This window comes from Cheilinus undulatus, linkage group 17 (assembly GCF_018320785.1).
Source record: "Cheilinus undulatus linkage group 17, ASM1832078v1, whole genome shotgun sequence".
Classification (NCBI taxonomy): Eukaryota; Metazoa; Chordata; class Actinopteri; order Labriformes; family Labridae; genus Cheilinus; species Cheilinus undulatus.
In genome coordinates, this window is record NC_054881.1 from 2,531,144 (window position 1) to 2,675,322 (window position 144,179).

The 144,179-nt window shown below is 40.6% G+C and overlaps 5 protein-coding genes across 5 annotated transcripts; 4 read left to right on the forward strand and 1 right to left on the reverse strand.

Annotated features, from left to right (window-relative positions):
* The first annotated feature begins 461 nt into the window (after positions 1 to 461).
* On the forward strand, positions 462 to 22,295 carry LOC121525212. The gene is made up of 2 exons (XM_041811079.1): positions 462 to 616; positions 20,666 to 22,295. The coding sequence occupies exons 1-2, from the start codon at positions 462 to 464 to the stop codon at positions 22,293 to 22,295; spliced, it is 1,785 nt and encodes a 594-aa protein (XP_041667013.1).
* A 9,312-nt stretch (positions 22,296 to 31,607) lies between these two features.
* Positions 31,608 to 45,127, forward strand: LOC121525465 (drebrin-like protein B). Its single transcript, XM_041811481.1, has 15 exons — positions 31,608 to 31,751; positions 31,827 to 31,882; positions 31,973 to 32,085; positions 32,208 to 32,282; positions 33,440 to 33,583; positions 33,843 to 33,920; positions 36,189 to 36,340; positions 36,413 to 36,470; positions 36,972 to 37,037; positions 40,707 to 40,818; positions 40,893 to 41,330; positions 41,697 to 41,759; positions 44,417 to 44,511; positions 44,749 to 44,797; positions 44,871 to 45,127. Exons 1-15 carry the CDS (start codon positions 31,669 to 31,671, stop codon positions 45,005 to 45,007), a joined length of 1,719 nt encoding a protein of 572 aa, XP_041667415.1. The 5' UTR covers positions 31,608 to 31,668; the 3' UTR covers positions 45,008 to 45,127.
* A 2,905-nt stretch (positions 45,128 to 48,032) lies between these two features.
* Positions 48,033 to 51,479, forward strand: LOC121525268 (cytochrome c oxidase subunit 5B, mitochondrial-like). The gene is made up of 4 exons (XM_041811161.1): positions 48,033 to 48,162; positions 48,943 to 49,013; positions 49,104 to 49,203; positions 50,966 to 51,479. The coding sequence occupies exons 1-4, from the start codon at positions 48,066 to 48,068 to the stop codon at positions 51,076 to 51,078; spliced, it is 381 nt and encodes a 126-aa protein (XP_041667095.1). The 5' UTR covers positions 48,033 to 48,065; the 3' UTR covers positions 51,079 to 51,479.
* A 2,098-nt stretch (positions 51,480 to 53,577) lies between these two features.
* Positions 53,578 to 64,046, forward strand: LOC121525271 (cytochrome c oxidase subunit 5B, mitochondrial-like). Its single transcript, XM_041811164.1, has 4 exons — positions 53,578 to 53,711; positions 61,391 to 61,461; positions 63,303 to 63,402; positions 63,648 to 64,046. Exons 1-4 carry the CDS (start codon positions 53,615 to 53,617, stop codon positions 63,758 to 63,760), a joined length of 381 nt encoding a protein of 126 aa, XP_041667098.1. The 5' UTR covers positions 53,578 to 53,614; the 3' UTR covers positions 63,761 to 64,046.
* An 11,167-nt stretch (positions 64,047 to 75,213) lies between these two features.
* Positions 75,214 to 78,456, reverse strand: LOC121524872 (E3 ubiquitin-protein ligase TRIM35-like). Its single transcript, XM_041810413.1, has 2 exons — positions 78,327 to 78,456; positions 75,214 to 77,231 (listed from the first exon to the last, which is right to left on the reverse strand). The coding sequence occupies exon 2, from the start codon at positions 77,204 to 77,206 to the stop codon at positions 75,818 to 75,820; it is 1,389 nt and encodes a 462-aa protein (XP_041666347.1). The 5' UTR covers positions 77,207 to 77,231; positions 78,327 to 78,456; the 3' UTR covers positions 75,214 to 75,817.
* Between the last annotated feature and the right edge of the window lie 65,723 nt (positions 78,457 to 144,179).

Genomic DNA, 144,179 nt, shown 5'->3' on the forward strand with positions numbered 1-144,179 from the left:
CTTCAGTTAATGGCTGCAGCCTTCCTCTCTGACCCTTCACCGCCGGATGTAAACAATGAGGTCCGCGGTAGCTAACGGCTTGGGTGGGCGGAAGTGACGTTGAGCAGTGGAGCGAAAATTTGAATCGGTATCAGCACATCTGGTAGGAACAATATACGGTTTTTTTGGCTCTGATTTTGGATTATGGATTTTGGTTTTGGCAAACGGTTGGTTATAAGGAGTGGTTTGCATAGGTTTCGGCCGACGGCCTGTACAGGCCCGGTAAGACGAGATTTGTGCGCTACACCTTGTAGCTAGCCAAACAGCTGTTTGGTGGTGGAGAGGAGATGGCGGAAACGTCATCTGGGCATTTATATCAGGGAAAACCGGGAAGGTTTTCCCGACCAGAATGGCCAGAGTTAGGGGAGGAGGCGGGTTATGAAGAATCCTGTTGTGACTCAGATGTGTGTAGTTTGCGTGAAATGGAGTGTGGTGAAGGGAGAGGAGAAGGGCGTGAGGGGAGAGTGAGGAACTGGGTTACTGACCACCAAGGAAAGGGGACGAAAAGGATCAGGAAATCCAACAGTGACAGATCTGACAGTGAGGGAGAGGGCTATGAGCAGCAGAAGAATAACAGGTCAGACAAATGTGCCATCATAAGATTCAATGGAAAAGGACAAGAATCTATAAAGAAAATCAATCCATTCATGCTAACTACAACTCTGGCAAATACGATCGGAGAAATATTGTACGCCAAAGTCCTTAATGATGGAAATCTACTGGTGAGATGTGTGGATGAAGAGCAGCTTGAGAAAGCTCTCAATTTAAAGGAGATAGGAAAAGCTAAGGTGGAGAGCACGAGAAGGGTTGGAGCTCAAAAAGAAGGAGGATGTAAAGGGGTCATCACAGGTGTGCCGCTGGCAGTTAATATGGAGGAACTTAAGAAAAATATCAGAGGGGCCAAAGTGAAAAGTGTGCTGAGAATGAAAACAACAAGGGATGGAACAAAAAAGGACAGTGAAACAGTACTGATTGAGTTTGAAGGAAATGTTGTGCCAAGCAAGGTGTTCCTGGGCTTCATGAGCTACCCTGTGAGGATGTATGTGCCAAAACCACTAAGGTGCTTTAAATGCCAAAGATTTGGACACACAGCTAAAGTCTGTAAGGAGCAAAGGAGATGTGCTCGCTGTGGGGGAGACCATGAATATGGGAAGTGTGGTGATGGAGTGCAACCAAAGTGCTGTAACTGTGGTGGGGCTCATAGTGTGGCTTATGGGGGATGTGAGTTCATGAAAAGGGAAAATGAAATTCAGAGAGTAAGAGTGGAGAGAAAGCTCTCTTATGCAGAGGCAGCAAGAGTAACAAGGGAAAAGAAAGAGACAGGAACAGGGGGCCGAGTGTTACAAAAGAAACCCAACAATGAGCTGTGCATTAACAAAAAAGCCCTTGTAACTGTCATAGCAGGAGTGATAAACAGCACTGCTGAAGTTAAGTCAAAAAATATGAAAATTCAGCTGATAGTCAAGGCAGCAGTAAATCACTTAGGACTTGTAGGACTGACATGGGAAGAAGTGAGGGAAAACCTCACTAATCAGTCCAGCCAGGAAACACCATGTATTGGTTAATATTGATTATGGTCTTTTTTTTTGCAGTGGAATGCACGGCCAGGAATGCATGGCCAGGAGTTCAAGCATTTCATCCAAGAATTGAAAGAAAAACCTGACATTGTGTGCATCCAGGAGTCATGGTTAAAACCTAGTTTGGATTTTGTTGTGGACGGCTATGTAACACATCGACGAGATAGAAATCTGGGGGGGGGGGGGATGTGTAATGCTCATAAAACAAGGAATACCAAGTAGAATGCTGGAGAAAAGAGAGGAGCTTGAGTATATAGCTGTGGAGATATGGAATAAAGGTGAAGCTCTGGTAGTAATCAACTACTACAACCCATGTAAAAGGTTAAACTTGGACAGTTTGCTGTAAATACAAGGCCAAAACAAATCTAAAAAGGTTTGGTGTGCGGATTTCAATGCTCATAGTACCACAAGGGGAGCATTACAGACAGACTCAAATGGGAAAGTAATTGAAGAACTGATGGATAATAATGAACTAGTCTGTATGAATGATGGAAAGGGCACTAGGATTAATATAACAACGGGTGCAGTGTCAGCATTAGATATCACACTTCTGTCTAACTCTTTGGCTGGAATCAGCTCCTGGAAAGTTCTTCAAACAACAATGGGCAGTGATCATTATCCAGTGGCGTGTTATGTGGGAGAGAAAGTGGAAGGAAGACAAGGCAGTGGAGTTAAAAAATGGAGATTTGAAAAGGCTGACTGGGGTGAGTTCCAAAGATTGAGTGAGGAGAAGATGTCAACAGCTGACAAGCCAGATAGTGTGGATGAGCTAAACAACCAGATAACATCAACAATCATCACAGCAGCAGGAAAATCTATTCCCAGGAGTAAAGGAAGGAGTGAGAGGAAGCTGGTACCATGGTGGACAGAGGAGTGTCGTCAGGCTGTAAAGCAAAGAAACAGGGCATTAAGATTGGTTAAAAGAGCTCACAACATGCAGAACTTAATTCTGTATAAAAAGGCACAAGCAGTGGTGCGGAGAACAGTAAGACAAGCCAAGAGAGAAAGCTGGAGGAACTTTTGCGGCTCAATTGGAAGAACGACACCGGTAGGAGAGGTATGGGGAATGATAAGGAGAATGGGAGGAGACAGGAGAGAGTGGGAATATCCCGTCATGATAGATGAGGGTAAAACAGCGGTGACAGATAAAGAGAGAGCAGAAATAATGGTCAAGGCCTTTGCAAAGATACACAGCTCAGAAAACTTGTCTGAAGAAGGTAACAGAAGAAGAGGAAAGACATTAAGCCAGCACCTAGAAGTATCGGACAGGAGGGAAGATGACAATGGCATTTTGGATGAACCATTTACACTGGAAGAGATGCTGAGGGCAATTAACAAATCCAAACCAACTTCTCCAGGGAAAGATCAAGTAAGCTACAGTATGCTGAAGCACTTAGGAGAGAAAACTCTCAAGAGACTGTTAGAGCTCTATAACAAAGTGTGGGAACAGGGCCAACTACCAGCAGTGTGGAAAGAAGCAGTGGTCATTCCAATAAGAAAACCAGGAAAAGATCCAGTAAAACCATCAAGCTATAGGCCAATAGTACTGACCTCGAACATATGCAAAGTAATGGAAAGAATGATAACAGAAAGGTTAACCTACCAGCTGGAGAAGGCAGGCAAGATAGCAAACCATCAGAGTGGCTTTAGAACAGGAAGGAGTACAATGGATCCAATAATAGGGCTGGAAACAGAAATAAGAAAGACCCAAGCAAACAAAGAGACAGTTATCGCAGTGTTTTCTGATATTGAAAAAGCATATGATATGATGTGGAGGGAAGGACTGCTTATAAAGCTGTCTAAGATAGGAGTTGGAGGGAGAGCTTTTAACTGGATTAAAGACTTTCTGTTTGGAAGGAAAATTCAAGTGAGAATCGGGACAGTCATGTCTGCACAGTATGTGGTGGGGAATGGCACGCCTCAGGGGAGTGTGATCAGCCCATTACTGTTCAGCATAAGCATTAACGATGTGTTTTCAAAACTGCAAGTAGACATAGGCAGGTCGCTGTTTGCTGATGATGGAGCCTTGTGGAAAAAAGGCAGAAACGTTGAGCACGTTATTGGGAAACTTCAAGGAGCTATTGATCAAGTGACTGAATGGGGATATGAATGGGGATGCAAGTTTTCAACAGAAAAAAACAAAACAGTGTTCTTTACCAGGAAGAAAATCAGAGAAGATGTCAGGTTAAAAATGTATGGGGAGGAGTAGGAAAGGGTGCCAGAATTTAAATTCCTTGGGGTCGTGTTCGATGAACGGTTAACATGGTCAGGCCATGTCACCAGGATAGAGAAAAAGTGCAAGAAAGTCATAAATGTGATGCGTTGTGTGGCAGGAAGAGACTGGGGAGCAAGCTGCAACTCACTCCAAAGAGTTTATGTTGCACTGATACGATCAGTGCTGGACTATGGTAGTGTGGCGTATGGGTCAGCAGCTAAGAGTCATTTAAGGAAGTTAGATGTCATAGAGGCACAAGCATTAGGGATCTGTAGTGGAGCTTTTAAGACATCACCAATTCCTGCCATGCAGGTAGAGATGGGAGAAATGCCACTGGAGTTAAGGAGAAAGCAGCTGATGGCTAATTATTGGGTGAATTTGAAGGGACAGAGAGGCAGTCACCCAACAAAAGAAGTGCTACAGGACAGCTGGGAGAATGGGAAGAACTCCAGTGAGCATTTTGCCAAAGCAGGAAATAAAATAGTGAGGGACATGTCAATTGATGGACTACAAATAAGCCCACCAGTGGTGTACCCTGAGGAGGCTCCATGGAGACTAGTGTGTCCGAGAGTTGATGTATCGCTGCTTGAAATAAAAAAGACAGGGAGGAGAACAGTGGACCTACTGAGTGCGTTCAGCTATCTTATAAATCAAGAATATACTGACTTTGTGCAGGTGTTCACTGACGGGGCGAAAAATCCAGACACAGGTGTAACAGGATTCGGAGTGGCAGTACCAGGAAAAGGAGTGGGCATATACAAAAGAACAGGTGGTGGGTTGGGGGTGTACACAGTAGAGATGGTGGCGGTGTTGGTGGCATTAAAATGGGTGGAAATAACATCACAAAAGAAGACAGTCATATGCTCAGATTCGGTGTCAGTTCTAGACAGGATCACATCATTCCACTCGAACAGCAGACAAGACATTCTATTTCAGGTTCTGCACACAGTCACAAGAATACACAGCAAGGGGGGCCAGGTCACATTCCTTTGGGTGCCAGCACATGTAGGGGTGCAAGGGAATGAAAAGGCAGACAAACTGGCAAAGAAGGCACTGAGGGCAAGCAGGGTTGAAATGCAAGTGAGCATTAGCAAGACAGAATTAAAAAGTGTGATTAAGGGGAAAATGAATCAAATCTGGCAAAGCATGTGGGACAGAGAGAACAGAGGAAGGCACCTGTACCAGATTCAGCAAAAGGTCAGAGCTTCAAGGATCGGCGGTAAAAGCAGGAGAGAAGAGGTGGTGATGACAAGGCTAAGGATAGGACACTGTGCCTTAAACAAAACATTGAAATTGCTGGAGAAGCATGATACTGGCTTGTGTGAGGAGTGTCAGGAAGAGGAGTCAGTAGAACATGTTATTCTGAAGTGCAGGAGGTATGATACACAAAGGGCAGTGATGAGGAGGGAGCTGATGGGAGTAGGAATGAAGGAAATAACACTAAAAGGATTACTGAGTACGGGTGAGAGGACACATCAAAGGAAACTGTTAGAATTTTTAAGGAGCACAGGGTTGTTTAATAGGATATGAGGGAAGGCAGGATGGAGACAATGAAGAGCTAGTATTATTGTATGTATGTGTCAAGATGCTTTATTTATGTTGAGGATGGAAGGATGTTACTGTTCTTGATCTTATTGAATCCATGATCAGAGCCAAAACTCCGCAGTGAAAGGGGGCGGTAATGCACCAAAGCGATGGATGCCAGCCGCCGTAAAACCAAAAAAGAAGAAGAAGAAGTAGCTGACGGCTAACCTGTTAGCATATAGTAAGAAGACCGTGGTATGACAGTTTTCTTAAGTAGTAAATGGAAATAAAGTGGTATGTGGGCTGTCGAGGGTTAAGCTCATGTATGACTACTCATCCGAAGTGAAAAGAGGCCAAATATCAGAGCACAATATTAATCTGAAAACAGGAACGAAGGCGCTAGCTTTCAATGCTAGCGCCGCCCGTTATCAGGCTAATGTCACATCCTCTCTTCTGTGTGTTCTCTCACCTTTAGACTAGTTTTAACTATTCTAAATATAGATTTACATTTAATCTACTAGGTTATGATACCGCTAAGAACATCCTAGTACCAGCTCAGTTACACACAGACTGTCTTGTGTTTGACTGCGGTGCGTTCATGGTCTACCACAAACTGTAGGATGGATTTGGATCGGTCACTTGGATCAGCGCTGTCATTCAGATATCCGATCTATTAATTACGTCTATAGTGGACCCAATACCAATATTGGATCGGAATGGCCCCATCCCTACTAATAGCCACTCTAATTTTTGCTGTAGCACAATAAAGCCCAATTTAAATGTAAAGCCCTTTTCTTAAAACAAAGTTACCTTTTTTTTGTTAATATTAACAATGTGCATGGGCAAAATGACTAAAATATATGGAAAGTGATGTCAAGCTTGTGTGCACAAATGTCAAGATGCCAGAGAATGAAGTGGAGAGAACTGAATTAATGTAAAGGGAAAAATGATTATATAATTGGGAGAAAGAGGGGTAAAAGTGGGTTAAAAAAAAAGCCAGAATGGGTCAAGGAAAGTTAAGGTCTATGGGAAAATGGAGAAAAGTGGCAAAAATTAGTTAAAAGATTCAAAAAAAGGCCCAAGAAAGGCAAATATTGGTAGGAAAATGGTGAAAAGGGGTTAGAAAGTGAAGAAAGGGCCATGAAAGGCAAAAATGGTTTAAGAAATGATAAAGAAAGATATAAAGGAGTTAAAAACTGACAAAAATGGGTTAAAATATGCAATAAATGGATCAAGTAAGGCAAATGGGGTTCAGAACCATGGGGGAAATGGTTAAAAGGGGTTAAAAAGTGGCAAAAATGGGTGAAAAGATGCAAAAAAGGATCAAGTAAAGCAAAAAGAGGTCAAAACTCTGAGAGAAAAGGAAAAAGTGGTTAAAAAGTGGAAAAAATGGGTGAAAAGAGAATATGGGAAAATGGTGGGGCGGGAAAATGATGTAATGCAGTTAAAAACAGGCAAAAATGGGTAAAGTAATGCAAAGTGGCAACAATTATTTAAAAGATTCAAAAAAGGTCCAAGAAAGGCAAATATTGGTAGGAAAAGGGTGAAAAGTGGTAAATAGGGCCATGAAAGGCAAAAATTGGTCAAGAAAGGCAAAAAATGTATTGGGAGATGGTGAGAAGTGGCAAAAAAGGTTAACAGATGCCATAACTGTGCCAATAAAGGCAAAAATGAGTGGGAAAACGCTGTTAAGTGGTTAAAAAGTGGCAAAAATGGGTTAAAAGATGTAAAAAATCAGTCAAGTAAGGCAAAAGGGGGTCAAAACTCTGAGGGAAATGGTGATCTGATGCTGATATCAGATCCATCATCATGTGCATCCTTAGATGAGATGCAGTTTTCTTCAATAATTGGAGACGTTTGTGTTTTGTTTCTTTATGATCTCAAACTGTACCGACATCATGAACAATCAAGACAAGTCTGAGATATTGAGAAAAAACCAAGAGAAAACCTAAACTCTAGGTACATGCAAACAATAACAAAACACAAATAAATGAAAAATAACAGTAGTGCTATCGCAGAGAAGCCGCGACAAGAAGGAGACATGAGGTTGCTATAGCAATAATCAATAACATAAAGATGCTCTCAGCATTAATATCTCTAAAAGCTTCAGTCATTTATTCTTCATGTTGATCTTTCCTGTAGTTCAGCAGTCAGCTTCAGGAATCTTCTCTGACTACTCAGAGAGAGCAGAGGTCTTTATCAGAGAGGGCTGGTACTCTGTGGTCGGCTGGTCTGCAGTACCACACCCCAGTGTGGTACTGCGGCAGAGACTCTGTTTCTGGTAAATCAGCTGACCTCCAGTACCACACCCCAGTGGTGGCTGGTGCATTTTTCTTCTTACAAAATCCCAATTTGATATATTCTGTATGTAAGGAACATCAAAAGATGTTACTACTGAGAGTTCAGTTATATTAATATGACTTTTTTACATCTGCATTTGTTTGGTTGGTGAACAAGTATTAAAATAAGATAGCTTTAATAAGGGCCATCAGCAGCGACAAGTAGCTAACTCTTATCACACATTATCAACTCAATACATGATAAAGTTATGTTAAAGAGCTGATTGAATGTTTATTTTGAATAGAAAATTTTACAAAAGACATAAGGTGACAGTAGTCACTGCTTCAATATTGACTGGTTGAGTAAAAAAATAAATATACCAGACCTGAATGCAGTTAAAATGCTTAAACCCACAGAACTTTAATTTATTGATTGATTTACTTGTTGATATTAGTCACAGCTTTGTTACTCCATCCTGATATCTGGCCAGTCAGGTCCAAGCTCTTTAATTCTGAGTTTCTCCTCCAGTGTCCTCCTCTGATCACTGAAGTTTAAACAGGACATTGTTTATAAATCCTGTAGCATAACTCCAGATCTTGTCAAGTGGTAAAAATTCAACAATAAAAACATTACTTTATCACTGAATATTTAATCCTAATCTGGACACAGGTTGTCCTATGACATGAGAGGTCATAGGTCTTGGTGCAGAGCTAAAATGCATCCAAAACGCATGGAGATGCTCCAGTTCATGACACGTGCAGGGATGTCAGGGTAATTCAGATAGAGTGGACATGCAGAACAACAACTGTAGGGCTCAAATGTGTTTAAAGTCAAATGTTCACTCAGCAGGTGAGGATTTGCAGCTCTATTAACAGTAATAGCGCAGCTGTGCAATGGATCTCTGCAGGGTTCTGTCTCTCTCTCTCTCTCTCTCTCTCTCTCTCTCTCTCTCTCTCTTTCTCTCTCTCTCTCTCTCCTCTCTGGACCCTGGCACTGATTCCAGGTCAGGTGAAATAGGGTTCAGATCAGGTTTTGGGAACAGGCTGCTGTTTTAAATCCATGAACAGTCATGCTGAAAGTATATGTAATGAATATTCCAGTCTTGTAAATTCATCATCAGTGGGTCCTAAAAATGTTAAAATCTGTAAAAATTGTCATATGTTACAAGGTCAGCATATTTTTGCCTCACCTGTTTAGATTACTTGCAAGTAAATTCTCTTTCTAAAGTAGCTAATTAACCCTGTAGTGTGCAAACATGCAGCACTCATTATGGTACTGGTATCTAATATTGGATTATTTCTCTTTGAAAACATTACAGCTGCCTATATATCAGTGGTTGGTCATAATGATATCACTAAAAAATTGTCCGGCCCACAGGACGTCTCACTGGAGCAAATCCGGCCCCTACCCTAAATTAGTTTGAGACCCCTGTGTTAGAATCATTCACTAATGCTGGGCTTTGACCAAAAGATTTTCACAGTCTCACAGACTAAAAACTGAAAGTCTTTAGGAAATGTTTTAAGTCTTATGCTACCCATACATCAGAAGACTTTAAAAAGATTTGGAAAAGACTCTTGGAAAACTATCAGCTCACACCTGCTCACATCTAAAGACAAGTTTTGAGAGTTTGTAGGCACAGCCTAGTCTCAGACTGAGATTTTACAAAGACTGTGAATCTTGCAGGGTCACTATTTACAAGACTACTACTAGATTCTTTTAGCATTTTTTCCCCACCATGCTCTTAATAGAAACTTACAAAATGCAGTGTCTCCTCTAGGTTCTCCTCTATCTATCCATCTATCTATTGGGAGGGCAGGGCTCCTAAAATTTACTAAAGACTTTCAGTTTTTAGTCTGTGACTGTAAAAATCTTTTGGTGTAATCCCAGCTTTACTGGAGTCATGGCGCGCTCCCGTCATCTCTATCGTTAAGTTTAAGGTGGTAATCTGGGCTGTTTCATGTCAGTCTTTTCCTAGTCTTGGACTTGCGATCATATCAAACGTGTTTGATATGATTGTAAGTCGCAGTGGTGTAACACTATGAACAACCAATAGATGAGCTCTGACAAAACCGGAAACAGGAAACCTGCCGGTCAAAACAACCACAAAAGTGTCAGAGTGGCATGGACCAACAAGAAACACCGGCAGTGAAACATCGAAGATCCCGACCAATATGGACCGTTCAGAAAGAGGAGCGGCTGGTGGAGCTGTGACCAGATCAGCACAGCCTGTTCCATGTGAAAATTGCATGATGGGAAAAAAATGCTAAAAAAATCTAGTAGAAGTCTTGTACATAGTGACCATTCAAGATTCACAGTCTTTGTAAAATCTCAGTCTGAGACTAGGCTACAACTAAAAACTCTAATAACTTATTTTTAGATGTGAGCAGGTGTGAGCTGATAGTTTTCCAAGAGCCTTTTCCAAATCTTTTCAAAGTTTTCTGATGTATAGGTAGCATAAGAAATCATGGTTTAATTGCTGTTATTTGTCTTTGTTGTTGGCCATCTTGTGAAACGTTTAAATATGGGTCCGTTTCCACGTAGCTAGCATCACAATGCAGGTGGGGTGTGTGGTTCTCTGTTAAAGTTTCACATAAAGGATGTGCACTAAAACTTTGTAAATAAGTCAAAAGGCACAGCTTCATTGCTTTGCTTATTGTGTTGTTGGCCCATCACCACACACACACCAGCATGCAGAGACGCAGTCATTATGCAGTAACTGGGAGGGACCCTATACATGCAATTTGGTCTCACTGAATGAAGAATCTAATGATGAGGCAGTAACAGCATGGCATAAAAACAATAAAGATTAGTCTGATGGTGTCAGGAGTGTGGTGAAAAAAATCAAAATGGGACCCAAGTGCAGATAAGAACAAACTAAATTTAATTAACAAAAAAATCAGAGGAAAAACCTTTACAAAAACAGGTAATTGAAGTCTTTGGAAACACAAGGAGGACTAATTAGCAATGCAGACAGCAGAAATCAAACAATGAACTGACAAAAGACTGGGAGAAACACAGAACCCAAATACACAGGGACTGATTAGACAGAGGGACACAAGTGGAGACAAACAAGACACAGGTGAGGGCAAATGAGACTCAGGTGAAACTGGTGAGGGTAATCAAAGAGGAGGGAAACTCAAGCAGGAGGAAAACTGAAATCACACACAAGGGAAAGCCACTACAAAATAAAACAGGAAATATGGAACATTGAACAAGACAGTTACCAAGAAATACACAAGGACAAAAATACAAAACAGTGGACTAGAAACTAACTAATCAAACACTGGAGGAAACAAATACAACAAACTACAACCAAAGGGAATACAAAGAACACAACACAAGGAGGGGAAACTCAAACACAGGGAGGACCAAGGCTTAAAAATAGTGTTGTCAATTGATTAAAAAAATGAGGACGTTTAGCTGCTAACTCTGTTAAAAATGAATACACAGCTGGTCACAAGACAGATATATAGGCTAGATTGAACATGAGTGACCTGAGTATGAAACAGTTAGATACTAATGCTAACAGTAGGAAGTTTCTGTCCTCTATCAGACATACAACAGTACTTTTAAATGCATGACCCTTTCCCAGAGAGCTAGCTACAACCAGAATTTAACAGTCTGATCTGGTGTAGCTCCTAAAGCTTGGTTGTTTTTCTATTCATCTACATCCAGTCCTTTTACCTTATTTCAAAATTAAAGAAATTGACATGCTTTTCCCTGATCTGGATTTGAACACAAACCTTCTGGATAATAACAGTAAAAACCACTGAACTGTCTATGATGATGGAGGTGTCTGCAGAAAGGTTTTTATATATTTATGAGATAAAAGAATCAACTAGGGAAACGTTTGATTCACCGGCTAAACGCTTAAAGTCAAATCTCTTTGTAGTCAACATAAAAAGTCAGTCGAACTAATTATTACCCACACCGATGAAATTGGCAGGGGGTTATGTAAAGGGTTCCGTATCTTTCTTTCTTTCTTTGTATGTGTACAAGATAACTCGACAACAGAAAGTCGGATCTTCACCAAACTTTCAGAGAATGTTGGGATAGTGACAGGGAAGAATCGATTAGATTTTGGTGATGATCTGCGCAAGGGCGTAGGAACGAGTCCAACACTGGGGTGGACACATATTGGAAACCTGACCTATCCATAAATAGTTTGAGCAGAAATATGTCATAAATTAATTACACCGCCAAACATTCACAAAATGCTGTGATCTTTTACTCTTTTTTTCTTTTTTCAAATGTTTCTTGGAAAAATAGTTCTGTGCACACCTATATAAATGCATGTAATATATCTGTATGTATATGTTTTATGATCTTAAGATGTGGGCAAACCACCCAGAAAAACCCCTTCTCCCTCTTCCTCTTGAACAAATGGCTCGAGTCTTTAATCAAAGCATAATGATTATGAGCTGTCAAGGTCCAGCTCCTGAGCACGAAGGTGGCTCATTTTAAAACTAAACAGGAAAAAAATCCACTTATGTGTCACTATGGAGGAGAATTTCACCACATAAATGTGCAGAACACTAGTGGGGTGTTCTAGTGCAGCTGATAACCTAATCATAACCTAACCCAAACCCTCCTTATGGTACTATGGAAATAATGAAATAATTATTGAAAATTGATCTTTAAAAAATCAACCTGACATCAGTCCTCACCTGTTCTCCTTTCTAAATCTATTATTATTAATAATATGATTTTTAAGCCTGACCTCACACCCTGAAGCTCCACCTGCCTCTCCTGTCTGTCTGAATGTATTACAGTTCTTCTCATGATAAAACAGTTTATGTTTAAAAAGTATTAATGGGCTACTACATACTGTATTTCACTAATCAGTTTAAGACCTCACCTGAGCTTTCTCAGTCTCTCCACCTTTCATTGCTTCAACTGCCTCACTACTCTATGTATTATCATTCTCCTGATAAGACATCATTGCACATATTATCTAATATAATGTCATACATGTTGATAAATGGTCGAGTATCAGTCAATGCCACCAAGATGACAATTGAACGTTCACACAATAATCATTCCAGCGCATGAATGACACCTTTAGGACAAGAGCACACCTACAAACAGGTGCACAGAGAGAGACTAATGCTGCAAGTACTGCACCAAAACTCAGATTAACCACATGCAGCCAGAAAACTGCCCCTAAAAACATCAGACAGCTTTAAGAGCAGCAAAGAGAAGAGCAGCTAGAGTTACAGGAGACATTCCATCACTTAAAGTAATAAAAAAGCCAAAAGACGGAAATTTTTGCTGTGTGTTTTCCGCTCTTACTATAGTTACTTAAGATGTTTTAAACTTGTGCCAGCTCATCCCTGGCATAAATGTTACACCATGTCATAACATAAGAGCAGCTTCAGTCCAGCTGGTGCATAGGGTTTAACTTCAGTCATAACTTCTAACTCTCTTCAGAAATAACCGTAAAATCAGCTGCTGTGCTCGGGACAGGATGAGATTATGTGTCAACCAACACATTTCCTCTGTTTGGATTCAATACTACAGACACACTCTGCGTCAACACACATGCCAATGGGCCCAGAAACACACACAACTAAATGATGTAGACTGCTTCCACAGTTCACAGCACACACGCCCACTTTCAGCAGGGGTTGTAGCCGATTCCGTGGTCTGTCCAGGACCATGGTCTCTGGCACCACATCAATGCCAAAACCGAACACAGAAAGTCTGAAACCAGAGCTGCACAGATCACATGACAGAATTCACCTCCTCCAGGCGTCACTGAAGGATCTGCTGACAGCTTGTTTTTATCTCATAATAAAGCTATAAATGCATCCAAACATAGTTACGGGCAGTGAAAATAAAGAGCTCATGTTAAGGCACGGCGGCCAAATGTGTAATCAAAACATGGTCTTATCTTAATATAGCAATATGTGACACTGTGACATAGATGAACTGCTGCCTGTTCCTCTCAGGTCTGTCCCATTAGTCATAATTCAGGTACCCAGTGATAGCAGCCTGCTAGCGGATGTTGCTAACTCTTCATCTCAGCTCTCAGCTGCCTGGACAGGTGATCGTAACTCAGTGTCCGCAGGTGCATCAGCTTTTGTTTCAGCAGTGCGACTGCTGCTGATGAGCCACAGCTGTTTTTATCTTTTGCCTTCAAAAATGTCCGCTTGTCCATTTTGTGAGCTGAAATTAACTCTCGCTGCTAGTTTGAAACTAGTGCTTGATTGTCTGTGATTGGTGGGGTATTTACTGATATGATGCTTTTGCGCACAAGTCAGGATGTGATAGGCTATGTGGAAATGAGGCTTTTTTGTTTAGCCTGCCTACCAATAGCTGCAACATACAGTAGCCTAATGTTTGTGTTTTGTGTTGGTGGTTTTGTTGGGTGTATTGTGAGGGTTTTATGTGGATAAGGGATTGTTTGTGTGGTGTTTATGTTGTGTTTTCCTCGCAGTGGTTCCGGCACCATGAATTAGAGTGGGGAGGGCTTTGGTGACTCCGTGGGACATGCCATCCAACTGTTTGTGTGTTTATGTCAATAACCAGCGCAGAAGGGACCATGTCGTACTGGCATAATATTGATAGGGATGTGTCCCGAGCGTCCCTACCCAATTCTACGCCCCTGGATCTGCGCACCTGTTCGGTTTTTCTCGGACGTCGAATTTTGAACACCATAGTAATCAATGAGAGCATGACTTCCTCGGTGGCGCTGCTTTGGTGTGGGTCTGCCGCCTCAGATGGCCATTCTAGTTACATTTGAATTGTCAGTTAAGACCAACAGTTCCAGCTAAACTCTTTCTAAGCTTTAATCTGCCACCAGAAACCACTGTAGCTGATCTCAATAACAGCTTCTGTGCTGCTAAAATGCTCTCTCATCTGATGTAAACAATCACTAACAGCTAGCACTGATAGCACCTTCTAGAAACAGCTTGATAGCTCTATTTGGATCTAAAAATAGGGTAAAGGTCATCCAGATGCTGTCAGGTTATATTTGATTATAACTGAAGCACTGAGTGATGGTATTCAGCCCAGGAATTTGGACGCTAACCTGCAAAGAAGATCTAACTCTGGTGGTCCTCGCACCACTAACTTTAGTCACAATCTATTAACCAACGTCACATCATTACAGCGTGACTGATCAGGCCTTTATTACCATCACTCACGAGAATAAACCAGTAGCAGATGTTTAGAGCTGACTTTTAGCTCTCATCTGACAAAGATCCTGCTGGTTGGTCGGTCACATGCGACCACGTGTGTGTGAGCAGAGCCGGCCCTAGACATGAGCCACATCAGCAGCTGCTTAGGGCCCCGTCACAACCAGGGGGCCTCCAAGAGTGAGGAAGTGAATGTTCATAAGCAGTACAGTAGCAAACTATGGAGAGATCATCCAGGCTGTAAACAAGGAGCTGGAACTGAAAGAACAATGCCCCACCTCAGATTTAACAGTTTTCCTTCACGCTTTATATTGGGAGATTCTTATTCTGCAGTTTTAGGCTGTTTCTCCTCAGGATTAGGGTCAGCACCTCCATGGCTTTAACATGGAGTTTTCTGCAAACTCCACCAGGCTGTCATGTGTTTATCACAGAGGAGTGACTTCAAGAAACCACTCTGCCCTAAAGACCAGATCAGTGGAGGCTGCAGTGATGGTTGTCCTTTTGGAACTTTGTCCCATCTCTACAGGATCTCTGGAGCTCAGTCAGAGGGACCATCAGGTTCTTGGTCTCCTCTCTTACTTAGGTCCTTCCCCTCTGATGGTGACCAGCTCTTGAAGAGTCCTGGTTGGTCCAAACTTCTTTCATGTGAGAGAAGAAATGTTTCTGGAGTCTTCCCCAGATCTGTGCCTGTCAACAATCCTGTCTCTGCAGCTCCTCTGACCTTTGACCCTTGGTTTCTGCTCTGACATCATTGTCATCTGTGAGGCCTTCTATAGAGAGGTGTGAGCCTTTAGAATCATGTCCAATCAGGTTAATTTAGCACAGGTGGACTCCAATCAAGGAGTAGAAACATGTCAGCAAAGATCAGAGACATGGAGGAACCTGAGATACATTTACATGGTCTGAATACTAATGTCAGTTTGAGATTTCAGCTTTTATTTTTAATACATGTGCAAAAAAATCCAAAAAATTTTGTCTTCGTCATGATGTGGCTCTGAGTGTAGATTAATGAGAATAAGAAATGAATTTTTCAACTAAATGAAATGTGTTTTTCATTCAGTGACTGTCTGATGCAGTTTAAGGACCACCAACTTTCTGTAAGTTGAGAAACGATGTAAATTGCTGTGTCATGATGCTGTTGTCTTTTAGTCACATGATTTCAGAGAAAAGCTATAGCTTCTGAGCATCAGTGAAAGTGAAAGTAAAAGGAAGGAGGGTGTGGTACTGCAGCAGAGACCCTGTGTCTGGTGAATAAGCCAACCACAGAGTACCAGCCCTCCCTAATAAAAACCTCTGCTCTCTCTGAGTCCTCAGCCAGAGGAGATTCCTGAAGCCAACCGCTGAACTACAGGTAAGATCAACATGAAGAATAAATGACAAGCTTTCAGAGATATTAATGCTGAGAGCATCTTTATGTTATTAATTATTGCTAAAGCAACCTCGTGTCTCCACGGCTTCTCTGGGATATCACTGCTATTATTTTTCATTTATTTGTGTTTTGTTATTGTTTGCATGTGCCTAGAGTTTAGGTTATCACTTGTTTTTTTCTCAATATCTCAGACTTGTCTTAATTGTTCATGATGTCGGTACAGTTTGAGATCATAAAGAAAACACAAACGTCTCCAATAATTGAAGAAAAGTGCATCTCATCTAAGGATGCACACTGTGATGGATCTAATATCAGCATCAGCAGATATCAGCTCAGAGATTAATGATCATTAACAGCCGATGAGATGATTTCTCACCATATTATGGGCTGTTAAACTGCCCTGTATTATTTGTTAAAATCAGCTGTCTGTGTGGGCTGCACGGTGGTGCAGGGGTTAGTGCTGCCACCTCTCAGCTAAGGTGCCTGCTTCACCTTTCTGTGCAGAGTTTGCATGTTCTCCTCTTGCATGTGTGGGTTCTCTCCAGGTAATCTGGCTTCCTCCCACCACCAAACACATGCTTGTTAGGTTAACTGGTGACTCTAGATTGCCCATAGGTGTGAGTGTGAGCGTGCCTGGTGGATTATCTCTACATGTCAGCCCTGTGATTGACATGTGACCAGTGCAGACAGCCCCCACTACCCCAAATGAGATGAGCAGTGTAGAAAATGGATGGATGGATCCAGGTCCATAGAATTATCTGGGCCCCTGACAAACTGACTAACTCCCCAGCTGTGATTTACTGATAAATACAGTAAATGTTTGTGTGTTAAATCAGTAGCATTGGTGCTAGCATGGCTAACAGTTCCCTCATTTTAGAGCTAAAACATGTAGCGGGCTGTAATTGGGTTCTGATGTTGAATTATTAGTTCATGCCGCCCCCTACAATGTTTCTTTAATTTTGCCAATATTTTCCCCATTTGTCCACTTTTAACCTGACTAGCTAACATTTTGCCTCATTTGAGACTTTTTTTTAGCATCTTTTTACCCATTTTTGTCACTTTTTAACCCTTTTCACCATTTCCCTCAGAGTTTTGACCCTTGTTGCCTTACTTGACCATTTTTCAACTTCTAACCCATTTTGCTACTTTTTAACCTCTTTTAACAATTTCCCTGTTTTTATCCCTTTTGCCCTACTTTACCCACGGTTGCCAGTTTTTAACTGCTTTACACCCCCTTTTTGCCTCTATTGACCTACTTTCCCCACTTTTATCCCATTGTGACCACTTTTTAACCACTAACCATCAGTTTCCTTTTCATTTTTGCCTTTCTTGGCCCAGTTATTGCATCTTTTAACCGTTTTTTACCGCTTTTCACCATCTTCCAATCCATTTTTTGCCTTTCTTGTCCCATTTTTGCCTTTCATGGCCCTTTTTTTGCCACTTTTTAACCACTTTTCACCATTTTCCTACCAATATTTGCCTTTCTTGGGCTTTTTTGAATCTTTTAGCTATTTTCTGACACTTTTCTCCATTTTTCCATACACTGTAACTTTCCTTGACCCATTCTGGCCTTTTTTTAACCCATTTTTATCCTTCTTGCCCAATTACGTAATCATTTTTCCCTTTACGTTATTTCAGTTCCGTCTACTTGTCTCTCTAGCATCTTGACATTTGTGCACATAAGTCTGACATCACTTTCCATATATTTTAGTCATTTTGCACATGCACATTATTAATATTAACAGAAAAAGGGAACTTTGTTTTGAGAAAAGGGCTTTACATTTAAACTGACCTATGGCTAAGCCACGCCCCCTCCACTCACTCGAACAAACAATAAACATTCAGTGACAGGCGCTATTGCAGGTGTCACAGCAGGAGACATTTCACAGGTCGTCACTAATGATTTCTGGAGACAGAAAGATCACATATCATCTAGAAGTCACCAAAAGGGTTTAAACTAAACATTGGAGGGATATATTAATCATTTTATTGTGGAGAAGGTCGATAAAAAAGCTTCAGTTACAAGCCAAAATTTACAGGTCCCAGTGCAAACGTGATAAACTGCATCTCGTTGCCATCACAATCTCAGACCACAAGATAGAGGATGAGCATCAAAGAGCCACTGAAGTTCAGGTTTAGGCTCAGAATATGAGAAAAATATAACGGCCTTTTTACCATCTTTACCACGAGTGTCTCACTGTTAGTTTGGTGCTATTTACATTAAATCATTCAGCATAACGTTTGCCAACCTTTATTATCGCGGCTATTACAGATAAGTGAATGAAGCTAAGCTCCAGAAGTTAACGATAGGTTAACTAGAGCCCTTTAGACATCAGCTAACAATGATGTACGATCATCAAAGAATAAAAACTAGAACAAAGAAATGCCAACGAACTCCCAACAAACAACATTACACACCGAATAACGCAGCTAGGAGCTAATGTTAGGCTAACTGTAGCTAACGTTAGAGATGTTAAAGATAACTTTATGTTTCTTTCCAGCAAAGTGACAATAAGCTGCCTCAAATATGATGTTGGCTTACCTTATAACAGATGTTGTTCATTTTACCCACGTTGAGTTGATGTTGTGGTCTACCGCAAAACTTTTATCCAAAGAAGACACTTTTCTCGGTTTAGATGTGGCTAAGGAAAGGGTAAAAAATACACTCCGTCACCCAGACTCTCAGGATACCTTGTGTTGGACCCCCATGAACACCGTTTGACCATTTTTAAACTTAAAATCTCAAAAAACCTCATAAAACCAGACAAAAACTGACTTTCTCCCATTCATTTCAATGGATGTCCAGGCAGCCGATGTTCGAGTGTATTGGAGTGGCTATACGCACTGTGATTGGCTCATCGTGTTTGAGGGCGGGACTTAGCCATAGGTCAATTGGGCTTTATTGTGCCACAGCAAAAACAAGAGTGGTCATTAGTCAGGTTAAAAACAAAATATGTTTATCACAGCTTAACTGTACAATGGACCAGGATCTTCCTGACCACCATGAGCCCCCCAGTTTGGCTGGGCCCCAGAAAGCTCTCCCCTTTATCCCCCCTTACAGGCGGCCTTGGATGGATCAGCCGTATTCCTGAATAAGTTAGTGGAGAGGGGACCAACATTCACCAGCTGAAGTTTTTCTTTGTTCATTCTCATTCCTTAAACTTTGTTGATTTGTTTTTGCTTAGACGTTAAATTGTGTGTTTTAAGGACTAAAGTTTTAGGTCTGAACTATGATTTAATGTCTGTATGGATACCAGTATCAGCTATCATAATCAAAATTTTTAAATATTAGCTATCTGATATCAAACTCCAACAGTGTCTGACAGCAGTAGTCTGCAGAGCGGCTGAGAGAGGCTTTATCCAGCCAGACTGTTTGGAGAGCAATGTCATGTAGGATAGTGCCCCATTTGGGGGGCAGTTAGTCTGTACTGTCATGATTTAAACAGAAAACAGTGTCTAATGAGAATGCTAAAAACCACATGACAGCTGTCAGGAAGTGGAGGTCACTAACATTTTGTTCTCTCTTTAGTGTCCTGATAAACTGCTCTATCCTGACCTGGTGAAGCTGCTACCATGGAAGAGTGAGTAATATTTAAATATTCGTTAACACCAAAATCTTTCATTTCTCACCAGTTGTTGTTTGAATTCTATGCTAAAGTCAGAGCACATGCATGGCTACGCATGCTAGCTAGTTTGCTAGGCCTGTGCAAGGCTGAAATCAGATTCAGGTAGATTATTCTGGGTTTACATTTCCTAGCAACAGAGCAAGCAGGCACTGAAGGATGCATGCTTAATGGCAAGTATCTCTGGGCAAGGCTTTCCTTTGTGGGGCCAAGTCAGGCTTAACCTGAGAAGTAACTGTGAGCCCCCATCCTGTGGGCCCATCACCTTCAGGGATGGACACGGAGGCTGGATGCCCCGCATGCCATGCCTATAAAAAGTATAATATCAAAGAGAAAAAGAATTTCTACAAAGTAATGCCAAAAAAACAAAAATATAATGTTAAATAAGTGCCTGCATAAATATCCCTCCATCTACTCAGGATTTAGTAGAGTCTCATTTGTCTGCAGTCTCAGCTCTGAGTCTGTGTGGATAGATCTCAGTCAGGATCAAACATCTGGACTCTGGAGTTTTACTCCATTCTTCTTTGCAGAGTTCCCTACAGGGTTTATAAAAGCACGTCTGATGTCCTTACATTTTCTGTTGCTGTTGCTAAAGTTAATTTGGGAGAAAGAATCCATCCCAAAAGTCTGCTGTAGAGCAGAGGGAATCCTGATTCCCAAGGAGACGGAGTCATCTGATCTGAGCAAGGTTTGAACCATCACACTCCTGAATTTGGAGGGGAAATTTATCTTTAGTATCATGGCACAGAGGTTATCCAGTTATTTAGAAATTAACAGATTAAGAGACACAACAGTACAGAAAGCAGGATGTTCACAGGATCAGGAAGGATCTGTCTCTACAGCTGGTAGAGTGACTGTGTTCATTAGCAGTAATCGATCTAATGTCTTTATTTTTACAGGAACATCTCATCCAAATATGACTCCATCCCCAAACAGCTGAGCCATTCAGGATCTCCAAACATCTACAAGCTTCTACCAAAGACACAGAATATTGGAACCCTGACTAGACTGACCTTAGGAACAAAAGATGTGACCAAGTTGAACAAAACCATCTTACTGGTTGGTGAAACAGGATCAGGAAAGTCTACTCTGATCAACTCTCTGGTCAACTACGCCATGGGAGTGGAGTGGGAGGACAACGTCTGGTTTGACATCATAGAGGAGAAAAAAAGTCAACCTGAAAATCCAGAGGAAAAGGATGATCAGTCCAAAAGTCAGACATCAGACGTGGTCGTGTACGAGATCTTTGGTTTCGAAGATAGAACTCTGCCCTACTCTCTGACCGTCATCGATACTCCAGGATACGGAGACACCAGAGGGACTGAATGTGATGACATTGTTAGTGAAAGACTGCTCGACCTGTTTGGTTCAGAGGATGGAGTCCATGAGATCACTGCTGTGGGTCTGGTCCTGAAAGCTACTGAGAATCGAGTCAGTGACAGACAAAGGTACATCTATGACTCAGTGCTGTCTGTGTTTGGAAAAAACATGGAAAACAACATCATTGCCCTCATCACTCACTCAAACGGTAAAAAACCCAAAAACGTTCTGACGGCCATCGAGGCAGCAAAGATAATGTGTGCCAGAGATGACAGGAAACAGCCGATCTACTTCCAGTTTGATAACTGCCAGAATGAAGACAGAGATGAGGATGAAGAAGACCCTGATCATGCATCTGAAACAACCAAGAAAGGAATGAGACAGTTCACAGAATTTTTAGGAAGAACTGAACCTCGGAAGCTGCAGGTTACAGTAACTGTTCTTGAGGAGAGAAAGAGGCTACAAGCCTGCATTGGAAATCTGCAAGAACGAGTGAAGTTCATTGAGGAAAAACAGAACGCGATGAAGAAGAACAAGGAAGCTATAGATAGTCTGGAAAAAGATATGAAGACCAAGAAGGACATCAAGGTGGAGATTGAGGAAGTCTACAAAGAGAAAGAAAAGTTTGCAGGTGGGAGGAAGTGGTACGCATTGTGGTGGAATAGCGTAGGATCTGTGTGCTGTGAACGGTGTGAGGAGAACTGCCACCCTGATTGCAATTGGTACCACTTTGTGGGCGACTGTCATGTCTTTGAAAACAACAAGTGCACTGTATGCACCAACAAGTGTGACGTAAAACATCATGTGAAAGCAGAGTGGTGGTATGTGCAAAAGAAAAAAACAGTCCAGCGTACCCCTGATGAAATACTGGAAGAAATAAAAAAGAAGCATGCAGAATGCAAGGATTTGAAAAGTGTGTTGGAAAAACTTAAGAAGGAGGAGGAAGACCTTCAGAAAGAAAAGGACAAGTTGTTAGAAGATTCCTTCCAGCATATTGTCAGGCTGGAGCAGATCGCTCTGAAAGTCGACTCCTTGTCCATCCTTGTCCACTTGGACCTCCTGATTAAGAAAATGGAGGAGAAAGGAAACACTGAGAAGATCATGAAACTGAAGGAGATGAGAGATCGAGTAGATGAAGGAATGGAGAAGGGAATGCAGTACAAAAGAGGAACGGCTGGGGAAAAGGAGAAAACTGCAGGAAAGCAGTGAAAAGTCAAAATGAAGAATCAACAAGCTGAAATTCAAAGAGAGTGGACGGAGTTTAACAGAAGGGAGTTTTCAGTGACCTAGAGTGTTTCTGTGTTTATAGAACTATCCTAGATAAAAGTAGCTACTCTTGTGTGTTGAATCCTCTTTGTCTTTGATTTTTCTGTTAAATATCATAAAAACAGCAAATCTTAATGTGAACCTTAGAAGCTGCTGAAGCTGAGAACCTTTAGAAGAACAGAGATCATCTGGAAGTCTGAGGTTGATGTAGAATAAGTTTCTGATCTGAATGTCTTTCTCTTTTATGTATTTTATTCTTTATTTCACTCTTCTAACATTCATCTGGAGTCATCCTGACTGAAACCTGATCTTGTCTTGTAAACATTGATGTTGTTTAATGAAAACTGTTCAGATTCAGACTCCCAGTGTCACCAGTGAAGCTGTAGATTAAATCAAGTTTGTTTCTATCCTTCAATGGAAGCCTGTGGATGTTTTTATTGGTTCATGATCAGCTTGTTATCTCCTCAGTAGAATAAAGGCTCAGCCCTGGTTCTGGGAGTAGAATTCCTGTTTTTAGATCTGATTATCAGCCATAATGTCAGAAATATCAGAGCTAGACTGAACATTAATGATCGTAGCATTAGATGCTAATGCTAACAGCAGGAAGTTTCTGTTTATTATTGAAAATTACTGACATGATATCAGAGAAAATGGTCAAAATTCTGCACACAGTACTTCCAAAAGCCTGACACTTTCCCAGAGAGCTCTAGCCTCCAGAGTTTAACAGTCTGATCTGGTGTAGCTCCTAAAGTTTGGTTGTTTCTGTGCTGGAACATCCTGTCTATTCAGCTGCAGCTATGTAACTACATCTAAATATGCTAACTACAATATTAATCAGATGTGGGGCTGATGTTAGAGAGCATTTAGGAAACTAAAATGTACTACTGTTAAACTATCACCTGAACTAATACAGAGTTTACTGGCTGCAGGACACATGGCTTTATAAAGCAGAGTGTATTTAGCTGACACTGAACCCCATGATGAGTTTCACAGCAGTGTGTTTTGATATCCTCTCTATTACATTCTACTGGAACTAAATAACTGAATGAAATGGAGTTTATATTGAATTGTGAGGTAGACAGAAGCTCTCAAGCAACTCTAATGTTCCTATTTCAAAATCTACATCTATTTTCCATGATGGCGGTGGGAGGGTGGGGTGTATGGCAGGAGCACGAAGGTCACTGAGTGAGAAAGAGCAGCGCTGGAAGAGACGCACACAAAGAGATGCAGAATGTTCTGTTCTTACTGTTTCACAGCGATTACACTCTGAATAACTGAGAATCTACACGTTAAACTCAACACAAAGATCCTGGCTGGTTATTGATGGGTCTGACTGAAATTATATGACGTAAGGCAGATCGTCTCTGAGTCAGCTGTTATTTTAGTGCAACAAAACGAGGTTAGAAATAATCAATAATGCTTCATTAGACTGGTTATGTTGATGTTCATGATCATTTAGATCAGTGTTACTCTACCCTGGTCAACTAAAGAGCCAAACTGTTGAAAAATGCCTTTGCAAGAGAAACAATGTAAGTGGTGAGAAGTGGCAAAAACTGATTCAAGTGGCTATAAAAATTAGTTAAAGGTGGCAAATAATGCTCAAACAGCGGCAAAAAAGTGGCAACAAGGGGTGAAAAGGGGTAAAGTAGGCATTAAATGGCAAAAAGTGGAAAAAATAGGAAGAAAAAGTGGCAGAATAAGGCAGTAAGTGGCAAAAAAGGCCAAGAAGTTAACAAAAAATTAGTAACAGGTGGGAAAAATGGACCAAAAAAACATGGCAAAAAATGAGTGTAAAAGTGACTAAAATGGGCAAAAATATGGGGAAATGGTCAAAAAGCAGCAAAGAGTGGCAAGAATGCTGAAAACAGTGGGATTTAATGGCAAAACACAGCTTAAATGAGCAAAAAGTGGCAAAAATGGCAACAGAGGGAAAACTGCAAAAAAGCAGGATAAAAAAACTGGTGGCAAAAATGGGATTTAAACAGTAAAAATAGATTAAAAATAGCAAAAACATTGAAAAAAGGGCAAAAAAAAAAATGCAAATAAGGGTAATAGACAAAAAAATAAAGGTTGAAAATTAAAGCCAACTGTATTAATGTGGAGAGTCAAACTGATGAATGTGACTTGTGATGGATGATTTCTGAGGTCGCAGTTTCCCTTTTTTAAGGTTTTCTGGGGGAATAATATTTTAAATTTAGACAAAAAGAGCCACAAATCATCAGAAAAGAGCCTCATGTTGAGTATCACTGCTTTAGCCTATCAGAAGGATACCAGGAGGACCTAGTCCCTGATTAAAGTGGTTTTGAGGTAAAGGAATGGTTTTCTCTCCCTCTCTCTCGTGGTTTTTGTAATCTTAATGACAGCCCTAGTTCTGCTTTTTTTAAAGGGCATAAACTAAACAGAACAAGGTCTCCAAGCAGCACTGAAGTGCTCTGCACCCAGGAGCATGTCTGGGTTTGTCTCAGCTGCAGGTTTGTGGGAACAGTTGGTGTTAGCAAACCTGTGCAGCGTGCTGCAGCACGGCAGAGATCATGTAGATCCTCCTAGGAGTGTGACTCAGTTAAAAATGAGCACAGTGTACTTCATGCCCCTCAACAGCAGGTGGCAGTATAACACAGGTAGGTGCTGATATGTAGAAGTGACCTGAGCAGGACTATTTACACGCCAAACTCATAAAAAGATAGGACACATTATTGAAGAGGTGCTACTGGTGTCTTACAATAGGTGGCGCTACAGCAAAACCATGAAATTAACATTAATATGTGTAAAGAGGCAGACTCTGATCATTCATGTGAAATTTAAAGTAAATCAGCAGTTTCCTCTTAGCATGAGGCCAACTTCCTGTGCCATGTGGCGAGATATCTTAAAGGTCGCCATCGGCAGTAAGGCGTCTTTTAGTGACGACTATTGAAGCCTTCAATCCAAATCTGAGCTTGATCATTTTCAATTCAAGTTATTGAGTAGTTTATTTGTGTATTTGTACTTTTTTGAGAACTTTTCAAAATCATTTGAATAATTTAAAGACATTTAAAAGTCTGTGCTCCACCAGAATGTTGGGAAACGTGCCACTGAGAGCTGCATTAGGAGTGAGGTACTGCGGGACGCAATTCTCTTGATTTAGACATTGCTGTGTTGGAAAAACTGCTGTGGGTCTGAAAAAATCTTTTTTATTTTCTTTAAATAAAAAGAGCAATAAGTGACTAAAACAAGGTGAAAATGGCTAGAAGTGAGTTAAAAGTGGCAAACATGGGCTGAATGTTTCTAAAAAAGAAGTGACATGGCTGAAAATGTGCTGGTTAAAAGTCACATGAATAAATATTTTCAACATCAGAACCAAACAACAGCTTCACACACATTTCAGCTCCTTAATGAGGGACTGTTAGCCAGGATGCTAGCACTGATGCTACTGATCCAACTCACATGACCTGATATCATCAATAATTCATCAGTAAATCTCACCTGGAGAGGGCTCACTCTTTTGTTTTTCTGTGCTAGACTGTTATGATTGAAACTACAGACAACTATTCCTACTACAGCCATTGTACATGAAACTGTGAAACACAGGTGTCAAACTCAAGGTCTGGGGGCCAAATCTGGCCCGTGGAATGATTATATCCGGCCCAGATCATATCAGTATTCTACCTGGTCCACCAGTATGAGGTCTGCAGATTTCCTCCAGTATAAAAATGTAAACTTCAACTTGATTATTTAAAATTTCCTTGTTAAGGCATAAAAATCTGAAAAAGTAAAGACGAAGAAAGATTTCAGAAAATGTCAAGAATGTGGGCAAAGAAATTAATTTAGGTTTTATTTCATAGCTTCAATTTTGCATCTCAAGATTACGACTAAAACTTATGATTTTGACTTTTCATTTCATACTTTGACCTTTTTAACTCATAATATGTACATTATGTGTCATATTTTTATCTTTTAGATTCCCAATTTTAAATCAAATTTTGACTTTTAAACTCATGATTTCAAATTTGATCTCATATTTTGACCTTTTAAAGTTATGATTTCTACTTTCTCATCATATATTTGCTCTTTAAAAACATCATTTCTCTATTTTTAATATTGTTTTCTGATCTTTTGAACTAATAAACTGGAATTTTTATCTCAGATTTGAGCCTTTAAAACTGAATTTTTACTTTTTCAATGTACAAATGATTTATCATCAGTGCTGTTTTTTTTTCATATTTTATTACTGGTGAAAATGAGGTTGACAGTTATGGTTAAATGTTGACCCTGTTAGGCCCTCAGGTTAGACCTGAACCCAGAGTCTGGTTCCTGTTGTGACTGAGTTTGACACCCCTGCTGTAAAAGGTAAACAAAAGACTGAGAGAGACTCTACCTCCCCGTACTCCCTCACTGTCATGAGTGAAGAGAGAAAAGAGCAGATTATTAGAAAGGAGTTTCATCACCTTCATCAACCAGCATCATCCTCCTCATCCAAATCCACTGACTGGCCTGATCGGCTTCATCTGGCATCTTCTTCACTGACTTTTAGAAACTCTGTCCCTGCAGGGAGAGATGCAGAAGAAAGACAGACACGTTGTTGCTGGCTCTCATTCACCAGTGTAATGAATTTCACATTAATAAATGTAGAGAACAAGCTCCAATACTCTATTCCAGTGGTTCTCAAATGGTGGGGCAAGTCTAGGTGTGCCTTGGGAATTTGTACAACCATACACTATTAGTACAACTTCATGGCAAGTACTGTAACCAGGCCTGCACACAGATCTGACTGGGCCCCTGAACAAAAAAATAAAAAATAAAATGAAATAAAACAGAGCATGTTCCCTCTCCAGGAGTGATTTATTGATATCAGTGCATGTGTGTTGGATCAGCAGCATTTTTTCATCACTTTTAACCTCTTATTACCAATTGTTCTTATTACCCATTTGTTGCCTTTGTTTGGCCACATGTTGCCCAATTTTTCTTCACTTTTAACCTATTTTTACTCACCTTTTTGCCACTGGTCACTCAGTATTGCAACCTTTTTGACATTTTCACTCATTCTTTACCACTTTTAACCCATTGTCTGGCCACTTTTGTGCCAGTTTCGCTGTAGTATGGCCATTTTTTGCCAGATGTTTCATCACTTTCAATCCCCTATGACCACCTTCATGCAACTTTGAACCCATTATTGCAACATCGTGCCAATTTAGCCTCTTTTCACCTTTGTTCAGACACTTTTTTCCATTTTAGGACACATTTTTCCATCATTTCATGACATTTTTACTACCTTTGCCTAATCTTTTAACCTTATTGACACTTTCGACACATTTTGCCACTGTTAACCCATTTTTTGGACACTTGTTGCCAATTTCTGCCCATTTTTTGCCCAATTTTTGCATCACTATCAACAATATGAATATGGTGAGATTTTGGCTTAACCTTTGGTGTGCCTTGGGCAAATAAAGTTTGAAAACCACTGCTCTGCTTGACAGAACATGCATTTTTCCTTATGACCAAAAATACAAAAAAAATATTCTTAAACAAATACATTTCACATCTGTATATATTATCAGTATAAAACAAAAGATTTATAATTTAAACTTCACTGCATCTTATATAATAACTCAGCAGTAGTATTTTAAGCAAAGTCATACTAAACACAGAAAACACACCCACACACACACACACACACACTCAAAGCTGCTGAATCTGCCGCTATAAATAGAGTTAAGCTAGCAAACACGTTCTACTTTTAAGTTTCCAACACTGAATAAATGTACTTAAACTATTTACCATCGACTTATTTCACTGTTAACATTTACCTTAGAACCACAGGAACCTTTAACATAGCTTCATTCATTTTTAACCCTCCATTATTAGCTGTAAAGAAGCAGAAGAAACAGACACGTTGATGCTGCCTCTCATTCAACAGTGGAGTGAATGAGGCGCAGTCAACCTGCTCCCCCTAGCGGTCAGATCCGGAAGTACACCAAAACCAATCCACAGCAGATATGAGCTGAAAGAGAAGTTTAACAAAATACAAAAACGTTTTTATGTAACCGGTGGAAATATCTGCGACACTGGATTGTCTCACTTTGACCACTTTTAATCTCTGGCACTAGAAAACATGACAGAAAAACTCTCATAAATGTCTCAGCCCGCTCCAGATCCCACACAAACATAAATACAGTAGAAATTAGCTTAAAATAACTCAGCTGCATACAATGTACACGTCAGCTAGCTTAAACCCGCCAGACTTCATAAAAGTCATTAAACAAGAAACTTAACGCACATAAACACGTAAACAAGTGGACAAATATGTAAGGACATTATCAGGACTAAAATATGTACTAGATATGACGTTAACACACGGATGGAAACAGATATAAACTTGAACTACAGACACCCACCTCTCCAACAGGGATTCATTCAGAAGGAGAGAGGAGGCCACAAGAATATCTACTGATGACCAACGAAGAAGAAAACAGAGGAAGGAGGGGCTACAAACAACCACAGCATCATGGATGTAGGAGTTTCATACAGAGCGGTTAAATGGCGGTAATTTAGTGTAATTATAACAGTGACTACTGAACTACAGAGGTGTATTTGTCCCTGTGACATTTACATGACCGTTTTAACACACTCTGTGGTTTTAACCCTGTTAGACTTAAAGTAGCATTTTAAAAGCTTTCAGGAGTCACACTTTTTAGCTTCCTGATCGTTTTATATCCACGACACACTCCCAGCTCTCTGTGACCAATCAGCTGACCTACAAACCCTCTACATCCCTCTACTACAGCAGGGGTTCTCAACCTGGGGGTCGGGACCCCATTGGGGGTCGTGAGACACCAAGGCGGGGTCCCAAGTTGCCCTAAATAAAACTAAGAATATTTTTTAAATTACACTGTTGCCAATTAATACCAATTTGGTCACATTTTTACCCAATTTTCACCATTTTCCTACCAATTTTAACACATTTTAACCATTTAACAACATTTTTTGTCAGTTTTAAACTCTTTACACCACTTTTTTCTGCCTGTTTTTGCCACTTCTAGATAATTCTTGCCACTTAAGCTTAATTTTGCCTCTGTTGACCCATTATTACCACTATTAACCCCTTTTTACCACTTTTTACTTCCAGTTCTTCCCATTGTAACCACATTTCACCATTTCAAATGTCAGTTTTTGCTAGTTTCACCAATTTCAGCCCGAAACTGCTTATTTTTACTTTCTCAGTTAACTCTGTTTTTCCATTTTTTTTATCAACTTTTCATCCCGCTTAACCATATTGCCACCTGTTTTTGACAGTTAAAGCCATTTCAGCCATTTTTTTAAACTCCCTTTAACCACTATTTATGCCCATTTTAGCCACTTTAACCCATTTTTGCCTTTTTTGCCATCTTTGTCTAATTTTTGCTACTTTTAAACCACCACCTTTTCCACCATTTTAAACCTATTTTTATTTTTATTTTCAACAAAGGGGGTTTACATTTTCAAGAAGGCTATTTACTACACTAAAATATGTTTTTCTTAGATGAGAGAGGTTAACTTTATAATGGACCGGGGTTTTGTTGACCTCCATGACCCCCAGTTTGGCTGGGTGCCAGAAAGCTCTCCCATTTACCCCCCTTTATGGACGGCCTTGTCTCCACATGACTATTCTTAATTGTGCATGACTGTGTTCAACCTTCAGGTATAGTGGGGATCCTGGTCTCTGGGGTCAGGGGCTGAAAAGGTTGAGGACCTCTGATCTACAGGATGAGTCCTAACTTTCCATCCAGTTCAGCTTCTGCTCCTAAATCTGCATCTAGGCCTGAGTTAGCTGTGAGACTGTGCTGTAACTAGGAGTTTCTTATTGGACCGGCAGACATGGACCAGTTTGTACCACAGTCTAAAACAATGTCTTTAGATCCATCAACATGGGGCCATAGAAGTCTGCCGTATGTATTTATCAGTGATTATTGTAAATATGTGTGCATTATTATATATAATCTATATTCTCTCTGCATGTTCTATGGATTCATGTAACTGAATATTGTATAACTTTCATGGAATAAAAGGATAACTGGACTCTTGGGTCATGTTCTGTATGTTCAGCTGTGTTTGCTTTAAATTGATTCTAGTAAAGATGAATCCATTACAAATTTAAAAAATATTAAATATCTGTATTATTATTATTACACTAAATAACATCTGTCATGCTAGGCCAGTGATACTAAATGCTGGCTCTTGAGCCACATGTGGCTCTTTCATTATAATTTGTGGCTCTTTTAAAAATTTTTAAGTCATATTTTGATTTTTAAACACATGATTTCAACTTTCTTCTCATATATTTGCTCTTTAAAGACATTATTTTTCTGTTTTTAATATTGTTTTCTGATCTTTTGAATGAATAAGTTTGAATTTTTATCTCAGATTTGAGCCTTTAAACTTATAATTTTAACTTTTTTAAATTTCTAAATGATTTATCATCAGTGCTGTTTTTTTCATATCTTATCACTGGTTAAAATGAGGTTGACAGTTTATGGTTTAATGTGGACCCTGTTAGGCCCTCAGGTTAGACCTGAATCCACAATCTGACCCCTGCTGTGACTGAGTTTGACACTCCTGACTTAGACTTTTCAATAACCTTTGCTCTGAGTGCTCTTTTGTCTTCATGGTGTAATGGTAGCCAGGAATACTGATGAACCAGTGGCTGGATCTTCCAGACTCAGGAGTCTGTAGTACTGCAGTCACAGCAACACTAAAGTTTATCAGGGATGTGTCTTTAAAAAGTATTTGCATCATTTCTATCATGGAGGAAAGAATGCCGGTTAAGATCAACAAGATTTGGGGATTTGTCAGCGTCATTTAGCATTAAAATAAAGTACAATTATAGTTTCTAATCCATAAATCATCCATTTTTGAAGCTTTTCTTCTATCATGAGTAGATCCCAGACGATTCCTTTCTCTCAGCCACAGTCTTTCCTGAGTATCTGATCCACTAACCGCCTCAGCTCTGCTTTGTAATGGAGGACAGGCCGTATAAAGGAGACCACACCCTGGAATAAGGGGAATAAAAGTGTACTTGGTAATCCAGACACATTATTGTCCTTGTGATGAAGGGATGAGCGTCAGAGAGAGGTGAGTAACCGCCGTAAGAATGTGGTTCTTCTCCCCCGACTGGTTTGACACATCTCACTGCAGCTCTGGAGATCTCAGTAAATCAGAGCCAGTCTCTCTGCCGTCTCACCACGGAGCTTTTACTACTGCACAGGATTTAAAACATCACATTTCTGTATTAGTCTGAAGCTGGCACATCTCCTGAGACCCTCCTGGTGTTAGATTTGGGGCCTTGGATGAAGAAATCTGGACTAAAATGGCGGTGAACTTGAGTAAGAACGGCGCCGCTCTCATGGCCGCCTACAAAGAGGTGGTGGACGGCAGGTCGGACACAAACTGGTGAGGCATTTCTGCTGATTCTACCTTCTTTAGTGGCGTGTTGGTGCTGTCCTTTTGACATTGCTGTCTCTGCAGGGCGCTCTTCACATATGAGGGGAACAGTAATGACATCCGCCTGGCAGAGAAAGGAGGTCGGCTTCATTCGGTCTGAGTATGACAGTGAAAGTAGACCAGTTTCCAGGGTTTACATGTGTGTTTACGGGGTCTTTGCATGTGTTTAGAGGGTGGGCTGGAGGAGATGGTGGAGGAGCTGAACAGTGGAAAGGTGATGTACGCTTTCTGTCGAGTTCAGGACCCCAACTCCGGTCTGCCCAAATACGTCCTGGTAAACTGGGTGAGATTCACAGGCACAGAGAAGGAATAAAGCGTAAAACTAACAAACAGAGGAGTATCTCCTCTTATCAGAGGTGCTAATGTGTGTTTCTCCTGTTTCTGCTGCTGTAACACACCCATCAGACAGGTGAAGGTGTGAAAGACTCCAGAAAAGGAATCTGTGCCAACCACGTGAGCTCCATGGCTAACTTCCTCAAGGTAAGACTGACTCTAACAGGACTCTGAAAGACTTCCTACTGCAGAGACCCTGTCAAGAAGGAGGTCAGACACCTCTGGGCATTCTGAAACCGTGGTTCTCAACTGGTCTAGTCACAGGACCCACCATCAACTCCTCATGGCTGTTAGCAGCCATGATTTGTCTGTCTTTAAATGAGTTGTCAGGCCAAGCATGAACTTCCTCTCTTGAGAACACAGAGAATGACCATGACCATCTAAACCTGGTCTAAAGTCTAACCTTCAAATTCCACATACTCAGCAGCAATCTCATAAAGTGCACTGCAGAGTAAACTTCTCCCTTTCTAGTTAATCTTTGCAACCCCACTACAGTGCACACCCTCCGGTCTGTCTCTGGCTCTCAGAGACAGAAACGCCACTCAGATGGAGATACTCGCCATGAGTATTTGCAGCACTGACGGCTACCGAACCGTGCCAGTCCACGTAGAACAGATCCATCCAAACAGCATCCAGTCAATTTAAAAATACAACACAATGCAGGAACTCCTAGAGAAACATCATTACATCAACATTACGTGTCCTCCTGTAGCACAAGCTACAGGTCACTGGTCAGAGAGTCACAGAGCTACAGCGCTATCGGCTTAAATATAAACTTTTGAGGTGGAAAAAAACAGAATTATACATAAAAATACACATCCTTTGTAGGAAACATGAACCCTTTTAACTCCCTAATGTACTCACCCATGACAGAAGCAAATAAAAAAAAAACAGAATGATGTTGAAGTAAAGGCGGAGTATGTGGAATTAGAGGGTTAAGGTTCTGGCACAGTGTGTTCCTGTAATTTAGAGGCTTAATTAAGAAGGTCACCATGCACTTCTACTGAGCATGCTCCACACAGGTAGCTCACCTTTTCCACACTTTAATTTCAGAGCATTTTCTGATGAGCTTAAATCAGTGCTGGAGAGGGAGGAAAACGTGGCCCTGGCTTTTTTATGGTGTGAATTAGCTCTTTACCTCCAGTTGAACACAGCAGAACTGCACCATTTATTCATTCATGATCTACCAAATTATTCTGACACATAAAGCTGAAAGCACTACAAACATGAAGTTTTAAATTTGTGATGAAAATTGAATTTATGGAGCTAAAAATCCTAATTTGACCTGTTGACTGTGATCTCAGGGAGCTCACGTGACGATAAACGCTCGTGGAGAAGAAGACGTGGAACCTGAGAGCATCCTGGCTAAAGTGGCGAAGGCGTCCGGAGCCAACTTCAACTTCCACAAACAGACGCAGGGATACAAAGAGGCTCCACGGGGACCAGTGGTGAGGATGCACACTGAAACCAAACCTCACAGGAACTATATTTATAAAAAAACAAACTTCTAACATGTTTGCTTCAGCTTTATATCAGAGAAAACAGGCCAACACTTTTAGACCCAATAATATCTCCACACTAGTAACATGAAATAGTAAATAACACTCCAAGAATCATGGGAAAGCGATGTCTACCTTGGTGTTCTGCAGAATAAACTCAGTCATGCTCATGCTTGGTCATAATTCATGTCTGTTTTCGATCCATCAGGGCTCTGTGTATCGAAAAGTCAACGCCGTGGAGGAAATTCAACAAACCAAAAAAGATGACTTCTGGTCCAAAGCTCAGGTTTCTGGTTTTATAGTCTCAGAGTGAACTGGTCTGTATAGAGCTGGCTGGTCCCCTAGCTGACCCAGAGACCAGATCCCTGATTTTTAACCCCTTCTCAATCCTTTTCCACCCATTCCACAACTGTTATCTGCCATCTTTGCTTCTTCCTGCCGTTAACCTGTTTTTGGAGAGTACTTGGATGCAGCCAAGGACCAACACTTCATACGTCAGACAAGCGAGGCCAAATCTCATCTTCACATACCGGACATCACTTGAACTGAACATCTTCGTTGTTTTTTCTGTGTGTCGCCGCCATGTTAATAGAGGCAGGTCTGTCACAAAAGGAAAACAAGAAGAAGAAAAATACAGTTTTTGTGTTAACAAGCACAGCAATAACGTTACATTGATTTTTAGCTTCAATATGTGACGGGGGATTGGCTGGCCGGGCACCGATGTTGCCGCCATGTTGCCAGAGGCAAGTTGCTCCGTCATTCTATACATATATGAAACTGTGCTATATATAACATTATTTTATTTTAAATCATGGAGTTCATCTTTTCATTTAACTGAGAAAATACAAGAAAGCAGATTCTGCTTTTATGTTTCACTCAGTTATTATTTGGATCATTTGTTATAAATGATTCAGTAAAATCCATGTAATCTCATTGTTTGAGCTTTTTATTCTAAAAACATTCACAGTCCTTGTCTACTGTATTGAATGGCGAAGTGACCTGCCTCTGGCAACATGGCGGCGACATCTGCGTCCAGCCAGCCAACCTCCCCTCACATATTATGTCTGTGCTCAGTGATACGTGAATTTGGATCATTAATCGATTCATTAAAACTACTGTAACGTTTCTTATTAATAACGCTTATTAACCCAAAAAGTCCCATGTTTTTCGTATTTCCTTATGTGGAGGACTTGCCTCTATTAATATGGCGGCGACACACGAAGAAAACAACAAAGAAAAAGTTCAGCTCAAGTGATTTCCAGTATTAGAAGCCGAGATATGGCGGTGATTTCCGACTGCCGGTGTGGAGGCCCTCGGCTGCATCCAGGTACTCTTGGCATTTCTGCCTTTTTATCCACTTTGGTCAAATTAAACCAATTTTTTGTCCATTTTTAGCCTCTTTTCATCCTGTTTTCCACCAATTTTGCCACAATGATACGCCTCTGAACCCCTTTTAGTATAATAAATAATTTTTGTCACTTTTTAACCCTTTTTATACCCAATATTAACACTTTAAACATATTTTTGCCACTCTTAACCAATTTCTGGTGCTTTTTAACCCCTTTTCACCCACTATTATATCACTTTTATTACTTTCTGCCAATGTTTGTTTTCCTTTTAATGGCTTTAGGACATTTTTTGCCACTTTTCAAATCCTTTTAAACACTTTGACATCATTTTTTGTCAATTTTTAACCTCTTTTCATCCTGTTTTCCACCCATTTTGCCACAGTGATATGCCTCTTAACCCATTATTGTATATCAAATCATTTTCAACCCCTTTCCACAACATTTTCACCCACTATTTACCACTATTACATGCCATTTTTCCATTGTTTTGTCCTCTTTTACCTATTTTTTATTTATTTTTTTGCCACTTTTACCCAATTCTGCCACTTCAAAATCTTTTTTTCCACTTTTAACTGATGTTTACATAGATTTAGAGATACTTTATTAAACCTGAGGGAAATTTCATAATCTTTGCACCTCTAACCACATTTATGCCACTTTTACCCCTTTTTTATGTTTATAAACCCATTTCACCGCCTTTTCTGTTCCTTTTAATGACTCTTAGACACTTTTTGCCACTTTCCCTTTTAAACACTTTTTACATCTAACCAATTTTCCCAGCTTTTAACTCTTTTTTTTGCCACTTTTAGCTTATTTTTGTTGTATTTGATCCTTTTCCCGTAAAGATCAGCTCAGTTTCTTTGTTTTCTGGCGTACATTCATTTGTGCACATTGAGGCTTAGCTATAAATCTGACTTTTCTTTCTTAATGGTTCAGTTTAAGATGCTCAAATACCAAAAAGGTGATTCTGTTTTCAAAGAAGACGTTTACATTTTAAAGAATATGAACTGTGGCTAAATACATTTTTAAACATATTTTTTGCTTTGCTAAGCGTATTTTTCAGGTGAAAAATAAAACATGGTTACCACAGCTTAACTTTAAGATGGGCCCGTGGGTCCCAGAAAGCTGCCCCCCCTCTACGCCCCCCTGCTGAGAATGACTGGAGTGTCTGAAGGACGCCAAACTAACACGACTCTCTCCGTCAGAGGGACGAGGAGGAGCGGCGGCAGGAGGAGAGCGAGCGGGCGGAGCTGGAGAGGCAGCAGAGAGAGAGGGAGAGGATGGAGCTGGAGAAGAAGCTGGCGAAGGAGAGGGAGAGGAAGGCGACGGAGAGAGCTCTGCAGATCGAACAGAACCAGTGAGTCAGAGAGGAGGACGTTAACCCAGCTGCAGGTCTGAATCCGCTCTAAAGGCTCTCTGTTGTTTTCAGGCTTTATCAGAGGCAGAGGGAGGAAGAGGAGGAGCGAGAGAGGGAGCAGCAGAGACAGGTACGCTCACCTCTGGTTTACAACAACCCCAGTCTCATTAGGAGGGAGACACAAGGATCTGCAAAGCATTCTGGGAGAAATCCCATTAATGCTTTGAGGGATTTTTCTTCAAACTGGCACTAATGTCCACTCAGCCTCAGTGATGGGTCAGAGGTCAAGGTCTTATCATTTCTTGTTTACATTTCTACCATTCACACATCTTCTTTACAGCTTCTTTTAAACCAGTCAGTCAAGATGTGTTCATTTTAAAGTGAAAGCAAGTTTTAACACTCCAAGGTTTCCTCCAGAGAAATGTTAATGTCTTATTTGATGCTAAGACGAATCATTTTTGGTTAATTTTATAAAAATGAATGAAGCGGATCCTAGCTGAACGCTCTGGAGGTCGTTGGAGAGTTCATCCAGAAACACTTCATGAATAACGAGGGAGATTTTTCTCATTTATGTCTGTTTTAAATGTTTTAATGAGTAATAACATCAGGAAACATCACGTTTGTGTTTCAGAACCAGCAGGAAAAAGAAAACATAAAGACGGGAATCAACTCTGCAGCATCTGTGCAGAAAGCTAACGTGAGTCAAACTGTCTAACTTTAGGTTTAATTTATCCTGTTTTATCATGAGAAAAAATAATATTTCTGCATAATTATCTGAATATTAAGAGTCATGACGTCAGGAGGTAGTTGGTTTAAAGTTTTTACATTTTGAGGAGTTTGCATTTTAATTGAGATTTTAGATCAGGGGTGTCAAACTCAGTCACAGCAGGGGCCGGATTCTGGATTCAGGTCTAACCTGGTCGATATTTAACCATAACTGTCAAACTCATTTTCACCTGTTTTAAAAAAAGAAAAAAAAAAAGAAAAAAGAAAAACCAGCACTGATGATAAATCATTTAGAAATTCAAGTTAAAATGATAAGTTTAAAGGCTCAAATCTGAGATAAGAATTCCAATTTATTAGTTCAAAAGATCAGAACACGATATTAAAAATAGAAAAAATAATGTTTTAAAGAGAAACATATGAGGAGAAATTTGAAATCATAAGTTTGAAAGGTCAAAATATGAAATAAAATTTGAAACCATGAGTTTAAAAGTCAAAATATGATTTAAAATTTAAATTGTGAGTCTGATTGGTCCAAAAATTGGATTAAAAAGACAAAAATTAGGATTGAAAATGTCAAAATATGAGCTAGAATTCAAAATTATGACTTAAAAAACTTAACCATATGATTTCAATTCAAAATTGGGAGTCTAAAAGGTCAAAATATGATATAAAAAGTAAAAATTATGAATTTAAAAAACAAAATATGAGAAAAAATTGAAATAATGTGTCTAAAAGTCAAAATATGGGATTAAAAAGCCAAAGTAAGGAGTTGGAAAGGTCAAAATATGACTTAAAATTAAAAATTTGGAATCTAAAAGATAAAAGTGTGACATATAAAGTCCAAATTCTGAGTTGAAAAGGTCAAAGTATGAAATGAAAGGTCAAAATCATAAGTTTGAGTCAAGTTAAAGTTTACTTTTTTATACTGGAGGAAATCTGCAGACCTCATACTGGTGGGCCAGTTACAACAGAAGTATGAGATCATCTTGCGGGCCGGATTTGGCCCCCAGGCCTTGAGTTTGACACCTGTGGTTTAGAGTTTTTAAATTCTGAGGAGTTTTGACTTTGAGATTTTAAACCCTTTCATATTTAATAAATCTTCTCTATGATAAAACTTTAGGCCCATTTAATAGAACAAAAAACAATTTTTTAGATTAAGATCTTACATTTTAGAGATTAAAGTAAAAAAGTCAGGAGGTTTATATAAAAATAATTTCATACATTGCTGAGACAGGAGAACAAAGCGTCCATGAGCATGAGGTGAGGTGAGTGGAGTCTGGCAGCTGATTTCCTGCATCCGCTGAAGTAAAAGTGACGCTGACTGCAGGCAGACAGCTGCCGGAGATCCTCTGTGCAGACAGCTGGCCGAAATAGTAGGACACTTCAGACATTCTCCTGTTGCCGTTACCTGCAGGTTGTCCAGGTTCAGTCAGGAAAGAAGCCAGAGAGACTGCAGCAGGACGTCCCAACTCAGTGGAATAGTCTGTCAGACATGAAGCACAGCCTCCTGGAACAAAAACAAACACTCATGATGTCTGAAAGATTCATAGGCACTCATTCTGATGTTGTAGCCCTGTGTTTGCAGGGATTTCATGCAATTAAATTCTCTGTTATTGAACGGCCCTTACCTAAATGCATTCTGGGAGCTGTAGTCCACTTAATTATGATTGATTATCTTACCTTTAAATTCAAAGATCATCATCTTTTACTGAAAATATGGAGTTAAACAGTTAAGGCTGAGTCTGATGAAAGAAGCTGTGCAGTTGCATTCTGGGAAATGTAGTATTCCGTTAAGCTTGAAACCCCACCCTCAGCGTTAGTAATAGCTTTGACTTTCTTTGCAGAAGTTTGAGGTAAAATTGTTGTAATGCTCCTTTAATTTCTGCTACAAAGGGTGAAGAAACTGATTGCTGCTGTTAGCATCTTTGCTAACATTAGCAACATTAGCTTTCGTGGCTCGATCCAGTGGTGTTGTTAGCATCTTTGCTAACATTAGCAACATTAGCTTTCATGGCTCGATCCAGTGCTGTTGTTAGCGTCTTTACTAACATTAGCAACATTAGCTTTCATGGCTTGATCCAACTCTGTTGTTAGCATCTTTGCTAACATTAGCAACATTAGCTTTCATGGCTCGATCCAGTGCTGTTGTTAGCATCTTTGCTAACATTAGCAACATTAGCTTTCATGGCTCGATCCAGTGCTGTTGTTAGCATCTTTGCTAACATTAGCAGCATTAGCTATTATGGCTCGATTCAGTGCTGTTGTTAGCGTCTTTGCTAACATTAGCAGCATTAGCTTTCATGGCTCGATCCAGTGCTGTTGTTAGCGTCTTTGCTAACGTTAGCAACATTAGCTTTCATGGCTCGATCCAGTGCTGTTGTTAGCATCTTTGCTAACATTAGCAACATTAGCAACATTAGCTTTCAAGGCTCGATCCAGTGCTGTTGTTAGCATCTTTGCTAACATTAGCAACATTAGCTTTCATGGCTTGATCCAGTGCTGTTGTTAGCGTCTTTGCTAACATTAGTGACATTAGCTTTCATGGCTCGATCCAGTGCTGTTGTTAGCGTTTTTGCTAACATCAGCAACATTAGCTTTCATGGCTCGATCCAGTGCTGTTGTTAGCGTCTCCGCTAACATTAGTGACATTAGCTTTCATGGCTCGATCCAGCGCTGTTGTTAGCATCTTTGCTAACATTAGCAGCATTAGCTATTATGGCTCGATTCAGTGCTGTTGTTAGCGTCTTTGCTAACATTAGCAGCATTAGCTTTCATGGCTCGATCCAGTGCTGTTGTTAGCGTCTTTGCTAACGTTAGCAACATTAGCTTTCATGGCTCGATCCAGTGCTGTTGTTAGCATCTTTGCTAACATTAGCAACATTAGCAACATTAGCTTTCAAGGCTCGATCCAGTGCTGTTGTTAGCATCTTTGCTAACATTAGCAACATTAGCTTTCATGGCTTGATCCAGTGCTGTTGTTAGCGTCTTTGCTAACATTAGTGACATTAGCTTTCATGGCTCGATCCAGTGCTGTTGTTAGCGTCTTTGCTAACATTAGCAACATTAGCTTTCATGGCTTGATCTAGTGCTGTTGTTAGCGTCTTTGCTAACATTAGTGACATTAGCTTTCATGGCTCGATCCAGTGCTGTTGTTAGCGTTTTTGCTAACATCAGCAACATTAGCTTTCATGGCTCGATCCAGTGCTGTTGTTAGCGTCTCCGCTAACATTAGTGACATTAGCTTTCATGGCTCGATCCAGCGCTGTTGTTAGCATCTTTGCTAACATTAGCAACATTAGCTTTCATGGCTCGATCCAGTGCTGTTGTTAGCGTCTTTGCTAACATTAGTGACATTAGCTTTCATGGCTCAATCCAGTGCTGTTGTTAGCGTCTTTGCTACCATCAGCAACATTAGCTTTCTTGGATCGATCCAGTGCTGTTGTTAGCATCTTTGTTAACATTAGCAACATTAGCTATTATGGCTTGATCCCTTGTTGTTGTTCATGTTGTTAGAAGCCGTGCAGTTGCGTTCTGGGAAATGTAGTATTCTGTTTAGCTTGAAACCCACTTCAGCGTTGGTCATAGCTTTGACTTTCTTTGAGGTTAAATGGTTGTAATGCTCCTTTAAATCCTGCTACAGGAGGCGAAGACGCTGATTTCTCAGAGGTCGTTTAATCCCAGAGACATCTTTAAGCAGAGGGAGCAGAGCTTTGAGGCCAAGGACAGACCGTCTCCTGCTGCGTCCAGACCAGGTAAAAACACGAACAACATCAGCATCAGCTGAGGAGAGGTGAAGGGGTTAATGTCGGCCATGTTTCTCTCCTAGGGAAGCTGCAGAGTCCCTTTTTCAACCAGAAATCCTTTGAGAACGAGTCTCCGGTGAGATCGTGGTCTCCTCCAGCCCCGGCAGCGGTCCCCGTCCTCCCCATGTCCCCTCCGTCTCCGGCTGAGCCGTCCTCACCTGTGCGGTCCGAGTCACCTGCTCGGTCGTACTCACCTACTCCAGGAGCGATCAGGGTCCTTCCGATGAGCCCCTCGTCTCCAGTCCCACCCGCATCACCTGAGCTGTCTCACTCTCCCACTCCAGCAGGGGTCAGGGTCCTCCCGGTGACCCCGCAGTCTCCAGAAGCACCTGCGTCACCTGTGCTGTCTTACTCACCTACTCCAGCAGGGGTCCGGGTCCTCCCGGTGTCCCCCCAGTCTCCATTTGGGCCTGCCTCACCTGAGCCGTCCCACTCAGCTGTTTCCCCGACACCGCCGGCAGGTGAGACACTCAAAGAAAGAGGCTCAACTGTTAGGAAGGCTTTAAGAAGGGGGGAGGGCTTCTTCTGTTTACTGATGATGGAGGCACATTACTGCCACCAGCTGGACTGGAGTGGAACAACCAGGACTCAGAGGAGGTGGTAACACTGGGGTGAGACATTTAAAAGAACAGCATTTTTGCATGGGGGGTTTTTGCATTGAAATGTCCCTGAACTAAACCTCACATCAGTGATTTTGTCATGTAATATTTCCTCCAGATGCTGTGCACTACTCCTAAACTACACTAAAGTTATGCATGCTCTTTTAAGCGTTCTTAAAACCATGTTTGTATATTTTCTAACACTGTTTGACTTTCTGATCCCCGCAGGTGTTTACGCAGAGGAGGAGTGGTCTGATGAGTTTGATGATGATGCAGATGAAGCTCCTTCAGGTATGACGCCTTTTTTCACTGAATAACAAATAATTAATTTCTTCTACAACCTTGTAAAAATCCTAGGACAGAGGTTTAATGCAGTCAAGTCCTTCCACTCATGCACCATGATGGTCTGTCCATGTTTTTGACATTTGTTTTTATATTAGTTTAACTTTTAATGCAACAAACATCACTGAACAAGAACCCACATAACAGACAGTCTTTAAATCATCATCACGTTGCATCTGCAGCTTTGCAGCTTATTGAATTTAACTGCATGATAATTTGGAATGCCACACTTTAACTTTATTAGCTACAAAAACTATTTTCATTGTTGGTGATTTTATAGAATAAAATCCAGATTACAGTATAATTATTGAGGAATTATAAATCCTATTGACTGACAAATACATGGACTATGTTTGAAAAAATTAACAAAAACAGTATATGCATAATCCTTCTGCTCGCATTGAGTCAGACGAGGAAGAGGGAAAGAGGGAGATGAGCGGGAACCAGGAGTGTTTTTTTAAATATTATTTTTATTGACATCTTTATGTTAGCAAAACATTTATCATCATTCCTCCCCACCCACCAAAAAGAAACAAAAAACAAACAAACAAACAAAAAAACACAGAAACAGTCACAAATCCACACTCACACACTTCCGACTGATGAGGAGGGGCACAGATACAAAAGAAAAAATTATCATGACTCTCGACAAAGAACACAAAAAAGTATCTATTGTGCCGCCCATGCTGATCCTGATAAACACAAACAATCTATGATGGAGATTTACTTTAGAAAACAACAGAAGAAGGGTTAGAAGGAACCAGGAGTGATGAGCAGGTCTTTATTTTCTATCAGTCTCTGCACCCACAGAGCTCGATAGCCTGATTTACAAAGTTAAAACACAATAATATCCATATCCTTCATTCACATGTTGACTCGTTTCGACACAGAGACAAAAATGTTTGCTTTCTGCTGCCCGATGCTTGTCGATATGAAGCGTCACACCTACAGGACAGAGAATTAGAGATTTGACAAATGTAGCGTGAGATGCAGCACAGTTTGCCCCGACTATATCTGACATTCACACGCTGTTCGGAGTAGGGCTGGGAAATTAATCCAAAATTAGATTAAATCACAGTGTGGACTGCTGCAATTATGAATCACAGAAGGTGTAATATTTCTTTAACCTGAAATTTGTGTCAAAATATCAGTTAAAAACTTTATTTTACAGCAGAGATGTTATGCCTCACATATCATGAAATCATCCACAAGCGTTTTTTTTTTAGAAAAGTCCTCAAAAATCCTGCTTTTTCATGCTTTTTTCTTATTAAATATGAGAATAACAGAAAAATTATAACTCCCTTTAACACATCAATTCCCATCCAATTTGCAATACAAGCGAAAATCATCAAAATGAGATATTTTGCAACATTTTTTAGCCCTGGTTTGATCTAATATTGTGTTGGTTATAATATAGAATGATTTTAAAACAATATAAGGAACAATCACACATTAAATCACAGTTGCAATACTGGGAACAAAAATTGCAATTAGATTATTTTCCCTAGTTCAAAGTGAAAAACAAACCAGTGAGAGATTCGGCATGTTTTTAAATGTGAGGTTTCTGTTACTTTAATACAGGGGTGTCAAACTCGAGGCCTGGGGGCCAGATCCGGCCCGTGGTGCAGTTATACCCGGCCCACCAGATCATCTGATATTTTTATTAGAACTGGCCCACCAGTATGAGGTCTGCAGATTTCCTCCAGTATAAAAATGTAAACTTAACCTTGATGATTTATAACATCCTTGTAGAGTCATGAAAAATTAGAACAAGTAAACAGTAAAAATATTTTTATAAAAAGTCAGGAAGAAATTTGTGTTTCCTATATTTTCAAATTTGCATCTCACAGTTATGACTAAAAGTTATGGTTTTTGACTCTTTATTTCATATTTTAACCTTTAAATCTCATAACTTTGACTTTAATCTCATATTTTTACCTTTTAGTTTCATAATTTTAAATTTTAAATCCTATTTTGACCTTTAAAAGTCATGATTTTGAATTTTATCTCAGTATTTTGACCTTTTTCAACTTTTAACTTGGACTTTTAACTTATTTTTTTTACCCTTTAAAACTATTGATTTTTACTTTGTCATTGTAAACTCATGATTTCAGTGTTCATCTCACATTTTGATTGGTAAATATCATGATTTTTAATTTTATCTATGTTTTGCTGACCATTTCAACTCCCAACTTTCACTTTTTCTCATGCTTTTACCTTTAAAACTCATGATTTTTAATTTTATTTCATATTTTGACTTAAAACTCATGAATTTTAAATTTAATCTCATATTTTGACATTTTAAAATCATGATTTCGATTTTTATCTCATAATTATCATGGTTTCAGTGTTCTATCTCATATTTTGCCTTTTAAAAACATTATTCTGACTTAAAATGTCATGTTTTTACATTTAAAACTTTTAAGTTTGACTTTTTTGACCTTTAAATCTCAAAATCATTTAGGTTAATAGCTGATAGTCAAAGGTTAAATGTTGACCCCGTTAGGCCCTCAGGTTAGACCCAGATCCAGAATCTGGCCCCTGCTGTGACTGAGTTTGACACCTCTGATTTAGTTCTCAAACAGTTTTTCAAATGTCCCCCTCAGCGGAAACTCCATCTCAGGATGATCTGTACGAGGCGCCACAGTCAGCTGTGGCAGATGAGGACCTGTATGAAGACGTGTACCAGGGCCCGCCTGCTGTGAGTGCATGGTTTATGGTTTATGTTACATAAGGCTGGTTAGTACTTCTGTGTCAGATCTACGCCATAACCCTGAACTCTACACAGACATATTAATTTATTTTTAGTGTCAGATGTCTTGCAGATCTCTCGTCTTGTATTTTATTTTTGATTATTGAGGCCTGTTGTGACTGTAAGCTTTATGTTAAAACATGAATGATTTAATAATCATACGTTTATTGTGTTTTTCTGCTCCAGGCTGATGGACCAGACATCCGGGCCAGAGCCATATACGACTACCAGGCTGGTACGTAAACACGCCTACATAAACACTCTGGTTTCTGTTTGTTTAGAGGTTTCATGTCACGTCTCCTCCACAGCTGACGACACCGAGATAACCTTTGACCCTGATGACATCATAACGGGGATAGAGATGGTGGACGAGGGCTGGTGGAGAGGGTACGGACCAGACGGACACTACGGCATGTTCCCTGCTAACTATGTGGAGCTCCTCTAGCCTTCATCGTTAGATTTCTTTAAACTGTAAACAGGAAGTAAAAAATATTTTACATTAAACTGTTTGACTTTACAGTTTTACTCATACAGTTTTCTTGTTTTCTAGTTGATTTTTGTCAAAGGATGCATTATTTAATCTGTTATGTCTTCATAAATAAAAAACTCTGAATAATTTTGTTATTGTTGTAAATATTTTAATCATAGAGGGAGTGTAATCATCAGGGCGTTTTGTTTGATAGGTCTGTGCTTCTATTAATTCAGCGTTTCTGTGTTTTATTTAAAATCTTTCCTTTTTTATTTCATTTTAGTATGGCTAAGCTTAACAGAATATGCATCATAAATCAGTGTTAGGTAAATGTAACGTAAGGCAAATTTTCAAAAAGTCTGATTTGTTGACCAATGTCATGAAGAGTATGACAATTGAAATAAGAATATTATTAATATTACAATCATAAATTTTTTTATTGTTGTAGAAGTTATCATCATCATCATCATCATCATTATTATTTTGTTATTATCATGTTATTATTATTATTATTAGTAGTAGTAGTAGTAGTAGTATAACTATTATTATTATTATTAGTAGTAGTAGTAGTAGTAGTAGTAGTATAACTATTATTATTATTAGTAGTAGTAGTAGTAGTAGTAGTATAACTATTATTATTATTATTATTAGTAGTAGTAGTAGTAGTAGTATAACTATTATTATTATTATTAGTAGTAGTAGTAGTAGTATAACTATTATTATTATTAGTAGTAGTAGTAGTAGTATAACTATTATTATTATTAGTAGTAGTAGTAGTAGTAGTACTAAAATTATAATAATAATAATTATTATTATTTTATTATTATTATTATTAGAAGTAGCAGAAGTATTAAAATATTATTATTATTTTTGTTGTTGTTTAATTATTTTATTATTAGTAGTAGTAGAAGTACTAAAATTATTATTGTTATTATTATTATTATTATTATTATTATTAATATTATTATTATTATTAGTAGTAGTAGTAGTAGTAGTAGTGGTAGTAGTACTAAAATTATAATAATAATTATTATTATTATTTTATTATTATTATTATTAGTAGTAGTAGTAGTAATAGTAGTGGTAGTAGTACTAAAATTATAATAATAATAATAATAATAATTATTATTATTATTCTTAATATTATTATTATTATTATTAGTAGTAGTAGTAGTAGTAGTAGTAGTAGTAGTTATAATATTACAATATTATTATTATTATTATTATTATTATTATTATTAGTAGTAGTAGTAGTAGTTATAATATTACAATATTATTATTATTATTAGTAGTAGTAGTAGTAGTAGTAGTAGTAGTTATAATATTACAATATTATTATTATTATTATTATTAGTAGTAGTAGTAGTAGTAGTAGTTATAATATTACAATATTATTATTATTATTATTAGTAGTAGTAGTAGTAGTAGTAGTAGTAGTAGTAGTACTAAAATTATAATAATAATTTTTATTATTATTTTATTATTATTATTATTATTAATATTAATATTATTATTATTATTATTATTAGTAGTAGTAGTAGTAGTAGTAGTAGTAGTGGTAGTAGTACTAAAATTATAATAATAATAATAATAATTATTTTATTATTATTAGTAGTAGTAGTAGTAGTGGTAGTAGTAGTGGTAGTAGTACTAAAATTATAATAATAATAATTATTATTATTTTATTATTATTATTATTATTAGTAGTAGTAGTAGTAGTAGTAGTAGTAGTAGTAGTAGTAAAATTATGATAATAATAATAATTATTATTTTATTATTATTATTATTAGAAGTAGTAGAAGTACTAAAATATTATTATTATTATTATTATTATTGTTGTTGTTTTATTATTTTTATTATTATTAGTAGTAGAGGTACTAAAATTATTATTATTATATTATTATTTTTATTATTTTTAGTAGTAGAAGTACTAAAATTATTATTATTATTATCATTATTATTATTATCATTATTATTATTATTAGTAGTAGTAGTAGTCATAGTATTGGTATTATTATTATGATAACAATAATAATAATGAGGGAAAAAAATAAATTATATAGAATTGGTATTTAACTATCAGATTTAAAACAAATCAAGATTTTAGTAAAAAAAATATAATTGAATGTATTGCACTATACATTCATCATTGAACATCTCAGTAACAATCAATCAATAAAGTGCATTAAACTGTACATCGTAAGGAACATAAATAAAAAGGAAATTGAAGAGGAAGTAAATAAATGAAATAAAAACAAGACAGGCCGGTTAAGGTTGAAGAGGTCAAAGGTGGTCAGAATCCTAATCTTTAAACAAGTCTTTAATCAAGTTCAACGTGGGGATAGACTTCTTCTTATTGATCATTTTAAAGGATTCAGTGTAACTTTTACACTCAGTGCTGAATGCTATGAAGTTTTCTGAAATCTGGCTTTATGGGTGTAGAATTTACCACATAATATCAGCAGATTAATTGTCTGTTGGAGTTTTTTGTTTTTGTTTTCATACATTAAAATGATTCAGATTCAGATGACTTTATTTATCCAAAGGGCAATTCCATTTACAGTTTCACTGCCTTATATCTGAACAATTAGGGGACAAAAACAGACAAATCCAAAACATTCACCGCAGATCCGCAGGATCAGCAGTAAAAGTAATAAGTACAATAAATACACCTTTCTTTTGGTGATAGATTTACTGTAAAATTCATATTATTTATCAAAAAATGTTCCTTATCCTTCCAGAACAATTTAATTACTGGACATTCATAGAATAAGTGCAATATATTGTCCTCTGTTGTGGCAGAAATCACACATGTTGTTCATCTCAGCAGCTCTTGAAATGTATAAATTAGTGGATAGATATTATTTATTATTTTATATTGCATTTCCTTTATCTTGTTTGGATTAGAAAATATAATATGTTAAAATTGCTGTGGGGAAAAAGGATGCCTTACGTCAAAACACTACGACAAACAGCGAGACCGTCTACGTCATATCTCCGCGCCCAGCCTCCGTCAAGCCTCAAAGAAGGAAAGATGGCTGCAAGGTTACTGCTCCGCTCGGCCTTTAGAGCCGCTAGAACCTGCCGGGCTGCTCCGGCCCCGGCTCTGACCCGCGGGATGGCTGCTGGAGGTGAGGACGGAACCCCCGTCTGGTTAATTTTTCCAATTTACTCGAAGATTAGGATTTAAAAGACAGCTGTTTATGGCAAGGGCAGATAACACTACGCCGGTGTTTCGGTCTAACGGGTGACCGTGTTATCCGGTGACTTAAGTGGTATGACGTTGGAGGCGTCGAAGCAGTCTAGCTAAGAGTGTTATTTATACGTTTAACGAGTATACCTTACTTTCAGATTAAATATATGAATAAATAAAGCGTCTTTGGTGTTGTGGTTTTGATTTTCAGCTGCTGCTCTAACCACGAAAATCACAGAGTCACAAGTTAACACGGGAACTTTCTGAGCCGTTACACCTCCCTCAGCGATAACGTTCTTACTACAGATCAGGACAAACCACGCCTAGAAATAAATTCATTTTGTTCCAGTTCCAAACCTTTTTAAACCAGTAATTTAAAATTTATCTCATATTTTGACCCTTAAGAATTATGATTTCAAATTTCTATCACGTGTATTTGCCCTTTAAAAACATTTTTGTCTTTAAATACTGTGTTTTGACCTTTTGAGACAAGAGATTTTTGGCCTTCAGAGTTATCATTGTGACTTTTTTCAATCTCAGAATCATTTCTCATCAGTGCTAAGGTGTTTTCCCCCGTATTTCATTAGTGGTGAAAATGAGGCTGATAGTTTATGGGTAAATGTGGACCCTCCTCAGCCCTCAGGATGGACCCAAATTCAGAATTCAGCCTCTGCTGTGATTGAGTTTGACATCCCTGATATAAATGGTCTCTCTGCAGGCATTCCCACTGATGAGGAGCAGGCTACAGGAATGGAGAAGATCATCATGAAGGCCATGAAGGACGGGACGGTAACACAACTGAATGAAAGAATGAAACGTGTTTAGAAATGATCTCTTAATTATTGATCTCTAACCAGTTAACCGTCTCCTCTCGTCCAGGATCCCTACAACATGATGAGACCAAAGGTGTACGCTGGCTCCAAGGCCGACCCCCACCTCGTCCCCTCCATCACAAACAAGAGGATTGTGGGATGCGTCTGTAAGTAACAAAAAATAGGCGAACGCCACACATGGTTTATGTTACATAAGGTATTTTTGGTAAGGTATTTATTTATATTTTTCCTCGTTTGTATTTAATTACATTACACCAGGGATTTTCAAACTTCGTTTGCCTAAGTCACACCAAGGGTTAAGCCAAAATCTCAAGGCGCACCAAATTAAGATCGATACACAATAGACTTTTTAAATAATGTTACAGTCAAGGTGGCAAATAAGGGGAGATAAAGGGGAGAGCTTTTTGGGGCCCAGACAACTGGGCGATCATAGAGTTGGCAAACGATGGCTAAAGGGGGCAAAAATAGGGTAAAAGTGATGACAAAATGGCGAAATTGGGCAAAAAGTGGCAAAAAGGCAGCAGAAATGGGTTAAATGTGGTAAAAAGTTCCAAAAAAAGTGGCTAAACTCAGTTACAAGTGGCCTTAAAGGATTAATTGTTTTAAATTGGTAAAAATGGGCTAAAAGTGATAAAAAGGGCAAATGTGGGCAAAAAAGTGGTCAATCAAAGGCAAAAGCTGGCAAAAAGGTGGCAAAATAGATCACAAGTGGCAGAAAAGTGGCAAAAAATGGTTAAAGTTGCTAAAAGGTGGTAAAAAGGGGGTAAAAGTTATGGAAAAACATGACCAAACAATAGCAAAATTGGGCCAAAAGTGGCAAAAATGGGTTAAAAGTGGTAAAAAGTTCCCAGACAGTGGCATAAATGGGTTAAAAGTGGTAAAAAGTTCCCAGACAGTGGCAAAAATGGGTTAAAAGTGGTAAAAAGTTCCCAGACAGTGGCATAAATGGGTTAAAAGTGGTAAAAAGTTCCCAGACAGTGGCATAAATGGGTTAAAAGTGGTAAAAAGTTCCCAGACAGTGGCATAAATGGGTTAAAAGTGGTAAAAAGTTCCCAGACAGTGGCATAAATGGGTTAAAAGTGGTAAAAAGTTCCCAGACAGTGGCATAAATGGGTTAAAAGTGGTAAAAAGTTCCCAGACAGTGGCATAAATGGGTTAAAATTGGTAAAAAGTTCCCAGACAGTGGCATAAATGGGTTAAAAGTGGTAAAAAGTTCCCAGACAGTGGCATAAATGGGTTAAAGTGGTAAAAAGTTCCCAGACAGTGGCATAAATGGGTTAAAAGTGGTAAAAAGTTCCCAGACAGTGGCATAAATGGGTTAAAAGTGGTAAAAAGTTCCCAGACAGTGGCATAAATGGGTTAAAAGTGGTAAAAAGTTCCCAGACAGTGGCATAAATGGGTTAAAAGTGGTAAAAAGTTCCCAGACAGTGGCATAAATGGTAAAAAGTTCCCAGACAGTGGCATAAATGGGTTAAAAGTGGTAAAAAGTTCCCAGACAGTGGCATAAATGGGTTAAAAGTGGTAAAAAGTTCCCAGACAGTGGCATAAATGGGTTAAAAGTGGTAAAAAGTTCCCAGACAGTGGCATAAATGGGTTAAAGTGGTAAAAAGTTCCCAGACAGTGGCATAAATGGGTTAAAGTGGTAAAAAGTTCCCAGACACTGGCATAAATGAGTGGTTAAAATGTGGTAAAAGTTCTCTGCAGGCATAAATGGGTTAAAAGTGGTAAAAAGTTCCCAGACAGTGGCATAAATGGGTTAAAAGTGGTAAAAAGTTCCCAGACAGTGGCATAAATGGGTTAAAGTGGTAAAAAGTTCCCAGACAGTGGCATAAATGGGTTAAAGTGGTAAAAAGTTCCCAGACAGTGGCATAAATGAGTGGTTAAAATGCTCCTCTCGGTTCTCTGCAGGTGAGGAAGACAACACGGCCGTGGTCTGGTTCTGGCTCCATCAGGGCGAGGCCCAGCGCTGCCCGTCCTGCGGCGCTCACTACAAACTGGTTCCTCACGAGCTCCCTCACTAACCCCCCTCCTCTCCCCTTCACTCTCCAGGAAGTCCTTCCCTCTCTTTCAACCCTTTACTTCCTGGTCTTAGGTCGTGAGCTGTCGTCTGATTGGTCTACTTGATTAACGTGCTGACCTCATCAGTCTTTGTTTTACGTGTTGGCGTGAACACGGGGATCACATGTGGTTTGGGACTCAACAGATTCTTCAAACATTTCCACTCACCAGCAGTTTACATTCACACATGTACTGTACCATGTTACTCTCTCTTATTTACAGATAATAAAGTTACAGCTAATATTTGTGATGTTTAGGAGCTTTTTGTTCTTTACCTCAAACCGTTCCTGCAGAAATGTACAGAATCCTCAGGATGTTACACTCACTTCTGTTGAAATAATAAAATCTGAAACTCCCGTTTAAAGAAGTTTGTTTCTTTTTCAACTGTCCTCTCTGATATTGTAGATCTCTGAGTTTATTGTTTATCCATCAGTCCATCTATTTTCCCCGCTGATCCGAGGATGGATCACCTTGGTATGTGTAAAGAAAGTCCACCCAGACGTGCCTCTGTTGGGCAGTGGTTTTCAGCTCTTCCTGGGGATCCTGTGTCGTTACAGGACCAGTACGGATGTGTAATCCTTTCACCGTGCTCTGGAAGTTCTCCAAAGGGAGGTGACCAGGAGGAATCCTGATCACACTGACTTCCTGTCAGGGACGATGCCAGGAATAGAATTTTGGTTTGGCCAAAGTCATTTTGCCTGGTTTTCTCCTTTGCACAGGCAATATTCTGTTCTGTTTATCTAAATCAGGGGTGTCAAACTCAAGGCCCGGGGGCCAAATCCGGCCCGTGGTACAGTTACACTCGGCCTGCAGGGTCATATCATATTCTCATTATAACTGGCCCTAAAATATGAGGTCTGCAGATTTCCTCCAGTATAACAATGCATTTCAACACGTAAGTTTGATTTTATCTAATATTTTGACCTTTTCAATTTATTATTTTCACTTTTATCTCATATTTTGACCTTTAAGGTGCACCATTTTCACTTTTAAGCCAGATTCTTGCCTTCAAAACATGATTGTGACTTTCTTTTTTACACATTTGCCTATTAAAGGCATTATTTTAACATCTTATTTAGTTTTTTGACATTTTGAACAAATAAGTTTGACTTTTTAGCTCAGATTTTGAGATTTGTAAACTATCATTTTGACTTTTTAACTCTCACAATCATTTATCATCATTGCTAAGTTTTTCTTCCATAATTTATTATTGGTGAAAAATGAGGTTGATGGTTAAACGTGGACTCTGTTAGGCCCTCAGACCTTAACTCAGAGTCCTTCCCTTCAGTGACTTAGTTTGACACCCTGATCTAAACATCTAACCAATGACAGCCTGTTGTTTATGTGATTTATTTATATCATAACTGACATTTTATCTCACAGTTAATACTTTCCATCTCATATTTATGACTTAGTTTCAATTTTGATTTTTCTCTGAAAAATTACATTTTAAATTCCAATGTTTGCTTTAATCTCATAATTATTACTTTTGATGTCAATTAAGATTTAATTGTATAATTTTGACTATATTCCTCATTATAGTTACAGACTTTTTATGTCATAATTTCAACTTTAAATCCCCTTATTTTGACTTTATCTCATAAATTTGACATTTAATGTCATGATTGAGTTTTTATCTCATTATTCTGACTTAAAATCATAATTTTGAATTTCAGTCCCTTAATTTTGACTTAATATTTTCATAAGTTTGACCTTTTATTTTATAAAATTAACTTTTATCTCATCATCTTAATTTTCAGTGTCTTATTCTAATACAAGGGTTTTTAATCAGTTAGCTAACCATCAGATTTTATTCTATTTGGCAGAAAGGGGCTTCAGTAAAGAGGTTAAAGGCCAACAGAAAAAATCGGTTTTACCACCGGGAAAAAAGTTTGAGTTAAAAAAAAATGTTATTGGCCCTTATCCTTTTCTGTTGCTTGTGTACCTGTGCCTTAAAAAAGTTAATAATAATAATAATAATAATAGTAATAATAATACACTGTTTAATGCAGAGGAACGACACAGACTCTTATAAATGAACATCAAACGTAGATAAAGCCAACAAACACAAATAACAGAACATCAGAATCACAAATTAAATATATTTTAACCCCTCAAAGCCTGTTGTATCATGTTTGATACTTTTATGATACCTCCATCTAGTTAAAATGATCATAAGTTACTAAAAAAATCTTCTGAATACAATCTAATAAGTGATAAAGATGCCCAAAAGTGGATATCAGTTACCAAAAACACCTAATGTATCAAATAAGATATAAAAAATATAAATTTTATGAAAATTTTGAATTTTTTTTTCCAGTAGAGAGTTAAATAAACATTTAAGTTCCAAAAAATGAGAATTTTCTGGTTATAATTTGTGTTTTCGGGCTTTAAAGATGAATAAACAAAACAATGTGCGCTGGAAACGTCACGTTCAAACCAGGCGACACGCCAATGAAACCTCACACGTCATCACCCTGCGACAGAGAAGAAGGAAAGATGGCTGCAAGGTTACTGCTCCGCTCGGCTTTCAGAGCCGCCAGAACCTGCCGGGCTGCCCCAGCCCCGGCTCTGACCCGCGGGATGGCCGCTGGAGGTGAGGACGGAACTGAAACCACCTTAAAAGCTCTGATAAATGTTAAAATCTGATTTACAAACGCGATTTCGCTGCGATGAGCTCAGGCGGAAGACCTCTAGGTTAGCTTGTTGCTAACAGTGCTACATGCTAACAGTGACGGGTCGACATACTCGGTTATTTAAGTATAAATATTTAAATTAGAGGAAATTCATCAGTTTAAAACAGATGTTTTCATCACAGTTTTAACATTTTTAGTTAGAAGAAGTTGAACAGCGTTTAAACATTATTTTAGGCTCATTAAAACAAATATTATTAATGTTAGCAGATAGCTGGGAAATGCTAATTTATCTCTGAATAATCTGAACTGTTGGGACCTTTTATAAAGCCTAGATGTTTATATTCTACTGTACGATCATTAAAACATTCATTATTTATCATTGAAATAAGTAATCAGTGAGTCAGCTGTAACAGTTTTAACACCAGCTCAGTTTGGGTCAAAATGATGTTTGAACTGAAATATCAGCTTCATAAATGACCAGAAATTTACTAAATTAACCTGAATATAAAGCTGTAACTGTAAATACGGTTTATAATAGAGAAAAGAACAATAACAGATTGTAATGATGTTAATATCACATATTATTCATAAACATTCACTATAGGACAGGACTGGATATTATCAAATCTCCTTTTAGAGACAACAGGACAGTTTATAAAGTTTTATTGATAATCAGCAGACTTCCATCATTAAACACAAGTTTAATGAGTCAGTTAAAGTAGGGCTCTCAAACATTGAACAGTTTTAATCACAGTCGTAAAGTTTAATCAACTTCCTGTTTGGATGCAGAGCTGCTTTTATTTTGAAAAGAGAAGAACACACAGGTTAGAGACTAAAACATGAATTTATCCACAGAGAAAGGAGCCTTTTCTGGATCCTAAGTAAACTTTTTAAAGTCAGATAAATGTTTAATGATCTCTGTCTGTGAGGTTTTAAAGGTAAATGAGGCATTAAGCAGGAGTGGACTGATTTTACATCACTGAGGCTGCAGGGAGACGCTGACATGGATTAACTAAAGTGTGCCAGAACAGACAATAAAGCACCAGATTTATGCAATTTAGAAAAATAATCATTAATGACATATCTTTATTCATCCCAGCCAATGCAGACCGCCTAGAGCAGTGTTACTCAACCCTACTAAAAATACCTCTGTAAGAGCCACAATCAAAGTGGTGAAAAGTGGCTAAAAAAAGATTAAAGAAGCAATAACAATAAGTTAAAGGAGGCAAAAATGGTCAAAAAGCAACAAAAATGGGGAGGAAAACGTTCGAAAAAGGGTGAGAAAGTAGCAAAAATGGGGGAGAAGTGAGTTACAGGTGGCAAAAAAAGATCCAAAAGTGGCAAAAATGTGGCAAAAAAAGAGGGAAAAGTGATTAAATGGGCGAAAAGCAGTCAAGAGTGGCAAAAATGGGAGAAAAATAGGAAACAGGTGGTATTCAGTGGCAAAAGAGAGCTGAAATGTGTGAAAAGTGATGAAAAGAGGCAAAAATGGGATAAAATTGCCTGAAAGAAGTGGCTAAAATGGGCAAAAACGAGAAAGAAAGGGGTATTTAATGACAAAGTTAGCTTATAGGGGTTAAAATAGGGAGAAAAAAAATTGTGAAAAAGGGCAAAAATGGTCCTAAAGTGGCAAAAAATGGGTAAAAATAGCAAAAAAAGGTGTCAAAAATTGGCAAAAAAATAGGGAAAAAAGTGGTATTCAACGGCAAGAGGTAGCTTAAATAGGTGAAAAGGGCCAAAACATTTCCCTCTTTTTAGGTTTTCTGGGTGAATAATATTTCAAATGAAGACATAAAAGAGCCACAGGTTGAGTATCACCGGCCCTGAGGCAGACCATATCCATGTAGAACCTCCTCTTTAAACCGTATTTTGACTTGTTCTATATCTATATTATTAATGTACGGTCGTAAACATTCCCACGGCACACCAAGACTCTCCTAAAGTTCACCAGCGTGCTTCACCGCCACATGTGAGAAACTCTGAGTTAAAGTTTCTGCCAAAGACTGACAGCAGCAGGTTAACCACCTGAAGTATTTCCTCAAGGCAGTGATGATGCAGTGAAGCATCACACTTCCTGATATTTCTTTTTCTACTGGCTACAGTGGTGAAGTGAACCATGAGCTTACTGGTACCATCAGAAGGATTTGTCTATGAAGTTATGTTACCGTCAGAAACACAGACGGGGAATTAAAATCATGTTAAGATCATCAAATTAGACCTGCTCATAAGGTTTCTGGTGGACAGACAAGGACAGGAGATCCAGGCAGGCACAGAGAATACATAAAGATATAGGGATGTAGATGTAGATACAGATATAGATACAGATACAGTTATAGATATAGGGATGTAGATGTAGATACAGATATAGATACAGATATAGATATAGATATAGGGATGTAGATACAGATATAGATACAGATACAGATATAGATATAGGGAGTGTAGATGTAGATACAGATATAGATACAGATACAGATATAGATATAGATATAGGGATGTAGATGTAGATACAGATATAGATACAGATATAGATATAGATATAGGGATGTAGATACAGATATAGATACAGATACAGATATAGATATAGGGAGTGTAGATGTAGATACAGATATAGATACAGATACAGATATAGATATAGATATAGGGATGTAGATACAGATATAGATACAGATACAGATATAGATATAGGGATGTAGATACAGATATAGATACAGATACAGATATAGATATAGGGATGTAGATGTAGATACAGATATAGATACAGATACAGATATAGATATAGATATAGGGATGTAGATGTAGATACAGATATAGATACAGATATAGATATAGATATAGGGATGTAGATACAGATATAGATACAGATATAGATATAGATATAGGGATGTAGATACAGATATAGATACAGATATAGATATAGATATAGGGATGTAGATACAGATATAGATACAGATATAGATATAGATATAGGGATGTAGATACAGATATAGATACAGATATAGATATAGATATAGGGATGTAGATACAGATATAGATATAGATATAGATATAGATATAGGGATGTAGATGTAGATACAGATATAGATACAGATATAGATATAGATATAGGGATGTAGATACAGATATAGATACAGATATAGATATAGATATAGGGATGTAGATACAGATATAGATACAGATATAGATATAGATATAGGGATGTAGATACAGATATAGATACAGATATAGATATAGATATAGGGATGTAGATACAGATATAGATACAGATATAGATATAGATATAGATATAGATATAGGGATGTAGATATAGATACAGATATAGATATAGATATTGATATAGATATAGATATAGGGATGTAGATGTAGATACAGATATAGATATAGATATAGATATAGAGATGTAGATACAGATATAGATACAGATACAGATATAGATATAGGGATGTAGATACAGATATAGATACAGATACAGATATAGATATAGGGATGTAGATACAGATATAGATACAGATACAGATATAGATATAGGGATGTAGATACAGATATAGATACAGATACAGTTATAGATATAGGGAGTGTAGATGTAGATACAGATATAGATACAGATACAGATATAGATATAGGGATGTAGATACAGATATAGATACAGATACAGATATAGATATAGGGATGTAGATACAGATATAGATACAGATACAGTTATAGATATAGGGATGTAGATGTAGATACAGATATAGATACAGATATAGATATAGATATAGATATAGGGATGTAGATGTAGATACAGATATAGATATAGATATCGATATAGATATAGGGATGTAGATGTAGATACAGATATAGATATAGATATAGGGATGTAGATACAGATATAGATACAGATATAGATATAGGGATGTAGATACAGATATAGATACAGATATAGATATAGATATAGATATAGGGATGTAGATGTAGATACAGATATAGATATAGATATCGATATAGATATAGATATAGGGATGTAGATGTAGATATAGATATAGATATAGATATAGGGATGTAGATGTAGATACAGATATAGATATAGGGATGTAGATACAGTTATAGATATAGGGATGTAGATGTAGATACAGATATAGATATAGGGATGTAGATATAGATATAGGGAGTATAGATATAGATATAGGGAGTGTAGATATAGATATATTGGGAGTGTAGATACAGATATAGGGAGTATAGATATAGATATAGGGAGTTAGATATAGATATAGGGAGTGTAGATATAGGGGGTGTAGATATAGGGAGTGTAGATATAGATATAGGGAGTGTAGATGTAGATACAGATATAGATATAGATAAAGGGAGTGTAGATGTAGATATAGGGAGTATAGATATAGATATAGGGAGTATAGATATAGATATAGGGAGTGTAGATACAGATATAGGGAGTATAGATATAGATGTAGGGAGTGTAGATACAGATATAGGGAGTATAGATATAGATATAGGGAGTATAGATATAGATGTAGGGAGTGTAGATATAGATATAGGGAGTATAGATATAGATGTAGGGAGTGTAGATATAGATATAGGGAGTATAGATATAGATACATGGAGTGTAGATACAGATATAGGGAGTATAGATATAGATATAGGGAGTATAGATATAGATGTAGGGAGTGTAGATATAGATATAGGGAGTATAGATATAGATACATGGAGTGTAGATACAGATATAGGGAGTATAGATATAGATATAGGGAGTATAGATATAGATGTAGGGAGTGTAGATATAGATATAGGGAGTGTAGATATAGATATAGGGAGTATAGATATAGATGTAGGGAGTGTAGATATAGATATAGGGAGTATAGATATAGATATAGGGAGTGTAGATATAGATACAGGGAGTGTAGATACAGATATAGGGAGTGTAGATATAGATATAGGGAGTATAGATATAGATATAGGGAGTGTAGATATAGATATAGGGAGTGTAGATATAGATATAGGGAGTATAGATATAGATATAGGGAGTGTAGATATAGATATAGGGAGTATAGATATAGATATAGGGAGTGTAGATATAGATACAGGGAGTGTAGATACAGATATAGGGAGTATAGATATAGATGTAGGGAGTGTAGATATAGATATAGGGAGTATAGATATAGATATAGGGAGTGTAGATATAGATATAGGGAGTATAGATATAGATGTAGGGAGTGTAGATATAGATATAGGGAGTGTAGATATAGATATAGGGAGTATAGATATAGATGTAGGGAGTGTAGATACAGATATAGGAAGTATAGATGTAGATATAGGGAGTGTAGATACAGATATAGGGAGTGTAGATATAGATATAGGGAGTGTAGATACAGATATAGGGAGTATAGATATAGGGAGTGTAGATGTAGATACAGATATAGATATAGATAAAGGGAGTGTAGATGTAGATATAGGGAGTATAGATATAGATATAGGGAGTATAGATATAGATATAGGGAGTGTAGATATAGATATAGGGAGTATAGATATAGATATAGGGAGTATAGATATAGATGTAGGGAGTGTAGATATAGATATAGGGAGTATAGATATAGATGTAGGGAGTGTAGATACAGATGTAGGGAGTGTAGATATAGATATAGGGAGTATAGATGTAGACGTAGGGAGTGTAGATATAGATATAGGGAGTATAGATATAGATACATGGAGTGTAGATACAGATATAGGGAGTATAGATATAGATATAGGGAGTATAGATATAGATGTAGGGAGTGTAGATATAGATATAGGGAGTATAGATATAGATACATGGAGTGTAGATACAGATATAGGGAGTATAGATATAGATATAGGGAGTATAGATATAGATGTAGGGAGTGTAGATATAGATATAGGGAGTATAGATATAGATACAGGGAGTGTAGATACAGATATAGGGAGTATAGATATAGATATAGGGAGTGTAGATATAGATGTAGGGAGTGTAGATATAGATATAGGGAGTATAGATATAGATATAGGGAGTATAGATATAGATGTAGGGAGTGTAGATATAGATATAGGGAGTATAGATATAGATATAGGGAGTGTAGATATAGATATAGGGAGTGTAGATATAGATATAGGGAGTATAGATATAGATATAGGGAGTATAGATACAGATGTAGGGAGTGTAGATATAGATATAGGGAGTATAGATATAGATGTAGGGAGTGTAGATATAGATATAGGGAGTATAGATATAGATACATGGAGTGTAGATACAGATATAGGGAGTATAGATATAGATATAGGGAGTATAGATATAGATGTAGGGAGTGTAGATATAGATATAGGGAGTATAGATATAGATACATGGAGTGTAGATACAGATATAGGGAGTATAGATATAGATATAGGGAGTATAGATATAGATGTAGGGAGTGTAGATATAGATATAGGGAGTATAGATATAGATACAGGGAGTGTAGATACAGATATAGGGAGTATAGATATAGATATAGGGAGTGTAGATATAGATGTAGGGAGTGTAGATATAGATATAGGGAGTATAGATATAGATATAGGGAGTGTAGATATAGATGTAGGGAGTGTAGATATAGATATAGGGAGTGTAGATATAGATATAGGGAGTATAGATATAGATATAGGGAGTTTAGATATAGATATAGGGAGTGTAGATACAGATATAGGGAGTATAGATATAGATATAGGGAGTGTAGATATAGATATAGGGAGTGTAGATATAGATATAGGGAGTGTAGATATAGATATAGGGAGTGTAGATACAGATATAGGGAGTATAGATGTAGATATAGATATAGGAGGTGTAGATATAGATATAGATATAGGGAGTATAGATATAGATATAGGGAGTGTAGATATAGATATAGGGAGTGTAGATATAGATATAGGGAGTGTAGATATAGATGTAGGGAGTATAGATTATGTTCCTGAGCTCTTGTGTCTGATGTAGGTCAGAATGTTCAGAGGGAGCAGACCTGAAATAGACCCAGAGGTGAGATTATGTCAGTGTTTAAGTCTGCATGGTGACTGTAAATGATGAGTTAGGTTGTTTAGATAAATGACAAACCTCAGACTTCATAACAGACAGAATATCCTCTTTTACAGTTTATTTATTGTACTACTAAAAATACAAATCAGTCTGTATTTTGGCAGCTGTTTTATAATTTAGTTTTAAGTGTAAAATCTACTGCAGACTTTGGCAGAGCAGTGTTTTTAGGATGTGAATAGTTCACCTGGAAAATCACCCCTGATGTGTTCAGAAAGGCACGACAACAATAACCCCAAATGTTTGCTCTTTAACGGCGTTTATTCCTGCTGTTCTTGATGTGTGAAGGCCTTTAGTCTTTACACTGAAATGTCTTCTTGTTTTGAAACTCAAAAACATTTCAGTCAATAAAAAATCTCTGTATTTTAGTCTTTACTTTCAGTCTTTTGGAACTTTGTAGCCGAATTGTAAGATAAATAGACCTGAAAACGCTCACAGTTCTCTTTGTTTATAACAGGAAACTGAACCTTTGACCTCTGTTGTAACTAATCTAGTCATTAAAGAAGATAAACTGGAGTTACTGATCTGCAGTTGTGGTTAATTTCACCGTGTTTGAACTTGTTCTGATGGCAGGCATTCCCACTGATGAGGAGCAGGCTACAGGACTGGAGAAGATCATCATGAAGGCCATGAAGGACGGGACGGTAAGATCTACATCCTGCAGAAACATCCATGAGTCCTCTGTTTGGAAAAAAGAATGATAAGAAATAATCACATCACTTAAGAACTGCCTTAAATACACGAGTAAGATGAACCATGTTCTGCATGAAGACACGGGATGGAGAAATTATCTGTGATACAAGAAGGAAACCTAACACAGAAACACTTACACTGTTGGAGCAGTCAGGAGATGCTTCATCAGCATCCTTAAACTATTAATGAGGTCAGGTAGCCTGATGGTGGAGAAGAAAGAGAAGAGGAAGGAAAATACTTTCCAGGGAGGAAATTCAGAATTTAAAAAGTTACACAACAGCGTGAAAAGAGAACCAGTGTTTTTAAAGTTTAAAAATACATAAATTTACAAGAAAAAACTCATAATTTTGATTTTAAAAAGTTGTAAATCAACCAAAAATAATCTTGAGTGTATTGAGCTGTAACTTGACAACAAAAAAATCTGAACATTTTTGAGTTTAAAAGTCATAAATGTTCAGGAAGACTTGAAATTTGGGGGTTTAAAATGTCTCAATTTATGAAATAAATAAAAATATAAACCTAAACATCTTTAATTTAGAGAGCCACTCATTTACAGGAAAAGACTTGAAACTTTGGGGGTTTAAATGTCTCAATTTGCTTAAACAAATAAATCAAACAGATGTAGAAATTTTCTATTTTTAAAAGACAAAATTTACAGGAAAGGACTCAGAATTTTGGAGTTAGAAATTTCAGCAAATTAAAAGAAAAGATTTGTAATATTTTATTCTAAGAAGTTGTAAGTTTACTCCTAAAGTCTTGAATTTATAAAACTTTCATTTGGCAAGGAAAAAGTTTTTTTTTTTGTTAAAAAGACATAATTTAGAGGAAAAGACTTAATTTTGATTTTAAAAAGTTGTAAATCAACAAAAAATAAATTTGAGCGTATAAAACTGTAATTTGACAACAAAAAATCTGAACATTTTTGAGTTTAAAAAGTCAGAAATGTACAGGAACAGCCTTGAACTTTGGGGGTTTAAAATGTCTCAATTTATAAAATAGATAAAAATATAAACCTCAGTGTTTTAAATTTAGAAAGCCTTAGATTTATTGGAAAATACTAGGTTTAAAATTTCATCAATTCTCATGAAAAAATGTGGAGTTTTTGATTACAAAAGGTCATCAACTGAAAGTAAAAACTGAAACTTTTGAGTTTAAAAATACATAAAATTTACAGGAAAAGACTTGAAACTTTGGCGTTTAAATGTCTCCATTTGCTTAAACAGATAGATAAAATAGATGTAGAAATTTTTGAATTCAAAAAGACAAATTTACAGGAAAGGAATTTTGGTGGTAAAATGTCTCAACATACAAGAACAACCCTTGAAATTATAAGTTTAAGTATTTGCAAATTTACAAAAAAAGACCCTAAATTAGGGGGTTTAAAATGGTCAAATTTCCTTCAAAAACATCTCCAAAATTTTTGGTTTCAAATGTCAACAATGTACTGGAAAATACTCAGAAATTTGGTGTTTAAGATGTCTTGGTTTACTAAGAAAAAAAAACTGAATATCTGAGTTTAAAAAGTAAATTTCTGAGCTTAAATGGAGTTTCCAGGGAGGGTTCTGTGCTGATGTCGAGGCCGTGTTTAGGTCAGTAGGAGTGTTTCAGAGATTAAACAGTAATTTATCATTACTCCAGGATCTGTTATCAGAGGTCAGCAGGCGTTTGCTGGGACCATCCCGGATAGGAACTTAGATTTTTTTCTGAAAATGGACTCACTGCTGAGTATTTAAATGATATCGTCCATTAAACCTGTGTCCATCTTTCTTATGCTTTCTCTCCCCTCGTCCAGGATCCCTACAACATGATGAGACCAAAGGAGTATGCCGGCTCTAAGGCCGACCCCCACCTCGTCCCCTCCATCACAAACAAGAGGATTGTGGGATGTGTCTGTAAGTTAGGAATATTTCTTAAAGCTAGTCCACATGTAGGTGGATATTTTTGAAAACAGAGGCTTTCCTTCTCTGTCAGAATGGGTATTTAATTTCCTTCTTAGTGTTTAAAGTCTTTACATTTCACACAGCGTCCCAACTATTTTAGAAGAGACTCTTTCTGTAAGCTCTGAGTGATTTCTAACATGTCATATCAGTGTTTTCAGCTCAGACTGTTTCTTAAACCTCCTCTCGGTTCTCTGCAGGTGAGGAAGACAACACGGCCGTGGTCTGGTTCTGGCTCCATCAGGGCGAGGCCCAGCGCTGCCCGTCCTGCGGCGCTCACTACAAACTGGTTCCTCATGAGCTCCCTCACTAACCTCCCCCCTCTCCCCTTCACTCTCCAGGAAGTCCTTCCCTCTCTCTCAGCCCTTTACTTCCTGGTCTTAGGTCACAAGCTCTTGTCTGATTGGTCTACTTGATCAATGTGCTGACCTCATCAGTCTTTGTTTTATGTGTTAACGTGAACACGGGGATCACATGTGGTTTGGGACTCAACACATTCTTCAAACATTTCCACTCATCAGCAGTTTACATTCACACATGTACTGTACCATGTTACACTCTCTTATTTTATTCAGATAATAAAGTTACAGCTAATATTACTCTGACGCTCATCCTTTCTTTTATAGAACATTAAACTTCTGAACGATCCTGTAAAAATGTTTGAACAACCAGAGACAACACAGCCCAGTTAGTTTCAGTTTCTAAAGAACCTAAAGAGTTTCACTGAAGGAGCTTTTCTTCTCTGTAAAATCTGTAAATGAGTCGATCAAACAGGATCACAGAAGAAAAACAAACATGGAGGATGAAGAAAATCCTCCGCTGCTGTCCTGGAGTGACATCTTTGCATCCTTTTCAAAACTCCAGCTGCCTCAGGGAGAGTGTGTTCGTGTTTACTGCCGTGTTTGTGAAATCCTCCACATCCAGTCTGTGATTCCTCCCTCTGCTCAGTCAGACACGGTTGGATTTCACAGTTTCAGATCAGTGAGGATCCAGCACAGCAGAATAGGGCCGCTCTGAAAAACAAAGGATCTGTCAATTTAAAAAAATCCCAAAAAACTAAAATATTCCTGATTATACGGTTGTGAATTTATGAGCTCAAAAAGTCACAAATTTACAATAAAGAAAAACACAACTTTGGAGTTGAAATTTCAAACCTACCATAAAAACACAACATTGTGAAATACGTAATCTCTCATTTTACAAAAAAGCCCTAAATTTAGAGTTTATGAAGTTCCATTTAAAAAGTTTTGGAGTTTAGACTTTAGGATTTTAAGGTTTAAAATGTCATTTTACAAGAACCAATTTCAGCTCTTGAGTTCAAAAAGTAGTTAACTAAAAACTAAAAACAGAATATTGTTGTTTTAAATGAAATAAACTTCCAAGAAAAATGTTACCAATTTACAAGAAAAAACATGGAATCTAGATTTTAAAAAAGGTGCAAATTGGAAGAAAAACAACAAAAAAGAGACCTTGAGTTCTAAGTTTAAATTTTTAATAGAAAAAAATAAATAAATTGAGTTAAGAAAGATGTAAAATTAAAGGAACAGGCTCACAATTTTGGTGTCAAAAAATAAGATAAATTTGCAAGAAAATCTTTGGAATTTTGATTTTAAAAAGTTGTAAACCGCCCCCCAAATCCCCCATAAAATCTTGGGTTGATAAAGTTATTTAACAAAAAAGAAAACTCTTGTTTTTTTCCCCCAAGGTCATAAATTTACCAGAGAAGACTCAAAATCTTGGAGGCATAAATGTCTTAATTTACAAAAACAAAACAGTATAAAATGTTTTAAATCAAACTTTTAAATAACAAAAAACAAACTTACAGGAAAATAATTTTGGAGTTTAAAATCTAATCAAATTAAAATTAAAGGTTGTCAATTAAAAAAAAAAAAGAAACAGGACAGTTCTGAGTTTAAAAAGACAAATTTACAGGAAAGATTCAGAATTTTAGAGTTTAAAATGTCTTCAAAAAACAAAACTCAAAATGTTGAGTATTTAAGTTGTAAATTTCAATTCATATATTATTGTGTTTTAATTCTCTCAATTTACAAATAATAAATAAAAACATAAAATTTGCAGTTAAAAAAATGCATTTGCTGTGAAAAAATTTCAAAAGCTTTAAATCTTTCCTAAAGAGTTTCAATATTTCAGAGTTAAATGTGTGATTAAATTACAAGAAAAACGTTAAATTTCAAAAATATCTAACTTCAAAATAAAAGACCCCAAAATATGGAGTTTGAAAAGTTGCACATTTTTGTTTAAATAAGTTTAAAATGTAAATCTATGAGAAAAAAATTGACTTTAAAAAGGAGGAAAACTAAATTTTGGTGTTTAAAAAGTTTAAAATGTACTAAAACAGAATATTTTAGACAATAAAACAGAGTAGCTGATTTTGTGGGAGATAAACCAGATTAAGTTATTTTCCTTGCACTAATCACATTTAATATTAATTTCAGGTCTGATCAATAAGGAAACATGATATTCAGGACTTTGAGGAGACGCTGCAAACTTCAATCCTGATCGTTCTGAACCTTAATGGGGCTGACTGGTCCCATCAGTGGTGGTCTTCGTGATGAGGGATTTTGTGCGAACTCTGATGATTCTGAACTGAAGACGCTTTCAGAGAGGAGGTGGAACATCTTCAAGAACCTCAAAGTCGAGCTGCATCTTTAAGACCAGATTTAGGCAGTAAACGACATCGCCAACAGACTGAGCAGACTGCTCGGTTTTGCAGTGTTGTGATGGATCCATTCCTCTTTAATGCACTGGTCTCATAACTGATGTGTTTGTAGCTTTGAGAGCACAGATCTAAGAGAGATTATAGCGGTAGAAGAATGTGGTATCAAAGATGGTCAAAGCTGCAGGAAGAACGTTTGTCCTTCTGGATATTTTAGTTTGATTTAAACATTTCCAGCAGGTGACCGTGGTTGGAGAACATCAGCCACCAGATGGCGCCAGCAGCAAACATTTACCCTCCATGCAGCATGGTTCAGATAAAGGGATTTTACATCTGTTCTCTCTAGAATAACAGCTGTATGGACCGTCTCCTTTGGCTGTTTCTCAGTACAGCTGGATTTAAATGTTTGCTCTAACTTTGCTCAAACGTCCCTGCAGAGTGACGTGAGGACCTGAGAACCCGGGTGGGAGCAGGATGCAGGATTAGAAGCTGACTCAGGAGTGACTGTGGCAGCGGACCTGTTGACAGAGATGACTTCAGAGCAGCAGGGGTTTAAAGGCGAGCGCCGTGAACACACAGAGAGCAGGGGCGCCTGATCCCCATCCATCTGTGTGCAGGGTTTACTGATTCTCACAGGGAGACCACTTCAGATGGAGCAGAGATCCACCAGAACCAGAGCCGGGTTCACTGCCAAGTCCTCTTCAGTCATGAACCAGGAGGAGGACCTGACTGTTGGAGTCAGTGCAGAAATACTGTATCTCTTATCATGTCATGCAACCTCAAATGCAATGCCCCAAAGTACAACCCCAATTCCAAAAAAGCTGGGATGCAGTGTAAAATATAAATAAAGACAGAAGCCAATGATGTTTTCTGCTGGTGAAAGGTCTGGACTGCAGGGAGGCCTGCCAGGAGAACAAGCTGGAGGCTCCTTCTCCTCTTTAGTCCACAGGACACGGCGTCTGTGGCTTCCTCTGGCCACAGAACAGTTTTCCATGTTTCCTCAGTCCATGTTGGATGAGCCTTGGTCCAGAGAAGACGGCGGTGTTTCTGACCCTGCGGACCAAAATAATCTATCTGCACCAGTATGAAAACTGCAGACCTGGCAACCCTGGGTCAGATTGGCTGATTGGGTTCTGATGTAGGGGGCGCCACTGGGACATTTAGCCACGCCCACTGATGAAATCCATAAGTTGTGTTGCATCCTCAGTTACAAAAAAACACTATTTTCCCTTCCCTGTCTGTGCTCAGGCCCTAAAAAAGCAGCAAAAACTGCCAAACTCCCCAGTTTTGGAGGGAAAGAGTCGGACCTCCACTAGAGGCTTCCTCCTGCAGTGAGCTCATCCTCAGACCTCCATGTTCTGAACTTTACAGCAGAAACCATCCTGTTTACAGCAGCAGCTGTGTGGAAACCTGCTGAAGTCTTCATGTTCGATCACAAACGTGAACTCTGAGGAGTGTGAAATCGTTAATAACAGAGCTCTTGACAGAGTTTTCTGCCGTTCCACTTTCTCATCTTCTTCTCTGACAGTCCATTGTTCTCCCCTCACTTTTTCACTCTCACTCACTGTCTCTCTATTTAACGGGCCGTGCACATCTCCTCCCACCTCCTCCACTGCAGCAGCGCTCTCATCTCGGCTGTCAGAGATTCTTCTGACGACCTTTCAAGTCTCTCAGCGGGGGGCCACTGTCACAGAGGGAAGAGGAGGAGGTGGGGGAACCTGGAGCAGAAAAGTCATCACCAAATGACCTGAAAATGTCTTCTTCAGTGTTTTATCGTACTACTAAAGAGGCTCCAGCCCATCTGTGATCGCTCTGCTCTCCTGAACGTGTCCAGGACATTAAAGGTTCTCTCCTGCCGCTCTGTTGGCTTCACATGTGAACGCCTGTAGTGTTTATACTGGGAGTGGGCGTGCTGATGACTTAGATGAAGTCCTGTGGTCTAAAGAGGAGAGGGAGCTCTCAGTTCTAAAGCCTGCACCTCTGATGGTATGGGGTTGCATTAGAGCAGTGATGGTCACCTGGCGGCCCGGGGGCCACATCCGGCTCCCAGAACATGATCGAATTCAAAATATGAGCAGAGGAAACATGTCTCTGTGTTTTGGGATGTTTCCAGTAAACTCCTACAGCTATTAAACCGTCCCCAAAACCAGCTGAGATCAAAACAATTTAATGAGTAATGGCTATATTTCATCATTTTCCAGAAATCCACCTATACGCCATCGTTAGCAAATATAATGCCCCGTCACAGGGAGCAGGGTTAAAATTATGAAAATTATTTCACATTTGCTATACATTACAGTTGAGGAGCAAAAATTACAAGAAAAAATTCTTTCAAGTTCAATATTTCTAAAAATATCCAATGTCCTAAAAAGGCTTTAAGAGGGAGAGTGTGATATTTTTTTATTTTTTATTACACAAAACTTAATAGTCCATCAAAATCAATGTTAGTGCTGATCATTGACATATCACAGACTGATAATTACTGCACAAAAAAATTGCTTTACATTCATCATATTGAAAATAATTCATTTTTTGTGTAAAACAAGTGACGTTATGAAAATAAACTGGCACTTATAGGGTTAAAATTGTGAAAATTAATTCAGGTTTGCTGTACATGACAAGGACTGGAGTTGAGGACCAAACTTAAAAAAAAAATTCATTCATTTTTAATACTTTTGAATATATCCAATATCCTAAAAGGGCTTTAAGCGGGACAGTGTGATTTTTTAAAGGAAGTGAATATTTGAGAATCAGGAAGTCTCAGGGAGCAGCTGTGTGACAGAACAGATTTTGAATTCAAGTTAAATCTGGATGATGGAGAGAAGAAGCCATATGTGAACAGGATCCAGAAACACCGCCGTTTTCTTTGGACCAAAGCTCATTTAACATGGACTGAGGAAACATGGAAAACTGTTCTGTGGTCAGAGGAAACCACAGATGGACTAAAGAGGAGAGGGAGCATCCAGCTTGTTCTCCTGGCTCAGGTCTAAAGCCTGCATCTCTGATGGTATGAGGTTGCATTAGTGCCTATGGTGTCTGGAAAGGAGCTATTAATGCTGAAAAGTAGATTGTTGCAGCAGACACGGGAAGCCAGTCTTTCGGTTTTGATTGGAGCTGAGTTTATCTGAGTTTAATTTTCAGATTGCAGACAAGGTTGTGGGGAGTCTTGGAACACAGAGCGTTTAGTGGCACAGAATTAGACTGATGCATAATAGAAGTTACCTAAACTTACTGAGAGCCTGAGTTTCTGTGCACCACGCTGGGTAAATGGTAGATCTGGTGATGAGTGGAGGTCTGAGCCGGCTTTTATCCTGCAGAGCAGTGTCTCTAGAGGAGATGAGCAGCAGGTGTGGAGGCTGGATTGGTCACAGATTAACACACACGCTGTAGCTGTTTCTCTGAAGGACTGTTGAGCTGCTAGAATCAGACATTCCTCTCTCAAGACTCCATCAACAGGTCTCCTCACTTCCCGAGAAGAGGGGATGCTACACCATGGTGGCTCTGTCCTTACTTTTTTGGAAATGTGGTTGTAAAAGCATTAATGAGAGAATAAGCATGATCAGCATTTTTCACCTACTTCTTTATGAACCCAGCTCATGATTTGATGGTGTGTAGAGCAGGGGCGGAGCCAGACATGTTTAAAATCCAGGGCGAAGCCCGAACTAAAGATGGCCGAGGGGTGGACACTTCCCTGGAAGTTTTTTTTGCATATCTGAAAATTTTATGCACTATTTTTCTGCACTTTTTATTTATTTATTCACAAAAATGCACAAAATTGTATTTTCAGGACAGTTTTGAAAGTATTTTCTATACTGCAGTGAGTATATAGATACAAAAGAGTATCGGGGGCCATTAAAAATTGGCATGCATTTTTATAATATTCTGCAAAAAAGTCAAACTTCTGTCATTTTTTATTAGAATAAAAAAATGCATACCATTTAAAAAAAATGTCCCTAATCCTCCTCCAGATTTTTGAAAAAATGGTCCAAAGACTTAAAGACGTGACAAAAAATGGGTGAAAATTGGCAATTAGCAAAGATTTGATTTTTTGAATTAGTTTAAAAATGACATTTCCAGGCTGTGATCAGCACGGCCATAAGCAACATAGTTACAACCGACCTGAAAGATTCGAGGCTTTTAAGAAAACATTCAGGGCTGAAGCCCCCTAAGCCCACCCCTCCCTCCACCCATGGTATAGAGCCTTAAACTACCTGCTGCTGTAGGATCCCTTCAGCTTTCTTCAGAGGTGAAACATCCACAAACTGGAGCATCAGAGGGAAAAGAGAATATTGGACCTTAAAGATAAAAGGTGACATTTCTCCTGAGCCCAGAACTCTAATGCCAGGCTCACTTTCTTTAACTTCTATCAGCTTGAAAGCGTAAAAACACATTAGAGGCAGCTCAGACTGCTGCTAATGTCCCTGCAGAGGTTCACTGCATGCTGAAACACAATTTAAGCTGCTGTCAGACCAAGGTGCGAACATTTATCACACAGGAAGCCGTTCAGAGAGGCCTTGGTGGAGGGAAATCAAGAACCTTGCTTTTGCATCCTCCGTGTGTTTCAGTCAAACAAATCAAAATGACTCCACGCTCCTCTATTTCAAAATTAGAATAAAAAATATGCTAAACACCAGACTTCCTGTCTGAACCTTGGCTAATGCAGCCGACCTGCAGTCATGATGCAGGAGAGTCACGTCCTGAAGTTTCTCTTCAGACGCCCGGCTCCTAAACTTTAATAGAAAAGGGTAAAACGCAATTAGTTTAGGTGTCACAACTTCCTGCCTCCTTCATGGCCTGTGAGGAATACTGAGCAGCAGAGGGGACCGCGGGGAGCCGCACGCCCACGCCCACGCCCTGCAGGAATTCAAACAAGAGAGGCAACAGGAGGCTGCTAATGAAGGAGAGGAGGGTTAAAACTCCAGATATGTGAGGCAGGAGGAGCAGGAGATTCTCAGCCCCCAACCCCCAACCCTGAAACACAGGTGTCAGGGACCGGGGACCCCCACTGGACCTGAACACTGCCATGCACATGTGGAGATGGAGCCGTCCAAAAGGGGGTTCTCTGGGTTTATCAGGGTCCATTCTCTGGGGTATCAGGGTCCATTCTCTGGGTTTATCAGGGTCCATTCTCTGGGGTATCAGGGTCCATTCTCTGGGGTATCAGGGTCCATTCTCTGGGTTTATCAGGGTCTATTCTCTGGGGTATCAGGGTCCATTCTCTGGGGTATCAGGGTCCATTCTCTGTGTTAGTCAGGGTCCATTCTCTGGGCTTATCAGGGTCTATTCTCTGGGCTTATCAGGGTCTATTCTCTGGGTTTATCAGGGTCTATTCTCTGGGTTTATCAGGGTCTATTCTCTGGGTTTATCAGGGTCCATTCTCTGTGTTAATCAGGGTCCATTCTCTGGGATTATCAGGGGCCAGTCTCTGGGTTTATCAGGGTCCATTCTCTGTGTTAATCAGGGTCCATTCTCTGGGTTCATCAGGGTCCATTCTCTGGGTTTATCAGGGGCCATTCTCTGGGTTTATCAGGGTCCATTCTCTGGGTTTATCAGGGGCCATTCTCTGGGTTTATCAGGGGTCAGTCTCTGGGATTATCAGGGGCCAGTCTCTGGGTTTATCAGGGTCCATTCTCTGGGTTTATCAGGGGCCATTCTCTGGGTTTATCAGGGGCCATTCTCTGGGTTTATCAGGGGTCAGTCTCTGGGATTATCAGGGGCCATTCTCTGGGTTTATCAGGGGTCAGTCTCTGGGATTATCAGGGGCCATTCTCTGGGATTATCAGGGTCCATTCTCTGGGTTTATCAGGGGCCATTCTCTGGGTTTATCAGGGTCCATTCTCTGGGTTTATCAGGGTCCATTCTCTGGGATTATCAGGGGCCAGTCTCTGGGATTATCAGGGGCCATTCTCTGGGTTTATCAGGGGTCAGTCTCTGGGATTATCAGGGGCCATTCTCTGGGATTATCAGGGGCCATTCTCTGGGATTATCAGGGTCCATTCTCTGGGTTTATCAGGGTCCATTCTCTGGGATTATCAGGGGCCATTCTCTGGGATTATCAGGGTCCATTCTCTGGGTTTATCAGGGTCCATTCTCTGGGTTTATCAGGGTCCATTCTCTGGGTTTATCAGGGGCCATTCTCTGGGTTTATCAGGGGTCAGTCTCTGGGTTTATCGGGGTCCATTCTCTGGGTTTATCAGGGTCCATTCTCTGGGATTATCAGGGTCCATTCTCTGGATTTATCAGGGGCCATTCTCTGGGTTTATCAGGGGCCATTCTCTGGGTTTATCAGGGGCCATTCTCTGGGTTTATCAGGGGCCATTCTCTGGGATTATCAGGGTCCATTCTCTGGGTTTATCAGGGTCCATTCTCTGGGATTATCAGGGGCCATTCTCTGGGATTATCAGGGGCCATTCTCTTTGTTTATCAGGGGCCCAGATAGTTCTTTGTGCACTTATTTTTTTAAAAGATTTTTAAAATTCATTTATAAAACTTTTGTAGACTTTTAGGGCATCTGGTGAATCCCTCTCCATGTCTTGCAACCCTCAAGGGGTTTTGACCCCACGTTGAGAGCCACTGCCCTACAGACCACAGGCTGGGTGTTAAAGCTAGAGATGATTTCATCTTTGAGGATGGCCGGTTTCTTTGACAGACGTTAAACTCTTACATCTGTGTCAGAGCTGCAGATAGAGACGTTTTTTCCTGCAGCAGCTGGTAAATCTATCTCTCTATCATTTTGTCTCTGAAGTTGTTGAAGCGGCCGAAAAGAAAAATCACCAAGCTGTCAGAGGAAGAACCTACAGGATGATTTATGAACACTGTGTTTGAGTGACGACGCCATTACGGCGTTGTCAGAATCACATCATCTACACGGAGGGAGGAGGACGGCGTGTTTGCCGCCACCTCTGAGAGCTGAAATGACTTTATGTAAACACAGACGGTTCAGGACTCAGATCAGTGGTTTCTTCTGGATGTTTGAGAGGAGAGGACATGTTTTCATCAGACCTCTGCTGGACGAATATAAAGCTAATTTATAGTCATTAAAGGCAGACAGTGTCAGGAATCATCTGTGATTTTTGCTCTTGATTCAGAGGAAAAACACCAGCTATAATAAAATTAGGAATAATAATATCACATGCCTCTAAAGCAGTGTTACTCAACCAAACAGACAAATACATTTGAAAGAGCCACGATCTAAGTGGTGAAAAGTGGCAAAAATAGCTTAAAGTGAGAAAAATGTTCAAAAATGAGGCAAAGAAGTGGCAAAACATGGGTGAAAAGGGGACAAATGGGCATAAAACCGGATAAAAAATTGGGAGAAAACTAAGTTACAGGTGGCAAAAATGGTCAAAAAGTGATAAAAACGTTACAAGAAAATGAATGAAAAGTGGCTAAAGTGGGCAAAAAGCAGCAAGAGTGGGAAAATGGGAAAAAGAACTGGCATTCAATGGCAAAAGGCAGCTTAAATGGGCAAGAAGTGGCAAAAAATGGCAAACGAGGGGGAAAATTTGAAAGTAGCAGGATAAAAGAGGCAAAAAGTGATTAAAAAACTGGCCAAAAATTGGACAATAGTGGCAACAAGAAGTGGCAAATTAGCTTGAAAATGGCAAAAAGTTTTGATGCTTTAATTGATTAAAATGCAGAAAAAAGGAAAAATAAGGGGGTAAAACTGCAAATAATGGCAGTAGAAATATACAGACAAAAATAAAGGTGATAATTAAAGCTATAGATGCACAAGAGTGGAGCTGGCTGAGGTGTGAGGTCAAAGTTGACATTTTTTGGGTTTCCTGGGTGAAAACATTTCAAATAAAGACACAGAAGAGCCACAGATGAGAATCACTGCTCTAGAGTGTATGATCAGAGGTTAGTAGTTAGCAGGCTGGGCGTCTCTGAGGTCATGTGATCAGCACAGATCTTTGCTGGTGGAGCTGAATGTGGATTAAAAGGTTCAGCATGTGGAGGTCAGAGTGATGCATGAATAAAAACCATCGAAGCTCTAACAGGGAGAATGTCTGCAGGCCTAATGGGGTCGGCTAGGCCACATTGTCTCCAAAAGTCTGAGAAATCTGGTCTAAAAATCCCAAAACAAGCAATTACCCTGAAAACCAGCCCCCATTATTTCAACCCCAGTGAAAAAAGCTGAAAGCCTCCGTCTCTGCAGGTTTTAGAGTCTGCTGGTCCTGAACAGCGAGGCCACGCTCCGTTTGAAACAGACTCTCAGAAACACTGAGCAGCTGTGGCTCAGGAGGGTTTTTAAAGCACTTCTCAGAAGGTCAGCGGTTTGATCCTTGGCTCCTCTGGTCCATAAGAGAGAATGATTTAAACTTCCTCTGCAGAGTCTGGAGTGTTTGGATGAATACGTTTTAGAAATATCCTGATATGAAGGCTGGCGCCATGAATGAAGGTGAAGGAAGATAAAGATGATGCTTTATCAGTGAGATCAGCTCAGATTTTTCTTAAACTCCTTTGAAAGATTCTGCATGAGAGCTAGCTTTGACAGAGAGGCTGATTTGTGTTAAAAGTGTTTTTCCCTCTGTCATTAATCATAAGTTTACCCCAGTAACCCCCTACAAGTGACTCGATTCAGGGAATAGTGGAAGCGTGTCGATGACCCTTCAAAATAAAAGCATTCTGCACCAACAGTGTTAGTTTCTGTAGAGGTAGCTTAAAGAGGCTTTTATGTTGAAAATCACCAAACAGAAGTGGACGGATCCTGTGTTTATCTCTCCTGTGGCATTATTGTATCTCTGTGGAACCAGAAAACTTCTCTAATAGCTCCGGATGTCAGTCTATGACATTAGTTCAGTGTTGTGTGCCAAAAATCCAGAACATTCAGAAAGTATTCAGACCTCCTCCACTTCTGTTTCAGCTTTGTTCTGTTGCAGCCTGATGCTACAGTGGTTTAAATTCATTTTTATTCTCATTCATCTACACTCAGTACCCCATCAAGAAAAAGAGGAAACACAATTTTACACACTTGGCGAATTTGTTCAAAATAAAAACAGAAATTATGTCAATAATAAGCATCAACACTGATTTTTATGCATTAGTATTTTTGCATGTTTTTTCTCCCTGTGCAAAATATGGTCAAAATGGCGCCATCTGGTGGAGAGTAGTAGAAATGATCAATTCCAAGTCAAAAGCCCAGACTGACACCCAGATCTGATAAAAAGCATGTATTCTGCTTTAATGGCAGTGAGATGAAAAATGTCAGTTTGAATGGGTTTCAATGGGGCATTTTTGGCTCTGAACAGCTTGAGTGTAACTTTTGCTTGTAAACAGTGTATTTTAGACTGACTGTAGGAGCTGAGCTGGAAATGACAAGATCACATAAAAATACACAGTCTCTGCAAAATTCATGCCATAAACATGAACACAGCCACAATGATCAGAACATGGAGAATGAAAAGCTCAGAGTGTTCTGGAGGGTTCTGAGATTTTGTTCTGACAGAGAAGAAGACTTTGGTGAATGTCACAATCTTCTTTCAAACTGTGTCAGATGTTTCTAGAACAAATGTCTTCTTGGTGAATGAGGCTCAGTGACCCTGTGGTACCCCACTACAAATGGTCCTGTCATCAGATGAGGCCCAACTTTGGATCCATCATAGATTTGTTGACTGTAAACCATGAAAGGAAAGTTTCTGTAGTCAAATATCAGAAGTGACTGGATCAAATGCATCAGAACATCATGTTTGTTTAGTTTGGTTCCACGCTCACAGAGATCTTCTCTGGGAGAATCTGCAGTGGGGAGTAAGACTCAGTATTGAAGTATGGAAGCATCCTGTCAGTGAAAGTGTGTGTGAAGGAGTGTATGAGTGTGTTAGTATTAGGATCAGAGAACGACAGCTCTCCTCTGTTACAGTCCAGATTCACTCGGATCCTCTTTGCTAGTGTCTGCACTGGGAGAATAGTGAATGGATGTGATGGTGAGCGTGTGTTGTATCTATCTAAATTGAACTCTACTGCCCAAACTCTAGACCATATGTCTCCCTTCCTCTCAGCAGACTCTGGAAACACTCCCAGGATCCAGTAGTCACTGCCTCCGACCTCGACGTCCCAGCTGTGAGTCCCTGAGTTAAAGCCCTCAGAGCCCAGGACAGACCAGTAATGACCAAACCTCTCTGGATTATCAGGAGGCTGACTCCCTCGATGAAATCTCAGAGCGGAGAGGTTATTAGACAGAGTGAGTCGTACATCAGCAGTGTTTGGGTCTAGAATGACGGGCCTGTAGGAGACCATGTCCTTCATCTTGGTCCAGATCTTGTAGCCAAGGTTGCCCAGGTGTTTGGCCTGGTCTATCAGAGCTCCTGAGGGCAGCTGTGGCTCCTCCAGCAGGGGGCGCTGCTGGACTCTCTCCACTGCAGCCTTGTAGTTTCTCAGGAAGGAGACGTCTTGGGCCGTCAGCTGGTCCTCTGTGGCTCTGACTGTCTGTGAAAGATCTGCTATCTGTGCTCTCAGAGCCTCCATCTGCTCCTTCATCCTCGTTTTTTTCTGCTGGTCTTCCTCCCTCAGTGCACGCAGCCTGGCCTCCTCTTCCTCTGCTAGAAACTGATGAAGCTTCTTGAACTGCTCCTTAATCTGCCTCTCTGTGTGTCGGGCCTGGACCTCCATGTGAGCTTCTGTTACATCAAAGTTCCCTTTAATGTGTTTTAGAGCCTCTAACTTCTTCTTTAAACGCTGCAAAGTTTTCTTTAGGCTCTTCCTGTGTTCTTCTGCAGCTTCATCGATGGGTCTGAATCGGTGCTCAGTGTGTTTTTCTGAATCTCTGCAGACGAGACACACCGGCTCCTGATGGTCCAGACAGAAGAGTTTGAGCTTCTCCTGATGCAGACTGCAGAGATCCTCTGAAGCTCTCTGTTCTCTCTCCTGCAGAAAAGTCTCACACAGATTCTTTAAAGCAATGACAGGAAATAATCCCTTCGACTGTCTCCTCTTACAGATGGGACACTCCTTGTCCTCCTTCTCCTTCCAGCTCTTCTCCACACACTCTCTACAGAAGCTGTGGCTGCAGGACAGCATGACGGGATCTTTAAAGATGTCCAGGCAGACCGGACAGCTCAGATCCTCCTCTAACTTGGACGCCATTTTGTCTGGAGTGAAGCTGGAGACGCTGCAGACAAACAGGAATGAATGAATGAAACCTTTTTTGCCCCAGAGGGAATTCGTCTTACACAGAGAAAATCAGACATCAGCAACCAAACAGGACAACATATAATAAAATGAACCAGCAAGTCATAATAAAAAAACAAAATAATGATGTAAAATACAGCATTAAGCATCACATGATACCATGTAAGCCAGATCAGATGTTGGGTCTTTAAAGTGCAGAGTGTTAAGTTCGTGTTGTGTGCTCAGAGTTTATTCAACAGCTGGATGCTCCTTGGTAAAAAGGATGTGACGCCTCTTTTAGTCCTCATTCTGGACATCCTGTACCTGCTCCTGAGTTTAAGGGTTCACATTCAGACCAGAGGGGATGCTGTGAGTCTGCTGTGATCTTGTTGGCCAGAGTCAGTGTGTGTCGCTCTGTCAAAGAAGTGATGCCACACATCTATTGTCTTATCTTTGTGCATATTTTGACTATCTTGTCCAGTTTGTTTTTGTTTTGTAGGGACAATGCTCCTCCCCAGCATTGGATACAAAAAATTAAGATGCTTTCAATAAAGCTTTTATAAAACAGTTTCAGCTCCTTAAAAAATACAGATGCTGTTGAGCTTTTGCAAATCCTGAATTAGTGTTAGCATTCCAAGTCAGTTTGTTGTCAGGTATTGTACCCAGATACTTGTTGTCTTGCACAGATTCAATGGCTGAATTATTAATGACCACAGGGGTAAATGATTGACCATTTTTTCTGAAATCGATTTTTATTTCTTCGGTTCTCTTTGTGTTTAAAGTCAATGAGTTATCAATACACCAGTTGTAGAAGTGATTTATCTCGGCTCTGTAGCTACTCTCACTATTTTGATCATTTAAAAGTCCAATCAGAGCAACATCATCAGCAAAATTAATTGATGTGCAACTATCCTGATCACTGAAGCAGTCATTGGTGTGAAGTGTGAACAAAACAGGTGAAAGGACACGACCCTGTGGCACCCCAGTGCTACTGCTGATTATAGTTGACTGTTGAAGCCACTCCCCGCCCCAGACAGTTCCTCTCTCTTTGGTTCTGAGTTCTTTTAAAGTCTGCTTCAGTTGGTGGATTCAGTACCTGGTTAAAGTGGAAGTATTCCCAGTATCCCAGTAGAACCAGTACTCCCAGTACTCCCTCCTGCTGTCCTCTCTCAGTGGAAGTGGTGCTGGTTTTAGTCCGGAGCTCTCTCTGTCAGAGTGAGCGTCTCCTGAGAAGAGAGTCACAGCCTGTTTCCTGTTTGCTGTCTGCAGTGAGGTCAGACAGGGTGAGGGGGCGGAGCTTCCTCAGAGCAGAAACAGAAACCAGTCTGATGTTTTCATGAAGCAGAATCTGGAGATCAGGAATGATTTTTAATCCTCTATGTAACAGGAACAGATCATCTTCTTCATTGCTGTTTCTGATTTTGACACTACAATGTTAATATATCCTACAGATCTGTTTAATAGAGCTGGAGTTAACACTGGCTGAGTACGGTGGCCCAGAGGGGCAACTGTAAAAACATTTCCCTCAAAGAAAAAACCTCAGAGAGAGTTCCAACATTTAAAATGATGTAGAAATAGTTGGTCTGCTGCTGACGTCACGTCACAGTAAAGAAGTCAAGATTTCAGAGTTGATTTTGTGGACTAAAACTCTGACTAAAAATGTTTGTTGACGACCTTTTTACCATTAGAGAGACTGGACTAAGACCAGCTAAAAATAGATCTGTGACGATAAAATCTCTGATTTAAAGGAAGTTTAGCTTTCATCAAGGAGACTCAAATGTTAGAGCGTGACATTTGAACCAGAGTAACTGTACTTTTATTGGCTACAATAGTGGTGAACTTTTTCCACCTCTGGAAAATAAACACCTTGACTACATGTAGCTAAGGCTATGGAGTTCCAGGTGTCAATAATGTGTAACAATAATAATCAATTCTGATCTGAGACTGTGTGAGTTTGAGCCAAACATCCCATGAGGGTTAGAAACCTTTGTCAGACGTCTGAAGGAGCAGAGTCAGACCATGTTTCTGTTACAGCTACCACTTCCTAAAAGGTTAGGCTAAAATGATTTAGCTAGCAAACTTTATGTATCAGGACAAAATCTGAAGAAATGCAGGTCAGACCAAGACAGTCTGACTGCAGACCAGCGTTCTCAGACGCCTACCTCTGCAGACCACCGCTGTCAGGACGGAGATACACACACAAACGTTCTAAATAAATCAGATTAAACTTCAGGTTGGAGTTATAGTCTTTATTGTCATACTAGCACACATTTACACATGGATAGCATGAAATTTCACCCTCAAGATCCTGTTTTTAGACTCGAGCACCGCTCGAGTTCAACAGTCTAACAGCTTCCAGGAAGAAGCTGTTCCTGAGCCTGGTGGTCTTGCTCCGAATACTCCGCAGCCGCCTGCCAGAGGGGAGAGGGTCAACAAGTGTATGTGCAGGATGAGTGGGGTCTGTCATGATGCAGGTGGCCCTCTTTTTGCATGTCATCCTGTAAATGTCTGTGGTGGTGGGAAGGGAGCTCCCCACAGTCCTCTGTGCAGCCTTCACCAGCCTCCACAGAGCCTTCCTCTCTGCAGCGGAGCAGCTGCTGTGCCACACGATAGTGCTGGTGCTGAGGATGCTCTCCACCACGCATCGATAGAAGCTCCTCAGGATGGAGCTCCCTAGTCCTGCAGTTTCCTGAGGAAGTAGAGCCGCTGGTTGGCCTTCTTAATCAGGCAGGAGGTGTTGTGACTCCAGGTAAGGTCCTCGGTCAGATAAACACCCAGGTACCACTTCCACGGCTGCTCCTCCCTCCTTTTGCCCATTTTGTGTCTTTTGTAAAGCTATTTGACCACCTTTGAATACATTTTTGCTTCTCTGAAATTCCAGTTCACTTGCTTTTCCTGAGATTTTCTATTTTTATTTGCCATTTTTCATCAATTTTGTATTTTTGTCACTTTTAGCAAATTTCTGCCATATTTGAACTCGTTTTCAACACTTTTTCCATCCATTTTGGGCACTAAATATCCATTTTCTGGTGTTTTTACCCATATTTGCCACATTTTGAATCTAATCTCACCACCTTTTGATCTATATATGCCATCTTCAAATTGTTTTGCCACTTTCAAACCATTAATACCAATATTTGCAATTTTTGATCCAATTTTTGCTGCTTTAAAACCATTTTTGCCAACACATTTAGCTTTTGTTACCATTTTTGTGCTTTATATTGTCATTTTACCACCTTCTTACCCTTTCATGCCACTTGAAAACAACTTTTGCCAGTTTAAACCAAAAATGGCCACATTTTAACCCCTTTTTTTAATGACTTTTTAATGGTTTTCACCACATTTGAACACATTTTTTCTTCTTTCAATACCATTTCACTTGCTTTTCCTGAGATTTACTACTTCTATTTGCCATTTTAAATTAATTTTGAATTTTTGTCATTTTCACCAAATTTTTGCCACATATTAACCAATTTCTAACATTTTTTTCTGTCCATTTTTTGCATATTTAAACCATTTTCACCACCTTTCAACCCAAATATGATCTTTTCAAATTGTGTTGCCACTTTAAACCCATTAACCATTTATTTACCATTTTCTGCTCTACACCCCTTTTACCACCTTTCCCACCAATTTATGCCACTTGAAAATCATTCTGGCCCATCTAAACCATCTTTTTCTCTTTGATATACACATTTTATCCACTTTAACCATTGTTTTCCAGTATTTTCCAACGTTTTTGCTACTTTTAATCTCTTTTTTTTTTTTTTTCAAATTAATGCCAATTTTTTCCACTCTTAACCCATGTGGCTGAAATGATTTAGCATCTTCCTCCACTTCTGTTTCAGCTTTGTTCTGTTGCAGCCTGATGCTACAGTGGTTTAAATTCATTTTATTCTCATTCACCTACACTCAGTACCCCATCAAGAAAAAGAGGAAACACAATTTTACAGACTTGGCAAATTTATTTAAAACAAAACAAAACAAAAAAAAATAGAAATTAATATAAGATAGCCACAAAAATGATTACACATTCATATTTTATTCTACTTTCATTCAGCTAATTTTTCACTTACAACTGATTTAATCATTGATATCAAATATGCATTATTGTTTTAGATTTTAACACTTTTAATGCAAGTTTTTTTTTCCATGATCCACCAGGTTTTCAATGAAAAAAAAACATCAATTATTTTCAATATTCTAATGCAAAGTACATTTCTTGTGTGTTGAATTATAACAGCCTAGGATATGTCAATGATTAGCAGCAACACTGATTTTTATGCATTAGTAATTTTTGTACATTTTCTCTCCCGATGCCAAATATCATCAATGACAAGATCACATAAAAATACACAACCTAGCCAAAAGTCATACCATAAACGTGAACACAGCCACAATGATCAGAACATGGAGAATAGAAAGTGTGTAAAATGCTCAAAGTCGCCCCTAAGGGTTAACAGAACTGAGCCTTTGCTAAGCCCCTCCCTAAAATGGCCACTGTCCAATCTCTGGTTCAAACTGACTGAAGTTAAAGTACTGATTGACATGGTAACCACGGGGGCGGGGCTTAGCAAAGGCTCAGTTGTGTGAATAAAAACAGAGATAAAAAGTCCAGCATGAATCAGTTCAATCATGTATTTCCACATCTGATGTAATTCTATAAACATGTTAAATGGATCAAACAGCAGAAAATAGAATCCTCTCTTATTGTGTGGTTCTTAATGAGTGCTAAATTCAACATTTGATCCTGTCATATCAACACTCACATGTTGCTCAGAGTGTTCTGGAGGGTTCTGAGATTTTGTTCTGACAGAGAAGAAGACTTTGGTGAATGTCACAATCTTCTTTCAAACTGTGTCAGATGTTTCTAGAACACATGTCTTCTTGGTGAATGAGGCTCAGTGACCCTGTGGTACCCCACTACAAATGGTCCTGTCATCAGATGAGGCCCAGCTCTGGATCCATCATAGATTTGTTGACTGTAAACCATGAAAGGGAAGTTTCTGTAGTCAAATATCAGAAGTGACTGGATCAAATGCATCAGAACATCATGTTTGTTTAGTTTGGTTCCACGCTCACAGAGATCTTCTCTGGGAGAATCTGCAGTGATCGTTTATACCCACTATAAAAGAATGGAAGCATCCTGTCAGTGAAAGTGTGTGTGAAGGAGTGTATGAGTGTGTTAGTATCAGGATCAGAGAACGACAGCTCTCCTCTGTTACAGTCCAGATTCACTCCATGAATCAGTTCAATCATGTATTTCCACATCTGATGTAATTCTATAAACATGTTAAATGGATCAAACAGCAGAAAATAGAATTTCAACATTTGATCCTGTCATATCAACACTCACATGTTGCTCAGAGTGTTCTGGAGGGTTCTGAGATTTTGTTCTGACAGAGAAGAAGACTTTGGTGAATGTCACAATCTTCTTTCAAACTGTGTCAGATGTTTCTAGAACACATGTCTTCTTGGTGAATGAGGCTCAGTGACCCTGTGGTACCCCACTACAAATGGTCCTGTCATCAGATGAGGCCCAGCTCTGGATCCATCATAGATTTGTTGACTGCTCAAATGCATCAGAACATCATGTTTGTTTAGTTTGGTTCCACGCTCACAGAGATCTTCTCTGGGAGAATCTGCAGTGATCGTTTATACCCACTATAAAAGAATGGAAGCATCCTGTCAGTGAAAGTGTGTGTGAAGGAGTGTATGAGTGTGTTAGTATCAGGATCAGAGAACGACAGCTCTCCTCTGTTACAGTCCAGATTCACTCGGATCCTCTTTGCTTCTGTCTGCACTGAGAAAACAGTCTGTGGATGTGATGGTGAGTATCTTTTGTATTTACCACTACAGAAGTCTACTGCCCAAACTCTAGACCATATGTCTCCCTTCCTCCCTTCAGACTCTGGAAACACTCCCAGGGTCCAGTCTTTACTGTCTCCAACCTCAACGTCCCAGCTGTGAGTCCCTGAGTTAAAGCCCTCAGAGCCCAGTAAGAACCAGGAACCATCAGTCCTCTCTGGATTATCAGGAAGCTGCTGTTCCACTCTTCCATTTCTCACAGCAGTCAGATCATCAGACAGGATGAGCTTTAATCCAGCAGTGTTTGGGTCTAAGATGACGGGCGTGTAGGAGACCATGTCCTTCATCTTGCACCAGATCTTGAAACCAAGGTTGCCCATGTGTTTGGCCTGGTCTATCAGAGCTCCTGAGGGCAGCTGTGGATCCTCCAGCAGGGGGCGCTGCTGGACTCTCTCCACTGCAGCCTTGTAGTTTCTCAGGAAGGAGACGTCTTGGGCCGTCAGCTGGTCCTCTGTGGCTCTGACTGTCTGTGAAAGATCTGCTATCTGTGCTCTCAGAGCCTCCATCTGCTCCTTCATCCTCTGTCTCTTCTGCTCCACTTTAACATCTTTAAGAGCCTCTAACTTCTCCTTTAAGGGCTGCAGAGTTTCCCCAAGATTCTTCTTGGGTTCTTCTGCAGCTTCATCGATGGGTCTGAATCGGTGCTCAGTGTGTTTTTCTGAATCTCTGCAGACGAGACACACCGGCTCCTGATGGTCCAGACACTGCAGAGATCCTCTGAAGCTCTCTGTTCTCTCTCCTGCAGAAAAGTCTCACACAGATTCTTTAAAGCAAAGTTAGGATGCAGATGTTTTGACTGTCTCCTCTTACAGATGGGACACTCCTTGTCCTCCTTCTCCTTCCAGCTCTTCTCCACACACTCTCTACAGAAGCTGTGGCTGCAGGACAGGATGACGGGATCTTTAAAGATGTCCAGGCAGACCGGACAGCTCAGATCCTCCTCTAACTTGGACGCCATTTTGTCTGGAGTGAAGCTGGAGACGCTGCAGACAAACAGGAAGCCACTCCCCGTCCCTGAAAGTTCCTCTCTCTTTGGTTCTGAGTTCTTTTAAAGTCTGCTTCAGTTGGTGGATTCAGTACATGGTTAAAGTGGAAGTATTCCCAGTATTCCCAGTATTCCCAGTATTCCCAGTACTCCCAGTACTCCCTCCTGCTGTCCTCTCTCAGTGGACGTGGTGCTGGTTTTGGTCCGGGGCTCTCTCTGTCGGTGTGAGTGTCTCTTCAGAGCAGAGTCACAGTCTGTTTCCTGTTGCAACAGAGTGAGGGGGCGGAGCTTCTTCAGAGCAGGAACACAGAAACCAGTCTGATCTTGTCATGAAGCAGAATCTGGAGATCAGGAATGATTTTTAATCCTCTGTGTAACAGGAACAGATCATCTTCTTCTTTGCTGTTTCTGATTTTGACGCTACAATGTTAATATATCCTACAGATCTGTTTAATAGAGCTGGAGTTAACACTGGCTGAGTACGGTGGCCCAGAGGGGCAACTGTAAAAACATTTCCCTCAAAGAAAAAACCTCAGAGAGAGTTCCAACATTTAAAATGATGTAGAAATAGTTGGTCTGCTGCTGACGTCACGTCACAGTAAAGAAGTCAAGATTTCAGAGTTGATTTTGTGGACTAAAACTCTGACTAAAAATGTTTGTTGACGACCTTTTTACCATTAGAGAGACTGGACTAAGACCAGCTAAAAATAGATCTGTGACGATAAAATCTCTGATTTAAAGAAAGTTTAGCTTTCATCAAGGAGACTCAAATGTTAGAGCGTGACATTTGAACCAGAGTAACTGTACTTTTATTGGCTACAATAGTGGTGAACTTTTTCCACCTCTGGAAAATAAACACCTTGACTACATGTAGCTAAGGCTATGGAGTTCCAGGTGTCAATAATGTGTAACAATGATAATCAATTCTGATCTGAGACTGTGTGAGTTTGAGCCAAACATCCCATGAGGGTTAGAAACCTTTGTCAGACGTCTGAAGGAGCAGAGTCAGACCATGTTTCTGTTACAGCTACCACTTCCTAAAAGGTTAGGCTAAAATGATTTAGCTAGCAAACTTTATGTATCAGGACAAAATCTGAAGAAATGCAGGTCAGACCAAGACAGTCTGACTGCAGACCAGCGTTCTCAGACGCCTACCTCTGCAGACCACCGCTGTCAGGACGGAGATACACACACAAACGTTCTAAATAAATCAGATTAAACTTCAGGTTAGAGTTAGCACACCAAAAGAATCTAAGCTGAGCTAAGATCCTGATCATAAATGTTTGATATAGCAGAATAAACAGGAAATAGCCTGAACTTCATGAGAACAATCTCATGCAAAAGCTAGAGCTAACAATGCTGCATTAGCTTCATAGCTAACATTGCTGCATTTGCTAATGTTGCTACAGCTAGCTTAAATAGTTACATCAGCTTACATAGTTCTGTTGACAATGTAGCTTTTGTAGTTAAGTTAGCTGTAACTAAGCTAATGTAGTTAAAATGAGTCACTGTTCACATAATTACCCCCCCTTTCCAAAAAAGTTGAGGCATTGTGTCACATGGTATAAATAAAAACAGAATGCAATGTTTGTCCAATTTCATAAACCTAGCTACATGAAAAATGTTACGAGCTAAGCTACTAGTTACTCTTTAAAAAATCAGCTTTGCTACACTAAAGCTACACCCTGTAGAAAAGCAGCAGGCTGAGCTACAGCAGCACAAAAGCAGCTCTGCTACTCTGAAGCTAATTTCATTGTAACAGGCCCCGTAGATGGAGTCTGTTTCCAGATTAAGTTTTCCTGTGAGAACCAGGAGAAAGGAGTGAGACGGACAACAAGTAGTGCTTCTCTTCCCCCGCTTCTGCCAGTCTTTATTTTCTTACACAGAAATGTGGTTCTGTCAAACATAAAATGCAGCATTTGTTACTGTTTTCTTTCCAATTAGCTTCCATATGCTTCCTTCCAAAGCGAACTTGTGTACAAATGTATATAAAATTAACACATTCTCATATTTAACTCTTATGCAAAGTTTTACAATACTACAAATAAAGTCTTTAACACGTGACAACAACTCAGATAATGGAAACCCCATTAAAAGTACTGGCAATGCTGGTAAAGTTGGCTTAAACCATCTTAACACAAAATAGATACTCAATAAAAAAAAAAAAATAAAAAAAAAGACAGAAAAAGTCCAGCATGAATCAGTTCAATCATGTATTTCCACATCTGATGTAATTCTATAAACATGTTAAATGGATCAAACAGCAGGAAATAGAATCCTCTCTTATTGTGTGGTTCTTAATGAGTGCTAAATTCAACATTTGATCCTGTCATATCAACATTTTAACCAAATTTTCTGCCACATTTTAACCAATTTTCAACAATTTTTTCTTACCATTTCGTGCATTTTTTTAATCCAATCTCATCAACTTTCAACCCAAATATGACATTTTCAAATTGTTTTACCACTTTTAAACCATTATTACCAATTTATGATTAATCCCACTTTTGCAGCTTTTAACCCATTTGGCCTATTTTCTTTACCATTTTGTGCTTTATATCCCATTTTACCCTCTTTTCCACCCATTTATGCCACTTGAAAACCATTTTGGCCAGTCTAAACCAAATTTTGCCACTTAATATGCACATTTGATCCACTTTGAGTGTTGTTCACCACTCTTTTTGCTTTTTTAAATCTCTTTTTTGCAAATTAAGGCCCATTTTTGCCACTCCTAACTGATTTTCCCTGCTCTTCTGGTCAGCTTTGCCACTTTAAACCTATTTCACTATAGTTTTAAGCAAGGTGCTTTGACATTGTTAAGCGGGCTGTATACTACAGTATGATAAATAAAACGTATTTTACTTTGGTAAGAGTGGCTATTAGTCAAGTAAAAACACACATATATGGTTATCAGACGCTCATTTTCTGACCTAACCTGACACGCCAGATGGATTTGTTTCACACATCCATCTGGGAAAGCTTCAATAGGAAACGTTTGAGAAAAGGCAGAGGCTTTGAAAAATCCTTGGAGTGTGATTGGGTGAACGTTCTGTCTGTCACATCTCTACGGGCCAATCAGAGCAACAAAACATGTGATGTAGCCACTAGCAAGCTGCCCGTGCACAGCTACTGAGGAATAAGGCGAAACATGGCGACTGCAGACATGTCAGTACTCGACTTTTGTGGTTTTTGAAAAGAAAACAACTCACTGCTGTTCTTTGTTCTTCTTTTAATGAAGAAATGTCGTCAAGTTCTGATCAAACTGGCGCTTTAGCAGCATCCACGCTAATCTCTTCCTCCATAACTGCAGCAGCTCTTGCTGCTGCTTGTGTACATCACGACTCAGCTGCGCCTGAATGTACTGCCCCTCGTCAGTGATTGGTCCTGTCACTTTCTAACCGGGCCCAAACGGTTCAGATGGGAGCTTTGAAGATGAATTCACCAGTGAAGAACAGGGAAACGGGCGTGTCCATCTGCTTTGCAAAGTTATTTCTGACCAGCATCAGCCCCCAATTTGGTTAGGCCCCCAGAGGCTCTCCCTCCATGGGCGGCCTTGACTGCATGCACCACACCACAGCATCTAAACCCCTGAGGATGGACAGAAGTCCAGTTATTCTATGAGACACACACACACCCACACACACACACACAGCTGAGGTGACGTCTGCATCTCTCTGACTCTGACAGAGGTGAGCGGAGGGCAGAGAAACTGTCCCACACTCATCAAGCTCTCTCTGCAGAAGAGCCCGGAGCGCCGCGGCGCTGTGACCCAGAAAATACTCGTAAAGAGTCTCTGACTGGTCCGGCCCCACTGTTTGGTCTCCAGACGCTTACTCAGTGTCACGGCAGCCGCCATAACTCACGCTCCATTAAGGAGACGACAGAGAGGGCGGCCGACGGGACGCGAGACCTCGCCGGTCGACAGTTTGAGCTGGTTTAAAGATTTCATGAATGTTTCATCTGCTCCGGTTCGACCTCCAGCTCTGGAGCGTGGAGCGCAGACGTAGAAGGATGAAGGTCTGGTTCTCTAACGCGGGCTATGTTTTACACTGAGTTACATCAGCAGAGTGAAAGGAGATGGAGCTGAGCAGCAGGAGCAGGTGGAGGTGGAGGGCTGGCTGTGTTTCTGCTACTGAGGAGAAACCTCCTCTGCTGACTGGGACCCAAATCAGCTCAGTAAAGTCTCAGAGCAGTAGCTCTGACATTTAAAGTATTATTCCCCCAGAAAATCTTAGAAAAGGGAAACTGACCTTAAAAGTTAATCACATAATCAGTTTGTTTCCCAGACTAGAAGGCTTTGTCAAATATAATTGTTCCATTTTTGTCCTTTTTCACCATGTTGTGCCACTTTTCACCCAATGAAGCTACCTTTGCCATTAAACACCACTTTATTCCTACTTTGTTGCTCATTTTTGCTTCTTCTTTTTGAAACTTGTTTCCTATTTTTACCCTTTTTCAAAATTTTTTGTGCCACTTTTTGCCCATTTAAGCTACCTTTGCCATTAAGTACCCCTTTTGTCCCATTTTGCCAGATCTTTTTGACACTCTGTCCCATTTTTGCCCATTTTCACATTTTTTTTTTTGCCAATTCCACCTAATTTTTGCCATTAAACACTACTTGTTTCCTCTTTGTTGCCCATTTTTGCCCCTTTTCCCATTTGTTGTGCTACTTTTCACCCATTTAAGCTACCTTTTGGCATTAAGTACCCCTTTTTGTCCCATTTTTTCCCAATGTTTGCAACTTCTTTTTGACACTTTTATCCCATTTTTTTGCCCTTTTTTATAATTTATTGCCCATTTAAGCTACTTTTTGCCATTAAATACCACTTGTTTCATTTCTTCTGCCCATTTTTGCAACTTCTTTCAGCCACTTTTTTCCCATTTTGCCCTTTTCATCATTCATTGCCCATTTAAGCTACCTTTTGCCATTAAGTACCCATTTTTTGCAAATTTTTACAACTTCTTTTTCCCACTTTTATCCCATTTTTTGCCCTTTTTATAATTTATTGCCCATTTAAGCTACCTTTTGCCATTAAATACCACTTGTTTCCTATTTTTTGCCCTTATTTTCCTTTCTTGACTGCTTTTTGCCCATTTTAGTCACTTAACTCTCATTTTTCTGCCATTTTTCCCCTTTTGGACCATTTTTGCCCCCTTTAACTTATTTTTTTTGCTAAGTAAAGCTGTTTTTGCCACTCTTCTCCTCTTAGACTGTGGCTCTTGCAGAGGTATTTTCACCAGTTTGGCTCTTTGGTTGGGTAACGCTGTCGTAGAGTGTACCTGCTTCAGCTGCCCTGCTAACAGATTTAAAAACAGCTGTAAAGGTGGTATTCATCTTCCTCTGAGTGGTCTTGTTGCTTCTGCTGCTCAGATGGAGATGTCAGGACTAAATCCAGCCTCCTCAATAACCAGAAACATGCTACTCTCCTGCAGATTTCAGAGAACTTTCTAAATGTTGCCTCCACATTTGTTGTGCAGGTCAGATTTCACAGACAGATCTAGGACACAGCCGTGCATCTCTCTAACAAGGATCCGCTCTCTCTCTCTCTGTCTTTGTGCCTGCAGGCCACAGCTCATCAGCCGCAGCAGGCTGCAGCTCTCACCTGTCGGGTCATTATTATCATCAGCCTGCAGCATCAGCTCTGATCCATGGGCATGCTGGGACGTCTCCACACCAACCTGTGGTCTCAGCTGTGTGCAGACAGAAACTGGCCCAAATTCATAACTGCTTCCATGTAAACGCCGGATAAAAGGACTGAAGTGGGTCAGAGAATCATCACCTGCAGCTTTCTGCCCTCTTTTCTCTTCAAACACTGAAATCTAATCATCGGTGTGATGTGGTCCGTGGGTTTCAATGGAGAAAAGAGAGGCTTTACTGAACCGTGCTGTAAGATCACAGCCTAACCTCTGGTCCGCCAAAGCTCCCGTGAAGTCACCTTGGACCAGCCAGACTTCAGGGCGTGATGGTCGGGTGGTGGTGTGGATAAGAACGTCTCTGTGTCGGCATGGTGGGCGGTGGACCCGGGACCCTGGGGGTCACTGTCCAGACCTCTGGAAGCGACGTGGGACGGACTGAAGGAAAGTTCCTGCTTGATAATCCTGCTGGCGTCCTGCTGTTCATCAGTTTTCAGACTGGACTAGAGGGGCGGAGATTTATGACACTTGAAAACCATTTTAGCCAGTTTAACACAGTTGTTGCCACAATTAACCCCTTTAAGTCCCTTTTTTTTGCCATTTATTTGACTTTTAACCACCTTTCCACCCATTTCTACTCCTTTAAAATCCCATTTAACCAACTGTTTGGGACAGGTTTGCCACTTTTATTTGCCATTTTGAATCAATTTTGTATTTTTGTCACTTTAACCAAAAGTTTTGCTAGATTTTAACCAATTTTATACATTGTTGTCTGCACATTTTTTGTACATAATAACCATTTTTGGCTGTTTTTAGCCATTTGTGCCACTTTCTTAATCCCATCTTACCACATTTATACTCATATATGACATTTTCAAATTGTTTTACCACTTTTAATCAAGTATTACCATTTTTTGTAATTCTTTAATCCCAATTTTGCAGCTTTTAACTCATTTTGCCCATTTTCTTTTCTGTTTCTATGCCTTTTATCCCCATTTTACCACCTTTTCCACCAATTTGTGTCACTTGAAAACCATTTTGGCCCATTTTAACCCACTTTTCCTGCTTAATATGCACAAATTTATCCACTTTATCCATTGTTTGACAGTCATTGCTACTGTTTTTGCTACTTTTGATCTTTTTTTTTTTTTTTTGCAAATTAATGCCAATTCTTGCCACTGTATAGTAAAGGGAGAGAAAAGGTTGAGAGAAAGGTACCTAAATGCAGCCTTAAGCCTCACGACTTTCCCTCCGATTTCAAAGTCGCAGACAAAATTCCAAAGTCGGAGTAAAATCATTGGAGTCTTGCTAAAGTTGCAGCTCGCTCCCGTTGTCTCAGTCGTCAGGTTTAAGGTGGTCAAACTTGATTTGAGCCGTTTAAAGGCGGTCTTTCTGCAGTCTTAGCATTACGATATTGATGTTGTAAGTCTTAAGTCTGGTTGTATGCTAATTGTGCTTCTCAGTGACGTGACTGTTGTCCATGACAACCATCCTGAGGAGAAAGAGCCTAAACGCCCTGGACCCTGGTGGGCTGTACCAGGCCTCAGGTGTGGGTAGTATCACCTCTGCCTTCCCTCTCCTACAGAGAGGCGCCGTTAGAACAGCATACTGGATCATCAGTCTGCTGTTATTCCTGGAGAACTCCATCTGGATCTCTCTTACTCTGTTATCCTCTTCATCATGTGATATATTTTATATTCTGCTTCCTCTTCCTTGCAGATGGGGACAGATGAAGATGGATGTTTCTGCTGAGAGCAGTCTGAGTGTGTGAACAGAACCTGCTGCAGACCTTTCCCCTGTAATGAGATAAATACCATGAGGATAAGGTCTGCATGGAGACAGATGACTGTGTGAATGTGAGAGAGTAATTAGGTGTACTGAGATCTGCTCTAAAACCTGAAGTCTGAGTGTTTCAGGAGAGGAAGTGGGCGGTTTGAGCTTCTCTCCAGCTCTCTATCACTTCTGTTACGATAGAATTGGACTGCCAAGAGCAACACTTTGAACATTTATGAGGACAGATAAGATGTTAGAGGGTTTCCTCTGCAGAGTTTAAGTCCATATTGGAAAATTCTGGGTTTTCTGTTGTATTTTTGTGCCAACTTTTACTGTCGATGGAGAAAGTTTTCACTCCTGCAAATGTGGAAAGTTTGGAAAGGGTTTTTGCCAAAAACGTTAACACTCTGCAAAGACTCTAGCCAGCAGACAGCTGTGCATACTTGATGAGACTTAATATGAGGAATGAAGTCTCTGAACCAGGGAGGTAGGATTTAAAAAAGGGGCAGCCCTCAGACTACAGAGCAGGGTTCACGTTCAGCAGTTTTTGGCTGATACCACCTGTGGTTTTCCAGCAGATAAAGAGGCTAAGATAGAGATGTTTGGGCTGGACCAGCAGACCTTTGCCCTCATTCCTTCATTTTTAACGTCTGCTGTAAGGACTGAAGTTTGTTTCCTTATTTCTCAGTAAACATTCAAGTAGAGATGCACAGGATTGGATTTTTGTTGCTGAAAGTTACAATTCAAGCCAATACCACTTATCAATACCAATCAATGTGGTTCAGATCTACGACGTCAGCCCTTCAAACTCTTGTTAAAGTTTGAGGAATGGGGGTAAACAGAAAAAAGGAACTTACTGTTGGTCCAGCATGTGAATGAACAAACTTATAGATATATGTGACCAAAATAACAGCCAGCATAAACTGATAAATACCGCCAACACAGACTGATCCTCTCTACCAATGTAGACAGACATTTACCGCCAATGTAGATGGATTATTACAATCAATATATGGAAATATTTACAGCTGATATCGGCCAGTACTTCTTGCAGACACCGGCCAATATTTACAGCCAATGTGGAATGATATTTAAAACCAATATAGACAGATATCCACAGTCAATATAAGCCAGTATTTACACTCAATGTGGACAGATATCTACCGCAAAGAGACGCTAATATTTACAGCCAACAAAGAACAGAATTTACAGCCAATTTTGGCCAGTATTTCCAGTTGAATTTGGCCAATATTTACAGTAAAATATGCTGATACTGACAGCCAATCAATAACAATATTTACAGCAGACATAGGCCAATATTTCTAGTTATTATAGGTCACATTATTACGACAGAGTATAAGGGCCACAAGAAGAGAAAAAAAAAGAATGAATTTTTTTATTATGAGAAAAAAAGTCGTAATATTACGAGAAAAAAGGCGTAATGGTACGAGAATAAAATATTACAAGAAAACAGTCTGCTGCAGCGGCGCCAATCTACGTTGGAGTATTGTCCTGATTCTGATCATTTGATGCTGATGTGCCAAAAGATGAAGTATTTCCTTATTTGTGAAACCGATATTAAAGTATAGTTTCACAACATGCTCAACATTGCTCATTTTAACGGCGGTGGCGCCCCGGCAGACTTTCTTTCTTGTAATATTTTATTCTAGTAATATTATTACTTTTTTCTCATAATACTACCACATTTTTTCTCGGAATATTACAAATTTATTCTCGTAATGTCAAAAAAAAAGACTTATCTTAATCTTAAATTTATTTTTCTCTTCGTGTGGCCCTTATACTCCTTCGTACATTATTATAGCCCATATGGACCAGTGATTTCCTCCAACACAAGCTGTTATTTCAGCCAGTATAGTCCAGTTCGGAGATTTCTTGCTGCCCTGATGTGGCCTTAGTTGTTGATCACTATGAAACACTACATAAGAAAAAATGATCAGTTTTGGGGGGCTGAGGGACCCCTAAACCCACAGCAGGCCTGACTGAGCTATTACAGTGATTGTTACATACAGTCTGACCTCGGTGTTGGGTCGGTGCCACACTAGAACAGAGACTACGACACTGACAGAAGTTTACTCCGTTATTTGTCAGCCACAGACAGCCAAACCATTCTCAAGTTTTATTCCACAGCTGTTATGAGAGTCGATACTCTCTGCTCCCCTCAGCCAGCCATAAACGTTATTGCAGCAATCACCGGCTGTAATACTGCAGCGTTAAAGTGTCTGCTGCTTATATTGGATGTTATTGCGGACTGTCACTGTTTTATGAGGACTATTGATTTTCTCTGTGGAAACGTTTGTGTCAAAGATCCTCGGAAAGACGAGCGATGAAAACAGGAGGAGAGGAGAGGAGATCCTCCTCCTTCAGACAGCTGGAAGTGGTTCCTCCTGGTTCCTGAACAGAGTAAAAACCTGGCTCTGGATGCTCTTTGTTCAGTCTGTCATGTGGAGCCGTGAGCAACCGAGGCTTAGAAACTTCTAGACTTCTTCCTCTACAAACGAGATTCAGTAAATTTAATCTAATGTCACTTTGTATTCCAGGACGGCGGTCACGTTTTCGTCTTCTGATGTGGTTAAAATAGAAACTGCAGCTCCTCTCAGCTCTCTGTGTCTCTTCTTTTATTCTCATATAATGAACATCTCAATAAAAGAAGCCCAAAACTCATCTTTTTGTCCAGAATAGAAGACATTTTGCACAATATTAAAGTTTACCATTACCAGAGCCAGGATAATGAGATTTTTGTGCAAAGTGTGGACTTATTCCTCTATGTCAGTGACAGCAAGGGCACGAGGAAGAATGTTTTTAGGCTGTTCATCCATTCATCCATCTGTCTGTCCTGAAAGTTTTGGTTAATATGACATCTCAAGAACACTTTGAGGGATTCTCTTACATCTTTGGGTAAAAATATCCACCATCTCTAAGGATAAACTGAATGCATCTTGCAGTGCAAGGTCAAGGTCCACCCTTGCCCTTCTCCTTTCACTGACAACTGCACAACTCACAAAAGCATTTAACCTTCAGTCTGCAGTTCTAGATACCTGCAGATCTACATACTCCACATCTGCAGTATTGCATGCACGCTGCAGTAATGCTCCAACTAACCGTGCACAACTTTGCACACCAGCCATTTGTGAATGCAGTGCAATGCTGAGAAAAGAGATCACAAGAAAACTGAGTTTATGCAGGAACTGCAGAGAGTAGCAGCAGGTTCCTTCACTTTTCTCAAGTTGATCCGTTGTTCACTTCGATATTAGACTGTTATTTTAGCATTCTATCATGAGTGGGTGCACCAGGAAACTAAAAGTTAATGTTTTCATAAAGACTGTGTGGTTCAGGGCTGCACTAGTCTTTTGGGTGCAGGCAGTTTTGTCATTGCCATGAGAGAAAGTGAACAGATGAAAAAACTGCTGCAGGTCCCAGCTGGTCCCAACAGCTGGTGCTTACCATGATGGAATCATAAACTGACACAGAGTAGGTATTTGATATTATAACATCACAAAGACGTGGATGGTGAGATCGTGGAAGTTGTTGAACAGTTCGCCTGTCTTGGCAGCGTTATCCATGGAGCTGACTGTGAAGGAAGACCCCACAGACTTGGGCTCGTGCATGGGGCAATGGATTCACTGAGCAAGACAGTGTTGTGTTCCGGTGTCTGAGCATGCGGGTTAGCTGCCTGATGCGGGAATGGCAGCTGCACTTTTACAAGCACCCACTTTCCCAAGCCTGATCCAGTTTGCTGCATACCAGGCGATCAGGACCTGATGGGTTGGCCCAGATGTTGGAGACCACAATGGCTGGACGATGGCCATCAGGAGGACCAAGGCTGACACAGCTGAATGCTCTAATACCTGATCAGACACTGCACGTTAGAATGCATCATCATTTTTAACAGCTTTTCTCCTTCAATGGGAGAACTTCATTCATGAATTGACAACAGGGTGTAGCTTGATGCTGTCGGATCGCCACTTGGATGACCCTTGGAGACCCACCTTCTCAAGCGGTCTCAGTCCAGGTGTTTGGTCTACATCAGGGTTTGACTGTCGGCTCTCACACCAGCTCAAACAAACCACATTAACTCCACAGATAATCTGGAGTTTATTTTAATTGAACCAGCAGTGGAAATACCCTTAATTTAGATTAGAGGATTAGGGTCAGGACAGGAGGGCTTATTTGCCAATGAGGCTCAGGATTATTGGTTTCTTTGGTGAATGTTTATTGATGCTTTTGCAGGTTCGATTGAAGGTTAATGTCACGGATTTATTCTTGTCACATCTGCCACAGAACCTGGACGACAGAGCTGCATGACGTCTCCTCTAGCTGTTAGAGAAAGCTGAAGTTTTCATCTTTAAGTGATTGAATCGACCTTAAAACTGTTATATAGCCCCATGAGCTCATCAGGAGAGGAGGGGAGCAACTCTGCGGGCTGTTCACTGTCCAATCGATCTCACACGGCGTCTGCAGGAGGCGATTACAGACCTTCGGTCTGTAAGGACGCTGTCTTCTTCCTTTTCACTCTCAACAGCCTCACGTGAATTTCTATTCTCTCTCCACGTTATAATTTCCTCATCGACGGGCGCGTTGTGACTCGGAGAGAGCCGATTCCCCGCAGAGCTGCAGACTGTAATGACGTGCAACAATCAGAGGCAGCTCCCATGAGGCTTTGCAGCCGCTGAATGACACGGCCTGTCATGCATTCAGCCCTCCAGAGAGGAGCCAGAAATAAAAACACAGGGTGGACATGGAGTGGGAGCTGCGAGGTGTTAAATTGAAAAGGGATTTGTGAAGAAAAGCTCTTCGTACAGACACTTAATGCTTAATTAATCTGGATGAAAACAACAGGAGGCAGAGAAACACGGAAACAAAGCTGCGATTATGAAGCTGTGGTTTGATGAAACAATGCTCTGTATTCTTCACACTATGAACAGAAGTCGAGTTTTTATGCAGCAGAAAAAGTTTGGAATAAAAGCAAACTTTTAAAGCTTCCTCTTAAATGTCAGATCCATCATTTTCTGAGCGATTAGAGTTTAGACTCTCCTAGCGCTGCAGTTCCTGTTTGACAAGCTCAAAGAGGAAGATCTGTCGATTAGCTGCAGCTCTCGGTCCAAATCTATAATCAATTATTCATGTTCCTCTCACTGAACAAACCGTCTGTTGTTCACGTTAGCCCCCGTTAGCTCGTTTAGAGCACATGTCAGAAACACAGAAACATTTGCCTTGTTAAAGCGAGGCAGCATCAAAGGTGGGACCTGTCAGGAAACAGCCATCGTCACGGAGACCAGGTACAGTATCAGCAATGTTTTCAGGGAACCATCGTTTCATAACACGTGTGTTGGCAGGGGCGTCGAGCCAGAATCCAGGGGTGGCTACGTTACCTCCAATTTCCACCTACAGCAAACACGCCGCTATCCCCCGGTGAATCGTACTGCGGAGCACATCGCTCTCTCAGACCGACTGTGGTGTGTGCCTGGGCCGACACTTCACTCCGCTTCGTTCGAGATACGCAGCAGGTCTATTTTTCAGTGCCGGCCGCTGCCGTACCACGTCAATACCCGTCAATCAAAAAAGCTCCAGAAGAGGAAGTCACAAGCGTAGAATACCCGGTTCTTTCAAAATATTAAAAACCTTCACTTGAAAAACAAAAATTGTGTCTACTAGCACCAGTAGAGCCAAAATGTTCACTAGCAGTACAAGTAGACGTAATGCAAAGAAGTGGGAGGGATTATAGCTAAATCCAGCTCCCTGATTGGTTGAAAATTTTCAGAGGCCTGGATTTACTTTCCCCCTTCCCCTTATTAGCATATAGGGCTCACTAGTACTACTAGTCGACCAAAAACTGTCTACTAGTTGTACTAGTGAACTTTTTCGGTCAACTAGTCGTACTAATGACACTTTATGATTCACTACTAAGGTCTACTCGCACAATAGTAGCCCAAAATGGAGAACTAGCACTCTGTTTTGGGGTTCTAGTGCTCCAAATTTGAATATTAGTAGAGCTAAACTACGGCTGATATTAGTGATATCAAATTTATGACTAAACGGCTTTCCAAATGCGCGCTGTGGCGTGGGCAAGGTCACTCTACGTCATCATATGTGGAAATTGCGGGTTAGAGTCCTTCGTGGGGAAAAAAAGGAAGAATGATGATAATTTCAGCATTTTTGCTCTCAGTGGCATCAGTGGATGTTATTTCTATGTCTCTCTGATATTTCCATGACTCCACAGACATTGTAGGAAATTTCAGTATTTTTGAAGATGGGCTAAACACGGCAGTGGTTGTCAACGCTCACAGAAAAGAGTTATTTTACAGAGTCTATCTATGAGTGTTACTTGAACCCAGCGCAGAGATATAAGCTATATCTCTATAATCTTGCAAAGCAGATGGATTCGCCTGTTTCCGTGTTTCTTATTGGTGAATCCATCTTGCAAAGCTCCCGTCTGAACCGTTTGGGCCCGGTTAGAGAGTGACAGGACCAATCAGCGACCAGGGGTGGTACTTTCAGGCACGGCGGAGTCGTGACGTAACAAGAGGCTGGTGCAATTATGGCGGAAGACATTAGCGTGGATGCTGCTAAAGTACCAGTTTTATCAGAACTTGACGACATTTCTTCGCTAAAAGAAGAAGGTGGAAGGTTTACCTGGCGTGTGAGGTTAGTCTCTCGCTGACATTACCCTTAGAAATGCATAAAATCTAAATAGCACAATGAAAAAATGATTACGGATTACGGAAACACCTAACCTGACACGCCAGATGGATGGAAGGATTGAAAAAAAGAAAATATTTTTATTTTTAAAGGTACAGATTTCATTTTTGGGGTTGAATCTTTGTTTCTCTCCTTTTTATTTCATTGTTAACCACAAAGTTTAACAGAACATGCAGCACATGTAAAGTTGTTCTGTTACCATGCTTGTTGATTTATTTTCTCATTTCTTTGGTTTTCATTAATCAGACCTTTTTTCTCAGAACAAAATGATTCTCTAAACTAGTCTACCTAAAGCCGTGTTTCCATCAGGGGGTCCGGTTTGATTCAGTTCGGTTTGGTATGGTTTGGTATGCTAAACCCCCAAATAGTTTGCGTTTCCACAGACACCCGTGCTCTCACTTGGGTGGGCGGGGCTGTAAAAGCATGCGTGTCCCAGACAGCGCGAGTCGGCTGTTCCAGCAGCAGAGTTATAGAAAGGACGAGTGACAGGAATCAGTGGGGAATAAGCAGTAAACAGCTTTATTTCAGCTGAAAGTGCTTTAAAAAAATAACTACATCTTAATGATGTTAACCGCTGTCAGTACAGATCCTCAGCTGTGAGACGGTTTGAGTTGTGACACTACGTTATTATGTGAATATATCTAGTCTAGAACAGTTTATACAACAAAATATGAAAGTTTAGAGCTGTACTGTGAGAATTCGCTGCATTGAAAATAAAGTAAAAGTTCAGCTGGTGTTAAAATCAAACTAGATTAAGTCAGAAATCTGGGGTGCGCTGATCTCATTTAAAAATAGTCTGCAGCCTGAAGATTTACGAGCCCGTTCAACAACCACAGAGCGATGTTTTCACAGGTTACCTAACATAAAACGTAGACTAATAACTGTTCAAAGGCTTCGTACTCACAAAACTTCTGCATTAATTTAGTTTCTCATCCATCGCGGATGGATCAGGCTGATGTGAGTCTTTGGGTTCTGCTTTGTGTTCTTAAAATCATCCAGATAAACGTCAGGAAACTGACATTTATCAGACTAGGAAACAGTTTGGGTCTCCGACGAGTCCAAATATTTCCCATCTAGGCAGATATTGGTCCATTTTTCTCCTGTTTTCGCCCACTTCTCACAGCAGACTTCCGTCTTTGAAGCCCGGAGGCAAGCAGCTGACGTGACGTGACGTCAGTGCAGCCCCTATTGTTGTGTGTGTAGCTCCACCTTTTTGGTACAGTTAGGTAAGACTGGCACCCCTACAGAAGGGTGCTGAAAAGTGGGACGGTACGGGTCGTTTTTTTGGGACCCTTTCTCTAAGGAAACGCCAAAAAAAGCGTGCCGTACCACACCAAACTGAGCCGGACTGCTCGGTAGAAACGACCTATTAGAGTCAGTTTTCTAGTCCTTTCCACGGCTGTTAAAGCCCACTGGATCAGAACCAGAGCTCTGTTTTCAGGTTAAAGATCTTCTTGGTGTGGAGCTGCAGGGTGTTTTTGATCCTTGCTGCTGGAAAGTCTTTGAGGACTCTTAAACCCATGTTTACCTCTGTGAAAACATGAGAGCCTCCTCATTTCAGCGAGCCTCCGTCTCCCATCAGCCCCGGGGCCTCGTGCAGGCGTTTGATCCCGAGCTGCCCCCATGATGCTCCTCTGCTCTTCCAGAACAGTCAGACGGAGAGGTTTGAAACCAGCTGTTACCGCCCACATTTCTCCTTCACATTTCACTGAATAATTGATCTAAAGTTTAGGAGGTTATTACACAGACTGAGATTAGTATGGATTATTATTAAGGAGCTGCAAAAGCAAAACAAAACAAAACAAAAAAACAGAGGACTGATTCTTTTTCAACGGTTTAAGGGGTGATCATCTGTTAAACAAGCAAATATTCAGAGAAAATAGATTTTCCCTTTCAAGGTCTGTCTCCACTGCAACAAATATAAAAAGAGCTTCGCCATTTTCCCTCTAGAATGCTATAAAAGGAGCATTTGAGGGTGCAACAGCTTTATGCTATAAAGGAGGAGGCTGGGGTGGAGGAGGGTAGCTTTCTGCTATAAAGGAGGAGGCTGGGGTGGAGGAGGGCAGCTTCATGGTATAACAGAGGAGGCTGGGGTGGAGGAGGGTAGCTTTATGGTATAAAGGAGGAGGCTGGGGTGGAGGAGGGTAGCTTTCTGCTATAAAGGAGGAGGCTGGGGTGGAGGAGGGCAGCTTCATGGTATAACAGAGGAGGCTGGGGTGGAGGAGGGTAGCTTCATGGTATAAAGGAGGAGGCTGGGGTGGAGGAGGGTAGCCCTATGGTATAAAGGAGGAGGCTGGGTTGGAGGAGGGTAGCTTTATGCTATAACAGAGGAGGCTGGGGTGGAGGAGGGTAGCTTTCTGCTATAACGGAAGAGGCTGGGGTGGAGGAGGGTAGCTTTCTGCTATAAAGGAGGAGGCTGGGGTGGAGGAGGGTAGCTTTCTGCTATAACGGAGGAGGCTGGGGTGGAGGAGGTGAAGCTTTCTGCTATAACGGAGGAGGCAGGGGGATGGAGGAGGGTAGCTTTATGGTATAAAGGAGGAGGCTGGGGTGGAGGAGGGTAGCTTTATGCTATAATGGAGGAGGCTGGGGTGGAGGAAAAGCTTTGTCAGCATCAGCAGAGTGGTGCATTAATATTAATGCAGGCAGTGATTAGTGAGAAAATACACCGCTGTGTTGAGAGAAAGAGCTGTGATTGGCTGTGGGGGGTGACTTCTGTGGATTGCATAAACTACGCTGAGCTTCATGACTGTTGACTGTCTCACCTCCTGTCTTGCATCTGTGTTGCATTAATTTTTGAGGCGGTGCAGAGCCAACATGTCGAGTTTGCACTTAGGATTCATGACAGCCATGATGCGTTTGCATACTCCCAGTTAACAGCAAGTATCTCCAGCCTTATGAGCAAACTTTTTATGCAGCGAGTTCATTTTTGGCACTTCTACCTCTGTGCTGCTGGACGCCTTACATCCTGCTTATGTAACCGACCTGCTGGAGTGAGTGAGGAGGCTGAAGGGTTTGACTCTCTGATTGATCAATTAGCCTCCTCCTGCACACGCCAGAGAGATTCTACAGAAACACAGAGCAGAGAGAGGAGCCCTGCAGCTACAGAGAAACTGCAGCAAACAGAGAAATCTTTTCTCTCCTACTTCACGCAGCGAGCTTCAAGGATTTCTCAGTTTCCAGTTCCTCTTGGACCCTGGTCTTTAGAACGGCCCCCCGACAGCGAGGAGGCTCTGCTGCAGTTCCACATCAATGGTCAAAGTATTCTAAAGTTGTTCTGAGAGCTCCAGCACCAACTCACAAACTCCTTTACATTCTCTAATTGGTTTACTGGGACCTGTCAACACTTGGTTTATATGGAGGGTTCAGGGCAAATATCTGCAGGGCTGAAGTGTGGGGAGGCTGCTGCAAAATGTCAGACAGGATCTCTGTTAAAGCTGCAGAGAGGTCTGCTCCATTTGGAAGTCATTCAGTCATCATCATGAGATATTTAGAGCTGCACTAAACACTTTAAGCTTGTGGCATAAAGGCAGTAATCACTGCTACACCGGGGATAAAGAGAGAGATTTCTGGGGCCCGGCCAAACGGGGGTCCATCAGGACATCCGCAACATCCTGGTCCATGATAAAGTGAATCTGTGGTAGCCTTATTTATATATAAACAGACAGTAACACCTATCAAAAAAACAAAAAAGACTTATTTATCTATGCTGTATCCCCCTGAACAGAATGACCCGTTTATTGGTAATGTTAACAGTGTGGATGGACGTGTTGAACAAAACTACTTAAAAAGTAATGTTGGACTTTATAGTTAAGCCATTATGTGAACAAACACAAAGAAGGCAGAAAATAAAGCAGAAAAAAATGAGAAAAATTTGAATTAAAGTCATTAAATAATCACAAAAATGGATAGAAGTGGCCTGAATGGGTTAGAAGTGACAAAAAACTGGCAGGAAAAATGGTGAAAAAGAGGTTAAAGATACAAAATATTGATTGAAAGAGGCAAAAATGAGGAAAAAAATTAATTAATGAGTTAAAAGATGCAAATGGGGTAAAAATGGCTGGTTAAATTGGTGAGTAGTTACACAGTGGGAAAAAATAAATAAAAAAGTAGCCAAAAATGGGTTAAAGTGGCATAAGGGGGCAACATCTAGCAAAAATTGGTTAAAAAAGGCAATATTATCGCAAAGTCCAGATAAAGTAGGAAAATGGGTTAGAGAATGGCGAAAACTGGCAAAAAGGGTTAAAATGTCAAAATTCTCAAGATAAAGCAGTGAAAGTGGGTTAAGAATCCCAAAATCCAGCAAAAGGTTATAAAAGTGTAAAAACAGCAAGATAAAGTCGTGAGGAGAGGTAGGAAAGAGCAGGAAAGAAGAGAGAAATGGGTGGATAAAATAAAGAAGGGCAAAAAGTGACTGAAATGTGTTAGAAGTGGCGAAAACAGGCAGGAAAAGGGGTTAAAAGTTGCTAAGTATTGATTGAAAGAGGCAAAAATTTCATTAATTAGTTAAAAGAGGCAAATGAAGTAAAAATGGCTGGATAAAGTCGTGACGAGAAGTTACAAAGTGGGGAAAAAATTCAAAATCTATCTAAAAAAGCAAATATTATAGCAAGATTAGTCAGTGAAAGTGGGTTAAAAATTCAAAAACCCAGCAAAAGGTTTTAAAAGTGCAAATAAAGGCAAGATAAAGTCATGAGGAGGAGTAGGAAGGAGCAAAAAGTGCCTGAAATGGGTAAAGACTGCAAAGGTTTTTCAGTACATCCCAACAGAACAGGGTCCATTCTCTGGGTTTATCAGGGTCCATTCTCTGGGTTTATCAGGGTCCATTCTCTGGGTTTATCAGGGTCCATTCTCTGGGTTTATCAGGGTCCATTCTCTGGGTTTATCAGGGTCCATTCTCTGGGTTTATCAGGGTCCATTCTCTGGGTCTATCAGGGTCCATTCTCTGGGTCTATCAGGGTCCATTCTCTGGGTCTATCAGGGTCCATTCTCTGGGTTTATCAGGGTCCATTGTCTGGGTTTATCAGGGTCCATTCTCCGGGTTTATCAGGGTCCATTCTCTGGGTTTGTCAGGGTCCATTCTCTGGGTTTATCAGGGTCCATTCTCTGGGTCTATCAGGGTCCATTCTCTGGGTCTATCAGGGTCCATTCTCTGGGTTTATCAGGGTCCATTGTCTGGGTTTATCAGGGTCCATTCTCCGGGTTTATCAGGGTCCATTCTCCGGGTTTGTCAGGGTCCATTCTCTGGGTCTATCAGGGTCCATTCTCTGGGTTTATCAGGGTCCATTCTCTGGGTTTATCAGGGTCCATTCTCTGGTTTATCAGGGTCCATTCTCTGGTTTATTGGGGTCCATTATCTGGTTTATCAGGGTCCATTTTCTGGGTTTATCAGGGTCCATTTTCTGGGTTTATCAGGGGCCCAGAAAACTTTGAGGCGGGTTGGTGGGTTTCATTCTGTACTCTCTCATCCTATCTGGATATGTGGTCAACATTAGAGACTCCATCTATGATAAATACACTGTTTTTCCTGAAGTCTGACTCACCTGGATGCTTCCTTACATCATGTCTGTGCATCTAAATGGATTTGTGTGTGGATGCAGTAGATGCATTCATATCAGAGAGTGTGTGTGTCATTACTGCTGATGAAAGTTGAGGCCAAATTGCTGAAAAGCACCTGTCCATGTCTTTTAAAGGCTGTTCTCTGCTGCACACCTGTCGGGCTGGTATATATTACAGACCTGTCCGCCTGGGTCAACAGAATCTCTCCACACTACATAAAACCACTGCAATCATGTCTCAAAGCCTCCCATCATGCTCCACTCTCAGCCTCATTATCTCACTCTCTGCCTCTCCAGATGCTTTTACCTCCAGCAGCAGTGACATTATCAGAAGCGGACCTTTTCAAACTGGCCCTGGCATTATCAAAAATGGCCCTTTATGGATCATTTTTGTCTCTTTGATCGCACTTTTCAGCCGGCTGCTCGGCTCAGAGGAAACCTGCGTCTGCTCCAGGAAACCTTTCTCCATGAGAGAGCCGTTCATCGGAGTGGAAGCGCAAGAAGGAAAATATTTAGAGCTCTTCACCGGGACACCAAAGGCGTCCTCTGATTGGCCGTGACATTTACAGTAATGGTGATGACATTCTGTTTGTCTCAGTGTGCAGGCGGCTGCAGGTGGCGGAGAGTGAGCGAGAGCTAAAAACAAGAGGGAAATAAAAGCATTTCAGCACAGAGGCTCTGTCGGATCAGATTATTATGGATCATCAAGGATACGCAGCATTTTCCATCTAGCTAAGCACCTGGCTCGTCTTTCCTCAGCCTGAAATCGACGTGAGCTCTGCTGTGGGTGAGGGTGTTCACTTTAGCAGCGCTCTTTTATTTAGCTGAACTTCTGAGCAGAAATTAAGACACAAACAGGCTATGAAGCAGAATTTAGATGGAACAAAACAATCTTTAACACTGTAGTACCTTTTTATAAAAGCCAAAAGCCAAAACCACTCTACATCCTCCTGAGACCCCAGCTTTAGTTTGCACTGCATTATTAGTTTCTCTCTCTTATTTGGGAGCAGAAGACCTGATAAATGAAAAACCTTAGCCCTGTCTTTGGACAGGAAGTAGTGTGGACCGAAATATGATGTCAGCATATGTCAGACGAGTGTGAAGAGCCAGCTGGTAGAGGGTCACTCAGTCAGTCAGGCCTGTATGAAACTAAATTCACACCAAAAGTTCTGGAGGTCTTGGAAAATTTCCTTTAAAATGATCAGAGAGGCTGCACAGTGGTGCAGGGGTTAGCGCCGTTGCCTCACAGAAAGAAGGTCCTAGTTCACTTCCCAGTCAGGGCCGTTCTGTGTGGAGTTTGCATGTTCTCTCCAGGTACTCCGGCTTCCTCCCACCACCACAGACATGCTGGTTAGGATAGGCACCAGCCAGATGAATAATAAAAACAACAACAATAATAATAATAATAATAATAATAAAAGTAACTTCCTCTGAAAATAGAATAAAATGGGTTAGAAATGTCAAAAATGTGGTGAAATGGAGTTTAATATAAGCAGATTTGGGTTAGAAGTGTTTAAAATTAAATAGAAGTGGCAATAAATAAATAAATAAATAAAATGCAAAACATGGTTAAAGTGGCAAAAACAGGCACATAAAGTGGTAAAAGGACATTAAATAGTGGCAGAAATAGGTTGAAAGTGGCAAAAATGTGAAGAAAATGGGATTTAAAAGTGGGATAAGGTTATTTAAACATGCAAAAATAGGCATAAGGCATAGTGAAATGTGGTCAAAATGGGAGAAAATGGGAATGAAAGTGGTTAAAAAAGGAGTTAATAGAGGCAATAAAGGGTCAACAGAGGCTAGAATGGGTGGAAAGATGCCAGAATGGTTTAGAATTGGAAAAACAAGCAGAAAAAAAAGGTGGAAAGGGTTTAAAATGGACAAAATTGTGTTAAAATTGGCAAAAATTAGTGTGAAGTGGCAAAACTGGATAAAAAAGGAGGAAAAATTGGATCAAAATTTGTGCAGGAATTGATGAGAAGTCACAAACAATAGACTTGAAATGTGTCGGCAAGGACAAACAGAAGTGCTCTGACCAGGTTGGAGAAATTTCCCAAGCTGGTCCCTGATAGGACAAGAGCTGGGTGTCATATCTGGCCCCTTTAGTTCCATCCTCCACCCCGGCCCCTGATGGGACAGGAGCTGGGTGTCATATCTGGCCCCTTTAGTTCCATCCTCCACCCCGGCCCCTGATGGGACAGGAGCTGGGTGTCATATCTGGCTCCTGTTTCATCCTCCACCCTGGCCCTTGATAGGACAGGAGCTGGGTGTCATATCTGGCTCCTGTTTCATCCTCCACCCCGGCCCTTGATAGGACAGGAGCTGGGTGTCATATCTGGCTCCTGTTTCATCCTCCACCCCGGCCCTTGATAGGACAGGAGCTGGGTGTCATATCTGGCTCCTGTTTCATCCTCCACCCCGGCCCCTGATAGGACAGGAGCTGGGTGTCATATCTGGCCCTGTTTCCATCCTCCACCCTGGCCCTGATGGACAGGAGCTGGGTGTCATAGCCGCCTCTCGTTTCATCCTCCACCCGGGCCCATGATAGGACAGGAGCTGGGTGTCATATCGGGCTCCTGTTTCATCCTCCCCCCCCGCCCTTGATCGGACAGGAGCTGGGTGTCAGATCTGGCTCCTGTTTCATCCTCCACCCTGGCCCTTGATAGGACAGGAGCTGGGTGTCATATCTGGCTCCTGTTTCATCCTCCACCCTGGCCCTTGATAGGACAGGAGCTGGGTGTCATATCTGGCCCCTTTAGTTCCATCCTCCACCCCGGCCCCTGATGGGACAGGAGCTGGGTGTCATATCTGGCTCCTGTTTCATCCTCCACCCCGGCCCTTGATAGGACAGGAGCTGGGTGTCATATCTGGCTCCTGTTTCATCCTCCACCCCGGCCCTTGATAGGACAGGAGCTGGGTGTCATATCTGTCTCCTGTTTCATCCTCCACCCCGGCCCTTGATAGGACAGGAGCTGGGTGTCATATCTGGCTCCTGTTTCATCCTCCACCCTGGCCCTTGATAGGACAGGAGCTGGGTGTCATATCTGGCTCCTGTTTCATCCTCCACCCCGGCCCTTGATAGGACAGGAGCTGGGTGTCATATCTGTCTCCTGTTCCATCCTCCACCCCGGCCCCTGATGGGACAGGAGCTGGGTGTCATATCTGGCTCCTGTTTCATCCTCCACGCTGACACTTGTTGCTGAACTGCAGTGAGCGTCTTGAACACATGTCTCGTCTATAAATGTGTCAGTTGAGTCAGAAGGTTCCGGCTCGCCTCAGGGCCTGAGATCTGAACCGGGCTGTCTGGAGTCGCAGCAGGTGAGGTGTTGCGTCGGTTATCAGCACAGAGCATCAGAACGGTCAGCCTCTGGGACGTCGATCCTCTGTGTCAGCATCTGTCTGAGTAATTGGTGTCTGATTTTAGTGCTCTCTGTGTGTCTTGATATTCTGCTGCCATGGTAACGGAGGGAGAAGGAAGGGATGGCAGCTGGTGTGATCGCCAGGTACCGGCTGACCTGTCAGCCTAGAGGGTAAACACTTTGGCTTCTTTCTGATGGTTTCTTCCCTGTTGTTCAAACATGAATGTCTTTAAATGGTGTGAACTTTTACCAGATTAACTGATGCTTTTTTTGTGTGATTAATGATGCGATTAAGCATTAATCTTTTCTACTGGGGCTGCAGACGTGACGTATGAATCCAGGCAGTACTTACAGAAGTCCATTAGTTATTTCTGATCTCTATTTTCTCCATAAACGTATTAGTTCTATCAGTATCAGTGAGAATCAGCAGAAGGAGAGCACTGACAGAGCGTTTTCTATTAAATTACAGGTCACTCTGTTGGAGAGGAACAGCAGAGGAGCATTAATAACTCTGAGGAGGCTTCTATTTGTGCTCAGATCTTATTAACCTCCGTGCCTGTTGTTATGATGTACCGTTCTATCTTAAGAATAACTGATTACTCATCTCTCCTCCCTCAGCGTCACACCAGGATGGCAAAGAAAATCTGTTAAAACCACCGAGCCTGCTGAGGAAAACAGCCCTGAGTCAGCTGAGGGGAGAGGACTTTTACTTTAGTGTGATATCAGGACATAAAGGCTGACTGTGCTGATCTTTACAACCATGTTCAGGTAGGTAGAGTGCAGACAACTGTCTGGATGAAGAAAAAGGTCGTTAACATGAATCTTTTATGTCAGATTTCACAGTCATGTACACATTTAAACCATCCTCTGCAGCGTGTCTTCATAGAATCCTCAGTCATTCTCCTTTGTGTTGGACAGGAGCAGGGAAAGAGGGAGATGACAAGATACCAGGAGGGTTAGAAAAGTTTCCTTAGAATAAACTCGTCTGTCCAGGGTCCAGAGTTAGCTGGGCCTCTGTCTCCCTGTCTCCCTTTAATGTCAGCCTTCTGTCCCCTCCTCTCCTCTTCCTCCTTGCTCTCAGCTCTCTCTCTCTCTCTCACCTGCTCATCATCTCCAATCAGCACACCTGTCTGTCATCAAGTCACCGCTGATGTTCTAAAATATCCTCCTCCATCAGCGGGTCAGTATCTGGTCTTTATCCTGCTCTCGGTGTGTCACTCTTTCAGCGACCTCAGCAGCAGAAGAAGAAGTTTTCCTCCAGTCCCACCTACGTTTGGATAAATCCTCCTGGTGTAGTGAAAACAGCCTCTGCTCGTTCTCAGAGCTGTGAGCTCACCGTGCTTCTGGTTCTCGCTGTGAAACCGTCGGCGTGGTCTCAAACAAAGATGTGACTAAAGGCAGCAGCTTCTCTTTGTGCTGGAACATAAATGGAAACAGAAACCAGAGAACAGATGGAGCTGAATCCATGCAGCAGGCTGTGGAGCAACATTTGGAGAGAGAATGCAAATGTTGTCAGCTGGTGTGTTTTCTCACCAAGCCGCCACGCCAAACAGCCGCCATCCTGAACAAACCCACTGAAAATGTGTGCATGTAGCGAGGAGACCGTGAGGAGATAAGATCACAGCGCCGATGTTTCTTCACTGATGCAGCAGAGGGAACAGACCAACACAGCTGTGAAACACCAGAGAGTTTATAAAAGTCAGGAATCCACGGATACATCCACAGGTCTGGGCCCCTGATAAACCAGAGAATGGACCCTGATAAACCAGAGACTGGCCCCTGATAAACCCAGAGAATGGCCCCTGACAAACCCAGAGAATGGCCCCTGATAAACCCAGAGAATGGCCCCTGATAAACCCAGAGAATGGCCCCTGATAAACCCAGAGAATGGCCCCTGATAAACCCAGAGAATGGCCCCTGATAAACCAGAGAATGGCCCCTGATAGACCCAGAGAACTGTCCTTCTTACTTCTGATTTACTCACATGCTCAGTAGCATTGGTGCTAGCATCCTGGCTAACAGTTCCTTCATGTTGGTGCATAAAGGTGTGGCAACCTCTTACTGGGTTCTGATGTTGGAATTATCTACTTTTTAAACCACTTTCACCACGTTTTTATCCGTGTTATTGTCACAACATTTTACTACTTTCAGGAAGGTTTATAACCTGCCTTGCTTCTGTTCATCCATTTTTGCCACTTTCTGCCTTCTTTACCTGCCTCAAGCCATTTTTTGGAAAAGTTTTTTGCCACTTTTGTTCTGTTTTTGCCCATTGTCACTCATTTAGGCCTTTTTGTTTTTTAAGTTTTGTCCTTTTTATCTCCACTATTTGCCCATCTTTGCATTTTTTGCCCATTTTTGTTCATTTTTTTTGGTCACTTTTTTGCCCTTTTTACCCCATTTTTGCCCCTTTCTCACCCATGTCCACCACTTTTTTCAATGCTTATGCCTCTTTTTTGCCACTTTCTAGCCATCTCTGTGACTTATTGCCTACTTTAGCTGCCTTTTGCTACTTATCATCCATTTTTGCCATTTTTTTGCTGCTTTTAACCGATTTTTGCTGCTTTTTGTCCATTTTTGCCCATGCATGCCTCATTTAGCTTCTTTTTCCAATTGATGCCACTTTTTGCTCTTTGTTTGCCACTTTTAACCCATTTCTAACACTTTTTGTGTCTTTTCACAATTATTTTATTATTTTCCCAGAAATTGTCTGAGTTTATTTGTTTTATTTTCTTGCACCCTGACCTTTGTGCCCATCGTGGCCTAGCTATAGAGTCTGACATTACGTTTCTTATTGTTTATTCAGTGCATCCATCTAAACTGTTAATATGACCATTAAAAGACTATTCTGTTTGAATTAAATGGTTCACATTTTGAAAAAAGGCTGAATGCTTCAGCATAAATGAATGGAATTCATTTTTTCTTTGATAAGAGTGGTTTTTATTCTGCTTAGAAATAAAATATGGTTATCACAGATTCATATTTTTAATAGACCATGATTCTTCTGACCTCCATGGGCCCTGGTCTGGCCCCAGAAAGCTCTCCTATTCACCCCCTTCTACCAGACCAGCTACAGCCGGGTCTAGAGGTGTTACGACAGTCCCAGGCCTAACTGTTAACCCTAGTCATTTTTGAGTTCTCCCTTTTCTCCTGTGAAACAGGAAGTCCCTTCAAGTTCCTGATAAGTCATCAAAAGTGATAAACAACATTTCAGTGCAACCCCAATCCTAAAAAAGTTGGGACGCTCTTTTGACTCAGTTTTTGAAGACTGCAGAACTAGGCCTTCCTCTGACAGGGATCCTGTATTCTCTCCTGGCTTTAGTTTTTCGTTGCCAAACCGAGTACACTCCAGGACGCTGATCTGGTCTCAGTCTGGCTGAGTCTTAGTGTTTCTATTATAAAATGAAACCAGTCGAGACTGCCCTTCTTTCTGGGGTGTGGTCACCTCAGAGACATCCATCACATGAAAACCAGCGTTCTTAGCGTCTCTATCGGCGTTATCCATCTGGAACTCTGAGAACGCCACAGACCGTCTCTGATAAATGGCGGAGGAATAATAACATCATTTTGCTGCTGATGAATGCTGAGAGGAGGCAGATCTCATTAACCTTTGTTTCTGTTGTTTAGAGGAACTCTTTTATCTTGAGAAGATGATGATTCATCTTCCTGTCCTCAGGTTATTCAGGGACAGTCCGACTCGGAGCTTTCACTAAAGGAGGAAGATTTTACAGCACAAGGTTTCCGACATCGCCACGACCCGACATGAGGACCTGAATGTAAAGGACGAGTTTTACCGCACAGACAGAAGCTCCACACACCAGCTGTGTGCTAATCCCATAATCCCAGTCCTCCTCCTGGGCTCTGTTCTCTGCCAGCATGTAGCAAAAACATTAACTGTTCAAATATTGTTGCAGCACTAAGAGAGGGGTTTGGCAGAAGCTGCTGTCAACTAATTTATCCCTTGTTTGCCCTCTGATTGGTCCTCTGACCCTCCAATCAGAGAGCCCACTATCATAGCAACTGTTGCCGGGTTACTTCCTGTTAGACAGACTTTCATCTCAGCCATTTAGAATGGGACATTTACTTCAGATAGTCATGTGACCAATAACCTGCACTTAACAGCAATAAAACAGACACATATGAGAACTGTTCCTTACACTCAGCTGCACAATATAGGCCTACATCCGTTTGCCCTGAATTAGCCTGTTAGCACATTAGCTGCTAGCATAACTTAGCAATTTACAACAGCCAGATACCATCCTCCACTAGCCAACAAATCATCCCAACAACAAACCAGTGCTCTGTTAATTAGAATCCACCTTAAAACTCCACATTACAACTGAAAATTGAGTCTTACCATCAGTGGTCCCATATTAGTCCTCATACTGATGATCTCGACTGTAACCTCCCTTATAACAGTAAATCCAGCCATAGTATTCCTGCAGAAATAAAAAAGCATCCACAGTTGAAAGTTCAGTCCAGTCCTCCTCTCACTGATGGCTTTTTCCCCCACGCTGCTGCTGGTTAGCCAGGACGCCCCAAGAATGAACGCCTACCTACAGGGGAGTGAGTTGGCGGTCCCGCCATCAGCCCCAAGCGGTCTACACTGTTCTGGCTGTGCAATCGATCATTTTTGCCACATTTTACACCACTGAAGAACCACTTTCCCCCACTTTCCCCCACTTTTTGCTGTCATTTTTTTTTTTGCCACTTTTCACCCTTTAATTCCATTTTAATGTGTTTTTGTCTGCTTTTACACACCAACTCACTACTTAGCCGACCATTTTTGCCTTTATGACCCATTTTTGCCCTTTTTTGCCCCTTTTCCCCACATTTTTGACATTTTGATCCTGTTCTTGTTGCTTCCTTGAACCCATTTTGCCACTTTCTAGTAAACTTTGCCTCTGTTACGACTTCTCACTGTTTTTTCTGCCAGTTTTTGTTACTGTTTAACCCATTATCGCCCCACTTTGGATCTTTTCTTGCTGTTTTTTAACATCTATTGACTATTTTAGTGATTCATTTCTGTCTCTGTTACCTATTGCTGCCACTTTTTAACCACTTTTCACCTTTTTCCACTCATTTTTGACCCATGATTAACTTTTAAACACATTTTTGCGACATTTCCTCCCATTTTTACTTATTGGAATCCATTTTTTTACATTCTATTACAACATTTTGCCATTTTTCTGCCAATTTTTGCCTCTTTTTGCCCCTTTATTCCACTTTTAATGTTTTTTTCTTCTTTTAAACACCAAGTCACTGACCATTTTTGTCTCTGTGGCCCACTGTTCCACCTTTTTGCCCTTTTCCCCCACATATTTGCCATTTTAGCCCATTACTTGCTTCCTTGAACACATTTTTGCCATTTTCTGCCCATTACTGAGCCCATTACCCATTGCTGCCATTTTTTAACCACTTTTCACCATCTTTCCACAAATTTTTGGCCCATATTTAAATTTTTAAACACATTTTTGCAATTCCCTACCATTTTTATGTCTTCAACCCATTTTTCACATTCTATTACAACAATTTGCCATTTTTTTCTGCCCATTTTTGGAGAGGCATCTGGCTGCAGCCCTCAAGCAAACCTCTACACTGGGGCGTTCGACTGGAGACCTCTACGGTGGGGTGAAACCTCTTCGCTGGGGCGTATATTACCCATGACGAAATGTCAGCTCTATCCGCTTGCCGACAGGCTGACCCTAAATCTAACCAGTCGGATTTAAACGCCTAAACCGAAGCAGTCAGGTTTTAATAGCATAGACCTATACACTGGGGCTTCGCCCCACGGGGCTATGCTAATGTGTCATAAGCACGCCGGTGTAGTCATGCTAACAACAGCTAACACGCTGCACGCCCCAGCGTAGGCTTGGGCAATGTCATCATGCCCCAGCGAAGAGGTTTGCTCGAGGGCTGCAGCCAGACCCTCTTGCATTTTTGCCTCTTTTTGTCCTTTAATACCACCTTAGTGTTATTTTCTTCTTTTGAACTCAAAGTCACTGGCCATTTTTGCCTCTGTTACCCATTGCTGCCACTTTTTAACCTTTTTTCACTTTTTTTCCCACCCATTTTTTCCCCATGTTTAACTTTTTAAACACATTATTGCCATTTCCTCCCATTTTCACTTCTTTGAACCCCATTTTGTCATTCTACTACATCGTTTCCCCTTTCCTTTCTGCCAGTTTTTTTCTCTTTTTGTCCTTTATTTCCACTTTTAACGTTCTTTCTTCTGTTGAACACCAAGCCACAGCCCATTTTTGCCTCTGTGCCCCATTGTTGCCACTTTTTGCTCTCTTCCTCCACTTTTAACCAATATTTGCTGCTTTTTAACATCTATTGACTATTATAGCCACTCTTTTTGTACTTATTTGAACCCATTGTTGCCACTTTTTAACCACTTTTCGCCATTATTTCCACATTTTTGCCATATTTATCCAATTTTTGCATCTTGAATCCATTTTGGTCACTTCTACAAATTTTTGCCACATAATTCCCACTTTTCATCATTTTTATGCCAATTTTAAGCACTTTTTTTTTTAATGGATGGCCATGCTCCCTACAGTGTCTTTGTCTTTATGCATTGAATGAGGCTGAGTTTATCAGTGAATGAAACTCTTAATAATAATATAAGTTAATCAGATCAGGAGCCTGGTGACGAGAGTTAGACAGTTCTTGACAAAGGGTCACAGAGTTCATTTGAGAGCCCATGAGCTCATCTGTCCCCATGGCAGCTGCTGTGATGACGTTCACTTGTTCCAGGTTCTTTAAATCCATCTCTGACTGATAGACTTTCTCTGGTTCAGGTTCTTTAAATCCATCTCTGACTGATAGACTTTCTCTGGTTCAGGATCTTTAAATCCATCTCTGACTGATAGACTTTCTCTGGTTCAGGTTCTTTAAATCCATCTCTGACTGATAGACTTTCTCTGGTTCAGGATCTTTGAATCCGTCTCTGACTGATAGACTTTCTCTGGTTCAGGATCTTTGAATCCGTCTCTGACTGATAGACTTTCTCTGGTTCAGGATCTTTGAATCCGTCTCTGACTGATAGACTTTCTCTGGTTCAGGATCTTTGAATCCATCTCTGACTGATAGACTTTCTCTGGTTCAGGTTCTTTAAATCCATCTCTGACTGATAGACTTTCTCTGGTTCAGGTTCTTTAAATCCATCTCTGACTGATAGACTTTCTCTGGTTCAGGATCTTTAAATCCATCTCTGACTGATAGACTTTCTCTGGTTCAGGATCTTTAAATCCATCTCTGACTGATAGACTTTCTCTGGTTCAGGATCTTTAAATCCATCTCTGACTGATAGACTTTCTCTGGTTCAGGATCTTTAAATCCATCTCTGACTGATAGACTTTCTCTGGTTCAGGATCTTTAAATCCATCTCTGACTGACTCTTTCCTTTTTTACATTCTCTCAGAAATCGGTGATGTTTTACAGGAGCTCGGCTCGCTTTTCTCACTTTTGCATCATGTTTCCGTGCAGAAACAGTTCTTGATATCCATGGAGTTAAAAGCGTCAGTCCCCACAGGCCGTCTCTGACCGCTCGGTTTACTCACTGATTTCTCCACCCAGAATAGGAGATGCTTGCTGGCGGCGTAAACTGAAGGTCTCATGATACAGCGGGAGCCATTACAGACATCAATTTGTGCCGGCGTCACTCAAAGATCTAATCTAAAAGGCCAGTTCTTATGAGGGTTTGTGTAATATGTTGGTGCTGTCGAGATAAAGCGCTCTAATGGAGATGACACCGCTTTAATCTGTGCTGTAGCTGTCATGTTGGACGCCTGCAGGGACGCTTTCACGGCGACGCTATTTAAGAAAACAACATACATGGGGTAGTATGAGACATGGCTCACTCAGGCTGGCTTACTGTCAAAGAGGTGAACTCACTGATTTAGTCTAGTAAGCAGAGAAACTAGTCCTTCAGGTAGCACACTGCAAAAATGCAAAAACAACCAAGAGGTAGAGACACAGATAAGCATCTTATTTTGAAAGCAAAAAATAAGGCTTGAATTGTTGCACTGAATACAAACTATCCACCTAAGGGGTTGATCTTCGTCCAAACCCTCACCTATGGTCATGAACTCTGGGTAATGACTGAAAGAATGAGATCTCAGGTTGAAGCGATGTCTGGGCTCAGCCTTAGAGATAGGGTGAGGAGCTCAGACATCTGGAGGAATCTGGAAATAGAGCTGCTGCTCCTTTGGATCAAAAGGAGCCAGTTGAGATGGTTCGAACATCTGATCAGGATGCCTCCTGGTCCCCTCCCTGTGGAGGTTTTACAGGCACGTCTAACTGGACGAAGACCCCGGGGTAGACCCACACCTGAATGAATGGATGGATGATTGGAAGGATGGATGAATGGTTGGATGATTGGATGGATGGATGGATGGAAGGATGGATGGATGGATGGATGGAATCAGGACGTTGGACCTCTGAGCAGTAGTCCAGGTGAGACTCTGATGTGGTCTGTGGTCTATCACACTGATGTGCATCCACTCTAAGCATCAGTAATTCTGTGTTTGGCCTATGCAGATAGAATCCTGTTTCTGTAGCTCACAGATGATTTGGGATACTGGGCCAAGGACAGTGGTCCAGTTTAGTACCCTAAGTGTTCTGCAGCTCTCCTTATGCATGCATGTAAATGCACTGAACGATAATCATGATGAGCTAAGCTTTTAATTAGCATGATAACCCACTTCTGAGACCGTTTCAGTCAAGAACTTTGGTTATAAAAGAGGCGAGGATTAGCCTGAAATCAGAGAACATTGGACTAATGAGAGCGGTTTTATTCATAGGACGGACTGGTCAGAACGTCCCGCACTCGGACTGAAACATCTTCTAGACAGCTGACACTGACAGCGTCTGTCTTAGAAGTGACACACTGAAGGAACACACACTCTGTCAGCTCTGCCCGCTGGTTATGTTAAGAAGAGACTTCATTAGGGAACCCCACAGAGTCTTTGTAGCACGCACAGACTGCAGATTACCTCATCTGAAGCTATCACATGCTCTTCTTTTTCTTTGAAACATGGATGGGTTATTAACGCAGCATGCTGGAAACCCTAAATATGCTGCAGGAATTACTCAGGCCTTTAGGAAACTCTTCCACATCACGCTGAGAGATTCAGAGAAAGAATCACACAGAGCCGAGCATGCTGGGTAGGAAGATTGCAGGTCATTGTTGCTCTGATGAACGTCAAAAATCAGTTCAGGCTGCAGTCAGAAGGTGAACTATTATTTATGAGCTGCATAGAAAAAGCTTGTCATAACAAGTCTGAAAGAAAGGCTGCATCCATGCATGACCTGCACCACTCTTCCTCTGTGAGGATGAAGAGGGATCAACCTGTCAGAGAGAGAGAGGAGCGTTAGAGTTTTAACCCCTTTCCTGATTTATATTTTTGAATATTTGTCACACTTAAACTTTTCAGATCATCAGACACATTTCTCTGTTTGTCAAAGATAACCCAAGTTAATAAAAAAGTCAGTTTTTAAATGATGATTTTATTTATGAAGAGATAAATCTATCCGATCCTACCTGGCCCTAGAAAGTCACTGCATCCTCAACCAAGAACTGGTTGCTCCAGCATGAACGGTCTGAAACAGCATCTCAACCAGATTTAAGTCCAGACTTTGACTAGACAGCTCCAAAACCTCAAGACATGGACTTGCTGGAGACAATGGTGAGAGCCATTATCCACAAATGGAGAAAACTTGGGACAGTGGTGAACCTTCCCAGGAGTAGCTGGCATTCCAAAATTACTCCGGGAGCGAACGGACGACTCATCCAGGAGGTCCCAAAAGAACCCAGAACAACTTCCAAGTCCAGATTTAAGCCCAGGCTTTGACTAGGCCAATCTGAAACCTTTTTTGAGGCCATGCAGAGGTGGACTTGCTGGTGTGTTTGGGATCATTTTCCTGCCTAATAATCCAAGTCTGCTTGAGCTTGAGGTCATGAACTGATGGCTGGACATTCTCCATCAATTACAGTAATAAGTCCTGAGGTTGCCAAGACCTGGACCATGTTTGACTTTTGGTATGATTTTCCCCAGTGTGAGCCAAGCAGAGAGAGAGGAAGCTGCAGAGTACACTGAGATGGAGCAAAAGTTTGCTAAACAACCAAATCAAGCGAGGCTGCCGCCAACAGCTGCAGTCGGATCACCTGTAACCTCCACAAACCCTCCATAAAATACCTGGATTATCCTTCATTCCTGCCTCCTGCTCAAATTCACCTTCACAGAAGATGATCCCTCTCCTCTCACACCAGCAGCCAAAGCTGGACCTGGACCCTGGCTGGACCCTATTTAAAAAAACTGAAGTGGAATTTTGCACTGGGCTTGATTTTTGGGGAATTGTGGGATCGTGGGAGTTTGAGTTTAAATTATAGACTGTGGAACACTGATTGCTTTGTCCTGGTAAGTTTGATTATTTGGCATTCTCCACTGAGTTTATGAGATGAGTGTTTTTCTTCTGTATTTCCTGGTAGCTGTGCATTTGTTGTGTAGGTTTTGATTGTCATTTAACATAAGGGTTTGTGTTTTATATGTTTAATCCTTGTGTGGCATTCTGGTTAAAACAAACTACACTTAAAGTATCTTAAATACCAGGAGAGAAGCGTGTTTGGTACCTTTAAAATATTTAAAACTTAAACTTTAAAAAAGAGCTTTTGACCAAGCTGTCCCAACACTTCTGGAATATTTTCCCAGAAGTCTTGGGGATCATCAGGATATTTTTAGTCACATGTGAGACGAGCCTTTGGGTTCTTGTTTGTCAGCAGTGGTTTTTGCCTTGGAACTCTCCCATGATGCCATTGTTGCCCAGTCTCTCATTGTTGAATCATGAACTCTGACCGTAACTGAGTCAGTGAGGCCTGCAGGGTTTAGATGTTGTTCTGGGTTCTTCTGGGACGTCCTGGATGAGCCGTCCATGCTCTCTTGGAGTCATCTTGGTAGGCCGACACTCCTGGGTAGGTCCGCCACTGTTCACAGTTTTCCCCCTTTGTAGACAATGGCTCTCACCATGGTTGGCTGGAGTTCCAAAGCCTTGGAAATGGCTGGCCACTCCTGGGAAGTTTCACCAGTTTTGTACCAACAATCCTGGCCAACCATGGCCTACTATTTGACAAAAGTGGAGGGAAAAAGGCCCCAACATCCCCAGCTTCACCAACATTCTGCTCTCTGCCTTTTAAGATGATGACACCAAACCTATAAACATTCCACGCATACCTTTGAGGATCTTTAGATGTTGTTCTGGGTTCTTCTGAGACCTCCTGAATGGGTCGTCCATGCTCTCTTTGAGTCATTTTGGTAGGCCGGCCACTCCTGGGAAGGTTCACCACGGTTCACAGTTTTCCCTGTTTGTGGATAATGGCTCTCAGCATGGTTGGCTGAAGTCCCAAAGCCTTGGAAATGGCTGGCCACTCCTCGAGGAGGTTCAGTACTCTCGTATATGCCAACAATCCTTCCCTTTCTTGACTGTCTTTTGTTGACAACGTTTGGTAAAGTGGTTGAAAGTGGCGAGGAGATGAGCTCTCACACCATGCCTATTTGGCAAAAAAGGAGGGAAAAGATCCCGACGCCCCCAGCTTCACCAACAGTCCAACCTCTGCCTTTGATGATGATGAAGTCATCAAAGCGTATAAACCATTCCACCCTTACCTTCGAGGATCTATAGATGTTGTTCTGGGTTCTTCTGGGACCTTTGCAGTTAAGTTTTCCCCATTTGTGGGTAATGGCTCTCACCATGGTTGGTAAGAGTCCCAAATCCTTAGAGAGGTCTTTGTAACCTTTTCCAGACTGATAGATGTCAGGGATTTGTTTCTTATCTGCTGCCTTCCAGAAAGTGTGTTTAATCGGAGTCAGTTCAGGATAATTTTAGTTTTTTTTGCTTATTTATCAGAGGAGAGGTTTCCAGCCAATCACAGGGCTGACACAAAGAGACATCTCATTCTTACACCTATTGATTAAGACATGGGTGTCAAACTCAAGGCCCGGGGGCCAAATCTGGCCCTTAGTGCAGTTTTACCCGGCCTGCAGGATCATATCATATTTTAATCAGAACTGGCCCGCAGGTCTGAGGTCTGCAGTTTTCCTCCAGTATAGAAATGTAAACTTAACCTTGAAGATTTAAAATATCCTTTGTTAAGTCATAAAAATATGAAAAAGTAAAAATATTGGGAAAGTAAGGATTGAGGGAGGGACATGATTTTGTGTTTTCATTTAATATTTTTAATTTGCATTTTAAATTATGACTTAGATTTAGGATTTTGACTTTTGATCTCATATTGTAAAGTTTAGATTTAAATTTTGAATTTCAAGATCATATTTTGAAATTTAAAGATCATAATTTCAAATTTAATCTTTAATTTTGCTCTTTAAAATTCCTCATTTTGACTTTAATGCCCATATTTTGACTTTATAATCTCATGATTTAGAATTTCATCTCATATTTTGACCTTTTAGAGTCACAATCTTAAATTTTGAGTCATACGTCAACCTTTAAAACTCTAAATTTTTAATTTTTTGTCTCATATTTTGACCTCTTCAACTTCTAATTTGGATATTTAATCCCATATTTTGACCTTTTAAACTCAATATTTTGGATTTTATCTCATATTTTGACCTTTAAACTCCTAATTTTTACTTTCTATCTCATATATTTGCCTTTTGAAAACATTTTTTTGACTTTTGTTTTTGTATTCTGACCTTTTGAACTAATGTTTTGGTTTTATCTCAGATTTTGAGCCTGTAAACTTATTATTTTGACCCTAAAAAACAATCTCAAATTCATTCATCATCAGTTTTCCCCCTTAGTTAATTACCTGTGAAAATAAAGTTTACAGTTCATGGTTGAAATTTAAATAAGAAATGTTTTTTTCCCTGTTGGGCCCTCAGGTTAGAGCTAAATTCAGATTTAGGCCCCCGCTGTGATTGAGTTAGACACCCCTGGACTAAGAGACACCAGTGAACCTAGCGAGCATGGTTTTGGTCTGTGGGAGGAGGCTAGAGTACCTCAAAAGAGCCCAGGATTCTGGCTGGCTAACAACCCCGGGCAGAGCTGGTCCCTGAGAGCTGCAGCGGTCTAACATGACCACCATGGTCCGGTTGGTTCTGAAAAACCTGACATGTCTAGCAGGAATAATGGACATGTGCCCTGCTCTGAGAGTAAAGTACCCACAGATAAACTTCCTTATTAAATCACTCAAATATTAAACCTATTTTATCGGTAGAGCTAATGTTTGCTCTTGTCTGTGGACGAAGGAGAGGAAGAGGAGGATGGAGGAGAGCAGATAGGAATAAATCAGTGGGGCTGACTGCTCCTTATTATTCAGGTTGAGGTGTGGAGCGTGGGTGGAGGATTACGGCACATTATTACAGCAAGCTTGACAATTTATTAGCTGCCATATTGCATGATTATACTCATTAACACGACTAATAAGAAGTGAATGCTTCAAAGGTTCCTCTGTGTGAGGATAAGAGAAGGAGCTGGCTCTGTTATCAGAGAAAAACACAGCATGGAAAACACATTTAATACACGACCAGAGAAACGAGACGTGAATTCAAAGTTGAGACAAACTAAAGCCAGCACAAAAGGAAGCAGATTATGGATTATGTCTCTGCTGTAACGATGCTTCTCATTCATACTTCTTTGTCTTATATTAGCCTGTTTATTTCCTTTTAAATGGAGCCACATCTGTAAGGATCATGCATTTGTGGGATGAGCAGCAGAGCTGAGGATGTGGGTAAAAATGTTCCAAATCTTCTCTGCCAGAGCCAAACAGCTTACACTACCACTGACTCTTGTTTGGTGGATTTGATGATTGAAGGAGTCTGAGGTCAAGACATTACCTCCTCTCCACTCATAGCAAGGTAATAATTTACACAAATGCCAGGATGTCAGAAAATAATATAGAAAAAAAATGAGACAACCGTCCTGGAAAAGAGAGAATGATTGTGGAAAGACACAGACAATAGATGAAGAGCACAAGGAATAGATTAGAATATAGTAAACATGGCATAAATGTGTTAGAAGTTACAAAAAAGGGCTAAAAGTGGCAAAACTGGGTAAATCATGTTTAAAAAGAAGTTGCAGAAATTGGAAAGAATTTGCAAAAAACAACACACAGTTTTTAAAGAATGGCAAAAATGGGATAAAGTGGCAAGACGGTGGCATCAATGGGCAAAAATGGGTACAAAGTGACAAAAATGGGTGTGAAGAGGCAAAAATGGGCAAAAAGCTTCAAAATTGGCAGCGGAAATTGCAAAAGACAAATTAGGTAGGCAAAAGTTGCAAAAAGATATTGTAGAAAAGGGAAAAAAGTTGCACAAAAAAAAAACCATGCAATTATGTCAAAAATGAGCCAAAGCTGTGAGAATGTGGTATCAACTGGCAAAAATGGGCAAAAAGTGATTAAAAAATGGACATAAAGAGGCAAAAATGGGTGAAAAGCAGAAAAAACAGTCAAAAAGTTTCAAAAACGGCCAATAAAATTGCAAAAGCCAACTTAAGTAGGCAAATGTTGCAAAAAATTGTTGCAGAAATGGGCGAAAATTTGCAAGAAAAACCATGCAAAAACTGTCAAAGGTGGACTGAAGCTGCAAGAATGTGGCCTCAACAGGCAAAAATGGGTACAATGTGACAAAAATGGGCAAAAAGTTTCAAAATTGGCGAGGGAAATTACAAAAGACAACTTAGGTAGGCAAAAGTTGCAAAAAGATATTGTAGAAAAGGGGAAAAATTTGAGATAAAACATGCAAAAATTGTCAGAAATGGGCCGAAGCTGCAAAAATGTGGCATCAATAGGTAAAAATGGGCAAAAAGAGGCAAAAATAGGAATAAAGTGGCAAAAATGGATGGAAAAAGTGGTTTGAAAGTACTGCAAGTAAATGATTTCTACATGAGAACCCAATAAAAGTTTGACAGACTTTTGAGCTCCAACATGAAGTAACTGTTAGCCAGGATGCTAGCACCAATGAATGAATGAATGAATGAATGAATGAATGAATGAATGAATGCCTTTATTGTCATCAAGCATAGATGCATGATGAAATTGTAGCAACCACTGGACGTGCATAATAGACAAAAACTAGATAAAATAGATAAAAACAAGCTGAAATAAATAAAACGACAGAATAGAAAAAAAGACGAGATGAGACAGAAAAACAAGATGAAGTATGAAAACAATAAACCTAAATAATAAATCACAACAAGTGCAACACAGAGTTATGCTCAGTATGAGCTATCTAAAGTCAGCATTACAGTGAGGAGTTGAGGGCTCTAATGGCCCATGGTGGCCCAATGCTACCGATCAAACACACATTCACTGATATCATCAATAAATGAAAACTGGGGGGGAAACATTGTCTCAGTTTTTCAGGGGCGTATACAGCTCTGTGGGCGGGCCTGCACATGACCCCAAAATCCAGTTCAGCCAATCAGTGTGAAGACGAGCGTGTCAGACTCTGGCACTGATCCAGGAAATGCACAACTGCATCCCACTCACCAGAAGCTGGGCGGCCATGTTGGAGTGTGGAGCTCTGGTCAGTATGTCTGGGATTTCTAAACGTCTCTCTTCTTCTCGTGCACCGTGCCACCTTCTATCAGACTGTGCACCGCTGTGCTCTGGTATGGAACTATTTTACCAATGTGAGAGCAGAGCGGGGGGGGGATTAATGCGCTCGGGCATGAAATGAAACAAGTGTGTCTTCTGTAAGAAAAATGCACAGATGTGAATGGAATAATTCATACTATGACATGACTAAACCCAAATACAAGCTCTAAGAATCACAGCGGTGCACTTAATCACATTTTCATGAATTACTGGGTAACTACTTCAACATCTTCCTTTTCCTGCACATGCAAACCCACGAGGCTGCTGGGTAATGTCACTATTCTATTAGTTGAACTTCTGATCCAGTTTTAATTAACACTGCTGTGTTTTTGAGAATTTCAGAGATATTTAAATGATGACAGCTCTAAACACTGCTGCTCTGTGAGCCTCTGTTTCTGTGACAGAGAGAAGCCGAACCCTCCCAGCAGCTGCAGAGGAGTGTGAATTGTTTCATCTCTGCTGTAGGAAACCAAACTCGTCAACATCACATGACCCCAAACTGACCCACAATCCAAAACTCCACTCACGTCAGATGCAGCTAGAATGCTTTAATTGGGTGTTTCTGCAAAAATGCATCATGGGATTAGGAGTTGACTTCTTTCCTAAAGTTTTCATGTCCACAGGCTTCCTGTTCCACGGAGTTTTTATCGCTGAATTACATTTCTGTTTTTGATTTTTTCACCTAAAGAGACTCTTCAGATTTATTTGATCTTCCTTTATGTAACGAGCGATGCAGGAAGGCACAGCCCCCACATCACAAACATGATATATTATGGATTATAGACAGCAGGTCTTTATGCAGCACTGCATAATTTACATGTGATTATCTCTGATTGAAGCAGTGATGAGAGGAGTCAGCGCTGCAGCTACATAAACATATATGCTCTATATTAAGCAGCGTTTAAGGTCTCAGTGTCAGCGGGAAAATCCAGCCTCCATCCATGGGGGTCTTCCCCCAGAACATTTTCAATGAAGTAGATGCCATTTCCTGTATTCTAGTGCATTTTAACGTCATATTAGCTCCAGATAATCCAAACTGGTTCTGTGAGATATAGTTCTGGCTCAATATAGATCAAAAAAGGGCCCAACATAAAAGTCACTGCAACAATAATGTTTCATAGTGTTTCTTGGTCCTAATGGTCTTCTGGAGTTTAGTGTGTTTTGCCAATGATGAGGGTACTTAAACACGCCTTTTTGCCACCCAAGTGGGCAGTTTATCACGTTTTAACCAGCTAAGAGGGCAGTTTAGTGTGTTTTGCCAACCAGGAGGGCACTTTAATGTGTGTTTTGGCTCTCGAGGGCACTTTAACACGCGTTTTTAAACAATTGGGCCATGAGGGGTGATGACCGCCCCCCCCGCCTCTCCCGCGTGCACACTTGGCTCTTCATCCATCTTTTCTGTGATTTTCATGTCTATTTCCTTTTCTCCATTTAACATAAATCTGCTCCCTGTCCTACAGCAGTCCTCTTCCTGCTTTTCTCCTGTATTAAACATGAATCTCAGAAGTACAAAGTTCTCCTGCAGTCAAGAAACACAGGAACGATCTGCAGGATGATCTTCACACATGCTCAGCTGACGACGGAGATTGGTCACTAAGAGAAACTTAAACTGGAGCAGAGAGATGGGTAAATGGGTACGTGGTCAGGGTAATGATTGAGTTAGACCACCTCTCTTACTCAGAATGAAAGTGTATTTTCACATCAGAGAAGTGTGTTTCCCTGTCATATTTGACTGTGATCATGTATGAGAAAGTCACAGCTAAAGTAAATGCCAGCAGCGGTGAGGAGACGGTATGCTGGGCTGCTTTTCTCCTCAGGCAGTGTTCCAGGTTTGCAGGTCGACGGTGGATGCCCGTAAAGCTCGGCTGACGTCAGGACGAGACCTTTGCAGAGACAGATGGTGCCTCTCTGATGCATTCAGGACGTTTTTAATCGGGTCAAACAGGTTTCTGTGTGACGTCCAGAGCTCTTTCTTTCTTTTCTGCGGCTCTGATGGAGGACAGCTGGGTTAAAAAGCTCGCACAAACACTTCCTGTGAGCCCTCACGTTGTCTATCTCAGAGATGAGACGGAGGCAGAGCGGGCTGGATGTGTGAAAGCTTTTCTTTCTGCTGAAAAGGATCGAGACGTTGGAACGACTCTCCCAATTACACCAGAGATGTTTTCAGGGCGTCTGAGGCTGTTTCAGTCGTTTTCTCTGCCTGATGTGTTTACTGGAGCTCTGACGCTCGCCTCGGGGAGAGGGATGTGTGGGCTCCTGTGAAACTCAAACCTGCAGGATGTGTCGAACTGATGCTGGGCCAAGACAGCAGACGGGCCAGCATCAGCATCTTTGTTAGTGATCAGTGTCTCAAAGAATGCCCAAATACAGAGGGTACAAACACGAGGGACTTAAAGGGCAGTAGAGGTCATTTTAGGGGCAAATACTGCTCTACTCTATGTCTGTGTCAGAATCACCCGTTCAGTTAACTCTAGAGTTAGGGTTTGACTTCCAGACACAAGCAGCTGAAAAGGATTCCTCAGAATCTGGGCTGAGTGTCAGAGATATGGAGAGGAGCTCAGACATCCTTTAGGAGCTAGTTCAGGTGGTTTGATCAGGATGCCTCCTCATCGCCTCCCTTTTTGGCATCTTCTGGCCTCATCCTACTGGGGGAAGACCTCGGGACTCACTGGAGGGATTATAAATCCCCAATGCCTCAGGAACTGCCAGGAGGAGCTGGAAAATGTCACAAGGGAGAGGAATGTCTGTGTCAACAAATCCCATCCATGTCTGCAGAGTGGCGTGCATGCATGCTGCAGCTTTGCTCCAACCAGCGGTGCATACCTGTGCAAGCCTAACCCATCAGGACCCAGAGCAACACGGGTGCCACATGACCTTCAAATGTTAATTCATGAAATTCCTGAGTGAAACACACTAAACATCATAAGTGTCATTTGACTGGCCCATCGTTACCCATTTAAGCTACCGTTAGTCATTAAATACCACTTTTTTTTCCAAGTTTTAGCCCATTTTAGCCACTTCTTTTTGCAACTTTTTACCCATATTTTGACACTTTTTTTCAAATTTCTGCCACATTTATCCCATTTTTGCCCCCTTTTTACCATTTTTTGCCACTATTTTGCCCATTTAAGCTACCTTTTGCCAGTAAATACCACTTGTTTCCTCTTTTTTTGTCTGTTTTTGCCACTTCTTTTTGCCACTTTTATCCCATTTTCCCCTTTTACCACTTTCCACCCATTTCAGCTAGCCTTTGCCACAAAATACCACTTGTTTTCTTATTTTTTGCTAATTTTTGCCATTTTTTGCAATGGTTTTTGCCACTTTGGGGCCATTATATGCCGCTTCTAACTCATTTTTTGTCATTTTTTGGCTACACATTGACAAAAATGAGTTAAAAGTGGAAAAAACGATTGGAAGTAGGTAAAAAGTGGTATAATGAATGGAAACAGTGGTGAAAAGGGTTCAAAAGAGACAAAAATGGGATTAAAGTGGCAAAAATTTGTGATGGAATTGTGTGAAATGGGTGGAAAATGTTGAAAAGTAGTCAAAGAGTGGCAAAAGTTGGTGAAATTTGACCATAAAGGGTTAAAGAGGTAAAATGGGCAACAAAATGGCAAAAAATGGTTAAAATAGCCAGCGAAACTGATAAAAACAGGTTAAACAGTGACAAAAATGGGTTTAAAGTGGGAAAATTTCGCTAAAAGTAGCATACAGTCACAGAATCTTTATTTAAGATGGGCAAAAATGGATTACAGAGATACAAAAAGGGTTTAAAATTAGTGGAAGATGTTGAAAAGTGGTTAAAAGTGGCAAAAATGGGTATCAAGTGGCAAGAAGTTCCAAAAATGGCTAGATGGAGTAGGAAAATTGGGTTCAAAAGTGCCATAAAAAAGTAGAAAACCCCCCAGATTCAAAGGTTGAAGAGGAGCGAGGTTACCTGAACACAGGTGTGTGAAGGTTCATCATCAGGTGAGATCTTGATTAGCAGGGATTATCTGCAGCTAGGACTCCTAACGAGCTCCACCCATTATATCGCCTGTTTTGCCTTTGTGAACATTTTTTGCCAGTCTTAACCCATGGTTTGCCATTTTATTACCACTTTTCACCATTTTGCAAACCATTTTTGCAACATCTAACCCATGTTTGCCGCTTTTTAACCACTTTTCTCCATTTGTCAAACCATTTTTCAAACCATTTTTGCAACATCTAACCCATGTTTGCCGCATTTAAACTGCTTTTCGCCATTTTCGACCCATTGTATTCCCTTTTTTTTTGCATTTGTTAACATTTTTTGCCAGTCTTAACCCATGGTTTGCCATTTTTTTTTACCACTTTTTACCATTTTCCAAACCATTTTTGCAACATCTAACCCATGTCTGCTATTTTTCAATTGCTTTTCTCCATGTTCCACCCATTGTAGCCTTTTTTTTTTTGCCTTTGTTTACCTATTTTTTGCAGCTCTTACTACTGTTTGCCATTTTTCACCATTTTCACTATGTTCCAAAACATTTTGGCACTTTTTCAAACATTTTTGCAACATCCAACCCATTCTACTACTTCATTTTTTAAAGGCCGATAAAAAAATGGGACAGTGGCTGCATTTGACTCCAGCAGCTGCTTTGCATTGTCTTTAAAAGACGTCTTTTCAGAAACAAAATGGCTGACGTCACTTGGCTTCTTCCAGGTCTTTCTACAGCCTTTCCACTCACCTGTGCATTTCACACCCTGTTTCAGAGAGTGGGCTTGGTGCTTGAATAAAACTTCATTTTCGTGTCCTCTAAATGAGCATTTGAGTGCTGTCATCTGTTTTGAACTCAGAAGGTTGCATCAGCTGTCTGCACAACGAAATTCACCCATGGGTACTCCGAAGGAACCTTGAACATTTCGTCTGATTTAGCTCTGAAGTCAAAACTGACGCTGCGGAAAAATAAATAAAGCACAGAGAGGAAGCTCTGACACTCTTTCAGAGGATGCACAAGGACGCTACTGCAGACGGGTTTAGATATGAGGACATGCTTGTTTATAGCACATGTGAGGCTGTTATTAATACTAGTGCAGGGGTGTAAACTCTAAAATGATCCCTGTGTGGCCTGTAGATAGGATTAAATCACTGATCAGATGCCACTGAATTAACCTCCCTCCCAGACTGATCAGTGTGTTTTCCTCTGCAGTAGATCTGTTTTGCAGTTTGATTTTTGACATTTAAAAGCTATAGATATAAAGATAAAAAGCAGCAAACATTATTCTAACGTTCCTGGTTTTGTTCTGTGCTGTAAGGCTCCAAACAAACTTTTAACCCACTCCTAATTTATCCTGCGAGTCTGCAGAGACCCGGTTATTATTGTTCCTCTTCCTCTAAGGATCCAAACACCACGGCGACGGCCAACAAACTTTTACACGCTGAATCTAATTAGAAAACATCTGAATGCTGATCAGGAGAGCAGCGCGTCTTTGATGAGTCACTCGGTTTATTTTTATTAAATCAGATCCCAGCAGAGCTCCAAAAACTGATGTTCTCTCATTAAAACATGAAACAGTCAAAGACGAGTTTGTGCACACGGATTCAGGCTCCTGCTGGACTCGTCTCTGAGGACTCGAGTACGAGTCTTTATAAAGTGAGTCATTTATATCACATTTATATTGTTTAACATGAATGATTACAGAGAAGAAATTTAAACCTAATTTGATCATCTAACGGCGCATCAGATTATCAGATTAGTTTTTATTTTCATATTTAGTTTCCAACATTCAAAGGACTAACTCTGTCTCCTCAAAGCCGAGGTCAGACTTTAAAGAATGCAAATGCTGTAAAATCCCGTGAAATCACATTTTATTCACAATGGAACATAAACAGCATACACCACAAGGCTGCCCACTGAGAATGGACCCCGAAAAACCCAGAGAATGGACCCTGATAAACCCAGAGAATGGCCCCCAATAAACCCAGAGAATGGACCCTGATAAACCCAGAGAATGGCCCCTGATAAACCCAGAGAATGGCCCCCGATAAACCCAGAGAATGGCCCCCAATAAACCCAGAGAATGGACCCTGATAAACCCAGAGAATGGCCCCTGATAAACCCAGAGAATGGCCCCCGATAAACCCAGAGAATGGCCCCCGATAAACCCAGAGAATGGCCCCTGATAAACCCAGAGAATGGCCCCCGATAAACCCAGAGAATGGCCCCCGATAAACCCAGAGAATGGCCCCTGATAAACCCAGAGAATGGCCCCTGATAAACCCAGAGGATAGACCCTGATAAACCCAGAGAATAGACCCTGATAAACCCAGAGAATAGACCCTGATAAACCCAGAGAATAGACCCTGATAAACCCAGAGGATGGCCCCTGATAAACCCAGAGAATGGCCCCTGATAAACCCAGAGAATGGACCCTGATAAACCCAGAGGATGGCCCCTGATAAACCCAGAGAATGGCCCCTGATAAACCCAGAGAATGGACCCTGATAAACCCAGAGAATGGCCCCTGATAAACCCAGACAATAGACCTTGATAAACCCAGAGAATGGCCCCTGATAAACCCAGAGAATGGCCCCTGATAAACCCAGAGAATAGACCCTGATAAACCCAGAGAATGGACCCTGATAAACCCAGAGAATGGACCCTGATAAACCCAGAGAATGGCCCCTGATAAACCCAGAGAATAGACCCTGATAAACCCAGAGAATGGACCCTGATAAACCCAGAGAATGGACCCTGATAAACCCAGAGAATAGACCCTGATAAACCCAGAGAATGGCCCCTGATAAACCCAGAGAATGGACCCTGATAAATCCAGAGAATGGCCCCTGATAAACCCAGAGAATAGACCCTGATAAACCCAGAGAATGGACCCTGATAAATCCAGAGAATGGCCCCTGATAAACCCAGAGAATAGACCCTGATAAACCCAGAGAATAGACCCTGATAAACCCAGAGAATAGACCCTGATAAACCCAGAGAATGGACCCTGATAAACCCAGAGAATAGACCCTGATAAACCCAGAGAATGGACCCTGATAAACCCAGAGAATGGACCCTGATAAACCCAGAGAATGGCCCCTGATAAACCCAGAGAATAGACCCTGATAAACCCAGAGAATGGACCCTGATAAACCCAGAGAATGGACCCTGATAAACCCAGAGAATAGACCCTGATAAACCCAGAGAATGGCCCCTGATAAACCCAGAGAATGGACCCTGATAAATCCAGAGAATGGCCCCTGATAAACCCAGAGAATAGACCCTGATAAACCCAGAGAATAGACCCTGATAAACCCAGAGAATGGCCCCTGATAAACCCAGAGAATAGACCCTGATAAACCCAGAGAATAGACCCTGATAAACCCAGAGAATAGACCCTGATAAACCCAGAGGATGGACCCTGATAAACCCAGAGAATAGACCCTGATAAACCCAGAGAATAGACCCTGATAAACCCAGACAATAGACCCTGATAAACCCAGACAATAGACCCTGATAAACCCAGAGAATAGACCCTGATAAACCCAGAGAATAGACCCTGATAAACCCAGAGAATAGACCCTGATAAACCCAGAGAATAGACCCTGATAAACCCAGAGAATAGACCCTGATAAACCCAGAGAATAGACCCTGATAAACCCAGACAATAGACCCTGATAAACCCAGAGAATGGACCCTGATAAACCCAGAGAATGGCCCCTGATAAACCCAGAGAATGGACCCTGATAAACCCAGAGAATAGACCCTGATAAACCCAGAGAATAGACCCTGATAAACCCAGAGAATGGACCCTGATAAACCCAGACAATAGACCCTGATAAACCCAGAGAATGGACCCTGATAAACCCAGAGAATGGACCCCTTTTATCCCATTGTAATGGAACTTTTGCCACTTTTTAACCACTTTTCTCCATTCTCACTCATTTTATCATTTCCATTCTTGCCACTTTAAAACCTTTATGTCAATTTTAACCACTCAAGTTGCACCACTATTTTTACCATCTTCTTTTTTCTTTCTTTTTTTTAACCTTTCTTAAACTACTGTTTGCCCCTTTTAACCACTTTTCACCATTTTCCTGCCCATTTTGTACATTTTTTGCAGTCGCCAATTGTGTCTTTTTTCATTTATTTCATCATTTCCCTTATTTATTTGTTTTTCTTTGGCATTCTGATACATTTTGCATGTCATGGCTCAACTATGAAGTCCTACATTATTTCACTCACAATCTCTGTTCCAGTTCATCCCAAAGGTGCTGGATGGGGTTGAGGTTGTCCCGTTCTTGTCTGGTGTGGTCCTGGGTCTTCTTTGTGTGATTTGTGATAAAACCACACTACCATTAAACCGCCCCAGTCCCTCTTCTTTCCTGTCACTGCCCATGTATTGTAGACCTAGAGGAGGTGGTTCCTTCTCCTTTGAACTTTCTCTTTCTTTCCCCTCTCTTCCTGCTCCCTTCGTTCATTCCCTTACCTCTCCCCTCCTGCTCCCTTCGTTCATTCCCTTACCTCTCCCCTCCTGCTCCCTTCGTTCATTCCCTTACCTCTCCCCTCCTGCTCCCTCCTCTCTGACAGCACCTATTAAATGAAGGGTAGTTTCTCATTTCGTCTCCCCACCTGAGTCAGACCCTCAGGCTGCAGCTGCTCTGTATAAAAACTCATTAAACACAAATAAAACGTCTCTCCAGGATGAATCTCCACGTCTCAATGAGATTACCTGTCTAAATAAAGGTTAAATAAATATATAACCGCACCTGGAGAACTGTAGAACATGACACCAGAAGAAGAAAGCTTCTTGTAAGCGTAAAGCAGACGTGAAGTCGCTGCGGCTCCCTCACAGCAGAATAAAAGAGAAGAAGACTGCAGCGCTGAGACTGATTCACAGCAATTTGCTGCAATAATGAGTTTGAAAATGTCTGCGAAGGAGCGATCTGAGAGTAGAGAGGAGGAACCTGAGAGGAGCAGAGACGAGAGAAGACAGAGGAAGAATAATGAGAAGCTATGTTGTCTTTGTAGAGTTCCTCGTCTCTACAGTAATGAAATATAACTCACGATCTGACCTCAGGAGTTTGTTTGGGATCAGAGTCTCTGAGACGGAGCTGAGCAGGAGGACGGAGGAGAGAGAAAACCTGTGGGGAATAATTGGCTCATACTGACACACCAGCTGCCTCCTCCTCTACTGTCAGACTGTTTTCTTCTGTCTTCTTCTGCAGCCTGTAGAGATATCAGACCGGAGGAATACCCAGGACTAGTCCAGTAGGAGGGGTATTTGCTGCTGCTCTGCGCCCTGCAGTCACACCATCCAGGCTTTAAATTCTGTTGCACATGTAGACAAACTTTTATGGGCCGGGTCTGTGATGCGTTCAGTGGCATCATGGAAATTCAGGCTCTCTTGGCAAATGGCTGATGTGACAAATCCAAGAATGGAAATCGAATCTTTTCTGTCTTGACGGTCCCTCTGAATTTTTGAAACACGACAAAATACATCGGAAAGTTTATGTGCAATTGAATTTCAGACAATTTGACTGCAGCATTATTGATTTAGAGCACTGAAAAATCAGACTTGTGATGTTTAAATCTTCAGTCTTAAACACCAAATAAACCATCATCATCTGACCTCCTATGTCTGAGTTTGGTGTTTCAGCTTTAGAAACGAAAGCAAAGTAGGATTTAGGCTGAGCTGAAAGGAGGTCAAAAAACAAAAAATACTAGATAAAATTGCAATTTCAGCTGAAATTCCGTGGGGATGCTGAGAGATGGATTGTGGAAGAACTGCTAAAAATTGCCAAGAGCACGAAAATAGCTGAAAATAGCACAAAAATAGCATAAAATAGCATAAAATGGCAAAAAAGTAACTGAAAATAGCTCAAAAAAGGATAAAAATAGCTGAAAGTAGCCAACAAAATTCTGAAAGTAGCCTTAAAATAGTAATAGCTGATTTTGGCCTAATAGTAGCTGAAAATACCATAAAAATAGCATAAAATCTAAAAAAATGACATAAAAGTAGCTGAAAATGGCATTCAGTAGCTCAGAAAAGAGTAAAAATAGCTGAAAGTAACATTGAAATAGCTGAAAATAGCATAAAGATAGGTGATTTTGGCCTAAATTAGCTGAAAATTGTATTCAATGGCTGAAAAAGCATAGAAATGGCTGAAAATAGCATTAAATAGCATAAAATGAAATTAAAGTAGCTGAAAATTGCATTCAATGGCTGAAAAAGGATAGAAATAGCATTAAAAATAGCTATATTTTAAAAATTGTAAAAGTCAGAAATGAGAAAAGTCATAGCAGTTGAATGACCAAGAAACTGAATTTTTTAAAGTTTAAACGGCGTCGATACGACAAAGTATGAAGGAGGAGATAGCCGTTGCGGCAAAAGAATAATAAACAAAATGGCCGACATGAATATCAATAGTGTGGATGCTCAGCATCCCCACTAAAAGGAAACAGAAAGGCAAACAGGAAGTTGGCAGGTAGACTTGAGTGTTGAGGTTCAGGTGTTAGAGCAGACCTGCTGACTCAGACACAATCACAGGAAGAGGTTTCACCAGTGAAAATCAGAGCGTTTGTAGGAATTCACAAGTGTTTCTTATCTTAGCGTGAACGTTTCCTTCTGCTGAAGTCGGCTAAATCTTTAAGAAAATCCACATCAAGGTGAAAGTTTGATATTTAAAGGAAGTCAGCCTCATTTCAGTGCAGCAGTTCTATCTGAAAACATGAATTTCATCCAGTAGAAAATCTCAGCAGAGACAGCTGAGCGCCCTGCAGGATTAAACACTAAAAATGCCCGTCAAGGCAGCTAGCTTACCAAGCTAGCTGCCTCAACACCCCTGGGCTCATGCTGTTTCATACCTGTTCATGTCTCCTCCTCCTCCTCGGTCACAGATGGAAATTCACAAATTGCAAGTTGAAATTGACGTGCTCCAAGTTGAAATCGTCGAGAAATCGCAATGTTGGAAATGTTCGGCGCAATGCAACGAGTCGGAAATGAAATCACACTCACTCACGCACACGCTTGTGTGACCTACCTCAGATCTGCTGAGGCCGGAGTCGAACCCACGTGTCCCGCTCTCCAAGCCGAGTCCTTCACCCCTGGACCATCTTCAGCGCTGAGGAACAGGGAGAACCAGAGACACTTTGACTGTAGGATTATTGATTTAGAGCTCTCCAAAATCAGGACTGAGTGGCCCAGTGACTAAAACAGCACACAGACTGAAATCTCCATCCATGGAAGACAAGAGAAATTCCAAGTGATCCCAAACTTTGGACCAGTAGTACATATATAAATATCAGAGCTGCACCATGAGGGATTTGAACCCTCAATCTCTAGATTTCCAAATCTTTTCCCTGCTCTCTGAGCTATCTGGATTACAGATGAGAGACATTTCTGCAGGATTTGAAGGAAATCCCAGAGAGCGTTCTTGTTCTTTAATTCTAAAAAGTATTTTTAGGGAGGCTTTTTCCCTTCATATTGGTGGAATAGCTGAAGAGAGACAGAAAATATGGAACTGACACCAGGACCAGGATTTGATCCAGGTCTTGAGGCCTAAAGTCTCTGCAGGTGTGCGCCTGCACTACCCACTGAGCTAAACCAGCCTCCTGGATAGAGATCTTCACATGCAGACAAGTCATTTTCTATGAATCCTGCTCTTTCTCAGTAGGTTTTTAGAGTATTTCCTGCAGTGTTCACACACTCACACACACGTCTCACCCAAACTTCATACAAAAATTCTGGATTTCTGGATACAGATGTGGTGAAAATGGTTCAATTAAAAAAAACTTCAGGAGACTTCCAGGAATAGTGCACATTTGATAAAGCAGACGTTATTCTCACCTGGAGACACCTGCAGAAATCCATGACAGTGAAGACAGATTTGAACTCACAACCTTCAAGCTGAAAACCCAGATCTCGCCCTGCTGAGCCAAACGGATTCTGTGGGCAGAGTCACGCGGTAAAGGGCCACAGGCCAGATTCAAACCTGGGCTGCCTGTGTACATGGGTAGCACCTTAAACCACTCGACCATGGTCGATCAAATCGTGGATCAAATCCTGGTCCTGGTGTCAGTCCCATATTTTCTGTCTCTCTTCAGCTATTCCACCAATATGAAGGCAAAAAGCCTCCCTAAAAATACTCTTTAGAAATAAAGAACAAGAACGCTCTCTGGGATTTCCTTCAAATCCTGCAGAAATGTCTCTCATCTGTAATCCAGATAGCTCAGAGAGCAGGGAAAAGATTTGGAAATCTGGAGATTGAGGGTTCAAATCCCTCATGGTGCAGCTCTGATATTTATATATATACTACTGGTCCAAAGTTTGGGATCACTTGGAATTTCTCTTGTCTTCCATGGATGAAGATTTCAATCTGTGTGCTGTTTTAGTCACTGGGCCACTCAGTCCTGATTTTGGAGAGCTCTAAATCAATAATCCTACAGTCAAAGTGTCTCTGGTTCTCCCTGTTCCTCAGCGCTGAAGATGGTCCAGGGGTGAAGGACTCGGCTTGGAGAGCGGGACACGTGGGTTCGACTCCGGCCTCAGCAGATCTGAGGTAGGTCACACAAGCGTGTGCGTGAGTGAGTGTGATTTCATTTCCGACTCGTTGCGTTGCGCCGAACATTTCCGACATTGCGATTTCTCGACGATTTCAACTTGGAGCGCGTCAATTTCAACTTGCAATTTGTGAATTTCCATCTGTGACCGAGGAGGAGGAGGAGACATGAACAGGTATGAAACAGCATGAGCCCAGGGGTGTTGAGGCAGCTAGCTTGGTAAGCTAGCTGCCTTGACAGGCATTTTTAGTGTTTAATCCTGCAGGGCGCTCAGCTGTCTCTGCTGAGATTTTCTACTGGATGAAATTCATGTTTTCAGATAGAACTGCTGCACTGAAATGAGGCTGACTTCCTTTAAATATCAAACTTTCACCTTGATGTGGATTTTCTTAAAGATTTAGCCGACTTCAGCAGAAGGAAACGTTCACGCTAAGATAAGAAACACTTGTGAATTCCTACAAACGCTCTGATTTTCACTGGTGAAACCTCTTCCTGTGATTGTGTCTGAGTCAGCAGGTCTGCTCTAACACCTGAACCTCAACACTCAAGTCTACCTGCCAACTTCCTGTTTGCCTTTCTGTTTCCTTTTAGTGGGGATGCTGAGCATCCACACTATTGATATTCATGTCGGCCATTTTGTTTATTATTCTTTTGCCGCAACGGCTATCTCCTCCTTCATACTTTGTCGTATCGACGCCGTTTAAACTTTAAAAAATTCAGTTTCTTGGTCATTCAACTGCTATGACTTTTCTCATTTCTGACTTTCATAATTTTTAAAATATAGCTATTTTTTAATGCTATTTCTATCCTTTTTCAGCCATTGAATGCAATATTCAGCTACTTCAAGGCCAATTTCAGCTATTTTTTTATCCTTTTCTGAGCTATTGAATGCCATTTTCAGCTGCTTTTATGCCATTTTGTGCTATTTGACGCTACTTTTATGATATTTTCAGCTATTTCTATGCTTTCTCAGCCATTGGATGCAATTCTGAGCTACTTTTATACCAAAATCAGCTATTTCTGTGCAATTTTTAGCTATTTTAAGGCTACTTGCAGCTATTTTATTGTTTTTTGAGCTAGTGAATGCCATTTTCAGCTACTTTTTTGCCATTTTATGCTATTTGATGCTATTTTCGTGCTTTTGGCTGTTTTCAGCAGTTCTTCCACAATTCAGCTCTCAGCATCCCCACGCAATGTCAGCTGAAATTTCAATTTTGATCTGGTATTTTTTTGACCTCCTTTCAGCTCAGCCTAAAACTTACTTTGCTTTCGTTTCTAAAGCTGAAACACCAAACTCAGAACAGAAAAAGGAGGTCAGATGATGATGGCTTATTTGGTGTTTAAGACTGAAGATTTAAACATCACAAGTCTGATTTTGCAGAGCTCTAAATCAGTAATGCTGCAGTCAAATTGTCTGAAATTCATAAACTTTCCAATGCATTTTGATGTGTTTCAAAATTCATATGGACCTTTAAGACAGAAAAGATTCAATTTCCATTCATGGATTTGTCACATCAGCCATTTGCCAAGAGAACCTGAATTTCCACGATGCCATTGAACGCATCACAGACCTGGCCCATAAAAGTTTGTCTACATGTGCAACAGAATTTAAAGCCTGGATGGCGTGACTGCAGTCTCTAAGCGCTGTAAGCGGTCTATAGTACAGGGGTGTCAAAGTCAGTCACAGCAGGGACCGGATTCTGGATTCAGGTCTAACCTGAGGGCCTAACAGGATCAAGATTTAACCAGAACTGTCAACCTCATTTTCACCAGTAATAAAATATGAAAAAACCAGCACTGATGATAAATCATTTAGAAATTCAAAAAGTAAACTGATAAGTTCAAAGGCTGAAATCTGAGATAAAAATTCCAACTTATTATTTCAAAAAATCAGAACAGGAAATTAAAAATAGAAAAATGATGTTTTTAAAGAGCAAATATATGAGAAGAAAGTTGAAATCATAAGTTTGAAAGGTCAAAACATGAGATCAATTTGAAATCATGAGTTTAAAGGAAAAAATATGATTAAAAGTTTTAAATTGTAAGTCTGATAGTTCAAAATACGGAATTAAAAAAAACAAAAATTAGGAGTTGAAAATGCCAAAATATGAGCAAGGATTCAAAATGATGAGTTAGAAAGTTAAAAATATGACTTAAATTTAAAATTGGGAGTGTAAAAGGTCAAAATATGAAATAAAAAGTAAAAATTATTCATTCAAATGTCACAATTTGAAAAAAAAGTCAAAATATAGGACTAAAAAGCCATAGTAAGGAATTGAAAATGTCAACATATGACTTTGAATTTAAAATTAAGAATCTAAAAGATAAAAATGTGGCATATAAAGTTTAAATTATGAGTTGAAAAGGTCAAAGTATGAAATGAAAAGTCAAAATCATAAGTTTGAGTCGTAATCTTGAGATGCAAAATTGAAAATATGAAATAAAAAACAAATTATTCAGGTTTTTAAGGCTTAACAAGGATTTTAAATATCTAAATATCTCTGCTGGCCTCTCTAAATATCTCTGCTGGCCTCTCTAAATATCTCTGCTGGCCTCTCTACCATCTCTGCTGGCCTCTTTACATATCTCTGCCGGCCTCTCTAAATATCTCTGCTGTTCTCTCTAAATATCTCTGCTGGCCTCTCTAAATATCTCTGCTGGCCTCTCTAAATATCTCTGCTGGCCTCTCTACCATCTCTGCCGGCCTCTTTACATATCTCTGCCGGCCTCTCTAAATATCTCTGCTGGCCTCTCTAAATATCTCTGCTGGCCTCTCTACCATCTCTGCCGGCCTCTCTAAATATCTCTGCCAGCCTCTCTAAATATCTCTGCTGGCCTCTCTAAATATCTCTGCTGGCCTCTCTAAATATCTCTGCTGGCCTCTCTACCATCTCTGCTGGCCTCTTTACATATCTCTGCCGGCCTCTCTAAATATCTCTGCTGTTCTCTCTAAATATCTCTGCTGGCCTCTCTAAATATCTCTGCTGGCCTCTCTAAATATCTCTGCTTGCCTCTCTACCATCTCTGCCGGCCTCTTTACATATCTCTGCCGGCCTCTCTAAATATCTCTGCTGGCCTCTCTAAATATCTCTGCTGGCCTCTCTACCATCTCTGCCGGCCTCTCTAAATATCTCTGCCAGCCTCTCTAAATATCTCTGCTGGCCTCTCTAAATATCTCTGCTGGCCTCTCTACCATCTCTGCCGGCCTCTCTAAATATCTCTGCCAGCCTCTCTAAATATCTCTGCCAGCCTCTCTAAATATCTCTGCCAGCCTCTCTAAATATCTCTGCTGGCCTCTCTAAATATCTCTGCTGGCCTCTCTAAATATCTCTACTGGCCTCTCTACCATCTCTGCCGGCCTCTCTAAATATCTCTGCCGGCCTCTCTAAATATCTCTGCTGGCCTCTCTAAATATCTCTACTGGCCTCTCTACCATCTCTGCCGGCCTCTCTAAATATCTCTGCCAGCCTCTCTAAATATCTCTGCTGGCCTCTCTAAATATCTCTGCCGGCCTCTCTAAATATCTCTACTGGCCTCTCTACCATCTCTGCCGGCCTCTCTAAATATCTCTGCCAGCCTCTCTAAATATCTCTGCTGGCCTCTCTAAATATCTCTGCCGGCCTCTCTAAATATCTCTGCTGGCCTCTCTAAATATCTCTGCTGACCTTTCTAAAATCTTTCCCCAGCCCCTCTAGAACCTTCCTCCTCCTCTTAAATCTCCCCCAGGCCCCTCTAGAACCTTCCTCCTCCTCTTAAATCTCCCCCATGGTCTCTTAAATCTCCCCCAGGCCCCTCTAGAACCTTCCTCCTCCTCTTAAATCTCCCCCATGGTCTCTTAAATCTCCCCCAGGCCCCTCTAGAACCTTCCTCCGCCCCTGCTGCCCTCATTTCCCTCCGGAGCTCCTCTTCTGCAGACCTGGTCCCTCTGGAGCTAACCTTCACGACTCATAACGGATGAGAAAGCCTTCAAAATAAAAGCCCTCTGAGGCTGTCACTGCGCAGGTTCCCCGTCCTCAGTCCAGAGCTGACGCTGCTGGTGGTCGCTGCGTGGATCTGCCTCTCCTCCACAGACAGCAGGGATCAGTGCGCATCCTCTCCACGCGCAGACACAGAACGGTCAGCTCGGACAGGTGAGTGCAGCTCTGGTTCTTTTCCTCTTCATCTTTCTGGACCGGGTCTTTGCTGGATTTACCGGATGTTTCAGAGTCGAGGCTGGGCGCTGGATTTCAGCGGCGCGAGGCTGGAGAGAGAAACTGGATCAGAGATAGTTCCAGGGGACGGAACTTGGAGGTTACATCATGAACACTTTAACTTATTATCATCATATTCAGCTGAAGAGTTGGTTACAGTGGGTTTAATTGGTTAATTGTTGCTTGATTGGTCGTGATTGATTTTGTGTTGATTTTGCAGAAGGTGTCCTGATCGATGTTGTGGAGTAAATGGATCGATTTTAGTGGTTCTGTTGGTCACAACCAGCCTTCTTATCAGCAGCAGTACAGCTTCCTCTCCATAACTGCTGTTTTCTCCATGTGGAGCTCTAGTTCTGATGGTTCTGAGTGTTGCTGTTATCCAACATAACTGCTGCTTGGTTTAGAGGAGAATTTGTCTCCTGTGTTGAAAATTTGCCCTAGGAAGTTGATCGATTGGTCTGTCAGTGTGGGATTAATCAATAAGATTAGATCAGGATAAATAGCTGAATTTACAGAGTTCCTGAAGCAAAAACGTCCTCCAGGATTGATTTTTAACTCTTATTGAAATTAAACGCAGTGTTTTTACAGTAAATACGATCAAATGAAGCCTTCCACAGCCCAGCATTGGATTGTTTCATGGTTTTTGCAATAAATTAAATCAATGGCAACACTTAAAGATAAGGAGGAGAGTAACTGGTGTAGTTAAATGAGAGCTTTATGATATTTCCCTCACTATCTACCTGTGAACTGATGGTTAAGTAGCACTTAGATCCTCAGAGACATCGACGTTCGGTCCAGTGCAACAGTTTCTGAGCTGAACACACTGTCCTGATATTTTTCTCATACATATTCTTATTTATATATTTGCATAAATGTTTCAGATCAGCAAAAAGAAATTAGTATTAGACAAAGATAACCTGAGTAAATATAAAAGCCCATTTTTAAGAGATGATTTCATTTATCAAGGGGAACAAATCCATCCAAACCTGCCTGGTCCTATGTGGAAAAGTCATCACCTCCTAAACCTGATATCTGGATGTTCCAGCCTTGATGTCTGTGATAACTGTCTTTCTCATCACTGTGGAGGAATGTTGTCCCACTCATCTTTGCAGAACTGTTTTCATTCAGCCACAGTGGAGGGTTTTCCAGCATGAACGGCCTGTTTAAGGCCACTCCAACACCTTCGTTTATTCAAGCAATCCAGAGGTGAGAGCCGTTATCCACAAATGGAGAAAACTTGGGGTAGTGGTGAACCTTTCCAAAAGTGGCCAGCCTACCAAGATGGCTCCAAGAGTGCATGGACGACTCATCCCGGACGTCCCAGAAGAACCCAGATCAACATCCGAAGACCTGTAGGCCTACACAGACTCAGCTAAGGTCAGAGTTCATGACTCAACAACCAGAAAGAGACTGGGCAACCATGGCATCGTGGGAGAGTTCCAAGGCCAAACCCGCTGCTGATGAAAAACAACACAAAAGTTCGTCTCACATTTGACTAAAATGACTCCAGAAGTGCACGGACGGCTCATCAAGGAGGTTCCAAAAGAACCCAGAACAACATCTAAGTCTTCAGTCCAGACTTTAACCAGGCCTCTCCAATTTAGTCCACTCAGAGGTGGACTCGCTGGGGTCTTTGGGATCACTGTCCTGCTCCAAACCCAAGTGCTCTTGAGCTTGAGGTCTTGATCTGATGGCTGGACAATCTGGTAGATTTTCTGATGGATCCCTAAATTTTGGCTGGTTGTTCAGATGCTGTCGTTTAGACCAGTGGTTCCCAAAGTGGGGTCAGGACCACTTGTGAAACACTTAAAGGGGAAGGGGGGTAGTAATGGGACAGTTTCCCAAAAAATAAATGAATAAATAAATAATTAAAAACAAAGACAAATTTGATATGATTTTAAGGGGGAAGCAGTATCCACGACTGTAAATATAATGTTAAAATGATCATAAATAAAAACAATGATAATGTGAGATGTGTGTTCAGGGACTGTGGGGGTCCCGGGTTTGTGGGGCTGTTATCTTGGGGGTCAGGGGCTGAAATGTTTGGGAGCCCCTGGTTTAGACCATCGTACTCCTACCACCATGTTTTAATGTTGGTATGATGTTCTTCTGATGGAACGCTGCGTTAGTTTTACTCCAGATTTACCGGGGTTCTAACCTTGCAGAGAAGATCTGAGCCTCCATGTCTGTAATCTTGCAGATCCATCTACTAAAGGTCCGTTTATTCCTGTCAGGGTCATTTAGGAGAAGTATGCCGGGTTTAGCACGGGTTTAGCAATGGCTGCCACCAGTGTAGCAAGAAGGGACACACGCCTTCCAAAAATTTTGTCTGGTCTGTCCTCAGAATATTTTCCCAGAAGTCTCGGGGATCATCACGATGAGCCTTAGAAATCACTGGCCACTCCTGGGAAGTTTCACCAGTTTCTACCAACAATCCTGGCCAACCATGGACTACTATTTGGCAGAAGCGGAGGGAAAAAGGCCCCAACATCCCCAGCTTCACCAACATTCTGCCCTCTGCCTTTAAAGATGATGACACCAAAGCCTATAAACATTCCACGCATACCTTTGAGGATCTTTAGATGTTGTTCTGGGTTCTTCTGGGACCTCCTAGATGAGTCGTTGTTGCACTCTTGGAGTCAGCTTGGTAGGCCGGCTACTCCTGGATGGGTTCACCACTGTTCAGTTATCTGCATTTGTGGCTAATGGCTCTGTATTAAGAGATTTCTGAGTCTGTGTAGGTTTACTCTCTTTTACAGTAGTCGGTCTTATTCTGTGTGTTTCTGGATTCTTTGACGCACATTTGTCTGCAGCGTTGATGCTCGTTTCTCTCTCTGGAGGTCGGCAATCTTTACTTTAGAACTGATATGTTCGGCGGTGACTCAAAGCTTCATAGCGTCATTCATAAAGAAGAAAAAAAAAACGATTTATTTGCTTTAGTTTTGCACCTTCATGTTTTTACAGCAGCTTTTATTGAGGATAATAACTTCTATAAAAATGTCTGCGGGACTAAAAATGTGATTTCACTCACAGTAAACCCAACAGCAGACCTCATTTCTGTCTGAACCGTTGCTGCTGCTGAAATGATCTTTTCATCAGCGCTGCTTTTGTTCTGATTTTGTGTCTGATAGATGCCAGAAGGTCACTTCACAGTCAGAATTTTTATATTTACAAAGAACTGTGCACACGCTGTGGTAAAAGAAGAAGAAAGGAAAATATCGTCTTTTCCTAAAGAGCTGAATATTTGAATTTTAGGGCTGGATTCAGTCCACCTCCTGCTGTTTGCCTACTGCTGCTGCTCTGCAATAATTTATGCTACAGTATGTTTGGTTGGCAGCTGGTGTGAATGAATCAATAGCACAGATCCAGTGTTGGTGGGTGTTTCTGTGTGCACATCTTCCACAGAGAAATTGTTGGATTAAGTTTAGCTGCTGGTCTTTCTCCATGTTTGATCCTCTGTGGGTGATTTTAAATGTCAGTGTGGTGTTGCTACAGTATTTCTGCATGCATCTATCCTGATATTGTTGATGTTTTTGCAGCGTCTCTTTCTGCATTTTTAGATGACAGTTTAAGGTTTTTGGTACTGATTTCAGCTTTTCATGATTATTTGATCGACTGCAGGAAAACTGGTTAAGCTCTCTTTGTCCCAATATACCAAGAAGAATGTGTTTATTAACAGAAGTACAAACTCCAGCTCCAAAAAAGTTGGGGCCCCAGTACTGTATTTGACTCTATTTGATACAAATTTCAGTCTGTTGACGGAGTCATTTATTCACTTTTGATTCAATAAGGACACAAATCAGTGATTCTCAACATGTGGCACTTTTGTGTCTTAATTTGAAACATTATTCCCTGTCTTGCCACTCCTTTTTGACACTTTTATCCTGCTTTTTGCAGGTTTTTTGCCCCCTTTTGCCCCTTTTTGCCCATGTAAGCTGCTCTTTTGCAATTTAATGCCACCTATTTCCCATTTTGTCACTCCTTGATGTGTTTTTCCCATTTTCCACATTTTTGCTGATTTTTGCCCATATGAGTCACTTTTTACTCTTTTTTTTTGCCACTTTTGGACCATTTTTGCCACCTGTAACTCATTTTTTTGTCTACTTCTCACCCATTTTTGACACTTTTATCCTGCTTTTGCAATTTTTGCCACTTTTTTGTCTATTTTTGCCACTTCTCACCCATTTAAGCTGCCTTTTGCAGTTAAATTCCAAATTAGTTTCCATTTTTCCACTTTTTTTCTAATTTTTGCCCATTTTAGTAACTTCACGCATTTTTGCCACAATTGTTAAACTTTTGGAAGTTTTTTGCCACCTGTAACTCATTTTTTTGCCACTTCTCATCAATTTTGCCACTATTTCTCCCTATTTTTGCCCCTTCTTTTACACTTTTTGCCCATTTAAGCTGCCCTTTGCAATTTAATGCCATTTTGTTGCCCATTTTTCCACCCTTTTTCTGATTTTTAGTCATTTTTCCCACCTTTTTTAAGATTTTTGCCACCTTGAACTTATTTTTTGGTCACCTCCCACACATTTTGCCACTTTATCTTCCCATTTTTGCCACTTCTTTTTGTCACTTTTCAACCATTTTTGACACTTTTATCCTGCTTGTGCAATTTTTTTTGCCTCTTTTTGCCTATTTTTGCCACTTCTCACCCATTTTAGCTGCCTGTTGCAATTAAATTCCACTTAATTCCCATTTCCACTTTTTTTCTGATTTCGCCCA

What these genes read in the sequence shown, in the direction of transcription:
- LOC121525212 (XM_041811079.1), top strand. Translation starts at nt 462, where the DNA reads ATGGAGTGTGGTGAAGGGAGAGGAGAAGGGCGTGAGGGGAGAGTGAGG. An exon ending in GAGCAGCAGAAGAATAACAG is followed by an intron (nt 617 to 20,665) that starts GTCAGACAAATG and finishes TTATTTTTACAG; the next exon opens with GAACATCTCATCCAAATATG.
- LOC121524872 (XM_041810413.1), bottom strand. Translation starts at nt 77,206, where the DNA reads ATGGCGTCCAAGTTAGAGGAGGATCTGAGCTGTCCGGTCTGCCTGGAC.
- LOC121525271 (XM_041811164.1), top strand. Translation starts at nt 53,615, where the DNA reads ATGGCTGCAAGGTTACTGCTCCGCTCGGCTTTCAGAGCCGCCAGAACC. An exon ending in CCGCGGGATGGCCGCTGGAG is followed by an intron (nt 53,712 to 61,390) that starts GTGAGGACGGAA and finishes TTCTGATGGCAG; the next exon opens with GCATTCCCACTGATGAGGAG. An exon ending in GAGGATTGTGGGATGTGTCT is followed by an intron (nt 63,403 to 63,647) that starts GTAAGTTAGGAA and finishes GGTTCTCTGCAG; the next exon opens with GTGAGGAAGACAACACGGCC.
- LOC121525268 (XM_041811161.1), top strand. Translation starts at nt 48,066, where the DNA reads ATGGCTGCAAGGTTACTGCTCCGCTCGGCCTTTAGAGCCGCTAGAACC. An exon ending in AGGCCATGAAGGACGGGACG is followed by an intron (nt 49,014 to 49,103) that starts GTAACACAACTG and finishes CCTCTCGTCCAG; the next exon opens with GATCCCTACAACATGATGAG. An exon ending in GAGGATTGTGGGATGCGTCT is followed by an intron (nt 49,204 to 50,965) that starts GTAAGTAACAAA and finishes GGTTCTCTGCAG; the next exon opens with GTGAGGAAGACAACACGGCC.
- LOC121525465 (XM_041811481.1), top strand. Translation starts at nt 31,669, where the DNA reads ATGGCGGTGAACTTGAGTAAGAACGGCGCCGCTCTCATGGCCGCCTAC. An exon ending in CCATGGCTAACTTCCTCAAG is followed by an intron (nt 32,283 to 33,439) that starts GTAAGACTGACT and finishes CTGTGATCTCAG; the next exon opens with GGAGCTCACGTGACGATAAA. An exon ending in TCCTGCTGCGTCCAGACCAG is followed by an intron (nt 40,819 to 40,892) that starts GTAAAAACACGA and finishes TTTCTCTCCTAG; the next exon opens with GGAAGCTGCAGAGTCCCTTT.